This window comes from Sinohyriopsis cumingii, chromosome 9 (assembly GCF_028554795.1).
Source record: "Sinohyriopsis cumingii isolate HCF-2022 chromosome 9, ASM2855479v2, whole genome shotgun sequence".
Lineage (NCBI taxonomy): Eukaryota > Metazoa > Mollusca > Bivalvia > Unionida > Unionidae > Sinohyriopsis > Sinohyriopsis cumingii.
In genome coordinates, this window is record NC_142969.1 from 99888353 (window position 1) to 100010248 (window position 121896).

Here is a 121896-nt window from a genome sequence, read left to right on the forward strand (position 1 = left end):
TGAAAGCCGAAGAGGTCTGAGGCGCGAGTATGATGCCATGCGTAGAAAGCTTCTCGTTGTTCGGTACGCATGTTGTTGGGGTTGTAGTAGTGAGCCTGGTGTAAAAGGGGTTAAACTTCATATTCATTGGCTTCGGTATTGATAAAGTGCGGAAATAGTCTTTTGCCATTTCTGTCTAAACGTTTTAGACAATCGGCTCAAAGGCATGGCGAAGTAACTCATCGAATCTTTAAACTGCACTTGTCCCACTGGCATGGAAAGTCACTTCAGGACGTTCTGTACGTTGGTCCGTATAGTATCTGAGAAGAAACTGTCCATCGTATCCCGATAAATTGTGAGCCATTATCGTGGCATGGCCTATGACAATCTCTGTAACGTTCGATGTCCTCTTGGCTCCACGTCTCGTCGATGGGGTCTAAGATTTCAGCGTGTTATGTCCCCGAAATATTTTTTCACGTCCTCCAGGAATCTTGCTGCAGTGAGAGCAATGACTGAAGATAGGATCTTGGATGCAGAAATTAGGAATGTGAACGCCGATCTCTTGCATGCGTTCGAAATAAAAAAAGATGAAATTTCTCTTTTTTCTGGTTATATTCCTCCTCTTGTTGAAATGGTATTTTTGAATGTAGCATTCGTGTTTCCAGTCTAAGATATAGCAACAAATGTGACATCATTTTGTTTCTGAACATACACGTGCCTTGGCATTATTGGTACATATGCCTTGTCTACAAGTAGGGAACAATCTCAGGAGTTGACAAGCATTTTTCTGATGTGAACCTTGCATCTTTAGATGTTGTTGGTAACAGGCAGGGCTACCAAAAGTTCGCTGACAAGCAGGGCAATGCACTCGTTTTTGTCCTTCGTCAAGACATGGTTGAGAGGCCAAACATCCTGAGCATTTCGATCCACAATGCCTATATTGCTCTCGATTGTTATAGGCATAATCACATTTCTAACAATAATAGCTGTATCCCAGGAATGCAGCGATACTGGCGATGACATCGAAATTTTCATCGTGCAGATAGACGTGAATGTATTTTCCGTCTTTGAAATTTTTGCTTCGAAACAACAAAGGTCCACATACTTCTTGAGGGTATACTTTCAAGGTGTAGCGTGGAGTCAAGGCTTCTTGCATTTCAGGAATGCCACAGGGTGTGTCTTTCGATACCCCACTTGCTGTAACAAGAGTGATGCTTCCCTTTGTTGATTGGTTCGGTCCGATTGTCGAATGCTCTTCCAGTCTCTCTTCCGCTCTTCCAGTCTCTCTTCCATTCTAACGTGTCGTTCTTGTCGGCATACGTTCGTCCCACCACAATGGCACGGGCTAAACACATCTGGTCTTGATGGTTGTTAATTCGGACGAGACTCTTTTTGGTGTGGCGAAGGTCTTTCACCAATAAACCCTTTTTGCGTCCTGTCTTTTGGGGGAAGAGACACGTGGATCATGAACAGTGTCGCTTTTCCATCGGTGATGTGAAACTTGTCGATGGATTGTTGCACGTGTTGAATCTTGTCGACGACTTTGGAAGGTGTCAGTTCTGCTGGGCTGCTAAACTCGATCCAAATGGGGAACTTCAAACTATCGTGATCAATGAAAAGTCTCAAGCGATCGTCTTCATTGGCATCACAGTGCGGTTTCCGTGTGGTTATCAAAGGATCCCACACCTCGGTGATGAACCCCTCTGCTTTCTCCAACGGTACGTCGGAATTGAAATCTTTTAACTTCACAGTGTACGTATAAACCGTCGTTCTAAATTTTCTAGAGAAGCGCTTTTCCGTCTCTCGAATGTGGTAGTACTTTTGAGGAGTTTATGGTGGACTTGGTTGGGTGTAAACTCTCTGGGTCTGGATTCTTGTTCACTCATGTCATCTTCAAAATCACTGGCATGAATTTGAGCCAAGACTTCAGCTACTGTGCGAGGCGATAAATTACGTTTCTGCCTGTTACTTTCTTCTCCTTTCTCCACTAAATAATGCGATCGTTTCATCTTTACTCCAAAACGTCGAATGACTACATTTTAAACGATCTCAAACTAGGATCTTCGCTATATAAAGGATCAGTGTCTTCCCTTCCAGTATTCGTTTCGGTCTCAAACCGACCAGAACGATGGAAGAGCCCACACAGATCTAACTTCTGATAAGAGCTTTGCTAGGTGTCATACGAAAGTTTTCTTCGGACAAGCCGACGGACTACTCCACCTCCTTTCGAGATAAAAGTCAAAATAAGTGCTGTATCTGTAAGAAGAAAGGGCATTGAGCTACAGATGGTCCAGACCGTCAAAAAAGCAAGACAGGTGTCAGAAGAGACAAAGGTCAAGATACCTGTTATCATTGTCAAGAGAGAGGACATTGGTCTTCAGAATGCCCTAAAACAAAAACATGAGCAAGAGGAAGAGAGGGGTTCAGAACAGGAAGAAGAAGAGGTACCCTCCCAAAAATAATAACACAGACATGTCTAGAAAGAGAAAAAAGAGAAGAAAAGGAGACGAGGTGAAAGTGAGGACTAAGAGAAGGAAAAACCTGTGAAAGTGAAGAAATTCACAAACACAGAGGGAGTGAAAAAAGACACAGAACAAGTCTATGAACTTTTTAAAGTGTTGTGAGTTGGATTGCAAAATTTGTAACAGAATAGACCAGACAGAAAAAGTAAGTGTCTCTTTGTTTTGATCTTTATAATTATAATAAGAACCTACACTCACGTACTCACTCACATACAAGTACATCAGAAAGCAAAGAATGGATTTTGAGTTTTAATTGATTTTGACCAAGTGAATTCTATCTCTTTTCGAAAGAAGTGAGTGGGTCCTGAAACGGACCGTTGAGTGTATGTCATGAACGGGATGTAATCAGCTTTAACTGCCTTAAGCCTTTGCCACGGCCAAGGCTTAATTCTGGACTGGCTTGTGTCGATGATTTGGTAGAAATCAAAAGATTGGTATTTTTTAGGTGTAGTAACAGGGTTGGGCTGTTTGGCACGGGAAGGTCTTTTCCTTTTTGGTCGTAACAAAGAAGTCTGATACATTTGTTTCAGAATCCTTAATTCTGCTAAAATGTCTAAGAGTATAGTCACCGTTTGACTTTCATTGTCCTCCTTCTCTCCTAGACCTTGTTTCTTCTCTGCTGATTTTTCTTCTTCTTCCTGTCGTTTCCTTCTTCTTGCCTCTTCTTCTCGCTGTTGCTGTTGAAGGAGAAAAGCTTGTTCTGCTTCTTTTTGCTGCTCTAAAATTTTCTCCAGTTCTTCTTTCTGTTTGTGTTTACAATCTTCGACGTGAGGTAAAGAAGGAGAAGATGGCGAAGGTGCTGATACCTGAACAAATTCTTGCGAAGAAGAGCGAAAATCCACTAAATCCCAATTAACATCGGCCTCTTCTCGAAGTAGGACTGTGTTGCCTTTGGTAGCCGCTGCGATACTATCGCTTTTCGTCTCCACGGCCGGTGCACTCGAATTCTTCGTCTTCTTAGGTTCCGTTACGTTTGAAAACTCTGTCGCATTGATTCACTGCGCACATACGTTAACGCACCTATAAATAGAATGTGACGTCATACGTAGCTCTTTTCGGAATGGAAGACAGACTCCGCACTGTAACTGAATGTTGTATCGGGTGTTAGGATTGGTGAAACAAACTCAATCCGTTTCGATCCGCTCTTCCACTATAAATAACCCCATCCACTTCATTCTCTTAAACTGTTCTCAGCACAAGATGTGGACTAACATTGAATCGTTTAGCCCCGTATCGTCGATGTTGTTTCGCACGGACTTACCCATGCATGTCAAATCATTATTGACAATCATCCGGATCACCGATACGAGCGTTTGGAAAAATCTATGTGGAGAGACAAACCTGTCTGAAGAGAGTCATCATCTACGGTCCAGAAGTCAGAAGAAGTTTGAGGAAGAGGAGAAGGCCTATGCGATGCCCTATATGTTAACGGAATGGTGTTAACAAAAACCCTAAGGCCCTTTTCAGTGCCACTCATATGCCTCGAAAAGAGTTGCTTTCTTGCCTAAAATGTTTTATAGTCGGTTGTATAGTTCTTCGTGTGATAGACTGGTGTTCATCAATCTATGTATTTGTCGTATATCTATGTATCTGTCTATAAAGAAGTTCTATGTCCCGCCCCCCACCCCCAGCGAAGTTTTATTGGTATAATTTATGAATTAGCTGAACTCACCCGCTACCCGCTTAACCAGCTGAACTTACCAGTCACCCGTTACCCCATGAACTATCTGAACTTACATGCTACCCGCAACCTTATACCACAACCCAACTTTCCCTTGTCACTATACAGACCCAATAGTCCCCATGTTCAATTTCCCTTATCGCTAAACGTGTCCACTCTGTGCGAAAAAAATCTTGACCCTAAACGTGCCCGGGGAGGGGGGTCTGTAATGTCTGTAATGTATTTTATCATTGACCCTAAACGTGTACATGTTGTTTTTTTTTAAAGTGTTGACACTAAACGTGCACACGACCTTTTAAACTGGGTTTTCCATTGACCCTAAACAGCCTCACTATACTACTACCGTTACAAGAGGCAATATCTAAAACCTTATAAATAACATAACGTAGGAAATACACCCTAAACAACTCGACTAGTAATACCATAATAACCTTGAAAATCTCTCTTCATACATGATTTCTACTAAGAACCTCTATAAACAGCATAGAATATCCCCCCCCCCTTTTAGAACATTTTGAAGAAGAAAAAAAAAATCGAAAAAAAAAAATCGCAAGAGACACCATGCAACCAGCGATGTAAAGTAAGCAGGACCGTTCCCGAGCTCTCCTTCCCACTAATGACAGCCAACCATTCAACTGTAAGGGACCTTTATGGACCCACAGACTGAGGCCAAACTATCATGATTCCTTGAATCCATAAAAGCCTGGGGGAAGTGGCACCATTCCCTTCCCCAGGAACAACTAGCAGGCTGCGGTGCAGTCAGAAAAAAAGTGGCACATGCACAATTGTGCGCACGCCACTATAATTAAACTCAACAACAACAGGGAAGCTGTCTCAGAGCCAGCAGTGACTCTTATGAAGGAAGTCCTAATAGTGCAAGCGTACCTTCCTTTGTTACATCACTTATCTTTATTTCACGGTCTCACGCAAATCGCTTGAATTAATGTAGAGCTGTAATGTCCTTATGTAATGAAATGAAATTGTATAAATTTCTTATTTATAAATAACTTTTTATTAATATCAGAATCATATATAGCAATCACGATGATCCTTTACAATATCGTTGTTTGTTTTTATTCCTTCACAGGCCTGTAAGCAAGTCTTCGTTACCGATGGAGATAATACTCGCTGACAAATCCACATGGTCTGCAAATTGATTACGCGATTACACATTTTAGACCGAGACGAGCACCCGGAACGATATGCAGCGCAAGCAAGTGTTTACAATATTCAGAATGATATGTTCTGTTTGCAAAGTTCTCGTTTTCCATGACATACATCTTTACGTCTATTGTGCCCCATTGCCATTGAATTATATATATATATATATATATATATATATATATATATATATATATATATATATATATATATATATATATATATATATATATATATATATATATTCTTAAACCTTTAGTCTCTAGTTGAATTTCAGGCTGCTTCATTCGTTTTGTTTACAACGTGTTGTTATTATATTCTGCTTTAACTGCGTTGTTATCCAAGAGACCACAGCAAAAGTCAACAGGATAGCACGCAGTTTTAAGGCAATGTTACGTACTATACTTTTTATTGATGGTGATGTATAATGTCTCATCTGGCTTTGCTAAATAAACAGGTTCATCTTTCCGACCCCAAATAAATAATTCAGGTTCCTGCTCGGATAATATTTTCCCCAAGAAGACATGAAACCAAATTATTCCTAATGCTCCGTTTTAAGTATCACGCCAGCTCGTACACGACCATCCTTTGTACATTTCTATTCAAAAATGGTGAATTAGTGGCCATTCACATAGTATGTTTTCTATGGCACTTTGGTCCTCTATGGTGTTTGACGTTGTCGACCATACATTGGTAATCCGCACATGAGGTCAGAAGCGTTACTTTTGCATTGTTATATATTTTTTTAAAATTTCTTCTCAAGGTTACTGAGTATGGATGTAACCTGTATATTAATGATGAAGGTATTTCTCTCACTGCGGTGATCTTTGCTGTCTTCGCTGGGCATTTTAATGTCTTTGATGTTTTTGCTGACGCAGCAAATGCACGGTTGGTACGGTAACTGAATTACCGCATTAGTCGCAGACTTGAATTCTTTCACAGTACTATATGTGTCAAGTTGTGTGGTTTCTAATGGTATTGTATAATAGTCGACTGCATTTATCTAACAGCGAATCACGTTTGTGTTGTCAGTATATATCAGCCTGTTGGTACATGTCTATAACGCAAACGTGTCTCGCGTGGCGGGGGGGGGGGGGGGTCTCATCGCGTGCATCCTTGTAACGGTTTTCCATGGGAGCTAGAGCCACACAGGGGTACAACGACAGATTGATACACTGGTGTTCAGAACTCCTCAATGGGAAAAAGGTCATGGCTAACTCGAAAGTGTGTCAGTCTGGTGAGGCAGTCTGAAATACCCATTAAACACTACTCGTGCATAGTGTGACCCAAACATAACGTTGGCAGAGCATCATCAGAATGCCTATATTTAAAATGAGTAGCTAAAATTGAAAACTCCAAAGCACAGTGATTTCCTAATCTCTTTATGTATGTGTTTTACGTTTAGAACACAGGGCATTCGTTGCATAACGATCCCTTTTATTTTCGCGCCGCATCAAATTACATTGATATCAGACGGTAATGCAGCCAATTCGAAGAAATCGTACCCGAAATCCACTTAAGAAATGGCACTGAAGTGATACACTGACAAGACAGTACGGTGGAAGAGGTTTTTTTTTTCTTCCTTCCTTTTAAAAATAAATAAATAACAGTTTGCCTAAAAAGTCATCAATGGTAGACCGGTGTATAAACAAAAGATTACATCTGTATTTTTATTGTGTGCTCGCAAACAAGGCTTATGTGCCGATAAGCATATTTACTAGATGCCAATCCATCTTGAATTCGGATTATGTTTATGGAATGTGCATCGGGGAATTTCGGCAATAACTACTCGCAAGTCATTTTAAAATTAAAAATAAAAGATTTTTTTTTTTAAATTCTTCAAAAAAAATCTTTCCGAACCTTAGTTTGCAGATTGTTTCAGGCAAAGAAAAACAACAATGTTGGACAGTACTTCATAAAGCTATAGCCTTTTGTAATGGTTCGGTGTTAATAAATGCATACAAAATGATATTATAAATAAAATTGCTTTTTACACCTCTGAAAGTCCATATCCAGTTCATTTGTTTCGATGCCCTGGATTACTTTCAACATTAGAAAACTAGTTAATAGAAGAGAAAAAAAACTTGTGCTAAAGCAACGAAAAATTAATAACAAAATGGAATCAGGTAAGAGGAAATTAAACGAAAGTTATAAATTCACACATTTACTAAATAAACATGATTGCTTACTTAACCTCAGGATTTAAACCATTATATGAATGCATTAACAGCCCCCCCCCCCAACAACAATATGATTGCTTACTTAACTTCAGGGTTTAAACCATTCTATTAATGCATTAAACCCCCCCCCCCCCATCAAAACGACTGGGCATTCATCCACGTATGACCAAATAAATACAGATAAATCTGAAACACTGAACACAATTCTGCAACGATTGTAGTTGGGGTGGACAGTTACGAAAATTTTGCCGGGCAGAGTATGTTTATACCAGGTTGCACAATAACGTGTTGAGGAGTTCAACAGTTGCTACATGTGTCAAACAAATTCAAAGCGTGCGGTCCTTATGATTTTCATCCCAATATATTCTTTGACCGAAAATAAAGTAATATATTGAGAGATCTGCTCAAGTATAATGTCAGTTTTCAGCTTTATTTAAAACAAAAACAAAAACTAAAAACAAAATAACAATCATGGCCAGTAATTACCCGATGATTCCATACACACTTGTCAGTCTTCTTTGCAAAGCGTTTAGCATATAGCTCGCATTGTCATCATGAAGATCGAGTTTATTTTTTCTATCATATCTAATAAACAACACGCCTTCGAGAAATTATACAGCTGTTAAGCACAACAGTGTTATGTTGATGATTGGACTGAGTGTTTAGATCAAGGGAAAGAAGTACTATACATTTTTGACTTAGACTTTCTAAAATCGTTAAAGAGCAAACTATTCCGTTATAAAACTGCGGGCAAAACTCTTCGCTGGATAGACTTCTTTTTTAAATAATGTTTTTAACAAATAATTTTCTTAAATAAGTTCTGGTTGACGCTGTGCGGTGCAAAAAAGTTACTGTGATGTAGTGCCGAACTGATCTAGAAACATGTATAAACACTAATTTACAGTTACTTCCCTTAGACCACTATCGGGGGAAGTTACACAGTGCAAGTAGACCGTGCATTGTTCGAAACAGACGTATACATGATAACTGAATGAGAACCTGCCATATTTTAATCTCTTCGATCGGCTTACAGGATTGGACCACGTGTATTGTGACTGGAAGAACTTATATGTGGTTTGTAATGGCCTTCGGTGCTTCAGTTACCACATTGCATATCTAATTTTCTTCACGCGATTTTTCGGGAAACATTAATGCGCTTGAGCTGATACCAAGGGAGCACTGCATCACAGGTCAGAGTTATATTTGAAACTTTTTTATGCCGAATTTTTGGAAGCTGTGCAAATGACGAAGATCTACATAAAACAGAGGGTAGGTCGATAAATCAGCCCTTCGCCTGTGATGATATTGATGTTGGGGTTATCAATATCATAACGGGTGAAGGGCTGATTTATCGACCTAAGATGAGGGGTTTACGCATTTCATAAATCGATCTTCGATTGGTCAGCCCATACGATTTTCGAGGTTAGCCTGCATTTATGTATAATGACACATCATCAGCTGGGCCTTAATGCTAAAGGCGAACAAAATCTTGCAAAGCAATCGGTACTTGAAAGAAATTAATCTGGACAGTAGATAAAAGTAGTACCCCCCCCCCCCGAAAAAAAGTATTACCCCCCTAGAAAAAAACAAACAAAAAACAACAACAATGGTTGCAATTATTTGAGGAAGGTTTTGTTATTCACTGGTCAGAATGTAATATTTCCATTAATCAGCATTTTTTTTTTATTAAACACAGAAAGCAATGGCAGTTAGAGCCATGCAGTTAGATTGTTACAGATGTACACTTTTGGATTAATCATTCTTATATCCACAAACTTAATGAAAAATCAGAAAAATGCAGAGAAATTTATATGTCCTTGGTCAGCCGTAAACCTCATAACTCATTTACAGTAACCAGTTTTTCCATTGTAAGGCAATAATAATCATGTAAAGGTATATATTTATCTAATTATCCAATCATATGCTGTCAAATTTGGGATACAATGTAATGTCAAAATTGGGATACAGTGTAATGTCAAAATTGGGATACAATGTAATGTCAACATTGGGATACAATGTAATGTCCACATTGGGTAAGGATTTATATCTTAGGACTCATAATTGCAGGAATCATACAAATTTCTCAAAAACTTGTGCATACCTTGTCTTCTTTGTTTAATTCGTCCTAAATTTTGAAACTTCTCCTAATTTCTCCAAATAAAGGAGAAGGGTATTTTCCCAAAATTTGCAGGTATAGAATAGGTCCTGCCATAAAAAAAAATGAAAACAAAACAAAGGATTTTGCTTTCTTTTATGTATTTTTATTTTTTATATTGAAGTTGACTCCTGTTGGCCTCTGATCCAGCCATAATCAATAACTGCATATGAAGATGCATAAACAATTATTTTTTATTACCTACATGCAATAAACTGAACCCCACCCACTCATACTTACCAGTGTTAATGTAACTCATATATTGCAACATTCAAAACTGAAATAAAATTGGAGAAGTTAGAGTCATCCTAAAATGTTGTCTCTCACAGTTACATAGGAAAGGCTTTGTGGAAGAATGAAGGAAAGAATTATGAAGAAACTGCAGAGGCATGCAACCATGGTGCACAATTTTAAGAATACCTTTCCAGATCTGTCCTTATTTAAAGACTTGTTTCCTAAACATGCAGTTTAAGACAATTTTGATTCCATACATTTCCTGACTGTTTGAGATGTTGCAAGACACAATACTATTTCCATAGATCTCCAGACCATTTTGTACATCTATGGTGACCTAAGTAGTTTGAGCATCTGCCTCAGATGCGGGAGGTCATGGATTCGAACCCTGGCAGAGTCATACCAAAAATGGTACTGGCAGCTGCTGCACATGGCACTCTGTAATAAGAGGTTAGTGTTTGGACTGGTTGGCCTGGTGTCAGGATAATGTGGCTGGGTGGGACATGATGCAACATGTCTGCAGCATGATTTCCCAGTGCTAGACATCACTATAAACTGCCAGACTGCAGACAATGTAGTGATATGACTAAAAGTTTTAAAACTACATTAAAAATCTAAATCACACAAACACCCACACACATACACACACAATTTGAGATCTTGCCAGATATTTGTTTGCAGAATTAAAATAAATTTTGAAATATTTTGAGGCAAATATTATTGCAGTTTTATCTCTTGTGACATTGCATTTCATTACTTTAGATCTGTTTCTGTAGGTATTTCATGAGCAGCTCATTTTGATAACGCTTATTTCAAGTTCTATCACCAGCATATTTTGTTCTTCATGTATCCCTTTGAATGAAAGTATATTTCTTTTGGAATATAGATCATTTAAATTAGTCAAGTCCTACCTTTTAGAGCAAGGCAAATCAAGAAAACCGAGTTTAGTGGTTTTTACAAATGGCTTTTTTAGTGATGTTTACTAATGGCTTTTTAGTGATATTTACTAACAACTTTTTAGTGACATTTTACTAATGGCTTTTTAGTGATATTTACTAATGGCCTTTTAGTGATATTTACTAAAGGCTTTTTAGTGATATCTTTTATTCTGGAAGCAGAGTTTAAGTTTGTAATACTTAACAGTAGTTTCATAACTTAGTAAAAGTTTTGTTAATTTTTGTGGGTCATCCTTGGTGGATCATGCCTATTTATGTTTGTATTACAATTGTTTTGTATGTATGTATGTATGTATGTATGCATGCATGCATGCATGCATGCATGTATGTATGTATGTATGTATGTATGTATGTATGTATGTCTGTATGTACTTTGTCAGTGCTGCATCATTTTGATTGTTAAATGTATTCCTGCTTCTGTTATTTGCTGATCCAACTAAACAAATTTTATTATTATTACTAGAGGAAAGAACTAACATCTGCAATGCCAGAAGTCAGATCTCGTAAGCCACGGCTTGTAAAAAAGCAAGATTCCAAAAACAAGATCACGGAGACACCACCAGAGAAATCTGATGCAGAGTCTGGTTTTGGTGGTATGCTGACCATAGGGAACATGTTGCTAGGGGTAACAGTAATGCTGGCTGCTGGCTATAAACATGCCACCTACATGGCACTCATTCATGAAAACTGGATCTGGTTCTCAAATATTCCGGTAAGTCAATTTTTTTTATATGTGTGCCTTTCTTTTTGGAGCATTGCAGCTGAGGGCTGTATGGCTTGTTCTTTGAAGCTGACATCAAAGCAGTGTATTTCAGACTGTCTGGCTTTTGCTTCGATTCTGACACCAAAGTAGTGCAGATAAGGACTGTATGCCTTGTGCTTCAAGGCTGACACCAAAGTACTGTGAGTGAGGGCTTTATGGCTTAGTGGCTCGTAATTTCAGTAGTGCAACTGAAGGCTGTATGGCTTGGGTGGCATGTGCTTTCATGCTGACACCAAAGCAGTGCAACTGAAGGCTGTATGGCTTGGGTGGCATGTGCTTTCATGCTGACACCAAAGCAGTGTGTCTGAAGGCTGTATGGCTTGGGTGGCATGTACTTTCATGCTGACATCAAAGCAGTCCAACCAGGGCCCTATTATCCAATAGGTACAGTAGGCAATGTGCCTAGGGCCGACAAAACCATGTTGCTGAAAAGTTTTGTACACAAAGAGGCAGAGCCATTTCAGTGTCAGTTGTTTTATTCAAGAAGTGCTTAGGGCCTGCAAGGACCTTAATCCGGCCTGGATTGCAACTGAGGGCTGTATGGCTTAGTGGCTTTGTGGTTTGTACTTTCAGGCTGACTCAAAAGAGGGCAGCTGAGAGTCTTATTTAGGACTGTGTAAATTTTGGTAAACATCTACTGGGTACCCGTCAATCCTTGTGGTCGGTTACCTGGGTACCGGATCAAAGGGAAATTGTTTTAAGTGTCTTCAAACTTAAACTGCTTTGTTGTCGGTTGACACTGGAATGAATGGCTTGCAAAGTGTATATTTTTTGGTGGTCAAAGTATAAATAAAAGAACTCATTTGTATATATTCATAGGAAAATATGAAGTAAATAAATTGAACAAATGTTTGACAAAACTGTTGTATAGTAAATTGTCATGGTGTCATTGTCATTGTCATCATAAATATCCTCTTGACTCCTTTTCCTTGGCCTCACTGTCATATATGATTGCTTTTGATTGTGCTCTGTAAGTAACACTTTGTTCATACAGTTTGTGAAATCAATTAAAGGTTGCAACTGAACATATGTCTATTGTGCAGCAAGATCAAATAATGGACCTCTGTTGCTTGGCACTGAGCAAGTACATGTATCACATTTGTGGCTCATTCAGTAGGGTAGTCTTGTGGGAAAACAAGCTAAGAGGTTAAGGTCAAATATTTACAAGAAGTCGAACTCTACTTGTCACTGAACAAGTACAGGTATTCTGCCTTTACAAGCCATGGGCTAATGAGGCCATGTGCACTGGCAGAAAACTTGCATATGGTAAAAATGGCTACTCATTTTATTACCTTGTTATTATCAGTGTGAGAGTACCCGGATACCTGTTGGTGGGCCTAATCGTATGGCCTGTAGTTTCAGGCAGACTCCAAGGCATGGCATGGTTGTATGGGTGGTATTTGTACAATCAGGCTAAACCAAAGCATGGCATTTGAGGGTTGTATGGGTATGTATGGGTGGTATTTGTACAATCAGGCTAAACCAAAGCATGGCATTTGAGGGTTGTATGGGTTGTACTTTTACAATCAGGCTAAACCAAAGCATGGCATTTGAGGGTTGTATGGGTTCTTGTACAATCAGGCTAAACCAAAGCATGGCATTTGAGGGTTGTATGGGTTGTTCTTGTACAGTCAGGCTAAACCAAAGCGTGGCATTTGAGGATTGGATGGGTTGTACTTTTACAGTCAGGCTAAACCAAAGCATGGCATTTAAGGGTTGTATGGGTTGTTCTTGTACAATCAGGCTAAACCAAAGCATGGCATCTGAGGGTTGTATGGGTTGTTCTTGTACAATCAGGCTAAACCAAAGCATGGCATCTGAGGGTTGTATGGGTTGTACTTGTGCAATCAGGCTAAACCAAAGCATTGCATCTGAGGGTTGTATGGGTTGTACTTGTACAATCAGGCTAAACCAAAGCATGGAATTTGAGGGTTGTATGGGTTGTACTTGTACAATCAGGCTAAACCAAAGCATGGCATTTGATGGTTGTATGGGTTGTACTTGTACAATCAGGCTAAACCAAAGCAGTACAGCTGATGGTGGGTGGCTTGTAGAGGTGTGCAGTATTACTGGTATACCATTTTACCACTGAATTTTTCTGGTGGAACATACCATGGTACCTTTTCACTGTACCAATACATTGATAGTTTCTGTGAGTTGGGAATATATGCAAATTGCTGTGGAATCTTGTGAAGAATTTTGATGATATTAACAGAGTTTTTGCATTATTCATGACAAAATAGTTCAAATAGCATCAACTGTTTGTACAAAATGGTTGTATCTGCTGCAGATTAGTGGGGAATATAATTACATTTATGATTATTCTAACTTTCCCCCCCAAAATTCCAGATTTAAAACAAAAGCAAGAAGAAGAACCACCTGTTATGTTTTAGTAATTTACAAGCATAGGTAGATGTCCTAAATATATGAATTCCTTTGTAAGACTTTGTACCATCCTAGGCCTTTCAGAAGTGCATTTTATTTTCTGGCTGAAATTGTGTCATTTCTCAAGTCCATCAAAGATGTGTTTGTTTCTGCTGATCTATTTGTACAAACTCAGGGCTTTAGATTAACTCTGATCCACTAATCTAAGGTAAGTCAGTTTTCCAATAGATCACTAAAACCACGGTACTTTCAAATCCATTGGATCAGTAAAAGTTCCTCTTTTTGCAGGTATAAATTAAGAAGTGTCTTGTGTTGGATGCATCTAATACAATATGGAATGGTATTTACTTTCATGGTTAGTTATTGTGTTTACTTAGTACCTGCATATAACCTGTACTTGCAATATAATGAATGCACAGGGCAGAAAAGGGCCATGTGTTATTAGGTAAATAAAGTTGCTGATTGTTTTTTCAGTCAGCATGTACATGGAATAAGTCTGGTCACTGGCCCAATGCATTAAGACATACTGAACATTGATATGAAGGTTATGTGGTGGTGCTGGTAAACAAAATGAAATTGTATTAGCAAAATAATTACCAAAAATTATTTAGAAAATACAGTTAGCAATTCTGTTTATACAGTTAGAAAAATTTCACATAAAAGCAAGCACGAGTTTTCAAACTCAGTAGTCCATTGTGACTGCATATTCTGCTGACTGTTTGATGGTTACTCCAGATTCAACACCGGTAATAGATTCAGGTTGATTTATCATCCTGACTTCTCATGTGATGTGGCCAACAATGACTTCTCTCTTGCATCCAGATTCTTACGGGTCTCAATAGCAATATGGATTTCTTGTACATCCCTATTGTGTTGAGTTGCTCTGTGTGGAACTATTTTCCCGTGCTATCTTTTCCCCATTTTCATGATCATATCTTTGCCCTTTTACAGAATTGTCTCTCAAGACTTCCAATTACACGCCCCTTGGACAGTCATTGATGAGGAGTGCAACAGGGCCAAGACTTTCAACTCACACAAAACTTAGACTGGCTAATTTTGTGATGTAGAACAATTATAAAACATAGCTTATGGAATGCTGATGTGTCAACAGTCCTTTGTTGAATCATAGTAATACAATTCCAGGTTTGAATTCAGTATAAATTCCAGTGAATGCCTCCATCCAAGCCTAATGAATGCAAAACAAATCCATAAAAGGATTAAGTCTAATGAATACCAAACAGATCCATACAGCGATTAAGTCTAATGAATACCAAACAAATCCATACAATGATTAAATCTAATGAATATCAAATAAATCCATACAGCGATTAAGTCCAGTGAACACAAAAGAGTGAGGTTACTTGCATAACTGGTTTGAATGTTAGGAGAAAAAATGGCATCATGCAGGCTGTGTGAATTGACTTATGATTAATGAAACTGATCAAAGTCTCAGTCACACTGATAGGTAGATCACAGAAAGTTTTTATTGAACATTAAATCTGGTATCCCTTATGGCTCAGTATTAAGACCCATCCTTTTTCTTATCATTTTTAATGATATTCATTTTCAAACCAACTCTGCTAACACTGATACGTTTGTTTATGATGCTATAATGTTGACACCAATGAAGGAAAACTCATTTCTGATTTAGAAACTATGCCAAAAATGTTAAAACCAGAATAAAATGATAGTAAATTGAACAAAAACATGCATAGTAAATAGAACAAAAACATGCATAGTACATTAGAACAAAAACATGCATAGTAAATAGAACAAAAACATGCATAGTAAATAGAACAAAAACGTGCATAGTAAATAGAACAAAAAAAACATGCATATTATATAGAACAAAAAAACATGCACAGTACTTTAGAACAAAAACATGCATAGTAAATAGAACCCAAAAAACTTGCATAGTACATTTGAACAAAAACATGCGTATTAAATAGAACAAAAACATGCATTAAAACAAAAGCATGCATGCTTTTAAAAAAAACCTGTCACAGATGGAAGAAAATCAAACCTGAAAATTGGAATTAAACCTGTTGAAAATGTTGCTGATGATTAACTTCTTGGTCTGTATATTGGCAGTAATTTGAACTGGGGAAAACATGTTGACCATGTCTATAGATCTCTCACAGTAATTTAAATAGGGAAAACATGCTGACCATATATGTAGATCTCACAGTAATTTGAATTGGGGGAAACATGTTGACCATATCTGTAGATCTCTCACAGTAATTTGAATTGGGAAAAACATGTTGACCATTTCTACAGATATCTCACAGTAATTTGAATTGGGAAAAACATGTTGACCATGTCTGTAGATCTCTCACAGTAATTTGAATTGGGAAAAACATGTTGACCATGTCTGTAGATACCTCATCTTAACTGGTAATTCTAAATGAGAAATCAGGTACACCATCTCTGTTGATCTCTCACAATAATTTGAAATGAGAAAGACTGTAGACTATGTCTGTAGATGCCTCACATTAATTTGGATTGGGAAAAAAAGTTGACTGTGTCTGTAGATCTCATGGTAATTTGAAATAGTAAAAGCATGTTTGACCATGTCTGTAGATCTCACAGTAATTGTAATTGGGAAAAGCATGTTTGACCATGTCTGTAGATCTCACAGTAATTATAATTGGGAAAAGCATGTTTGACCATGTCTGTAATCTCACAGTAATTGTAATTGGGAAGAGCATGTTTGACCATGTCTGTAGATCTCACAGTAATTGTAATTGGGGAAAAGCATGTTTGACCATGTCTGTAGAACTCACAGTAATTTACTTTAAACAAGGAAGTGGCCACTTTGGGTCAAGGAAGGTCAAGGAAGTGACCACTTCAGGTCATAAATTTAATATTGATATATAGCTTAGTTCAGTTAGTGGATACCACAACTGGAATTAAGTGTAACTGTAAATTACTCATTCAGTTGGGCCCATTGTTAACCTCTTCACCCACATTTGTAGTTTGATCTCATTAACATTATAACCCCATAGCTGTAGTTTGATATTGTTGACCTCATAACACATTGCTGTAGTTTGATATTGTTGACCTCATAACACATAGCTGTAGTTTGATATTGTTGACCTCATAACACATAGCTGTAGTTTGATATTGTTGACCTCATAACACATAGCTGTAGTTTGATATTGTTGACCTCATAACACATAGCTGTAGTTTGATATTGTTGACCTCATAACACATAGCTGTAGTTTGATATTGTTGACCTCATAACACATAGCTGTAGTTTGATATTGTTGACCTCATAACACATAGCTGTAGTTTGATATTGTTGACCTCATAACACATAGTTGTAGTTTGATATTGTTGACCTCATAACACATAGCTGTAGTTTGATATTGTTGACAACATAACCCATAGCTGTAGTTTGATATTGTTGACCTCAAAACCCACAGCTGTCATGTGATTTTATTGATCTCATAATGTGTAGCTGTAGTTTGATCTTGTTGACCTTATAATCTGTAGCTTTAATTTGGTCTTTCACAGTGTCTTGGTGTTGTATCTTGATCAAACTTGATCAAACTGTAATATTTTGTAATTTTATATCAGTACAAGCCAAAAAAAGAGACCAAACTGCAATTGTTTTGTTTTTCTGTATCAGTGTAATCCAGGTCGATGTTGTTGTTGTTCTAGGGTTTAACCCCATTTTTCAGCACAAGATAGGCTATACATGGCAGCCAGTATAAATGGTGGAGGAAGAACCATGGAAAACCCCAGAAAGAACCACATACCCCCAAGAAGTTACTGGCAAGCTTTCTCACGTACCTACATTGGCCGAGCCTGGGACTCGAACTCATGTAGACAGAGGTGAGATGTTAGTGATCCATAATGGTAAGCGCTTTAATCCAAGCCTTAAAGCAAACAACAAAAAAATGATCGTGTTCTTGTACCCAGGTATTGAACGAGACCAAATTATTTATTCCTTGTGTAATTGTGATAAGTTAGCCAACCTTATTCAGTTTAGATTTCATTATTCAACTGGGAATGTATTAAATAAGTAGAATTAAAATCGAATATTTATAGGTCTTTCTAAAGGTTATGCGTTGTTGTAGCTACAAGCAATCAACTCATGCTACATTAATTTCCACTAAAATTTGATTGATTTTATTGACTAGTCTTCATAGGCATACCAGATTTTAATCACATAGGTGGTTTACATTTCTAGTTAGGATTTATTACCCTGGGAGTCAACTATTTGAAATGCTTTTTATTAGTGGCATACCAATAATTTTGATTAAACGATCTGAAAGTATTATTGCAAAACAACCCAAACATTTTGTGTGGAAGATTCTTCAGTGCTGATAGTGATTTAATATTGGATTATATAAGGCCGAAAAATGTTTTCTATTGCACTGTTTTCAAAATTAGGGCAGGTAGGTAGGTTTATGACGAAGAAAGAAATATATATTATAATGATTAGTATTTTATATATATATATATATATAAATATATATATATATATATATATATATATATATATATATATATATATATATATATATATATATATATATACATACATACATACATACATACATACATATTCTTGGTAGTCTCTTGAGCTGAGGAAGACAAGTTGTGTGAACTCATCAACTGTGGATTTGCATGTGGCTCCAGAGTCCAAATTCTGATGCAGTTGCAGTGGGGGCATGGGATACCAGTGGTTGGGGGTGACTGGGATACAGCACTGTGACGACTCTCATGAGCTGCAGCAAGACGCTGGCGGCGATCAACCTCGAAGGTGGAACAGGCTTTTCTGGCCAGGGCTCGCCAGTGGTTTCTGTCTGAGGCAGCGAGCTCAAGCTGGTGGGGTTGAAGGTCTGTCCACTTGATATGTGTCTTGAGATTGGCTTTGTACCTCTTGCGAAGGCGGCCTTGGCTTCAGTTGCCCTTGGCTAGCTCGCCAAAGAACAGATGCTTTGGGATTCTGTTTTGATCCATGCCGATGACATGGCCAGTCCAATGAAGCTGGGGCTGGATTAGTTTGGCTTTGATGCTTGTTGTGTTGGCTCTGTCAAGGACTTACTGGTTGGTGATTCGGTCCGGTCAGGGAGCGATGGTGCAATTGTTCCAGCTGACTGATATGTCTTCGATAGACAGTCCACGTTTCACAGCCATACTAGAGAGATGTGAGGACATCTGCATTGTACACTTTCATCTTTAATGACAGTTGTATGTCCTTGTGCTGCAAGATCTTGGTTCAGAGTCATCCGTGTGCTTGACTGGCTATTTGGATCCTTGCAGTGATATCTTTGTTCAGGGAGCCATCACTGGATATTGTGCTGCCAAGGTATTTGAAACTGTCAACATTCTTCAGCTGCGTGTCGCCATTGGTGATGCAGGTTTGTGAAGGAACAGTGTTTGGGGCTGGCTGGAAGAGGACTTCTGTCTTTCCTAGGCTAATTGTGAGTCCAAATAGGTTGGAGGCTTCAGTATGTGAGTCTTTTTATGGGCCATGAGGGCACAGTCATCTGCAAAGAGTGCTTCAGTGTTGAGTCTTTCTAGCGTCTTAGTTTTTGCAGCTAGGCATTGGAGATCAAATACTGATCCATCCAGGTGATATCTAATGTAGATACCAAGGTCACGGATGGTATGGGGCAGTATTTGTGTGAAGAAGAGGTTGAAGATTACCAGAGCGAGTACACATCACTGTTTGGCACAGTTAGATATGGGGAATTTCTCAGAGGTTCACCGTCCGAGAGAATCTCTCGTCATGTCATCGTGAAAGAGCCGGATGAGGTTGGTAAATTGCATATCTGTTGACTGTATTGTCATGACCATGAAGACGGCATACAGATTCATGTTCTGCTCAAGGCACTTCTCTTGGACTTGTTTCACTGCGAAAATCATGTCAACGGTGCTGTGGTCTGTGGCGAAAGCCACACTGAGACTCGGGGAGGTTATCTTCTGACACTGCTAAAATAAGCCTGTTGTGAATGTTGTGAGCTAGTATTTTGCCAGCCATGGAGAGCAAGGAGATGCCTCTGTAGTTACTGCAGTCCGCATGTATGCCTTTATTCTTAAAGAGGGTCACAATTGATGTGTCGTAGAGGTCGTCTGGCATCTCCTTTTCCGTATAGATGCTGTTTAATGGCTGTCCTCAGCTCATGTATCATTGGCGGAACATCCAGTTGGTCGTATCTTGGCTGCTGGGGTATTTGGTTAAGAAAAGATTGGCTGACCGATGAGGGCAGGTTTAGGAGCTGACTAAAGTGTTCTTTCCATCTGTCCTTAATGCTAGCCTTGTCCTTTATTAGTGTACTGCCATCTGCAGCAAGCAAGGGGGCAGAGCCAGACTTTGAATGGCTGAAGATTGACTTGATGGTGTTGTAGAACTCTCTGGAGTTGTTAGTGTCAGCAAAGTGTTGCATTTCATCAGTTTTCCTTTCCCACCAATAGTCATGCATCTTGCAATTTCGCTCGGAGCCTCAGCTTGATAGGATTTAAAGCAGACTTTTTTGGGGATGGAGTTTGTGTCATTCTGCCAGTCCATGAATGCTTTATTCTTTCTGGCAAGCAGATATTCAATGGCACTGTTGTTCTTGTTGAACCAGTCTTGATGGGTTCACTTCTTGGGGCCCAGAGATGCCATAGCTGTTTCTCTTATCATGTCCCTGAGCTTGTTCCATTTCTCATAGGCATTTCCACGTTTAAGTTCATTGGTGGACAGCTTTGTCATCTAGGCTCTTCTGGAAAATGAGCATGGTGGAAGGCTGCTGGAGTTTGACAATGCTGAAGGCTGTGCGCACAAGCTTAGGATGCCTTAGATGATATGGGGCAGTGCACAGGTTTAGGGTCGTTTGGACATGTCTGTGGTCTGTCCAGCATTCTGCTCCTCTCATGGCCTTGGTGATGAGGACATCCTGGGCATTGCGCTGGCGGACTATTACATAGTCAATTAAGTGCCATTGGCAAGATTTGGGGTGCATCCAGGTGTTCTTGTGTTTGTTTGCCATTCTGAACATTGAGTTTGTGATTAGGAGGTCAAATTCTGCGCATTTGCTGAGTAAGAGCAGGTTATTTTTGTTCATCTTGCCGAGATTGTGCTTTCCAATCACACCTTTCCATCAACCATAATCACAGCCAACACGGGTGTTGAAGTCCCCCAGTAGTATGATCTTGTCCTCAGCTGGAACTGAGCTGAGGTCTGTATAGAACTGCTCAATGGTTTCTGTTGGGCTCGAGAGGGTAGGGGCATAGGCTCTGATGATTGTTGTGTGGCTGATAGGTAGTTGCAGTTTCATTAACCTCTCATTGATACCAACAGGCAGGTCTGGAAGCTGCTTTAGAAGACTTGATTTGATGGCCTGGCCGACTCCATGGATCTAGTCTTCGTTTTGGGCTAGAAGAAGGTTTAGCCGCTTGCTAGCTCAGTCAAAGAACCTTCATCTGTGAACCTGGTTTCACTCAAGGCAGCAATGTCGATATTGTAGCATGAAAGCTCCTTAGCAACTAGGGCTGTTCTCCTGTTAGGTCTTGCTATGTTCTCTTTGTCTATGAGAGTACGGATATTCCATGCTCCAATAAGAAGTTTTCTTCTTTGATAATTTCAACCGCAGATATGGATGATCTTGCCATCCATTGCAAGCTGGCCAGATTTTGAAGGGCAGGTTATTTTTTGGGCCACCATTTATAGGCCTCTTCCTATGCAGGGTGAGCAGTGTTGTCCTGAAAAAGGTCTGCTCAGTTGCCCTAGATGCTGCCAGACTGTTCTGCAGCCCTGGGTACAGATCAGTGACCACTTGTCCAAGGGCCGCCTTTGTGCAGGTCTCTGACTACAACTCTCAATGGTCATCTCCACCTATTGCGTCGCCAGTTGCCCATCGCCGTAGGACTTTGATAGGTGCACAACATAACCTGTGTGTGAAGGAGATTAAAGTGAAACAGCCTATGCACAGAGACAGCCTCACTCTCTTGTCCTTGGTAGTTGGAACTCAGTGGTACAAAGATTCATCATGGCTGGGGACTACTTCGGCTGCATTGGATAGCCATGACGTCTTCATTGCCTTGTCATGCCCTGCACTCTCCACAAAGCATTTGCAGATTTGCCTTCTTGGCCATTGGATCACTCAGATGATCTCTTTTGCCCAGTCTGTCAAAGCAAGTTCCTAAGTCACCGAGGGTTTGAAGCCCATTGGCTACGCTCAACCTGGTTTAGCTGGCCAGTCGAAGCTGTTGTCCGTGGTGTGGCTGCTGCGTATGCTACAGCTGTTTGGAGCCACAGGTAAGAGATGAGCACCTGGTGGGGACCAAAGATGGATGAGTTACTCCCGAAGGTGCATGGATTGCCCCCCCCTCCCGCCCCCCGAGGTACTATCCCTCCCAGAGCACTTCGAACACCACTATATATGTATAGTACTAAGCACTTCAAGTACTAGGCTAAACCAGCTCAGTAAGATGCACAAATCAATTATGGGAAGTTCAGGGATGGTCCTGGCTTTTAAAAAGCTGTCGCCAAAAAAGTCGCCAACCTCAATATTTTGTCGCCAATTTTCAAAAAGTGTCACCAGAACAAGTAGTGTACATTTTTCCAAGTGTTAATTTAGTCTATTAATGTAACAGGCAATGAAAATTACAAAAGATGGGTTACTTAATTCTTTAATTACAACAAACATTAACAAAATGTTACAAAGTGTTACATGAAGATCTGTTGCAATTTTAGGGCTGCCCACTTGTTGAATGCAGTTTCAAAGTCTAATTTTTCACATCTGTACATGCTGATTCTCATGAAATTCTCGAGAGATGAGATGCAGAGTTTATTTCTGATGTCAGTTTTTATGAGGTTCATCTTACTGAATCCACGTTCACAGTCCACAGCACTGACAGGTGACACCAGTAGTCTATCAGCAGCCCCCCCCCCCCTTATGGCTAGCTTAACAAAGCCTGTAGTGAATTGCTTCCTAAATCCCAAGAATGATCACTGAATGCTGTATAAATTTTCTCGACAAACAAAATAGGATCTACATTCCCACGAATGAAACTTACACGAATTAACACCTGGCAATATTGGACCGTATATATAAGCATAAATTCACACTCAATTTAGAGATTCTTTCACTCTTGTATTTTGAGAAATAAATAATTATTATTAATTATGCAAAACTGGTTGTTGTTTTTGTTTTGTGCTATTTCTTGTTTCGGAGTTTAAGTCTCAGCAGCCCTAACATGGATTGATGGCAAAAGGAAAAGATCAATGAGTAAAATGCTGCACTGGCGACAGACATAATTGTGATTGAGATTTTTCCATTTGCTTTGTATTTATACACAGTAGTCGGTACTTCAGAAGTTATCAGTTTTCTATGAAGGTTCAGCAAAACTATTGTACTGGTATATGTAAAAAAAAAAAAAAAAAAAAAAAAAAAAACAACAGAAGATTTAGCCATTCAATTAATTGTATCTGTTCTATTCGCGTCTTCAGAAGTCGGTCAGTTGTAGGTATAGTTCGGTAGCATGATTGACTGTATCACAGCATACTCAGCCCAGATGTCAGCATAAGCAGATTATGATGTAACAATGCACTGTAAAGATGGGGTTGTCAATACGAACAAAGGATTGTTTGTGTAACAGATTGATTCCAATGCATTGCTTAGTCAAGTTTGTGGCTTCCTTTCGTTCTCCCTTTTAATTTATCCAGTCCAAATCTATGATTGTATGTACAAATTAAATAACCAAAAAGTCTGTCGCCCCAAAAATCGCCAGATGGGATATTTTTGTCGCCAATAAGGGAAAAAAATCGCAATTTGCGACATTGGCGAAGCCCAGGACGATCCCTGGAAGTTTGTAATATTATTTTTTTTAAATTTAATTTTTTGAAAATATATATTATAATCATTAATATATATAATGTAATAAGCACTTAAAGTATTGGGCTAAACCTGCTCACTTAGATGCACAAAGCAATGCATTATATCACTGATATGGCTTGAACAATGCATTATGTTATTGATATGGCTTTAACAATGCATTATGTTATTGATATGGCTTTAACAATGCATTATGTTATTGATATGGCTTTAACAATGCATTATGTCATTGATATGGCTTTAACAATGCATTATGTCATTGATATGGCTTTAACAATGCATTATGTTATTGATATGGCTTTAACAATGCATTATGTCATTGATATGGCTTTAACAATGCATTATGTCATTGATATGGCTTTAACAATGCATTATGTTATTGATATGGCTTTAACAATGCATTATGTTATTGATATGGCTTTAACAATGCATTATGTTATTGATATGGCTTTAACAATGCATTATGTTATTGATATGGCTTTAACAATGCATTATGTTATTGATATGGCTTTAACAATGCATTATATCATTGATATGGATTGAACAATGTATTATGTCATTGATATGGCTTTAACAATGCAGTATATCATTGATATGGCTTGAATATTGTATTGTGCCATTGATATGGCTTGAATATTGTATTATGTCATTGATATGGCTTTAACAATGCAGAATGTTATTGATATGGCTTGAACAATGTATTATGTCATTGATATGGCTTTAAATGCATTATGTTATTGATATGGCTTTAACAATGCATTATGTCATTGATATGGCTTGAATATTGCATTATACCATTGATATGGCATGAATATTGCATTATGTCATTGATATGGCTTGAATATTGTATTATGTCATTGATATGGCTTTAACAATGCAGAATGTTATTGATATGGCTTGAACAATGTATTATGTCATTGATATGGCTTTAAATGCATTATGTTATTGATATGGCTTTAACAATGCATTATGTTATTGATATGGCTTTAACAATGCATTATGTCATTGATATGGCTTGAATATTGTATTGTGCCATTGATATGGCTTGAATATTGTATTATGTCATTGATATGGCTTTAACAATGCAGAATGTTATTGATATGGCTTGAACAATGTATTATGTCATTGATATGGCTTTAAATGCATTATGTTATTGATATGGCTTTAACAATGCATTATGTCATTGATATGGCTTGAATATTGCATTATACCATTGATATGGCTTGAACAATGTATTATGTCATTGATATGGCTTGAACAATGCATTATATCATTGATATGGCTTTAAATGCATTATGTCATTGATATGGCTTTAAATGCATTATTTTATTGATATGGCTTGGACAATGTATTATGTTATTGATATGGCTTGAATATTGCATTATGTCATTGATATGGCTTGAACAATGTATTATGTCATTGATATGGCTTTAACAATGCATTATGTTATTGATATGGCTTGAATATTGCATTATACCATTGATATGGCATGAATATTGCATTATGTCATTGATTTGGCTTGAACAATGTATTATGTCATTGATATGGCTTGAACATGCAGTATGTCATTGATATGGCTTTAAATGCATTATGTTATTGATATGGCTTTAACAATGCATTATCTCATTGATATGGCTTGAATATTGCATTATGTCATTGATATGGCTTGAACAATGTATTATGTCATTGATCTGGCTTTAACAATGCAGTATGTTATTGATATGGCTTGAACAATGTATTGTGTCATTGTTATGGCTTTAACAATGCATTATGTCATTGATATGGCTTTAACAATGCAGTATGTTATTGATATGGCTTGAACAATGTATTGTGTCATTGATATGGCTTTAACAATGCATTATGTCATTGATATGGCTTTAACAATGCAGTATGTTATTGGTATGGCTTGAATGTTGTATTGTGCCATTTATATGGCTTGAATATTGCATTATGTCATTGATATGGCTTTAACAATGCAGTATGTCATTGATATGGCTTGAATATTGCATTGTGCCATTGATATGATTTGAACACTATTGTAACGCCATGATATGACTTGAACACCACACTATGATATTTATATGACATTGTGTATTGTAGCACTTTGAACTCCAGAAGATTGGATGTAACATTACAAAGTTGTCAATTCTGTCTGTTGTTAAATAACCAGAAATATTCCTACACAATCCTGATGCATGTAATAACAATCCTAATGAATGTAATAACAATCCTAATGAATGTAATAACAATCTTAATGCATGTAATAACATTCCTAATGAATGTAAAATGAATCCTAATGAATGTAGTATCAATCCTAATGCATGTAATAACAATCCTAATGAATATAATAACAATCACTTGAAAGAAAATGATGAAGTCACCAATGAGTATTTGAGACAAATCACAAGTTTTTGGTCACAGTAAACTAATTTGATCTCCTTGATTGTGTAACATTGAAAAAACTCGCCAGCCTACCTCTTTCTTTTTGATTAAGAGGAGTCAATGATCTTCGATCTGTGCAGTTTGATGAATTTTTTAAATGCTGAATCAGATATTGTCTTACAGACTGTTGTGTGACATATTTTTTCTAATTTTGGATTATATTCAGCTAAGAGTATCACAAAAACTAGCACACCAGCCTATCCATTTTTAAGTGATTCATTGTGTTGACTCATGGCTGTGTTTTTCAGGAAGTAAAGTACTCCAATATTACACAAGGATTCTTGACCTTAAAAAAAAGGCTAAATCATTTTCTATTTTTCATACTATTATCTCATGGTATTCCCACACCTCGTTAATTTTTTAAGTATTAACTTGTTATTGAAAATAGCTTTAAATTTACTCCAAACTTAATGGGGAGGGTTGGTTTATCATCAGGTGTGTTTTATCATGGAAGAATAACAGGTAATTTGGCAGTTGGAGTTACAAACAAAGAAATTAGATCAATCTATTTCAGCTAGAGAAAATCCTTATTTTTAATGGATCCAAAATACATGCACATTTACATGTTTGTGTGTGTGTGTGAGAGAGAGAGATGTAATTTTGGTCTTTCTGATCCATTTATGAATGTGTTCACACTGTCACATCATCTGAACCTTATAATTTGACATATGATCCAGGTTTAGTCTTCATGTCCTAGTGCGTTCTCCAGAGAATAATGCATGACATATGATCCAGGTTTAGTCTTCATGTCCTAGTGCGTTCTCCAGAGAATAATGCATGACATATGATCCAGGTTTAGTCTTCATGTCCTAGTGCGTTCTCCATAGAATAATGCATGACATATGATCCAGGTTTAGTCGTCATGTCCTAGTGCGTTCTTCAGAGAATAATGCATGACATATGATCCAGGTTTAGTCTTCATGTCCTAGTGAGTTCTCCAGAGAATAATGCATGACATATGATCCAGGTTTAGTCTTCATGTCCTAGTGTGTTCTCCAGAGAATAATGCATGACATATGATCCAGGTTTAGTCTTCATGTCCTAGTGCATTCTCCAGAGAATAATGCATGACATATGATCCAGGTTTAGTCTTCATGTCCTAGTGAGTTCTCCAGAGAATAATGCATGACATATGATCCAGGTTTAGTCTTCATGTCCTAGTGCATTCTCCAGAGAATAATGCATGACATATGATCCAGGTTTAGTCTTCATGTCCTAGTGCGTTCTCCAGAGAATAATGCATGACATATGATCCAGGTTTAGTCTTCATGTCCTAGTGCGTTCTTCAGAGAATAATGCATGACATATGATCCAGGTTTAGTCTTCATGTCCTAGTGCGTTCTTCAGAGAATAATGCATGACATATGATCCAGGTTTAGTCTTCATGTCCTAGTGCGTTCTCCAGAGAATAATGCATGACATATGATCCAGGTTTAGTCTTCATGTCCTAGTGCGTTCTCCAGAGAATAATGCATGACATATGATCCAGGTTTAGTCTTCATGTCCTAGTGCGTTCTCCAGAGAATAATGCATGACATATGATCCAGGTTTAGTCTTCATGTCCTAGTGCGTTCTCCAGAGAATAATGCATGACATATGATCCAGGTTTAGTCTTCATGTCCTAGTGCGTTCTTCAGAGAATAATGCATGACATATGATCCAGGTTTAGTCTTCATGTCCTAGTGCGTTCTCCAGAGAATAATGCATGACATATGATCCAGGTTTAGTCTTCATGTCCTAGTGAGTTCTCCAGAGAATAATGCATGACATATGATCCAGGTTTAGTCTTCATGTCCTAGTGCGTTCTCCAGAGAATAATGCATGACATATGATCCAGGTTTAGTCTTCATGTCCTAGTCTACAGAGAATAATGCATGACATATGATCCAGGTTTAGTCTCAAAGCAGTAGAAAGATTAGTGAGCTTGAAAAATCAATTTTACACAGATGCTGAATTAAATTTTGCTTCAGAGTAACTAGTCTGTGGCAGTAATTTTGTGAATCTGCTTTATATGTCTGTGAATAATGGCATCCATCTACAGGTTGTATAGACTCTGATCTGCCATCCCATAATGTACCACCTAATCACTGTACACTGTGTAGACTCTGATCTGCCATCCCATAATGTACCACCTAATCACTGTACACTGTGTAGACTCTGATCTGCCATCCCATAATGTACCACCTAATCACTGCAAACTGTGTAGACTCTAATCTGCCATCCCATAATGTACCACCTAATCACTGCAAACTGTGTAGACTCTAATCTGCCATCCCATAATGTACCACCTAATCGCTGCAAACTGTGTAGACTCTAATCTGCCATCCCATAATGTACCACCTAATCACTGCAAACTGTGTAGACTCTAATCCGCCATTTCATAATGTACAACTTACTTGCTACAAACTGTTTAGGCTCTAATCTGCCATCCCATAATGTACCGCCTAATCACTGTACACTGTGTAGAGTCTGATCTGCCATCCGATAATGTACCACTTAATCACTGTAAACTGTGTAGACTCTGATCTGCCATTCAATAATGTACCACCTAATCACTGTACACTGTGTAGACTCTGATTTGCCACCCCATAATGTATTACCTAATTACTGTACACTGTGTAGACTCTGATTTGCCATCCCATAATATACCACCTAATCACTATAAAATGTGTAGACTGATCTTCCATCCCATAATGTACCACCTAATCACTGTACACTGTTGACTGATCTGCCACCCCAGAATGTACCACCTAATCAGTGCAAACTGTGTAGACTCTAATCTGCCATCCCATAATGTACCACCTAATCACTGCAAACTGTTTAGGCTCTAATCTGCAATCCCATAATGTACCACCTAATCACTGTACACTGTGTAGAGTCTGATCTGCCATCCCATAATGTACCACTTAATCACTGTAAACTGTGTAGACTCGGATCTGCCATTCAATAATGTACCATCTAATCACTGTAAACTGTGTAGACTGATCTGCCATCCCATAATGTACCACCTAATCACTGTACACTGTGTAGACTCTGATCTGCCATCCCATAATGTACCACCTAATTGCTGTACACTGTGTAGACTGTGATCTGCCATCCCATAATGTACCACCTAATCACTGTAAACTGTGTAGACTCTGATCTGCCATCCCATAATATACCACCTAATCACTATAAAATGTGTAGACTGATCTTCCATCCCATAATGTACCACCTAATCACTGTAAACTGTTGACTCATATCTGCCATCCCATAATGTACCACCTAATCACTGCAAACTATGTAGACTCTAATCTGCCATTCCATAATGTACCACCTACTCACTGCAAACTGTGTACTCTAATCTGCCATTCCATAATGTACCACCTACTCACTGCAAACTGTGTAGACACTGATCTGCCATCCCATAATGTGCCACATAATCACTGCAAGCTGTGTAGACTGCTGATCTGCCATCCCATTATACACAACCTAATCACTGCAAGCTGTGTAGACTCTGATCTGCCATCCCATACTTCATCAGTTAATAACTGCACACTATGAAGTCTCTGATTTGTTATTCCATAATGCATCACCTAATCACTGCAAACTGTGTGGACTCGAAATTTGCCATCGCATAATGCATCAGTTGTCCACTGCAGACTGGTCTGCCATCCCATAATGTTGTGTGAGTTATCCACAGCAAACCATATAGACTCTGATCTATAATCCCATAATGCATCAGTTAATTAGGTTTGACAATATTTGTTTTAAATTACAAGTAGAATTAATTAAATTGACCCTGATTTGCTGGTGCATTATGTGGTGACAAATCAGGGTTGCTGTTGTTCACAGTTTTGATGTGCATTATGCACGAGCAAATATGGTGCTTGCATCTTGTCAGGTTACACAGCCACATGCTTCAGACAGCATATTCTTATTGATCCGAGGATATTATTTCCCTGATCTCACATAAGGCTGGCTGTTTCTCCATATAAAATTATTGACCTTTATTGATGCTTATTGGATCACATTTAAATACTGCACACAAACTGGCAGAGATTTAGTAGATGATCTTTTGAGTCATGGCAGTGTATGGACTTAATACAGATTATAATGTACTAATGTAACTTTCATGTTTATAAGTGAAAGAAGGTAAAAGACTTGCTAGAGATTAAAAGACTGGAAGATAACTTGGTATTTATCTAAAACTCAATATCAACTGGAAGGCACAAACACCAGATATGACAGAATTTCGGAGAAGGAAGGGTGGTCGACAGAAATATGGTGGCCATCAAAGAAATGGTCTGAACAAGGGTAATGGGATACCTAGTTTAGGAAGAGAGACCATCATGTTATTTGGAATACCACTGGGCCAGCTTATTCTAAGTGTTACAGGATTGTTAGTGTGTTTGTACATGGGATTTAAGCATGCAGTTAGCATGAAACTTTTTCATGAAAACCATCTTTGGTTTTCAAATATCAAGGTAATGGTAATATCTTTTTGTCCATTGTTTGCATTGCTTACACCACCCACTTGTGATCATGACTCGTTTGGAAATGGTTTCCATGTTAAACATTCTTTGTTACATTCATTTTAGTTTTGTTTGCGTTTTGGAGCCACATGTTGTGTGGATGATCAAAGTTTCTCTAGATCTACTTGAGTTCAGTCCATCATGTAAGTAGAGATTTGCTATGGCAGGTTTTTTTACCTTGTGATATTTGAACATAAAGACCTTGCAGGTGTTTTCAAATAAAGATGTGTGTTTTAAGTGAACCAGTCATGGCATGATTGTGTGCACATTCCAAACAACTTGCAGTTTTTCCAATATATGGTTAACCAAAAGGGCAACCTGTTTGTATTTCTCGTCAGTAAAAATCGATGACCTTGGTGAAAAAACGATGTCTTTCAAAATGTATGCAAATCTCAAAGAATTCTGTAAAATGTAAAATCTCACAGCCTTTTTATCTGGATGTATCATTGGTTAAACTTAGCAGTGAGGAATTTTAGCCATTAATTTTGATAGGTGTAGCAATGAGGAATTGTAGTCATAATTTGACAGGTGTAGCAGTGAGGATTTATAGTCAATAATTTGACAGGTGTAGCAGTGAGGATTTATAGTCAATAATTTGACAGGTGTTGCAATGAGGATTTATAGCCAATAATTTGACAGGTGTAGCAGTGAGGATTTATAGTCAATAATTTGACAGGTGTTGCAATGAGGATTTGTAGTCAATAATTTGACAGGTGTAGCAGTGAGGAATTGTAGCCATTAATTTGATAGGTGGTACAAAGTGGCCCAACATTACCTCCAGCTTCCTTCCCACTTTACAAACAAGGAAAACAAGGAAGCGATAGCATACTCAGCCTGCTTTAAAAATGTCTCATATGGATTATGGACATTGTTATCAATCAGAGAGGAGATATAAAGCAAGCAGATGAGTGACCATTCATCAGTTATTAAGCATAATTATTGTTCAAAAAGGAAAATCACATTCTGACATCTGCATACAGAAATAGAATACACGTTATTTTCACATACATGTAATTATCTTGTGATTGTTTTCTGTAATTATTTTCTTGATGGATGCATTTCCCTAAAATTATATATAATTCACATACCGTTCAGTGATTTATTGTGAAGAATTATTATAGATATTTAGTGGGTGGAGTAATTTATTCTTTAGATATGCCATAATTTTCATTAAACTATTTATTTTCAAATTAAATGTTTATGACCTTTTGTATTGCTCTACAGTTTTTTTTGTCTCTAATGTATCAAACAGTTGTAAAGGTTGTAGAGTTGTAGTTATGACAACATAATGAAATGAATTTGTAATTACTTATATTTATCTTATAAAAAGACAATTCTTCATGTGTAAATATTCAGAATAAATAAAATGTGTGCGTTACTTTTTAAATTGAGACTTTATTTCAGATCCCAAATACCTTTTGCGTTTACTGTCTAAATATAAGTTGTTTTATGATGATTGAGATAAACAAGCAAAATTATGCCAATTTTTACCATGAAGACTTACTTTTAAATGAGTGTATTGATTTGATATTATTTTTATTATGAAGGCTGTATTATTTGAAATGAGTATTTATTTGGTACCATATATTTTATGAAGGCTGTGTTATTTGAAATGGGTCTATTCATTTGATATTATCTTTATTATGAAGGCTGTGTTATCTGAAATGAGTGTATTTATTTGGTACCATATATTTTATGAAGGCTGTGTTATTTGAAATTGGTCTATTCGTTTGATATTATCTTTATTATGAAGGCTGTGTTATCTGAAATGAGTGTATTTATTTGGTACCATATATTTTATGAAGGCTGTGTTATTTGAAATTGGTCTATTCATTTGATATTATCTTTATTATGAAGGCTGTGTTATCTGAAATGAGTGTATTTATTTGGTAACCTATATTTTTATGAAGGCTGTGTTATTCGAAATTGGTCTATTCATTTGATATTATCTTTATTTATGAAGGCTGTTTTAAATTAAATGGTTCTTTTGATTTGATAGTATATTTTTTATGAAGGCTGTGTTATTTGAAGAAAAAAAATTGATATTTATTATAAAGGCTGTGTTATTTGAAATGAGTTCATTTGATATTATCTTTTTGCTGAAGGGTGTTATTTGAAATGAGTGTTGATTTGATAATCACTTTATTATGAAGCTGATTCTATTCATTTGATATTATCTTATTATGAAGGCTGTTATTTGAAATGAGTCTATTCATTTGATTTTATCTTTATTATGAAGGCTGTGTTATTTAAAATGGGTCTTTCATTTGATATTGTCTTTTTGATTAAGGCTTTGTTATTTGAAATGAGTCTGTTCATTTGATATTATCCTTTTGATGAAGGTTGTGTTATTTGAAATGAGTCTATTCATTTGATATTAAGCCCATATGTATATGCTTTTACTGAATTTTATTTTGGCTTGGTTTAATAGGCCTTCAGCATATTTAAGGTTATATAAATATCTACATTTATGTCAGTGGTCGCTATAACATTTTCACTAAATTGTTTTGAGCAAAATTCAATGTCATACTCTAGTAAATATGAATTTTGTGGGATCATCAGTTAAAATTATGTGTGATGTATGTGATCAGTTAAAATTATGTGTGATGTATGTGATCAGTTAAAATTATGTGTGATGTATGTGATCAGTTAAAATTATGTGTGATGTATGTGATCATCAGTTAAAATTATGTGTGATATATATGATCATCAGTTAAAATTATGTGTGATTTATGTGATCAGTTAAAATTATGTGTGATTTATGTGATAGTTAAAATTATTTGTGATTTATGTGATCAGTTAAAATTATGTGTGATGTATGTGATCATGAGTTAAAATTATGTGTGATGTATGTGATCAGTTAAAATTATGTGTGATGTATGTGATCAGTTAAAATTATGTGTGATTTATGTGATCAGTTAAAATTATGTGTGATATATATGATCATCAGTTAAAATTATGTGTGATTTATGTGATCAGTTAAAATTATGTGTGATTTATGTGATCAGTTAAAATTATTTGTGATTTATGTGATCAGTTAAAATTATATGTGATATATATGATCATCAGTTAAAATTATGTGTGATATATGTGATCATCAGTTAAAATTATGTGTGATTTATGTGATCAGTTAAAATTATGTGTGATTTATGTGATCAGTTAAAATTATATGTGATATATATGATCATCAGTTAAAATTATGTGTGATATATGTGATCATCAGTTAAAATTATGTGTGATTTATGTGATCAGTTAAAATTATGTGTGATTTATGTGATCAGTTAAAATTATATGTGATATATATGATCATCAGTTAAAATTATGTGTGATATATATGATCATCAGTTAAAATTATGTGTGATTTATGTGATCAGTTAAAATTATGTGTGATTTATGTGATCAGTTAAAATTATGTGTGATATATGTGATCATCAGTTAAAATTATGTGTGATTTATGTGATCAGTTAAAATTATGTGTGATTTATGTGATCAGTTAAAATTATGTGTGATTTATGTGATCAGTTAAAATTATTTGTGATATATATGATCGTCAGTAAATATTATGTGTGATTTATGTGATCAGTTAAAATTATGTGTGATATATGTGATCATTAAAGTTAAAAGGATATGTGTGCTGTTTGTGATCATCAGTTAAAATTATGTGTGATATATGTGATCATCAGTTAAAGTGATATGTGTGATTTAAGTGATCATCAGCTAAAATGTTGTGTTATGTATGTGATCATCCGTTAAAATTATGTATGATGTTTGTGATCAGCTAAAATGGTATGTGTGATGTATCTGATCATTTCTTAAAATTATATGATGATCCGTTAAAGCGATATGTGTAATATATGTGATCATCTCTTAAAATTATATGATGATCCGTTAAAGTGATATGTGTAATATATGTGATCATCATTTAAAATTATATGTGTGATGTGATCATGTGTTAAAATGACTTGTCATGTATGTGCTTTTTTTTTTACAGGCACATGTTTACCATGAATGAAATAAATACAAGGTTGCATTTCTACTTTTAGGAGGTGGCTCGGGAGATATCCTTCCGCACAGAATCCGGCCTGTATTATTCTTATTACAAACAGATGGTCCATGCTCCATCCATAACACAGGGTATGCTGGTTATTTTAATAAACTCGTTAATGACACTTTCAGAATACTTATTTAATACTGAAATAAAGCATGTCATGTTACTGTGTTGTCCATCCATCCATCTGTTACCATGTTTGTTTCCACTCAATAACCTGAGTAGTTCATCAGCAGTTACCAAACTTTGTACAGAGCTTGCACCTGGGGTATGAAAAAAACTTTTGATTATGGACCCACAAAGATCAGAGGTAAGAACATGGTGATTGAAAGAAGAACAATGGTTTTTGAGTTTTCAGCCATGTATCTTTGCCAAGATTATGTATCTTTGCCAAGGTTATGTATTGCTTACACATTGGATAGGAAAGATGCTTTTTGATTATGTTGTCAAATGTCAAGTTCACTTTGACTAAAACAAGAAAACAAAATTTGCATCATAATTTTACTTTTAGACCACCTACCATAATCAAAGTTTTTGAGGACTTCTGTACAAGATAAAATAGGCCTCTTCATTTTGGGGCCAGTAGGTGAAACGTCGGGTAAATTTTGACTCAAAGAAAAATTGGTCTTTAAAATAACTTCTTTTCTAGAGTATGTTCCTTGACCAAACTTTGTGGATGGCTTTTGCACTTAAATATATAGATTCCAGGCTCTAAAGGTCATTGGTAACAATCATGGTAAGTCTAAAAGGAAGATAATGGTTTTTCTGCATTAACTGTTGTTCAAGACCACATACCTTGACCAAAGGTCAATGTCTTTGAGACCAGGTGGTCAATAATCTCCAGAGCTGTCCTGCTAGTTCCTACATAGAGTATTAAACACATGTGGACATATAATGTGCTGCTTTCAGTACTCATGCTCAGTATTATAATAAATGAAAATAAATCCTATTTAACAAATTCATTTGGTTTATTTATTATTTAATTTCACCTCAGTGTTGTATTACCTGTGGTATAAAAATGTTGTACATGTACTCGGATCTTCCTTGCAACATATATGCTTGTTATGTAATTGATTAACACGTATGTCATTGTAGGAAATTTAGGGCATGTGACAAGTAGAGTATGTATGTATGTGTGTGTGTGTGTGTATGTATGTATAGAATTTGACAGCACATCAGTACAATCTTGTGTTAGTTTAGGCAACCCCAAAAAGGCATGCAAAACAAAGATAAAGCAAAACAAAGATAAAGCAACAAAGGGTTCATCCTTAGATACAAAATCCAGACATCAGCCTGTAGGAAGTCCAAGGGATTCTCAACATGAACCTCATTACAGGATCACATGTTCCAGAATGCATATAAAAGAATGCCTCTATTAGTCAAATTTCATGACATGCAGTAGGACTTATTGGGCCTATATTATGTCATGAAGCCTGCAGGATGAATGGCCCAGAAGGATACATATTTGGGCCTATTTTACATCCCCAAGCCTACATGATAAATGGCTAGGAAGGATCATCTATTGGTCCTGTTTTATATCCCCAAGCCCGCAGGATGAATGGCCCAGAAGGATCATTTTTTTGAGCCTATTTTGCATCCCCAAGCCTACATGATGAGTGGCTAAGAAGGATCATTTATTGGGCCTATATTATGTCCCCAAGCCTGCAGGATGAATGGCCAAGAAGGATCATTCAGATTAAAGCAAGCTAAAAATAGATGTAAAGTATACTATTACCAAACTTGACACTAAAATAAGTATATTGTTAGCAGGCTGAACATTAAAATGCATGAAAAGTGCACAGTTACCCAACCTGACAACTGCTCTTGTGATGTAAGTGTTTAGAGCATTTGGTCCTGGATGTGTGGAAATGCAGTTCAGACCCCAGCTGAATCATATCAGAGACGTATAAAAATGGTGTCAAGATAATGTGACTGTGTGGGACATGATGCTACGTGTTTGCGACATGATTTCCCAGTGCTAGACATCACTATAAATTGCCACACTGCAGACATCATAGCAGTATGACTGAAAAATTTTTAAAGCTACATTAAACATCAAACACACACACACACACACACACACACACACACACACATACATACCAAACTTGACACTGAAGTACACATGAAAAGTGTGCTATTACCAAATTTGACATTAAAATATGTGAAAAGTTCACAATTACCAAACTTGACACCAAAATACATGAAAACTGCACAGTAACCAAACTTGACACTGAAATATATGAAAAGTACACAATTACCAAACTTGACACTGAAATACATAAAAGTGTACCAGTACTAAACTTGGCACTGAAATACATGAAAAGTACTATTACAAATCTTTATACTGAAGTACACTGCAAAACTGTGTCATTAGATCTTCTAATAATGCTGTATAATAATTAAAATTATAATACTAATTTTTTAAAGAGGGTAACCCTCCTAATTTATATTTAATCGTCCTTGGGCCCTTTACAGTACACACATCATAGATTTTGGAGTGCCCACTCAGTACTTTGGACATGGACACAGGTGGCAAAAAAAGATGCCCACTGAAAATGGTGGATGCTCACTACATCTCATGGATGTCCGTTTAGTTTGGTGTATACCCACTTAATCTAGTTGAGCTCTATCACAGATTTCGTTGCAGCTGTGGTTGGTTTTATGGCATGCCATATTGATCTTTTTATTACATACAAATAAATGTGCATAACTTAGAAATAATCTTATTTCTGAAGTTTCTTGTATATCCCCACCCCAGTCACATGACAGAGTGTACATCAGAAAAATTGCCCTGCTACATCATTATATATGGACTGCTTATACATGCACATGCAAACATGCACTCATGCAGAACTTTAAATTTACTTCAGGGCCCAAAGATTCAGCATCATTTGGGTGATTATAGACACCACTTCAGAAGCTTTTTATTGTTGATTTAGTTGTTAAATCTGTCAAAATATGGTTTTATATGTTCTTTGCTGAAAAATGTTTTATTTATATTAATGCCAACTTCTTGAAAAAGTAATTTCATCAAAGTATAACTGACAGCAAAACTATTCACATGACATTCAGGAACAGTTTTGCTGTATATATTGTGGACTAAAAAAATGTGTTGTACCAGATCAGGTGGAATCTACATTAATTTTATATAATTATACAAGTTTAACTCTTGCTGCAGATAATAAATGATTATGCTTTTCATCACATTCACTTATCTTTTCTAGTCAAGGTTCCGTTATATTAACCCTATCTACACCTTGGCGGATTGAGCAGATATTTTTGGACTTGGTCTTAGTAACATCTATTGGAGTTGATGACTTGCCTCCCTTAGTATGTAATGTTAACTAGCCAATACTGTGTAACAGTAGTGCATTGTACATCAGATGAGAATGGTTGAGGCAACTGACTCTGAAATAATACTTTGTAGGTTTAACATCGAAAGTATGACTATGTACCAGATGGAAGCCTTTATAGGTGTATTTGAGTGAAACATATTTGTGCAAACACTGATTGGCAGTGGAAAATTGCTTATTTATGAGTCCATTCTAGTTGTGTGCTCCCCTTCTTTTGATCATGTAGGAACAGTGTTAAGATTTGAACAACATTGATTGGATGAAGTGGCTTTCAGCCACATCCAGTGAAATTCACAGACCTGAAGCACAGAAGTAACTACTCAATATGCCATGGTATGGATAGGGTTAACAAATGGGAACCTTGACTAGTAAAGTTGTGCTTTCGCCCTCATGTTTGGTTATTTTAAACACGTTGGATGACCAAATATGCAATGATAAGGTTTTTTTAAAAAATGCTGTTATTATTAGAATAAAGGGGTGTGTTTGATAGGGTCTTCAAGTGTAGGTCTGCATTTAATGTTAACATGTCTCTAACTTGCTCCTGAATTCTTGGGAAGATGTGTCACATGTACATGCATATTTGGTGGTGAAATATTATACAGTGACTGGACTACAGATATGTCTGGATATCATTATGTGTATTTCATTGTGGGGGAACATTTTAAGCAAAACATTATATAAAGCAACTGTGGGAATAACATAAAAGGTCAGACTTTGTTTCTCATAATATTGAATAGACCATACAGTCATTTTACAGATTCCTGCAACATTGTTTTCCTCCTTGTCTCAATCTGTTAATAATTCCTTGTACTGGTAAATTATTTTCCTTTGTTTGGTTAGAATAAGAAACTCTTTCTCTATCACTTATTCTCAGTTATTAAAATCATTGTAACATTAAAACTTTTATATTTTGAAAGCACCTAAACATTCTCATGGGAGTCTTTGCTCGGAAATTTATCTTTCATCTCTAGCAAAACAGGTATGTTAATATGTTTTAGTGGGTGAGTTGTTGAATCATAACAAGCATTGTGGACAGCTTATAAATAGCACTGTACTATCAAATGTAGCTAAGCTGGTGAGTAAGCTCCATGCAAAGTAGTGGATGTCCACTATTATATTATGATATTGCTGGGACTGTTTGATGCGGTAATACAATTTCATACATCAATGATGAGCATGACCACTATATTCAGTATGTGATGGACAACAGCGTGGACGGACGGATTTTCCAAAATCTGCCATGCATGTACATTATGTTCAAATACTTACTGGTAGAAGTTGGCTAAAATTACATACAGTATGGTATAAGAGATCATTGAAAAAAAAAAAATAAAGGTGGAGGAATTCCTAGTGGAAATGCATGTCCTGTGTTTTCATTATATAGCCATTCTAATAATCATGTTTGAAAAACATTTACTGATGTGGCTTGACAAATGCAGGTAAACTGTTCCGGATCAATGGACCGGAAAAAACAATTTATTTCTTGTGAGTTGATAATTTATTTTAGATAGGGAAGACCTTTCTGATTATAAGTCCTGTACATAAATTGTGTATCCATTCTTTAATTGATTGCAATCCTAGTTTATCACTTGCTTGATTGGAGTCTGTATAATGTTCACCCAGGATAATCATGCATGCCTTTTTCTGTAGGAGGAATAGTTTGAATCATGTGGTGCTGGCTGCAGTTGTCCCTAACAGCTTTGCAAAAATTAAACTTGGGCTGAACATAGCTTTAGCAAAACTAACCCTGTATGAAGTGGGGAGGAAGCATTTGATTTTGGAGGGCAGAAGTAGAGTGGACAAGACCTGTTTATAACATGCCTGACACGTTTGTTCCATATTAGGTTGTTATCAACATGTATGCCTCTGACTCTGTCACGTGTGGTAACATGCACTGCAGGATTTTTTAAAGGAGTTTGTGGGCTGCTTATGTCGGGTTTTGTCTGCTTGGCACACTGCTATGAAGTGGACAAGAGCTAATTTACTACCTGTCTTTTGCTTCAGTGTTTTCTCTACTCAGATGAAAGCATATACACATGTACATCCTCCCTGAATGTGAACTGTTCTTTCTTCCTTAGGCCCTAGGCGGCAGTTTGGAGTAGGTTTCACTGATCCACAGAGTGGGTTATAACTTTGTACATACATATATATTAATTGTGCATTCTTGCTTCAGTTTTTGCATATAGCACAGGTTTTTTGCACAGGTTATAAATATCATTATGCCTGGAAGAAGAAGACTTGGTGAGGGGATACATCTTGAAGCACCACAGCCTCATCAGAAAAGGTCACTAACCAATATTTTACTTGAGAATGAGGGGCCTTGAGTGGCCGAGTGGTCTGAAGGGCTCACCATTACAGATCACTGCCATCTCACCTCTGTCTGCATCGGTTTGAGTCCCAGGCTCAGCTATCGTGGGTATGTGAGAAAGCTTGCCAGTAGCTTCTCGTGGGTCAGTGATTCTTCCCGGGATTTTCCAGGGTTTTTCCTCCACCAGTCATACTGGCCACCATATATAGCCTATCTTGTGCTGAAAAAATGGTGTTAAACCCTACAACAACAACAACAAATTGAGAATGACTGGTGAAATTGTTTGTTTTAAGATTATTTCTTAGTCTCTGTTGATGCTTGAACCATCAACCTAGATAATCGTATTCATCTCTGTTAGTACCACATTCTTACAAAAAAAAGAAGGCAGCTGTGACCTATATTTTATAATTAAGTGGGTTAGGTTACATTTTTGAAATTAGTTCATGATGAAATAGATTTTTTAACACTGGGATATATTCTTCTATACTCAGATTTGTCAAATTTGATGAGGGAATGCATCAGTACTACATCCTCACCACAAAAGTAGGTCTCTGTGAACCATATTACGTTTCACTGGTTTTGGTGAAAGTTTGTATTGTAAGTTTATTTCTCAGTCTATGTTAATGCTAAAATCATAACACTAGATTGTTTGCATATCGTTAAGTATCACACTGTTACCACCAACAAGACCATTGTGACCTACATATCACATTTTACTGGCAAGTTATGTTCTCACATTTAGCACAAGATTGTGGCATGCTGTGTACATTGTATCCTATATAAAATCATGAAACTTGGTGAGAGCATGATCTAGATAAGCCCTATTCTCTCATTGCAGAAATAGGTCATTATGACCCATACTTTTACAGACCACTGACAAGGATTAGACCGCCCCAGTGACCTAGTGATTAGAGCATAAATGCATCTGTGACCACCTCTATTTCAATGACATTCTTTGAAATATTGTGTTCAAACATCATTTGTTGTGTGTTGTTTATGTTCCATTCATGAGCTTTATAATTGATTTCATCTCTGTTACTGTCAGTGGTTCTTCCCAGGGTTTTCCAGGGTTCTTCCTCCACCAATTATACTGGCTGCCATGTATAGCCTATCTTGTGCTGAAAAATGGCGTTAAACCCTACAACAACAACAACAACAACAACGACAACAACAACAAATCTTGGTTACTGCAAGGCCATGAATACAAAAAGGTCACTGTGATTGGCATTGTATGCTTTAACTAAGATGAGTTAATTAATTGTGCTTATGATCCCATAGATTCTTCCATGCAATGTGCCTCATAGCCTACTTGGGAGAACTTTTCTGACCAGTGCAGTTGGAATAAATAAGTTTATTCAGTGGTAAACTTTACATATTAGGGATGATACATGTATACCTGGTAGGTTACCCTGGGATGATACATGTATACCTGGTAGGTTACCCTGGGATGATACATGTATACCTGGTAGGTTACCCTGGGATGATACATGTATACCTGGTAGGTTACCCTGGGATGATACATGTATACCTGGTAGGTTACCCTGGGATGATACATGTATACCTGGTAGGTTACCCTGGGATGATACATTTATACCTGGTAGGTTACCCTGAACAGTTTAACTGTTTATTGTTCACTAAATGAGTGAAATATATGCTTTTCATGGTAATTATTAATGCATGAACTATCATTGTGTTGGTGGCTGTGACTGCGATGTTCTGTGATTTTCAGCCAGTAAAATTTGATTTCATGCTGTGGACAATGATAGAATTTCAAGCAGATTTTAAGAACAACAATTTAATAAACAAGAGCCATTAAAAACATTGTCTCATTTTATCAACTTTTAAGAGCAATCATAGAAAAGAATGTTCATTTTTTTTATGTCCTCTCTTATACCCAGACATTGTGCTGCTTGAACTTCCAGTCTAGCCACCTAATTAGCCATCTTATAGATCTTGTTATTGCTTCTTGTCATGAATGTATTGTCATATAAAAATTGCATTTTCACTAAAAGAATTTATAATGTTCAGTTAATCTGAAATTAAATTTATTCTGGTTTGACAGATTATGGTTGCTATGGCAGCCATTTTGAATCTACTGCTGAATGGAAAGTCATATTTACATGAAGGTTTCACCAGAAGACATCTTAAGGTGTATAGAAGTTCCATAATGAAAATCATGCCCATCAGACAACCAATCATGGTGGCCATCTTGTGTTATCACTACTCCAAAAAATGGCTAATCATATATTGACCTGAGGTTTAAAAATAGTGCCAATCTGACTTCCAAAATGGCAGTCACAGCTGTCAAAACTAAAAATCAAGAATATCAGGGATAGTTTCAGCAATCAGCAGTTAGACAGTAGTAATGGTCTTATTTTGGATTCCCTAAAATAATTTAGGCTAGTTCAAAGTCAGTCACATTTAGAGACTCTTGTTCAAGTACTAGCATATTGTTGGCCATCCATCTTTTTCATGAGATGCACTGAAAGGGTCAACACACATAAAAACTTTGCCAGCCTTTGTGCAGACATGTTCAGGGCTGCAACATCAGCATCAAGATATACAGACATAATTTATATCATCCCTTGAACAGTTGTGTTCACAGATATAACATCAGCATTGCTATACATGGACATCATTTATGTCAGCCTTTGTACAGTTGTGTTCACAGATATTACATCAGCATCACCATATATGGACATTTATGTCAGCCCTTGTACATTTGTGTTCACAGATATAACGTGAGCATCACCACATACTGATGTCATTTATGTCAGCCTTTGTACAGTTGTGTTGACAGATATGACATGAGCATCACCATATACTGACATCATTTATGTCAGCCCTTGTACAGTTGTGTTCACAGATAAGAGCAGCACCATATACAGACATCATTTATGTCAGCCCTTGTACAGTTGTGTTCACAGATATAACATCAGCATCACCATATAAGGATATCATTTATGTCATCCCTCGTACAGGTGTGTTCACAGATGTAACATCAGCATCACCATATATGGACATTTATGTCAGCCCTTGTACAGTTGTGTTCACAGATATGACATGAGCGTCACCATATACTGACATCATTTATGTCAGGCCTTGAACTGTTATGTTGACAGATATAATATCAGCATCGCCATTTACAGAGTATAACATTACACTGAATTTTGTGACCTACCATATCCTATTAGTCAGTTGAATTTTGCATCAAAAATATTTCATACTTGTTTCCCCCCACCCCCTGCCCCCAAAACAGCATTTCCACAAACATAGAAAATACCTTTGGAAATGTACTTTTTATTATACAACTTGATGTCTGTACAGGTTGTTGATTTTATATTATACAACTTGATGTCTGTACAGTGTCAGTTCTGGCATCTAGTATGGCATGCTTATGTGTGTTGATTTTATATTATACAACTTGATGTCTGTACAGTGTCAGTTCTGGCATCTAGTATGGCATGCTTATGTGTGTTGATTATATATTATACAACTTGATGTCTGTACAGGTATTGATTTTATATTATACAACTTGATGTCTCTTGAGTGTCAGTTCTGGCATCTAGTATGGCATGCTTATGTGTGTTGATTTTATATTATACAACTTGATGTCTGTACAGTGTCAGTTCTGGCATCTAGTATGGCATGCTTATGTGTGTTGATTATATATTATACAACTTGATGTCTGTACAGGTATTGATTTTATATTATACAACTTGATGTCTCTTGAGTGTCAGTTCTTGGCCATCTAGTTTGGCATGCTTATGTGTATTGATTTTATATTATACAACTTGATGTCTGTACAGGTGGTGATTTTATATTATACAGCTTGATGTCTGCAGTGTCAGTTCTTGGCCATCTAGTATGGCATGCTTATGTATATTGATTTTATATTATACAACTTGATGTCTGTACAGTGTCAGTTCTGGCATCTGGTATGGCATGCTTATGTGTGTTGATTTTATATTATACAACTTGATGTCTGTACAGTGTCAGTTCTGGCATCTGGTATGGCATGCTTATGTGTGTTGATCGGAATGGAGACAGTTGAAGAACATGGAAAGTGTTACATCTCTGGGAAGCACAATGTCTTTAGATGGGTCGCTGGACAATGAAATTACAGTCAGGATCTGGAATGCAAGCTATGCCCAAGGAAGACTTCATGTCAGATCCCTGTAGCAAAAAGACAGTTGAATGCCCACCAAGATCAAGATCTATAAAGCAGCTGTGATCCTCACCTCCTTGCTTTACAGCTGTGAAACCTGGACTGTATAGTGCAGGCATGTGAAGCAGTTCAAGCAATTCCTCGTTCGCTCACTACAGTCAGTCATGCACATCTGATGGCAAGACCGGATATCCAACTTAAAGTTCTCAACAGGGCCAATGTTTCTAATATTGAGGCACTGCTGTTGAAAGCCCAGCTCAGATGGTCTGGTCACATCATTTGGATGGAAGAGACCAGAATACCGAAACAGTTCTTCTTTGGTGAGCTGAAGTAGGGAAAGTGGAAATGAGGGCACCCCAGGAAAAGATACAGAGACAACCTTAAGTGTAACCTGAAATGGTGCAGAATCTGACCCAGCAAGCTGAAGTCACAGCCAAGGACCTGTCTACTTGGTGCACAGTCATCACAAAGGTTGCTGAACTTGTGGAGAATGACCACCACCAATGACTCACAACCATGAGAGAAAAACAGCACATTGCAGCATCCCAGACCAAAATGTCTGCTGACTTCCCATGTCCAACCTGTAACATCCTGTATGCATCCAGCTTTGGACTCAGGAGCCACATGCATAGTCACTGTGGGCTGCACAACTAGCATCATCATTGGACACAGTGGACAACTGAAGAAGCAATGACTCTATATTTGTGCATATAAATCAGATCCAGCTTCAGACAGCATAGACCCAGATCTGCCAGCTTATCATTCACCAGTGGATCTGTGTCTATACCATTTGTTCAGATTAATCAATAAAACTGCGTAAACCCTAATCAGTTTGCATAGTGTATGATAGCAGATCAAAGACTGTGTTTGCAGTTGGATGTGACTTAAGTGAGTGTTTTTGCAAATTTAACAAATTTCACTAAGTCATGCAGTAAGTCTACAGAAAAACTCCATTTATCCAGAGTTCACTGAAATCATGCAGTAAGTCTACAGAAGAACTCCATTTATCCAGAGTTCACTGAAATCATGCAGTAAATCTACAGAAAAACTCCATTTATGCATATTCCTAATTAGGCAGATACATTGCCTGGATAAATGATTTGTTGGCCACATGTAGCATTAATTGTATAACAGAAATTCCAAAGAACTTCTGACCAATTCAGTTTTAAGCTTGAATTTAATAATTACATAATCACATTTGGACTGGTATTATTTGGGCATTTGCAGGTAAGAGAGTTGGTCACCTAGGTAATTTTCATTGTATGCCATAATTAGTTGATAGTTCCAGCATGTCACTCAGTGAACCTGTATTGCATTTCTTCAGCTTCTTACTGACCACCAATAGAAGAGCTGTCAGATAATTAGATGATGTTATTTTTATGCATGTTGGCTTGTGGGATATATCACTTTAAACAGGACTGAAAGGAAACTTTATGTTGTTAAAGTGAAGATAACTCAAACTGTTGTTTAAACCTTGGTCAGATTGAAATGTTTATTTCTTTTGATTGAAATGATAAGTTCTCTTGAAATAGTCAGAAATTTTAACAGGTAGGTCAGAACAAAATTTTGAAAGCAAATTAGCATTGGTATGGTTTATACTAGATTCTAGTATGTAAATCTTTGTCACTTGACAAAACAAATATATTTTTTATGAAATATTTCAGCATATACACTTGTAAATTTTCATTTGCTCATTTTTTAAATATGAAAAATGCCATTAGATCATGGAACACTGTGTCTTGATGGATAATGAGGGGTGGATATAATTTATGATAGATGACCATATTAATCTATTGACTTTGACAATAAGTATTATTAAATTGACTTTGATAATAAGTATTATTTGATTGACTTTGATAAATAAGTGTTACATAATTGATTATGTGCTACTCAGTTGTCTATAATAGTAAGTGTTATTCAGTTGTCTATAAAAGTAAGTGTTATTCAGTTGTCTATAATAGTAAGTACTACTCAATTGTCTATAATAGTAAGTACTACTCAATTGTCTATAATAGGAAGTTTTAGTTGATTATGATAAGTGAAACTATATTGACTAAAATATTAAGTGATTGACTACAGTAATAAGTGATACTCTATTGACTACAATATTAAGTGATTGACTGCAGTAATAAGTGATACTCCATTGACTACAATATTAAGTGCTAGTGTTTTGGTTTTAAAAATAATACTCTATTAACTATAAAAATTTGTGTTACTCTGTTGACTATGCTGCTTTGTGCTACTCTGTTGATTATATGTGTTACACTATATACTATAAATTGACTGTAATAAGTATTACTCTATTGACTATAATAGTAAGTGCTACTCTTTTGATTATAATAAGAAGTGATACTCTATTGATTATAATAAGTGTTACTCTATTGATTATAATAAGTGTAACTCTATTGACTACAATAGTAAGTGCTACTCTGTTGGTTATAATAATAAGTGATACTCTATTGATTATAAAAAGAAGTATTACTCTATTGATTATAATAAGAATTGATACTCTATTGATTATAATAAGTGTTACTCTATTGATTATAATAAGTGATACTCTGTTGATTATAATAAGAAATTATACTCTATTGATTATAATAAGAATTGATACTCTATTGATTATAATAAGTGTTACTCTATTGATTATAAAAAGAAGTGATACTCTGTTGATTATAATAAGAAGTATTACTCTATTGATTATAATAAGTGTTACTCTATTGATTATAATAAGTGATACTCTGTTGATTATAATAAGAAATTATACTCTATTGATTATAAAAAGAAGTGATACTCTGTTGATTATAATAAGAAGTATTACTCTATTGATTATAATAAGTGTTACTCTATTGATTATAATAAGTGATACTCTATTGATTATAATAAGAAGTGATACTCTATTGATTATAATAAGAAGTGTTACTCTATTGATTATTATAAAAAGTGTTACTCTATTGATTATTATAAAAAGTGGTACTCTGCTGACTATACAGTTTATTTTTTTGTGGGTATCAGTTTGCATAGTTTTGTGAAAAATGATTTTTTGGATTGGTATTGAAATTTACATATTTGACAAGTAGGTTGTATTGTCTTCACAGATGGGCCATTGTTCATGTGAATTTAGTAATCAGTGAGTTCATGTAAATTGGTGCTCCATGAATAAAAAAATCAATTCAAAGTACATCACTTTTTTATCTCCTGCTTTTAGGTTTGTACGAGTTGACCCATGATAATCAGACAGAACACCCAAGTACAATCAATGTTTTGGAAAGGATGAACATCTACCAGGAGGTGATACTCAGTATTCTCTATAGAGTGTTACCAATCAAGGTAAGCTGCTAGATTAAGACGTACTTTATTTAATTTACTTTATTTGGGCATAAAGTTCTTGAAATGTATTATTGTTCTGCTATTGCTTTCCCAGAAGGAAACTGTTCTTCAGTAGTGTTATTTGGTGAAGTATAGCGACAAACTTAAGATGAGACAGTTTACTCTACCAGGCAACACCATGGGACAGTTCCAAACGGAGAAAGCTGGAATAATGATTTCATACAGACTTGTCACCAGCACATGTATATGCTTGTGTCTGATATGGAGTTTTAACATTGATTTAGAAATTTTTCAATCATCTCTATGATGTCTGAAGTGTGGCAGCTTATAGTGATGTCTAGCACTGGGGCATCATCAGGGTCAGACATGTAGCATCATGTCCCACCTGATCACATTATCCTTACACCAGGCCAACCAGTCTTAACAATAACCTCTTAAAGCTGAGATCCTAGCAAAGCAGCTTTAAGTACCATTTTTATAAGCCTTTGGTATGACTCAGCCATGGTTTGGACCTGCAACCTCCTGCATCTGAGGCAAGTGCTCTAACGACTAGGCCCTGGGAGTGATCTTGTCACTAGCAAATAAAATGTGGTATAGAAAGGTGCAGTGCTATAGAAGGGTTGGTTTCGGTATAGAATTTACATAAAATACATGTTAATATATGTAGAATGCATTTTCATAATAATTGAATCTTTGCTTGATGGATTCATCCAAATATAATAATGTAAATTTTCTTCAGTGTAAAAAAGAATGTAACGTTTTAATCCTTGATACAAGCAAGGATGGAAAAACTATAGTTTTGATAGTACTAGATTGGAGTCTAACTGTGAATGGGCACTGTTTTTGAGATAAAGTTTAAGTTTTGATACAGGTATCACTGATATGTATTTGGTAGCATGGTATTATTTATATTTTTCTTTTTTTCCTTTTTTATATTTGTGGTTTCATTTACATCAGTGAATTTTTCCCATTAATTTTCTTCTACATTTGGTAAAGTGTCTAAAGTCCAATGTTTGTTAGTGCTTAGCGTCCAAATAGTCCATTTTGGTGCCTACTGTCCAAAGAGTACAATGTTTAGTACCTAGTATCCCAGAAGTCTATTGTTTAGCATCTACTTCCCAAAGAGTCTAGGGTTTAGTGCCTACTGCCCAAAGAGTCCAATGTTTAGTGCCTGCTGTTCAGATTCCAGAGTCAGTGCCTAATGTCCACTGAGTGCAGTGTTTAGTGTCTAGTCCAAAGAGTCCTATGTTTAGTGTCTACAGTTCACAGAGTCCAATATTTGGTGCCTACTGTCCAAAGAATCCAATGTTTAATGCCTACTGTCCAGAGTCCAGTGTTCATTGTGCATGCCATTTTTAAAGTGTTGAAAACACCATTGTGGGTTGTACAGAAAGTATAGATTTATATCTCTCTGCATTTGATACATTAGACATCTTTAGGTTTTGTTTTCATTTTTATTTAAATTGAGGTCAGAGACCTATTATTTCAAAATCATTTGACATCACTGATTTCTTATACCACCTGGGCAAACTGGGTCACATAGACTTCAAAAAAGTTAATTGTTTCATCATGTGGAACATAAATGCAAAAATAAAGTATAAAAATTTCAGAGTGACTCAGCCCTGATTATTAAAGGTGTTGCATGTATATAGGTAAATCTGAGATTTACAAATTTTCTAAAAGTCTACAAGTTTCTAAATTTGGACTAAAAAATAAATTTCCCTTGCCCATGGGAGAATTGAGCTAGCCCTAAAAATGGTCAGGTAGAAAGAGAGAGATTTTGAAACAATAACAGAGCTGCATTAATTTAATTTTAATCATGTTTTTGTTTATAACATTATTCTTTATCATTCCTATTAGGCCCCAAAAAAGGTTTTTTTAGTTGGCTGACCATTCCTTTTTCTCATTGCTGACGCCAGCACTCTTTTCTCTCATAGTTTTACCTACCTACCCTAATTTTAAGACCAGTGCAATTGGAAACACACATTTTCTCTTTGGCCTTAAGGTTTTTGATTACAGCCTTTCATCAATTAATGTTACCTAAACTCCATGTTTGATTGTTATAATGCATGGCAAGAATTATTTTGAAGCTGAGACTTCTTTCTACATCAAGTTCACTCACCGCTTCTACCTTTGCACCAAGGTCACTGTCATACAAGTTTGCCTTAAGGATGTAATTGAAGTTTTTTCATTTGCTTCGGTTCACTAAAATCCCATGATACAGTTTCATCATACTTGCAATGAATAATTATGAAGCTAAGACAGTTATTCTGCAGCATGGTCTCTCAACGTTTTTACTTTGGAGTCAATGTCTCTGCCATAGAAAATTTTGTGCTAAGGGTTCGATTAAAGTTGTTTTTTTCATTTGTTTTTAAAGCTGTCAGAATTTTTAAAAATTCTTTCGAATACCCCTAGATCCTAACAATCAGCTACCTGATCAAAGGGAAATTGTATTAAATGTGTAGAAACCTGAAGCTAAGTCAACATTTTTTAATTCATAGTATCCTATAAATATCATTACCTTATGACATCTGGTAGAAAGTCCAAGAATTTATCCTTATTGTCTGATAATCTGATAAAGTTCTGAAATCCTCCATCGTCAGTCTAGTAAATTGAATTGGTCTAGTCATCATAAATATCACCTGGCTCTGTTTACTTGGCCTCACTGTCATATATGGATGCTTATTTAGAGACTGAGCTTGAGCTTTGTAAGTAACACTTTGATCATACAATTTGTGAAATCTATTCAAGGTTGCAGCTGAATACATCAGTTGTGCTGCAAGATCAAATAACCAACCTGTTATTTGCCACTGTACCACACTCATGGCCCAGTGAAGGAGTTGTGACTTGGAAATACAAGCTTGGTAAATTATTTACAGGAAGAAATGGAACTCTTCTTTGCACTGAAAAAGTACATGTATTCACAGCTCAGTCAGAAGGATTATCAACTTGAAAGCAATATGAGTGCTGCCTTTACAATCACTGGCAGAAAACTTACACGAATACCCTATGGCTCGTTTTATTACCTGGGTCATTATCAATGGGCAGGTACCCGAGTACCCTAATACCCATTGGCATCTTTATTGCTTATGTTCCCTAAACTACTGGTTGATATTTTCCTGCTCTTTATGAAGCTTAAGATAGTTCATTCAGAAACATCCACTCTGAAATTTTTAACCTTCAGGTCAGGGTTACACATTTTACAGCATTGCTTTGATTTGGGGAACGAAATGTTGACCCTGGCATTTTTGTTAAGTTGTTTTGAGAAAACACTATACATGTAGTGTTAGCAGGAGGACCCATGACATATGTAATGAAACTTTGGGTTATGACTGCTGGAACACTGTCTTGGTAAGTGGCCAGGGCCAGAGATAAAATAGAAAGGCACAGTGATTTGCCATGATGAGGGAATTATTTCCAGTGATTTAATAACTGATTGATAATCATGATAAGGTAAATGAATCTTTACTGGGAATCATTAATCATGATTCAGTAGGGTTTTGAATCTCCTGAAAATCATATTTTTTAAAATTAGATTTTATGATAATACATGTATATGGAAAACATTCTGTTTTGTCCATTTTCATGTCGACAGTGTGTTTCGTAAAATGTTCAGATCTCCAATTAAGGTCTTACATAGTGCATTACAGTGTGCTACAGTATCCATTAATCTGATGTGTTCAATTTATTTATAAGTTGGATCAATGGTTCCCAAGATAGTTTATTGGCATTTAGCTAGCCAGCTTAGAGATGAAAACAAAATGCCAGAAGCCATTTTGGCAGAAGATTTTTATCCCTGATATCATATATAATAATAATTCAAACTATAATGGAACCTTTCTATAATGGTCACAAGGGACAAGTGAAATTTTCCATTAAAAAAAAAGAATTTTGTTTCATTCATTGCTTCTTGGAAATTCTTTATTTTTCCTGAAATGGGTGTAGCAAACACATTTTGTTGGTATATTATTCTAAATGGATCGAAGCTTGTTTATTTCCAAGAGATTTTCTTGTAACTTGATGTGCATCTACAGAATGGTGAAAATTGGACTTCATTTATTCTTTTGCATATTGGATGCATGATTTTTTTTGTCCTGGCCTCATCCTAATCCAAACCTAATTTGTAAACATGGCATATGGGGATTAAAGAGTTAAAACAGAAGGTATATATGGATAATTTATATTAGCATTCAGTCTCTAGTCTTTAGAGCTTTTGATTATTATAAAATGTGCTAAATGTGAACTTACTGTAAATGTGGATACCAAATTTTCAATGTATATTGATTTTTATTAGTTGTATTTCTTTTCTGTTCATATTTTGTACTGTCCTGATTTGATTTGTGTATGCCTCTCTTAAGGCCAAGTAAATAATGTTACAACATCCATCCATCTGCCAGGCCAAGCAAATCATGTTATAACATCCATCCATCTACCAGGCCAAGCAAATCATGTTATAACATCCATCCATCTTCCCATTCCGAAATATATATATCTCCATCCACTATTTCATTTCTGAGTGGGATGACATATTCCACTCTCGTGGTATCCAGCCTTTTAGCGTTTTCGAGTTAAAAGGTGGGAGATAAAGATCACTGTGACTGAAAGAATGAAATGATAATTATTACTATCACCATTGTGGTCATCATTTTCATCATCATCATCATCATTGTTGACATCATTATTATCATCATCATTGCTGAGATTGTCATCCTAATCATCATCATCATCTGTTCTGACTAAATAATGTTTGTATATATATATAATTATAATGGAACAAATATTGCAAAAAACTTGTCACCCAATATTTGGTACACCATTTTAATACAAGCTTGGTATTGTCTTGATTGCCCTCAAATGCTTTATATACAAATATGGACACAACCAAGTATCTGGCTTCAATGCTTTAAACACAAATACATTATACACACAATTACAGAATACACACAAGTACAGTATACACACAAATACAGTATACACACAGGTACCATATACACACAAGTACAGTATACACACAAATACAGTATATACACAAACATGTGTTTGACTTCAGTGCTTTATACAAAAATATTCACACAAAGAAGTCTTTGGCTTCATTGTGAAACATGTTTAAATAATTGTATTTTTCAGACCCTGCCTGACATGCCTTTTTCACAAATATTCCTAGAAAGAAGTCTTTGGCTTCAACACATTTAAATAATTATATTTTTCAGACCCAGTGTTGACATGCCTTTTTCACAAATAACCAAACAAAGAAGTCATTGGCTTTACTGTTTAACAAGTTTAAATAATTGTATTTTCAGACCCTGCTTGAGCCGGTGTATTTCTACATCAACAGTATATTTGCCCTGCATGCGATGTTAATATGGGCGCTATTTGCCACAGCCTGGATGCTGAGCAATTCCTGGCTAGCTGGGGTACTAAGTGCTGCATTTTACATATTTAACAGGTAGTGCAAGCTGATCATACTTATGAAATTTTTGTAAAAGAAATATTTTGGCCTTTTAATTAGATTTGTTGTCAAAGTAGAATATTTGCATATTTTTCAGGACAGGTGGACATAATTACCATATATGGTTGAATTTGTTCATTGTTAAATTTTCGTGAATGTATTATTGAATATTGTGCACGTGTAGTTTTTGTATTTCAGGCACATGGGAACATGGATTGTTTCACTTTGTAAATTTCAGCAAGTGTTAATTTTTTTGATTTTCTACTTTACCACAGAATTTGAAAAAAATAAAATAACAAAGTTTCACAAATATGTTTTCTGCTGATCTTTACATTACAGTACATTTTCCATTGGTAACGACCTACATGCTAACCCAGTGTTTCCCTTTTACTTGTGCTTCAGAGACCTTTTAATGTTTAATTTGACCTCCAGTTTTGATACCAAAGTTTGTTTTTTACTTAGTCTGACATCCAGTTCTAACACTGAGAGGATTTTTGGCTCCCAGTCTTGCCTCTTGAGGGGATACACTGTGACCATTACACTTTTGGTGTAATCATTGAGCTTTTTTCATCAAATTATATATTACGTTGGCCTGTATATGGATTACACTATTTTTGAAATAATAAAATTAAAAAAAAGCAATAAAATGTTCTTTTTGTCATTTCTGTTATCATCTCTTTATATGAATTTGAGAATATTCTTTAAAAGATGACAGCTTTGTCAAAATGGAGTAAGAATACTTTCCTTATTTGTTATTTATAGGACTCATTTCCAAGAAAATAGGTGGGGTTCTTCAAATCTGAACTTTACCCCACAGATTCATTATATCATGTGAAATTTCAGATTAGCAGATTTTTCCACAATGCTGGTATGGTCATTGGTATTAAGCAAACTGGGCTTTACTTTGCAAACCTCACTTCTGTTTTATCTGTAACCTGACATGGACTTCTAATGCTTTTTCTACTTTAGTACTGTCAGGGCATTTGATAGACATTGTACCAAGTTACTTCTATTCCAGTCCTTTAAAGGGCATTTGATAGACATCATGTACAGTTCTCCTTCAGTACTGTAAAGGACACTTGATAGACATCGTGTCCAGTTATTTCTACTTAGTACTGTCAAGGGCATTTGATAGACACCATGTCCAGTTATTTCTACTTAGTACTGTCAAGGACACTTGATAGACATTGTGTCCAGTTATTTCTACTTAGTACTGTCAAGGGCATTTGATAGACACCATGTCCAGTTATTTCTGCTTAGTACTGTCAAGGACATTTGATAGACATCATGTCCAGTTATTTCTACTTAGTACTGTCAAGGACATTTGATAGACATCATGTCCAGTTATTTCTACTTCACTACTATAAAGGACACTTGATAGACATCATGTCCAGTTATTTCTACTTAGTACTGTCAAGGGCATTTGATAGACATCATGTCTGGTTATTTCTACTTAGTACTGTCAAGGGCATTTGATAGACACCATGTCCAGTTATTTCTACTTAGTACTGTCAAGGACACTTGATAGACATGTCCAGTTATTTCTAGTTAGTACTGTCAAGGGCATGTGATAGACATCATGTCCAGTTATTTCTACTTCACTACTGTAAAGGACACTTGATATACATCATGTCCAGATATTTCTACTTCACTACTGTAAAGGACATTTGATAGACATCATGTCTGTTTTATCTTTTCTCTTGACAGATTCTTAAATGGCCCAGAGTTTTCATAAAATTATACAAAAATATGGATTTTTTTCCAAGTTATATTTAAGATTATGAGCAGCAAGTAACAGTAAAATTTTACTTTGTCGAGCAAAATTTTCCATTTTATTCTGTGATGCTGGACATTTGAATTCTGCTTCCCCAGGTTTTGTACATTGTATCAGCTTGATCATAGAATGATGATTTTCCTTTTACCATTATTTGTATTTTCAGGCTGGATACCACGAGAGTGGAGTATGTCATCCCACTCAGAGAGAGTTTTTCTCTCCCTTTCCTGTGGGTTCAGATAGCTGCCATATCGTTCTTCTTCAAACCCAGCATCTCAGAAACTAAACCAGTCAGTATGCAGAACATCAAAATATGTTACTTGATTCTGTTTTTTTTATATAGGTAGAACAGTTAGTTTACTTAGAATTTTTTCAGAGTCATGTTTTAAAGTTCTCAAGCCCAGTAATTTCCATATAATTTCCAATAAAGTGTCGAAATTAATGTAAGTACATGATGCAATGATTTTACAACAGAGAAAATATTTTTATTAATTGTATAATATAAGGAGCACTTAGTATTAATACCAAATAAATCACCTCATATTTTTGTTCTTCTTTTGTCCTTTGCAACAGAATTATTTTTTCTCCCTTGGCTGCATGTAACATTTTTATTTTATCAAAGACCAAGAACTTATGCAATGGACTTGTATCTGTTGTATGTTTATCATATGTTTATTATTGATATTCTTCCAAAACTACTAGTATTTGGAGGAAGGTAATGAAGCTTGGCATACAGTTGTTTTGTTCTTACTACTTGTCCTAAACTACTAGTACTTGGAGGAAGGTAATGAAGCTTGGCATACAGTTGTTTTGTTCTTACTACTTGTCCTAAACTACTAGTACTTGGAGAAAGGCGATGAAGCATGGCATTGGCATAGGCATACAGTTGTTTTGTTCTTACTACTTGTCCTAAACTACTAGTACTTGGAGAAAGGCGATGAAGCATGGCATTGGCATAGGCATAGAGTTGTTTTGTTCTTACTACTTGTCCTAAACTACTAGTACTTGGAGAAAGGCGATGAAGCATGGCATTGGCATAGAGTTGTTTTGTTCTTACTACTTGTCCTAAACTACTAGTACTTGGAGAAAGGGGATGAAGCTTGGCATAGAGTTGTTTTGTTCTTTCTAATTGTCCTAAACTACTAGTACTTGGAGAAAGGCGATGAAGCTTGGCATACAGTTTGTTCTTGACACTTGTCCTAAACTACTAGTATTTGGAGGAAGGTAATGAAGCTTGGCATAGTTGTTTTGTTCTTACTACTTGTCCTAAACTACTAGTACTTGGAGAAAGGCAAAGCTTGTCGTACAGTTGTTTGTTCTTGCAACTCGTCCTAAATTACTTGTACTTGGAGGACGGTAATGAAGCATGGCATACAGTTATATCCTGATGACTAGTTGATGATTATCAAACATTCAGTTAACTTTTCAGTTATATCATTTAATTTGGTTGAAAATTCATGTTTCAGTTTTATCTTTTTATTTGGTTAAAAATTCATGTTTCAGTTTTATCTTTTAATTTCGTTGAAAATTCATGTTTCAGTTTTATCTTTTAATTTCATTGAAAATTCATGTTTCAGTTTTATCATAAAATTTGGTTGAAAATTCATGTTTCAGTTTTATCACTTAGTTTGGTTGAAAATTCATGTTTCAGTTTTATCATAAAATTTGGTTGAAAATTCATGTTTCAGTTTTATCACTTAGTTTGGTTGAAAATTCATGTTTCAGTTTTATCATCGAGATCTGAGGTCTGTTTTTGTTTATTTTTTGTCAGCTGCAATTTATTATATGTACAGCCTTATATAATTTAAGTGAACTTGTCTAATTGATTATTGCTTCTTGCTGTTATTGGAGTCTAATGTAATTGAAGAGAACTTGTCTACTTGATTATTGCTTCATACAGTCTAATGTAATTGAAGAGAACTTGTCTGCTTGATTATTACTTCATGCAGTCTAATGTAATTGAAGAGAACTTGTCTACTTGATTATTACTTCATGCAGTCTAATGTAATTGAAGAGAACTTGTCTGCTTGATTATTACTTCATACAGTCTAATGTAATTGAAGAGAACTTGTCTACTTGATTATTGCTTCATGCAGTCTAATGTAATTGAAGAGAATTTGTCTACTTGATTATTACTTCATGCAGTCGAATGTAATTGAAGAGAACTTGTCTACTTGATTATTACTTCATGCAGTCTAATATAATTGAAGAGAACTTGTCTACTTGATTATTACTTCATGCAGTCTAATGTAATTGAAGAGAACTTGTCTACTTGATTATTACTTCATGCAGTCTAATGTAATTGAAGAGAACTTGTCTACTTGATTATTGCTTCATGCAGTCTAATGTAATTGAAGAGAACTTGTCTACTTGATTATTACTTCATGCAGTCTAATGTAATTGAAGAGAACTTGTCTGCTTGATTATTACTTCATACAGTCTAATGTAATTGAAGAGAACTTGTCTACTTGATTATTACTTCATACAGTCTAATGTAATTGAAGAGAACTTTTCTACTTGATTATTACTTCATACAGTCTAATGTAATTGAAGAGAACTTGTCTACTTGATTATTACTTCATACAGTCTAATGTAATTGAAGAGAACTTGTCTACTTGATTATTACTTCATGCAGTCTAATGTAATTGAAGAGAACTTGTCTACTTGATTATTGCTTCATGCAGTCTAATGTAATTGAAGAGAACTTGTCTACTTGATTATTGCTTCATGCAGTCTAATGTAATTGAAGAGAACTTGTCTACTTGATTATTGCTTCATGCAGTCTAATGTAATTGAAGAGAACTTGTCTACTTGATTATTACTTCATGCAGTCTAATGTAATCGAAGAGAACTTGTCTACTTGATTATTGCTTCATGCAGTCTAATGTAATCGAAGAGAACTTGTCTACTTGATTATTGCTTCATGCAGTCTAATGTAATCGAAGAGAACTTGTCTACTTGATTATTGCTTCATGCAGTCTAATGTAATTGAAGAGAACTTGTCTACTTGATTATTGCTTCATGCAGTCTAATGTAATTGAAGAGAACTTGTCTACTTGATTATTACTTCATGCAGTCGAATGTAATTGAAGAGAACTTGTCTACTTGATTATTGCTTCATGCAGTCTAATGTAATTGAAGAGAACTTGTCTACTTGATTATTGCTTCATGCAGTCTGATGTAATTGAAGAGAACTTGTCTACTTGATTATTACTTCATGCAGTCGAATGTAATTGAAGAGAACTTGTCTACTTGATTATTGCTTCATGCAGTCGAATGTAATTGAAGAGAACTTGTCTACTTGATTATTACTTCATACAGTCTAATGTAATTGAAGAGAACTTGTCTACTTGATTATTACTTCATACAGTCTAATGTAATTGAAGAGAACTTGTCTACTTGATTATTACTTCATACAGTCTAATGTAATTGAAGAGAACTTGTCTACTTGATTATTGCTTCATGCAGTCTAATGTAATTGAAGAGAACTTGTCTACTTGATTATTACTTCATGCAGTCTAATGTAATTGAAGAGAACTTGTCTACTTGATTATTACTTCATGCAGTCTAATGTAATTGAAGAGAACTTGTCTACTTGATTATTACTTCATGCAGTCGAATGTAATTGAAGAGAACTTGTCTACTTGATTATTACTTCATGCAGTCGAATGTAATTGAAGAGAACTTGTCTACTTGATTATTACTTCATGCAGTCTAATGTAATTGAAGAGAACTTGTCTACTTGATTATTACTTCATGCAGTCTAATGTAATTGAAGAGAACTTGTCTACTTGATTATTGCTTCATGCAGTCAAATGTAATTGAAGAGAACTTGTCTACTTGATTATTACTTCATGCAGTCTAATGTAATTGAAGAGAACTTGTCTACTTGATTATTACTTCATGCAGTCTAATGTAATTGAAGAGAACTTGTCTACTTGATTATTACTTCATGCAGTCGAATGTAATTGAAGAGAACTTGTCTACTTGATTATTACTTCATGCAGTCGAATGTAATTGAAGAGAACTTGTCTACTTGATTATTACTTCATGCAGTCGAATGTAATTGAAGAGAACTTGTCTACTTGATTATTACTTCATGCAGTCTAATGTAATTGAAGAGAACTTGTCTACTTGATTATTGCTTCATGCAGTCTAATATAATTGAAGAGAACTTGTCTACTTGATTATTGCTTCATGCAGTCTAATGTAATTGAAGAGAACTTGTCTACTTGATTATTACTTCATGCAGTCTAATGTAATTGAAGAGAACTTGTCTACTTGATTATTACTTCATGCAGTCTAATGTAATTGAAGAGAACTTGTCTACTTGATTATTACTTCATGCAGTCTAATGTAATTGAAGAGAACTTGTCTACTTGATTATTGCTTCATGCAGTCGAATGTAATTGAAGAGAACTTGTCTACTTGATTATTGCTTCATGCAGTCTAATGTAATTGAAGAGAACTTGTCTACTTGATTATTGCTTCATGCAGTCTAATGTAATTGAAGAGAACTTGTCTACTTGATTATTACTTCATGCAGTCTAATGTAATTTAAGAGAACTTGTCTACTTGATTATTACTTCATGCAGTCGAATGTAATTGAAGAGAACTTGTCTACTTGATTATTGCTTCATGCAGTCTAATGTAATTGAAGAGAACTTGTCTACTTGATTATTACTTCATGCAGTCGAATGTAATTGAAGAGAACTTGTCTACTTGATTATTGCTTCATGCAGTCTAATGTAATTGAAGAGAACTTGTCTACTTGATTATTACTTCATACAGTCTAATGTAATTTAAGAGAACTTGTCTACTTGATTATTACTTCATACAGTCTAATGTAATTTAAGAGAACTTGTCTACTTGATTATTGCTTCATGCAGTGATTATAGAATTTTTAACTTCCACTCATAATGTCAGATTGTGCAGTTAGCTTTTTTCAAATAGAAAAACAGATGGACAAAATATTCATAAGTTTACTATTAACTTCACCAGTTAGAAGTTGTTAAAGAACAAATAACAGTGTTGATGGGGAGTCTTTATGCACCTTTTTGTCCAATTACCACAATTTTTTTGACCATGTTGAAGGCCAGATTTCAGGCCTCGGGACAAGGGAAGTACATCAACTCTATAACTGAAACAAATCAATTGTCCCTTTTCATGTAGAGGGTTACCAGTAAGTGTAGTAATTTACAGTGAGATACTCAGTGGAGTAAGCATGATTTACAGTGAGATACTAAATGAAGTAAGCAGCAATCATTTACACTCTGATGCCTAATGGAGTAAGTAGTAACAATAAACAGTGAAATACTAAATGTAGTAAGCAGTAATAAATTTACAGTGAGATACTAAATTGAGTAAGTAATAGTAATTCAGAGTGATATAGTGTGTGGAATAAGCAGTAATAATTTATAATGAGATACTAAATGGACTAAGCAGTAACAATTAACAGTGTGTTACTAAACAGAGTAGGGGCCCCGAGTGGCTGAGTGATCTAAAGCACTCACCGTTCTGGATTACTGCCATCTCACCTCTATCTGCGTGGGTTCGAGTCCAAGGCTCGGCTAGTGTGGGTACGTGGGAAAGCCTGCCAGTAGCTTCTCGTGGGTCAGTGGTTCTTTCCTGGGTTTTCCAGGGTTCTTCCTCCACCAGTTATACTGGCTGCCATGTATACCCTATCTTGTGCTGAAAAATGGCATTAAACCCTAGAACAACCACAGATAAACAGAGCAAGTGTTATGACTTGGTGTCTTAAACAAAGTAAAAGAAGAGTGAAAGCCATTATGTTTTGTAAAATTCAGTGAACAGTTTATTGCCTTATAATACAAAGTAAATATATATAAAGAATAACTTACATTTATTACAAATTAAAGCATCCCAAATACTCCTAGAATTACTAACACATCTTGATGATTAAAGTTGTGAACAAACTTTAGTGGTATTCCGGAATAAATCCAACATTGAAAGTGTTGACATGCCTATGATAGCTTGAATAGTAATGATGTTTGAACAGTCTTTTGTTGAATCACGATAATAATATACAAGAATATATCCTTGTTTGAATTTCATTATAAATGCAAGTCTGATTTTCCAAGAATATTTTTTTAGATGAGCACTATTTCCAGTGAATAGATAATTTCCAGCCCAAATGAAATACTGGACTGATTTTTTCTTCAGATGTTTTAGCAGGAATAAATAATTTTTCTCATTATCAAAACTGTATACTTCTCTACCTGACCTAGATCAAAATTAGCATTTTCTCTAAAAAAAATACATTACCTAATTGAAAATTTCACTCTGGAATGTACCAGATGTTTACAAGATAAAATCTTAGGTATAATTAGAAGATCTGTTGCTAAAATTATAATAAAACATGGTAAACATCATGTCCTTGGCTGAAACCAATATAATAATCATAATATTTATCCTTCAGTCAGAAAAAGGTTAACAGTTTTGTCTACAAAAGTGTCACTGATTTTTGACAAGGTCAGCTATACAATTTTACATTACCAAAGCATAAAATGAAATTTAAAAAAAACACAAACAAACAAGCTATACAAATTAAATATACATAACAGAAAGTAGTATTAATTTACTTTGAGATACTAAATGGGGTTAGCAGTTGCAGTTGACAGTGTGAGATACTAAATTATTTCTACACTGTGAAAGACTTGGAAATTGAGATACTAAATTATTTCTACATTGTTAAAGACTGGGAAATTGAGATACTAACTTATTTCTACATTGTGAAAGACTTGGAAATTGAGATACTAAATTATTTCTACATTGTGAAAGACTTGGAAATTGAGATACTAAATTATTTCTACATTGTGAAAGACTTGGAAATTGAGATACAAAATTATTTCTACATTGTGAAAGACTTGGAAATTGAGATACTAAATTATTTCTACATTGTGAAAGACTTGGAAATTGAGATACTAAATTATTTCTACATTGTTAAAGACTGGGAAATTGAGATACTAAATTATTTCTACATTGTGAAAAACTTGGAAATTGAGATACAAAATTATTTCTACACTGTGAAAGACTTGGAAAGTGAGATACTAAATTATTTCTACATTGTGAAAGACTTGGAAATTGAGATACTAAATTATTTCTACATTGTGAAAGATGGGAATTGAGATACAAAATTATTTCTACATTGTGAAAGACTTGGAAATTGAGATACTAAATTATTTCTACATTGTGAAAGACTTGGAAATTGAGATACAAAATTAATGCTACATTGTGAAAAGCTTGGAAATATTCATGTGACTTGTGTAAAAAAATTGTGTAGCTCAAACCAGAATACTTGATGTAAATACAGTAGTTGCCAAAGAAGGATTGAAAGCAGTGTATTTTGTAGTTTTCATTATTTCAGTACTAATTGTGTCATTTAGAGGTGTATAACTGGTAGTTTTAGTCGTATAACTGGTAGTTTTAGTCATATAACTGGTAGTTATAGTCATATAACTGGTAGTTTTAGTCATATAACTGGTAGTTATAGTCATATAACTGGTAGTTTTAGTCATATAACTGGTAGTTATAGTCATATAACTGGTAGTTTTAGTCGTATAACTGGTAGTTTTAGTCGTATAACTGGTAGTTTTAGTCATATAACTGGTAGTTTTAGTCATATAACTGGTAGTTTTAGTCGTATAACTGGTAGTTTTAGTCGTATAACTGGTAGTTATAGTCATATAACTGGTAGTTTTAGTCGTATAACTCTTAGTTTTAGTCATATAACTGGTAGTTTTAGTCATATAACTGGTAGTTATAGTCATATAACTGGTAGTTTTAGTCATGTAACTGGTAGTTTTAGTCATATAATTGGTAGTTTTAGTCGTATAACTGGTAGTTTTAGTCATATAACTGGTAGTTTTAGTCATATAACTGGTAGTTTTAGTCGTATAACTGGTAGTTTTAGTCGTATAACTGGTAGTTATAGTCATATAACTGGTAGTTTTAGTCGTATAACTCTTAGTTTTAGTCATATAACTGGTAGTTTTAGTCATATAACTGGTAGTTTTAGTCATATAACTGGTAGTTTTAGTCGTATAACTGGTAGTTTTAGTTGTATAACTCTTAGTTTTAGTCATATAACTGGTAGTTTTAGTCGTATAACTCTTAGTTTTAGTCATATAACTGGTAGTTTTAGTCATATAACTGGTAGTTTTAGTCATATAACTGGTAGTTTTAGTTGTATAACTCTTAGTTTTAGTCATATAACTGGTAGTTTTAGTCATATAATTGGTAGTTTTAGTCGTATAACTGGTAGTTTTAGTCATATAACTGGTAGTTTTAGTCATATAACTGGTAGTTTTAGTCGTATAACTGGTAGTTTTAGTCGTATAACTGGTAGTTATAGTCATATAACTGGTAGTTTTAGTCGTATAACTCTTAGTTTTAGTCATATAACTGGTAGTTTTAGTCATATAACTGGTAGTTTTAGTCATATAACTGGTAGTTTTAGTCGTATAACTGGTAGTTTTAGTTGTATAACTCTTAGTTTTAGTCATATAACTGGTAGTTTTAGTCGTATAACTCTTAGTTTTAGTCATATAACTGGTAGTTTTAGTCATAACTTGATATATCACAGCTAAACCAATAGATCATGCCATAATAAAACTCAAATTATTACCCTCATAGCTTCACAATATTGGACTGATATCCCTGTCTCACATTGAGATGTTTGTTGACAAACAGACAATGATGTATATATTTTTGTTACCATGGGTCTGTTTGAAATCCAACATGTTATTGTGGATTTTTTGTCTGTTGATTCTAACTTGGTGACCAATCAGAAATATTTCTTGCATTTTCAGATGTCCTTTTATTAATTTTTCATTTTCTCATTTTCAGAAACTTGCCATCTCTTTGATAGCCATAAGTACCTTTTTCTTCAACCTGTGCTGGCAGTTTAACCAGTTTATCATGCTGCTCCAGACCTTTGCTTTGTTTGGTGTCTGGATCCTTGACATGGTACCGCCACATAAGGTAAGGTCAAAGTAATTAGGCAAAGAATAGATTTGAAATAATGATGAAATAAAGTTGAAGTTCTGTTCTCCAGAAAGTTTATTTCAGTTAATTCAGTGGTAAAATGATTGTTAGGAACTATTTTACCCTGACATATTTTTTAATATACCAGTATTTATACACAACAAAACACAGATCCAGTTAAGTTTTTATTTATAATTATACTGTTTGCCTAGGGGGACTGTCTGCTGCTACTTATGAAACTGTTTTGGTTCATTCTGTCAGTGAGTGATTCAGTGGCTACTGAATGGCACAATGTGGTTGTTCAGAGGTCACAGCTGGTCTGTGAAACTCCCTGACAGAATGTTATGGATAACCCTTAAGTAAAGTTTCTTCAGCGGAAACTGAAGGACCCCAGCGAAGACTGGGCTGTCCAACAAAGGTTGGGATGACAGCGACAACTGTGTGGACTTCACTCAGTGGTTTAGTTTGAATACACGATATAGTGCTGACATTAGATTATTGGGTGAATAAACAGAATGGAATGAAGTGAATGCCTGAATAAAACATATGTGCAGCAGATGTTGTGCCCCAAGAATGTAATATTGGGAAGCCTTCAGTGTTCAGTGAAGAAAAAGAGAAAGAAAAAATAATCCATCTATACAACATCAGCATATCAACAATAACGTAAAAGAAAGGTATACATGCATGTAGGAATAAATCGACAGTGGCAAGAAACAGCATGTAATTTCTGTAGAAAGACTGGTATTACCACTGTAACAGCAGCCTCTGACTTATCACGACAAAGCCACATGAACTGCAGTAAGTCTGTGAATTATGATAAAATATCAAGTCTTGTGAGAATGTCTCGAAAAGGTTCCATGCATGTCTTGGAATATGGCAAAGATGAACTGTTTGAGAATGGATACGACTAAGTTATCACATCCAAATCAGATGAGAAGCAAGATGATCACATCCATGAAATGGGTAGAAGAATACCATGAGAATGCAATAACACCTCTAGGAATAAAGAAACTGAATGCATGTATGGCTATGAAAATATGGATATGCACAAGTGCCACACAAAGAACACTGGTATCACACGCGTGCAGAACTCCACACATAATGGATAGGCAGAAGTGCCACACAAAGAACACTTGTATCACACGCATGCAGAACTCCACACATAATGGATAGGCAGAAGTGCCACACAAAGAACACTCGTATCACATGCATGCAGAACTCCACACATAATGAATACAGAAACACAATGAACGACTATGGAAACTGGAACCACAGCAGTTACATCACATGGTACAGTAGCGACAAATTCTATCCAGAAACACACCCAGGATGGAAGAACAGTGTCAGTGTGAGACCTTCTATCCCTGTAAGTTGAATGCAGCATGATCATGGGTTGCTGTGTATTACTATCCGCATCCATTGCCATGGCCCTCTGCACTACCCGAATAGTACTAAGAGGTGTGTGAATGTATCTTGTGTAACAATCTGAAGACCACAGGCCCAGAACTTTGATTATATGGTCTTCCAGCCAGGCCACTGCTGCTGAAGTAGCTGCACCTATATGGAATGAATGGCCACTGTACTGGGAAATGTCCAATCCCATCTTAAAGTAGACACGTCACATATGATTAAGGAACACAACTCTTGATAACGCTTGACCTGTAGCCATAATGAAAAGTGGGGCATATGGCTGAGATGATGAATGTCTCCTGAATTGCACGAAAGGCTTCAGAGCAGAGTATGGACATATAGCACAACCTGTGACATGTAACTGAATGGTCACAACCCTACAGAAAGGGTCAGTTTTTGATGATTTTAACTTGAGAAACACAGTTTCTAGGTGGAAGTGCACATCACCCACAGAGATGAATGGTTGGATCGAAGGAAACCTGAACAGTGAATTCCCTACATCTCAGAAATCTGAAGAAAGCAACTATGCATACAGTCAACAACAACAAATCTGTGTGTGTGTCAAATACTCCTCCTTGCAGAATTGTACAAATGCTTGTCAGGATAATGTATGTAATAGGCTGGCGCAGTTTTGCAGACGAACTTTGGGTTTTTTTTATTGCCTGGAGGATGGTGGCAAGATGCTGCAGATTTTTTCTGTCTGGTTAATGGTGATTGCATACCAGCCTGAATATACTTGTACCTAATGCCACAGAGGTACAATTTTATTGTAGAATGCTTCAAGTTGAGGGCTCTTGCGCATTGTGTCACAAAATAGATTAAGGTGTTCTCCGTAATATCTGGCGAAAGCTGCATGTTTGAGGCAAAGCCACACATCAGCATGAAGGTCCTAAAAGCGTTAACTGCAGTAGGCGATTTGTGTAGCAGGGCTTAAAGCCTGGTTCCATAAAAAGTCTACCTCTTTATCCAGGTCCATAAGACCTTCGAGGGTGGGGGGCATTTGCAAGGTTGTAGATCTGCATCCGGAGCCAGTGCATGAAATTTTTGAAATTGAAGGCAGGACAAGCATACATGCCACCCATTATACTTTTAGCGTAATCATTACGCTTTTTTTTCACCAAATTACGCATTACACATAACTGTATTTAGATTACTTGTTTTGGTATATCCCCCTCCAAAAAATTAATAATTTGTTTTCTCATTTTTATTAACATTACATTAATCCCACAGACCATATTCTAGAAAAGATGGCTTCTATGTAACTATGACATAAGAGTATGCTTGTCCGAAGACTTGCATGCACTTTCCTAACAGTATTATGTTCTGTTTATAGCAGTTACCCTACTTAAAGAAACACGCTGGTTTCTACTTTCAACTTTTGACCTCAGTTTCTATTTATAGTAGCTGTATGGCTTAGTTAGGAAAGAACAGACTGGTTTTCTAACTTTTATTCTTTGCTGGCAGATTCTTTGTTCTAATTCAGAACAGAACCAGTCTGTAGGTATTTGGCACTAAAAGTCAAGTCAGATTTTTTTTAGTCTGTATGTGTTAGAGCAAAAATATTTTTCAAATAATTTCACAGATGGATTAGGAAAAGATGAAAAACTGACTCAGAGATGAATACATGAATTACACAATACAGCGTTCCATTATAGGGATCTTCATGCCCCTTGCAGGCTGCATGGAAAGGATTTAAATATTGGTCAGTGTGGTAAAACAAGAAACCTTGAATTAGCTCGTTTACTAACTCCAGTACTGAGGTAACTTTTTTTATACAGCAGAACTAAATTGTGGACATGAATTTTATAAATGCAGATGAGTTATCTACTGAGTTCTTAATAAAACACAGACAACCTATACTGGTAGAAGACTACACTGGTCCTTTGTTCAGATGGATGTTTCCTGATTCAAAAATTGCAGAAAATATGTGTGTGCAAGAACAAAATCATCTAATATTGTTAGGTGTTTAGCAGAAGATACTTCACTTAAAATTGCAGAAGCCATGAAAATTGGGCCATTTAGTATTGCATCAGACAGGAGTAGTGATTGTGCCCATTCTGTGTAAGAGACTTTGACAACAAAAAGGGCAAAGTCAGAGTGCTTCTCTTTCATTACCAGATTTAACAGTAGATTCTACTGGAGAAAACATTTTATTTATTTGCTGGATAATACTTTGAATAAACTTAAGTTGGCATAATTGTATGGGGTTTTAAGCTGATACTGCCTCAGTGATAACTGGAATTCATAAAGAAGTTGCATTCTATATTTTGAAAAAATGTCTCCATCATTGTACATATCAGGTTGTCTCTGTCATATGATGCACCATGTTGCAGGAAAAACTGCTGATAAATTAGAAGAACTCCTGAAGTATCAAATTGGCACTTCATTCTACCTTACAATGTACTTCATACAGATAGAGTTGATTTTCTCATCTTATTTCCCAGCTAAAAGACCCAATAACTGTAAGATATAAATTTCCTCTTCTTTGTCAGGTTATGAAAGGAATATTGGTTCTTTACCATTCTAATGCTGACTGTGAGAGATTGTTCAGTATTTTTTAAAAGAAAATAAACTGAATTCAGATCCAGGCTCTGTACCCCAGCACTTAGTGATCTACTGGCGTGCAAAACATTCATAGTCACAGCTGGTACAAAGTGTTTTGAAATGTAATATGAGTCGGTTGCCTTTTAAAGCTCAAAGTGTTTATATGAAAACTTGAAGCAGTAATTGATGTTAAAATTCCAGAGGGATAAATAAATCATTTTGTACATGTTCTCATTTAATTTTTATCATGTTATATGTGGATTACTCTTTTTCTGCTCAGATTACTCTTTTTGTCCACTTGGATGCACTTTTTCCTTGCCAGGGATTGGCATGTATGGACAAGGCATCAGCTGCATTATTGATAATTCCCAGAATGTGTTTGGCAGAAAAATAAAAGTTACAAGAAGCCACACACCATGTAAGTTTATGCATTAATTTCACTATATGCATACATTTGGATCACCCATTTTGAAGTATATTCACTGTAGCCATATTATCACATGTAAATATTACGCGTTTGCCTAGCCATTCTGCACCCCAAATAATGGTAGCCACAACGATAGGATACAACTCTCTGAATGCTATAGAGAAATTATCCTCCACAGAAAAAAGTATTTGAAGATCATCAGATCAGCGACTTTTGAAATAACCCCCATACCCTACTTTGTATGAAGCATCTGTGCATAATTCTACGAAGCTAAAAATTGATGCCTCATGCCTCTCTGTAATTTGCATCTAAGTGTATGTAATTATCGAGTTCCCTAACTTTGGTAGATAGTCGTATGAGATATAACACGAACGCTCACCCTGGTAGGATAACATGAGTAGAAAATTTAAGTGGCCCAGTAACTGGAGCAGTTCTCGCTTGCAGACACTTCATTTGTTAAGAAAGTGTTTAACGTAGTTCACAATACGCTCATGCGGTAAACGTGCTTGCATTTGCTCCGAGTGCAGAATTATTCCCAAATATTCTATAACTGTACATGGGCCAATGGTCTTGTTTGGAGCTGTAGGAATTTTCAGTCTGTTGAAAATTAAAGTCAACAATGCCATCGTTCTCTCACCACATGCAGAAGAAGGATCTATTGTAAGAAAGTCATCAAGGAGGTGTAAGATGACGTCAATACCATAATTATGTTTTGCTATTCAACAAAACACCTGAGATGAGGTATCAAAATTTTTTGGACTTGAACGTGACCCGAAAGGGAGGCGAACAGGATCATAATAATGTCCTCTCCATTTTACGCAGAACAAGTGCCATTGTGAAGGTCCAATGGGAATCTGCTTGAAAGCATCTGAAATGTCAGTTTTGCATATAATAGGTCCCTTACCATAACTCTGAATGATTTTAATGGCGTCATCAATTTTGACGTAGCTTAAGGAGCATCTATCCTTGTCAATAAGTTCATTGATACTTGTATGCACATGATCGCCACGGGGGGAAGGACAGGTCAATGATAAGTCTCTTCTTTTTTTAATATTTACCTTCTGCGATGCTGATAGGACTGACTCTGTATTGTTGATGTGGTGGAGATGGGAAAGGGCCAAGCATGAAACCTTTGGCACATTCCTTTGCCAATAACTGATCCACAATATACGGTTGTTTAGAAGCAGAAAGCAAGTTTTTATACTCTTTTGTAGGCTAGTGAGTTTTTTGCACCATAGTACTGAAACCATATTTCAGACTGGAAGACAAATTTTGAATGAAGTTCTGATCTGGATGAATAAGTCATTCATGCTGCAATCTGTTAATGTCAGTGGGGGTGGAAACATTTGTTGCATCTTATCTGGCACTGATTAGCGATGGGTATTGACATTGCGTGTACCAGTGCTGGAAAAACTTTGTAATGGATTGTTTGGGCAGGCAGTTGCCCCATGCATTTTGGCCCTGCACTGATTGCAGGTATGTAAGAACTAGCAAGTAGTTCGGTGGCAACCACGTATGGAGTTAAAATTGTGACAGAGTTCTTTTCCATCCATCATCTCTTTAGGCCGGCCGTACTTGTCAGTATCTGTTGGCTATGTTCACAATGGGCGTGGCAGTGCACATTTTTAGTGGGCAAAATTCGGTTGGGTGAGCAACAGAAATGCAGATGTTGCATGTCGTTGTTTTTCTGCCTCCAATCAATAGCTGAAGAGCCGCCTAATCCCTTATAGCCCAGTTCACTTTGAGTTTGTAGTCAAGCAGGGCAATAGCAGCTTGACTGGAGTAGACATTATGGTAGTCATAGAAAATGTCCCCATAGGCATTGGCAAATTTTATAATGTTGGCCTTGTACATGTCCAATTCATGTCGTCTTTTGGGATAAACTGAACAGATGATTTGTTTAAAGTTTCTGAAAGCCATTATGAACTCACTTAGACTGAGATGCTTAAGTAATCGTTGATCATTCTTCCCAGCCTTGTCATCGTGATTTGATAGATCTGATTCAGAGTGTGGTAACAAAAGAGTAGCAAGATTGATGTGCTTACTATTGAGAATCTGCTTGTGTTGGCTTTTGGATATCATGTTGATTGCTGGTAGTATTTCTGGCAAAACTCCATGGGACTGCATCAGCTGATTGAGCGACTTCGCAGCATGGGCTACTGGCAATGATGAGAGATGTGTTGAGTCGCCAAAGAATACCTCCGGAGAAGATGCCTGTTGTCGTGCCATGATGTTAGTAATGGAATTTTTTAGGTCAGCGATAGGACGCTGAATGGAGTGGATTGAGGTCATTATGTCAGCTGGAGACAGTGTGTTTTCAGCAATGGTGGCCATGTTGGAAGTAGTCCTTATTTCTGGAATACCAGATTGTACTGCTGTTTCCGCTTCATTGAATGCCTCTACCGCATTAGCATGAGCAATGAGCATGAGCAATGGTCGCACTAGAACGACTTCGACATGGAGTTAGCTGTGGAATGAGGGATGCTGCTTCTTCTTCAGACTGAAGTTTGCTGGGTTGCGATTGAGTTGGGCTGTTCCTCTCTTGTCTCGGTAAATGACCAGCAGGCTGTGAACTCGTGGAAGGTGCATTATCCATGTATAGCTGTCTCAAGGCATGCTTCGGGAGAACAGCAGACATCTTAATGCCTATCGATTCTAGTTTCCGCTTTTAATAGAGAGTAATCCAGTTGAAAGGATTATCCAAGTCATATGGTACTGACCTCTGTCTTGAAGAGCGTGACACCATAGTTTGTAAACAAAGTAAACACCCGGAGGGTCCAATGAATGGCAGTTAAACTCCTGATGAAATCCCAGAATAGAAAGATGAAAATAAACAGGGAATTATCGATCCATTAAAGGAGACCAGAAACCAATGGAAATATAGAATAATAATGAAAGTACTATAGCAGAAAACCTTATTCTGAAGTATCATCTGCGACCGTAATGCCAATATTAAAATATTGGCCTATCTTCTAGGAGCTGAATTTCCATGACCTGGTATGCAAAATTTCTGCGCTTATTCGGTTACTTTCGGGATGTGACGTCATAGTAGCAACTCCAGCAGCCCAAGTGGGAGTTGCCAGAGTAAAAGACAATACCGTTTTGCGTTGCTTACGGGTGTAATAGAACATTAAGAAAAGCCTGTGGACAACATTTTTTTTCTTTTCCGAAAGATAAAGGCATATTGAAAGAATGGATACATTATTACAAACGAGTCGATTTCAAAGCAACACCATACAGCGATATGTGCCCGTTACATTTCTCAAAGGACTGTTACGAGAGGGATTCTGAAAAAATGGCAGCTCAAGGATACGCAAATGCTAGGCCTAGACTAAAAGTTGGCGCTGTTACAGACATAACGTTTAATATTTTAAATCCTGGGAAAAGTGTTAAACGTGCGAGTTACGAAAATAGGCAGAAGGCCGAGTAAGTGACCACAAAATGCAACAATCAATTCACAAATCTTTTATCTACACCACCAGTGCTAAAAATAAATCTGATAGCCCGACACCCTGGGCCCCTCTGGTTTTAGTTCCGGCCCATCCTGTATTCAAAGTGAGGTGCCTGTCAGGCTTGTCGAAACAAAAATTGTTTGCCTGAGGAAACTTTGATCGCGCTGGTGAAATGAGTAAATGTATTTTCAAGATGTTGACATACATGCCTTAACACAGCACAATCTAAATCAAATCACTACTGTCCAAGGTGAAATTTAGATTTGATTTTAATCAAATGGAGGCTTTGCCAAAAATAATATTCTAAACCTGTCGTGTTTCGAGAAAACACAATTTTCAGTAATCTTATAAAAATTACAAATTTAAAAAAAAATTCATTGTATACATGTAGTATGTATAAACGGTAATCTGCAATGATTGGAACTGATATAAAACTATTCCTTGGGCAGTTTAAATAGCAGCGATTAAAAGTAAAGAGGTCAAAGTTTCACATTAAATGGCTGACAATAGAAACGGGGGAGGGGAGACACTATTGACCCAACCCCCAACCCCTTGCCCCAATGTGCGAGCGCCCATGAGACGTACCATTTCTCCATGTGATACGCCTTATTATTCCCCCAGGACAAGCCCATTTTGCATATTCTGGTCAGCTCTGGCTAAATTGCAAAATAGCTGAAGTTTTAATTTAAGTACGCAAACAATAAAGTGGGTGTGACTAATGAACATACTCCTTATCCTTGCATTGATCTTGTGAAAAAGACTGTCCTTCAAACATACTTCAAAGAAACCATGTTCGACAGTGTGTGTATGTGTAAGCACCAGCAATTGATTGCCAAAATAAACGATGCCTATTTTGTTGTTACTTACGATGCCACGGACTTCAGGTTTAAGTCTTAATGCATGTAACACTGTTTGCTGAACAAAATATTTATTCAGAATTAGTTCTTTAGGGCCACATATATTGCATGGTATATTTTGTTTTATTCCTTGTAATTTAATCATGGTAATTAAACTTTACATATACAGTAGAGGAATGTCAGGTGTTAACTGGCCGAGTTTCTTCGGCGAAAATGGAGATGCGATTTTGTTTGCAGAGAAAATTTCACAGTGATCATTCATTTAAGATAATTGGTGACAATTTTATTCTTTTAATTTTTTTATGCTATGGTACTGTTGTAGTTGTTTAAAAACATCTGAAATTTACTTGAATAATGTTTAATTTTCACGTTCTATTTACTGAAGAAGAAAAAAAGAAAAAAATTGTTGTGTGATATTAATTATTTCGTCCAGTGCCGGATTTAGACGTGTGTGCGTGTGATTTGAATTTTTAACGTAGCTTTAACAATTTTTCAGTCATATCACTACGATGTCTGCAGTGTGGCAGTTTAGACTGGATTGCATACGTTATATCTATTTATAAATGGTTTGGGGTTGGGTTTTTTTCTTCTGACAAATGAAAATTGACAGACATAATGTAATAATCGGGACTTCGCTGCGAAAAATTTAAAGATATTACGAGATCAAGATTTAGATGAGGAAATACCCCCAAAATCGGGAGGTTTTTCTCCCGGCTTGAGAGTTGACAAGTATGAACTGTTCGGGCTTGTGGAATTTCAGTCAGGGCTTGAGTTTATTTAAGTCACCAGCCCGGGGCCTGTGCCTAAAAAATTTCTTTTAGCACTGACCAGTACAGTACATAAACTAATATATCAGACTGCAGATTCAAGTTTTGAATGTGCAACCCAAATGTGGTCTCCTTCCGTCTGCCTCGCTCGCCAATGTTTATGTTTGTATTTGAGGACTGGCTAGTATTGCGTCACGGTACCACGTGATCTGTCGTCTCATCAAAACTTGGAAAAACTCTGCAATTTACGGAATCGTGGTATCTTCCATGCAATAAAATCACTACCCGCTTATGATATTTAATTTATAAACATGACAGTCAGATTAAAATCTGCAGAGAATTACATATGTAAAAGGAAAATTTTGATTTCTAGTCTCCTTTAAGGAAAGTACGTGTTGTGAAATTTAGTAAAAGATGCACACGCAAAGAAAATTTGTAATGCACATATTTTTTTATCATGCTGATGCTCTCAGCGCCAAACTAGAACAGTTGAACAAACAACGATGTTGCACGTGACAGCTGGGACAGTTTTGATTGGCTGGCATGTGATTTATTAATATATTTCATGCATATTAATGCAGACTATTTGCAGGAATGGTAGTGAGTGGGTCACCTATTGCTCTGTATAAACTATGCTTAAGTAAGCACATAAGTGACAGTTTATGAGCCTGTCAGATCTAGCACATTGTTTGTTTCCATCTGTAAGGTTTGTATTTATTATTAAACCCATGCAGCAAGTGTTGAGTTTCTCCATCTCTCTGTCATTCCATCCATCCAAGTCTTGTTATTGCAACTAATCCACCAGTTTTTGATGGACTGCTATGAAACTTGATAAATATTATGGTCATCACCTGGAACTGTGCTTGTCAACAATTCACTTTGCTCCTGCAATTTATGTTCAGGTTATTGCTGTTCTTGTCTTTTTAACTTAATACAGTATATGACTATTTGTTAATACAACTAGTCCTGTGTATTTGTTAATACAACTAGTCCTGTTTATTTGTTAATACAACTAGGCCTGTGTATTTGTTAATACAACTAGTCCTGTGTATGTATTTGTTAATACAACTAGTCCTGTTTATTTGTTAATACAACTAGTCCTGTGTATTTGTTAATACAACTAGTCCTGTGTATTTGTTAATACAACTAGTCCTGTGTATTTGTTAATGCAACTAGTCCTGTATATTTGTTAATACAACTAGTCATGTTTATATATTTGTTAATACAACTAGTCATGTGTATTTGTTAATACTAGTCCTGTGTATTTGCTAAATTAAAATACAACTAGTCCTGTGGTCTTCGATTGCTGTGAAACTTAACAAATACTATGGCCATTGCCTGAAGATGCACATATTGACGAATCACTTTGCTTCTGCAGTTTTGGTTAGAGTTATTGCCCTTTTTGTCTAGTATCTTAGCATATCGTATGACAATGATTCTCTCTAGCATGACTAGTCCTGCAGTTTTTGATGGATTGCCAAGAAATGTGATAAATCTTATTTTCATCACCTGACGATGCACATATTGACAAATTAGTTTGCTCTCAATGCCCTTATTATGTAGCTTAATTCAGTGTTTAACACATTTTCAAAAAGCCCTGATGTTTTTGATGGATTGCCATGAGTATTGTTTTTTATATTGAAAATCATTTTATTCCTGCAATATTTGTGTTTTCGCCAGTTTTGTGTTGTAGCTTAAAAAGCAGTGTTTAACCCAGTACCTCAACTCAACTAGTCTTGCAGTTTGCCTCGCATTTTTTTTTTGTTTTGGATTGCTGTGTAACTTGGTACATATCTTTGTTCTCATCAAAAGATGCACTTATTGATAAATCTTTGTGCTCTTTTGATTTTTTTTAAATTGCCCGTTTTTAGTTACAGCATAATGCAGTGTATTACAGAATTTTGTAAATGAAACTGTTATTGTAGTTTTTAGTGGGTTGTTTTGAAAATTAGTACATATTATTTCATCATCATCATCGTCATCATCATCATCATCATCATCATCGGTTAACAATTCATTCTACTCGTGCTGTTAACAGAAGAGATTTGCAATTTTTATTTACTATAGATAAATCTTCATCATAGGATGGTGGTGGTTTGTAGAGCAGGCATGGTAATAATTATGTGGAAAACTGGCTTTCCATTCCTCTAGATTAAGGTTGCAAAGTATTCCTGATTCTAGATATGGTATCTTCAGGTTAGTAATCAGAACACTCAGTATTTGAAAGTCATTGATTTGAAAAGTTAAATGGTTTATTTGGAAAACTTTTGTGATTTGCTCAGTAGTTGCCTTATAAAAATGTCCTTTTTTGATTTGTATTTCAGTCTATCTTGTATAAACCACTGCCTTGTGTTATGAAAAAGACCACATTAAAGAATATGCATATGATGTTGGTTTTTATGTTCTGTCATGACTCACCGTGTTCATATGTGTGACAAAGTTTTATAATGTATTTCAGGTTCGTGTAGTATTAATGACTCAAGCAGTGTCCCTGTTTTTGGTGTGTCTGCTGCAGTTTGCAAATAAAATGATCCTTGGATCCCTTGTCATGAGTTTCATACCAGTCACTTTTCTACTCATGTACTTCAGGGTAAGTGTCTCTGTTTCTCATGTCCATCAAGTCAAAGATTTTTACTGATTTTTGATACATGAAAATCCACAAGTTAAAAGACAAAAAGTGAAACTTCCCTAAATGGACCTGCTTTTGCTGCAGACTGGCCGTATATTTTGGTCTTAAGAAGGCTGTTCTAATACTGATCAAGCATTATTGACCAGTCTGCATGTTCCAAGAAAAGGCATCAATGTTATATCCGTTCACAATAGGTTAGAGGTGAACAGAAAAATAGTGATCTTCATTTAAAAGTGATTCTCTTTTCTTTTTAAAATTCCTGTTTACTCTAAATTGGGACAGATTCTTTCATATTTCATTTTAGAGTTTTCTAGTGTATTTGAATAGAATAATGCATTATTTTCCCCACTGACCTTTGACTTATTGCATAGAGATGTAACTCTTGAACAACTTCAAAGAATGTTTTGATTGGGATATTATGCAGGCCACTCATACAATGACCAAAGTCTTTGCTTCCAACTGGGTATGTTTAATGGAAGTTTTACTTATATTATATTATATTATATTATATTATATTATATTATATTATATTATATTATATTATATTATTAATTTTAAAGTGACAAAATTAATTGTCTTGAAATATATTCATTTTTGTCTTATGATTGAAATATTCTACCAGCAATTAAATATTAGTTACAAATATTTATGTCTTTATTTCAAAAAATAAAAACCTTTATTTAAAACTTTTAAAAATATTATATTATATTATATTGTATTATATTATATTATATTATATTATATTATATTATATTATATTATATTATATTACATTACATTAATTATATTATATTATATTATATTTCTTTTTTTGCCTACCAGTATTCAACAGCTTCTGTTCACTGTAAAGTGTTTGGATAAATACATTATTTCATTTTGATTGCTTTGGATGTTGCATTATGATATTGAAGGCAGTTTTTTTGAAAGATTTCTAAAAGTATATTGCTAGTGAAATCTGCCAACTCCTGTTTGGTGGCATCCATATTTTGAATGCCGATGACACAGGATTATACATTCAGCACACTACAGTGTACATTAGTTTATTAATAGAATTTTCTCCATTATATATTTTCTCTGTTATCCTCTGCAGATTGTACCTCTATCTTGATCTGGCTAAATAAAAATGCAATATTGCTAACATTTTTATGAAAATAATATATTTCTTTTCAGTATTTATAACTTTTCAAAACTAATCTTCCACACCTGAATGTGGAGATATAGTAACAGTTTTATTAGTAGTATATTAGCCGTGTTATAAGTAGTATAGTAACAGTGTTATAAGCAGTATAGTAACATGTTATTAGTCGTAGAGTAACAGTGTTTTATGTATAATAATAGTGTTATGGGTACTATAATAAATATGGAGATGCATTCTTTTCAGTTTTTTTGGATGAAATACTATATTAAAAATGACAGTAATATTTATTTGTAACATGGAAGATATTTCAAGAAAAATGTTCACTACATATGCATCAGCTATAGAATCTGTTAATAAGAACTGGTTATTAACCCAAACATTGACTTGTTAAATTTACATATGATGTTTTGATTGGTAAGTCTGAACAGACGGACATTCTTCTTATTAATTTCAGGCAAATAATTGCTGATACAAGGTTGAAAATGTTTGCTAAGCATTGAAATGAAGCGATTACTTATGCTACAACCATGTAATTCCTGTAAATACCATGTTTTCTTTAACAGATTATCTCTGACCTCTCACCCAACACAACTTTCCAAATACTTAACATGCAGTGGGAAAATTCATAGGAAATGTGGTCTTTTTCAAATAATTAATGTCATAGGAAATATGGACTTTTCCAAATACTTAACACACAGTTGGAAGGGTCATAGGAAAAGTGGAATGTTTGCTAAATAAAAGGTGAGCACATTAGAAAGGAGTCTCCTGATATTCCTTAAGTGTTTGTGTGTGTGTGTGTGTGTGTGTGTGTGTGTGTGTGTGTGATTTGGATTTTTAGAGTAGCTTTAACAATTTTTCAGTCATATTGCTATGATGTCTGCAGTGTGGCAGTTTATAGTGATGTCTAGCACTTGGGGCATCATGCTGCAGACATGTTGCATCATGTCCCACCCAGTCACATCATCCTGACACCGGGCCGACCAGTCCTAACACTAACCTCTTAATGTGAGCGCCAAAGCAGGGCAGCTGTTAGTACCATTTTTATGTCCTTGGTATGACTGGGCTGGGGTTTGAACCCACGACTGCCAACATCTGAGGCAGACACTCTAACCACTAGAACACTGGAGCGGTCCCTGAGAGGTTGATTTATTAAACATTCTAATTGTTCTAATTGACAGGGAGATACTTTGCAACCTTGCAGCATTCCTGGACGTATATTCAGAGTCTTCCTGTATAGCGTCACAGCATTAGTTCTAATGGTGCTTTTAAATATTGCCATTAAGGTAAAAAAAAAATGAAAAATGTCTCTTATAAAACCTAGACACAGTGCATATTAATTCTCTTTCTGAAGTAATAAGTGTTTATAACTGTACTTTATATTTTCTTAAGAAATCATTTGGTTCAGCCATGCTAACATTCATAGTGAGAAAGCTGCTTGATATGCACACTTGGCAAGGACTTAATATGTATTAAGCACAGATTTAGAAAATAACAGTAACCAACAAATATGTAAAAGTCTAATTCTGATTTTAATATGCATTTTTTCAGAGATCATATTTAGATTTAACTTAAATTTATGATAAAAATGAAAAGCTGGCAAAAATAAATCTTATAGGCAACTTTTGGAAAACCCCATGCAAAATCATAGTTGCAAATATTAGTGTGCATCTTGTTTTCAATTTTCAGATTCTTTTAAATGTTGAGGCTGATGAACACATATTTAAATTCATACTAAACAAGTTTGGAATTGGTCAAGCTAGGTAAGTGTATTGTGTATTTCTTTTTAAAGATCAGTTCTACTCCATTGATTGTAATTAGTTGTAGTAATTCAATTAGTAATAGTAATTCAGTTAGTAATAGTAATTAATTTAGTAATAGTAACTCATTTAGTAATATTAATTCATTTAGTAGTAGTAATTCAATTAGTTGTAGTAATTCAATTAGTAGTAGTAATTCAATTAGTAATAGTAATTAATTTAGCAATAGTAATTCAATTAGTAATAGCAATTCAATTAGTAGTAGTAATTCAATTAGTAATAGTAATTAATTTAGTAATAGTAATTCAATTAGTAATAGTAATTCAATTAGTAGTAGTAATTCAGTTAGTAATAGTAATTAATTTAGTAATAGTAATTCAGTTAGTAATAGTAATTCAGTTAGTAGTAGTAATTCAATTAGTAATAGTAATTAATTTAGTAATAGTAACTCATTTAGTAATATTAATTCATTTAGTAGTAGTAATTCAGTTAGTTGTAGTAATTCAATTAGTTGTAGTAATTCAATTAGTAATAGTAATTAATTTAGTAATAGTAATTCAATTAGTAATAGTAATTCAATTTGTAGTAGTAATTCAATTAGTAATAGTAATTAATTTAGTAATAGTAATTCAATTAGTAATAGTAATTCAATTAGTAGTAGTAATTCAATTAGTAATAGTAATTAATTTAGTAATAGTAATTCAATTAGTAATAGTAATTCAGTTAGTAATAGTAATTAATTTAGTAATAGTAATTCAATTAGTAATAGTAATTCAATTAGTAGTAGTAATTCAATTAGTAATAGTAATTAATTTAGTAATAGTAATTCAATTAGTAATAGTAATTCAATTAGTAGTAGTAATTCAATTAGTAATAGTAATTAATTTAGTAATAGTAATTCAATTAGTAATAGTAATTCAATTAATAATAGTAATTCTATTAGTAGTAGTAATTCAATTAGTAATAGTAACTCATTTAGTAATATTAATTCATTTAGTAGTAGTAATTCAGTTAGTTGTAGTAATTCAATTAGTTGTAGTAATTCAATTAGTAATAGTAATTAATTTAGTAATAGTAATTCAATTAGTAATAGTAATTCAATTAGTAGTAGTAATTCAATTAGTAATAGTAATTAATTTAGCAATAGTAATTCAATTAGTAATAGTAATTCAATTAGTAGTAGTAATTCAATTAGTAATAGTAATTAATTTAGTAATAGTAATTCAATTAGTAATAGTAATTCAATTAGTAATAGTAATTCAATTAGTAATATTAATTCATTTAGTAGTAGTAATTCAGTTAGTTGTAGTAATTCAATTAGTTGTAGTAATTCAATTAGTAATAGTAATTCAATTAGTAATAGTAATTCAATTAGTAATATTAATTCATTTAGTAGTAGTAATTCAATTAGTATTAGTAATTCAGTTAGTATTAGCAATTACTTTAGTAATAGTAATTAGTAATAGTAACTCATTTGGTAATAGTAATTGAGTTAGTAATGGTAATTCATCTAGTAATAGTAATTCAGGAAGTAAAAGTTATTCAGTTGGTAATAGTCAATCAGTTAGTTAAAGTAATTCAGTTAGTATTAGAAATTCAGTTATAGTTCAGTTAGTATTAGTAATTCAGTTAGTATTAGTCAGTCTGTTAGTAAATCTAATTCATTTAGTAATTGTAATTCAGTTAGTAATTCAATCATTAATAGTAAGTCAGTAATTCATTTAGTAATATTAATTATATAGTATTATTAAGTCAATTAGTATTAGTAAATCAGTAATAGTGATTCATTTAGTAATATTAATTTAGTTAGTAATAATTCATTTAGTAATAATAATTCTATTAATAATAGTAATTCAATTGATATTAATAAATCAATCAGTAATAGCAACTCATTTTGTAACAGTAATTCATTTAGTAATAGTAATTCAGTATTAGTAAATTAATTAGTAATAGTACTTCAGTTAGCTATAGTAATTTGGTAGTAATTGAATAGAATTGTGCAACTTGTCCGCTTTTAAATTTTGGTTTTTGAAACTCACAAATTATATGACTGCAAAATAATGAATATGTACTTAAATTGTTTTTTCATTTTAAAATTCTTCTTAAAAATTTGAATTTTACAGGTTTTCCTGTTATTCTTATGTGTATTAGATAACTTAAATTTATTGTATTATTATTAAAAAAATGTAATTAGGCTTATGTAAAAAAGCGATAAGCCATAGCAAAAGCTCTTTTTGCATCCTAATTTTTTTTTCTTTCAGAGATTTTGATTCAAGACTGTATCTGTGCATTGATGCATTTGATTTCCTCACATTAGACACCTACGAGAGGTTGACCAAGCTTGTAGTATTTCCCCTGTATCTTGTGACGCATGTAGTTCTTCTTGTGGTACTTTTTATTGCAGTTATGCAAAACTGGAGGTAAGCGGTTTAGGAGATCGCAGAAGTGGTGGTGTGTATATGTTTTAATTTTAGGGAAAACCATTCAAAAACAAGTGCAAAAACTATACTGTTCGATAAACAGGTTGAATTTTGCATGACTTTCAGCCATGTTATTTTCACCAGTCGCATCATATTTGTCAGTATTTGAAAGATCCATTTTATGTAATGAACTTGCAGATATTTGTGTCAACATTGTTATTGTACATGGTAACATAGTCCCAGTTGCATATATATTTTCTCATCCAAATGCCTTCACACTTTAAATATGACAGGACATGGTTTAAATCATGCTTATAACACACAGCAGTCATGTATCAGTTCTAAAAGTCATGAATTTACTTTTTCATACTTATATTAATCCATGCACATGTGAAGACTTGCCACCCTATTAAATTGTGAGAAGGAAGGAAGGAAGGATCAATCAATCAATCGATCTTTGGGTGATTGTGACAGCTGTAAGCAGTTTTAAAAAACGAGCTTATAGGCAGTCTGGTTATGTTTTATCTATCATCTGACATACATTTTCTGTTGTCCATCCATTAGCACAAATTTGTTATCTTTCTAAACTACCATATGTATTTGCTTATAAGTCAGTCAAACTGCAAACAACAAAGATCCTTATCAGGCGTATTATAATGCACCTGCAGATCAGGGTCTATATATTAGAACAAACAACTTGTTCTGCTGATTATGCCTAACAAACTGCACAGATCCAGATCTGCCAGTGCATTATGTGATGGCAGATTTGGGTCTGTGCAGTTTGCAGTTGGACTTGCAACCCCAGTATATACAGTATTACAGACATGATTTTTCTCTGCTTTAAAGCGGAATTCTACTTTTCTCCTGACTTGAATCAGATTTTTCTAGATATAGTCATCTCCGATCCGGTTTTTAAAAAACGGTCTGTCCAATCCCATTCTGCAATGACCCTTGTAAATTATTCGTTCCATATATTAGTTAGCACACGATTCTTGTAAAGAGTATTCTGATTGGTCAAAGGTTTAAATTCATCCAGTGAATCTTCATGTAATGGAAACTGATGGAAATGGAAAGAAGAAGCATGCTTGCAAAACATGGTGTCCTGAGTTGTTGAGAGAGAGCATGACACGAAAAGTTTAGATAAAGGTTTAAAAAATGTATGGCAGTGGAAATGGCTAGAGTGAAAGGTTGACAGAAATTTAATTGGTCAGTTTATAAGAAAACTGATTGCTAGAGGACTGGCACTTGGTGACATCAACAAATCTGAATATTACTTATCTATTTCATCATTTGTGCATCAGTATTGCACATAAATTACAAAAATAGCCATTCTTTGACAATTTCTAAGAAGGTTCGAAAAACTTGGGTAACTCATTCAGCCCCAATCCCGCCTGTAGACATGATGAGGCTGTACCCTACTTCTGAGCTGTGCAGCATCATGGTCATTTAAGATACACCAACGTGGATGGCATTACAAAAAAGCAGACAGATAGAGCTCTACAATAATACCAAAGAATTTGGACATTCTAGTTGCACTACAAAATACAGAGGGAAAAACCTAATTTTTTTTGTTTGTTTTTTTTTCACCCAAAATTCGCTCGTGGTCGAAATCTGATTTTGTGTCTAGATTTTTAGACCTTTTGGCCTTGGGTCTAAGGCAGACCGGTCTGAACTGCACAGAAACAGGTTAACCTTTACAAAAACTAGGATATGGTGGTCATTTGGAATAAAGAGTGGTCTCCATACGAAAATGATGGGTCCATTAAGCAAAATAAAAAAAAATAAAAATGCACATAGAACTCCAACTTTTACCCTTCTGCTCATGTGCAAGCAAAATAACCAATGGAAACAATATTTCTAATACAACTAGGCATTAGGCTAATGGAAAATCTGTTGAAAGTCGATGTATTCGGATGAATTCAGAAATAGCCCCCAAAATGTCTTTCCCACTTGCATTTCAGGCGAAAACAACAAAAACCTCCAGGGCCGAATGAGTTAAGTCTCTAAGGTCATTTAAAAAACGTATGGCAATGGGAATGGCTAGAGCGAAAGGTTGACAGAAATTTAGTTGGTCAGTTTATAAGAAAACTGAACGTAAAGGACTGGCACTTTGTGACCTCTTCATCAAAGCTCTAAATTATGGTAATTGTGGTTGGAAGAGTTTGGAACAGCACCTACAAAAGAAGCTGCATACAGAAAAATCGAAGCTCACAAGGCATCTGGAAAAAGTGCAGATAATTACTATAAGAAGAAACATTTCTTGCATGAGAGAACAAATGTAGCCCTCTGTCAGAATATGCACACTGCATGTCGCCAATACAAGCACCAGCTTGAAAGGGAAAAGGCTTTCATTGAGAAGGAAAAGAAATGATTGCACATTTAGCCAAAAAAGTCACTGTGACAAAAAGAAAGGCTAAAGAAAACTTTGCTTCACCTGCAACAAGAGTATACAGTTAATGTAGTTGAGTGTTTACTTTACAAATTTGTTATGAAAAGAGAGAAATATAATATATTTGCTGCTAAATTTGACAAATTATTGTCACTTAATTATGATGTGAACACTGACATGCACATGAAATAACTTCAGCATCAATAGTATTGGAGAACAAATCCATGTGACTATAAATATTGTGAAATTATTGAAGTCAAGTTGAACATTTTTGGTAAGTTTATTAGTTTCTCAAATGATTATTTTGGTTTATTTTATGATCATAAGTTGCACCAGGTGCAGTTTTTTATGAGTGTAAAATGTTTTTTTGTCCAATGGCTTTCAGCCCCCTAGACCCACGGATTAGGGGCACTGCCCCTCCAGACCACATTGGGGGATGACACCCAAACCTTCCTTAAACTTTTTCCAGCTTTTTTTTATTGAAGACCAAAATCATGTTTGAGTATTAGGACAGTTGCCAAGAAACTTTACATGCACCTTGTCTAGTTGGTCTTGTTGGTCCTAATTGAAAACAATGTGACTTGGACATCAGTTATGGTTAGCACATCAGACATCTTGAAAATCTTGTTATTGCTACTCCCCCTGAAGGGATTGTCTGATCAAAATTGGGTTTTCACTGAAAGAATTCTTACATTGTCTAGCTGCTCCTAAATGCAATTTTACCAATCTAACATCTAGTATGGCTGCCATCTTGGAAGTATTCTTAATACCATTATTCCTCCTGAATAGAAAGTCACATTGGCAGGCAGGATGTTTTCACTAGAAGACTTATCATGATGTCTAGTTTTCTCTTGACTGAAATCGTGCTGCTCAATTATGTCACAGAGCCCATCTTGAAAATCTTCTTATTGTTACCCCTGCTGAATGGATAATCGTATCAACATGGGGTTTTCACTAGAAACATTTTATGACGTCTAGGTGATTCTAAATGATAATGGTGCTGCTTGGAGCCAATATGGCCACAGTTGCAGCCATCTTAAAAATTTTATCACACCTCCTGATGCTAAGGTCCTATCAGCATCAGGTTTTCACCAGAAGACTTCTTATGATGTCTATCTGGTCATATATGAAAATAGTATTGCTTGTACATCCATCTTGACTGTCACAGCAGCTATTTTTTAAACTCTTGTTATTGATACTCCTCCAGAATGGAAAGTTACATCATCATAAAAGATATATTATGATGTCTACTTCATCACTAAAAAAACTTTGCTGATCTTACTTCCAAAATAGCTACCATGGCAACCATCGTGAAAATCATGTTATTACACCTACTCCTGAATGAATAGTCATATTTCAACATGGGGTTTTCATATGAAGCCTGTGATGTTTAAATGACCCGGAATGAAAATAATGCCAGTCTGACCTTTGAAATATCTACGAAAGTGGCTGTCTTGAAAAGCTTATTATTGCTAGATGGATAGTCACAATGTCATTATTTGAGATTGATGGTCCTAATAACATTGAGTTTTTACCAAAAGATTTCTGGTGATATCTAGTTGGTTCAAAATGAATATGGTACTAATCTGATATTCAGTATGACTCATTTCTTCTGTCTTGAAGTCTCTAAGTATCACTGCTTCTAATTGAAAAGTCTTTAAGTCTCTAAGTGTCACTGCTTCTAATTGAGAAGTCTCTAAGTGTCACTGCTTCTAATTGAAAAGTCTTTAAGTCTCTAAGTATCACTGCTTCTAATTGAAAAGTCTTGAAGTCTCTAAGTATCACTGCTTCTAATTGAAAAGTCTTTAAGTCTCTAAGTATCAACACTTCTAATTGAAAAGTCTTTAAGTCTCTAAGTGTCACTGCTTCTAACTGAAAGGTCTTTAATTCTCTAAGTATCAATGCTTCTAATTGAAAAGTCTTGAAGTCTCTAAGTATCACTGCTTCTAACTGAAAGGTCTTTAATTCTTTAAGTATCAATGCTTCTAATTGAAAAGTCTTGAAGTCTCCAAGTATCAGTGCTTCTAATTGAAAAGTCTTGAAGTCTCTAAGTATCACTGCTTCTAACTGAAAAGTTTTGAAGTCTCTAAGTATCACTGCTTTTGATTGAAAAGTCTTATAAGCCTACGTTTGGTGAAAAGCGCATGCCCCAAAGATGCCTTTTTTTATAACAAGTTCACTGTGCACATTTTGCCAAATTTGCTAGGCTGTCCTCCTCCTCTTGTCATAAAAAAAATAGATACATGCTAAACTTTGCACAGAAGAAAGCCAGGTATATGGCAGAAATAATGATTAGTTTTATTTTTACCACTTTACAGCAATCACAGTCATGAGGTGGGTCTTAAAGACCATCCGACTACCAAGCAGACTCATCTTTTGACAAGTCGACCGGATCTTGCCTTCCATGCTGGTAACTAAATCTACCTCATCTTGACTAGCTTGCTTTATCTCTGTGTAGATGTGTAGAATGTCTCCCCAAATGCCTCAAAGTGCACAAAAATGTTGACTTATTTAGATTTCTAATGCTGCAATACGATCAGAAAGCCTGACTGACACTATATAGTACACAATATTATTAAAGTACAATATTTCCACTGTTGAAATTTGCTTTTCACATTCTGTTTTAGATGTCATATAGAAAGTAGAGTGTATTTGTATATTGTTAGTGACTGTACAAAAAAGTCCTCACTCTTAAAAATTCCAGTAATTTAAATATATTATTTTGTTTGACATTTTTCAGTGAAAATGTAATAAATTTAGTCAGTTTTTGAGACAAATGAGATTTAATCATGAAAGTTTATGGTATACTTAGTTCCTCGTGTGTCTTGCTTCGTGCATTTTGTGTAGCTCATTCACAATTGTTATATACAACTTCTCAAAAAAACACTTTATAGAACTTGACCATATTGGAAGGAAATTGTTCTGACAAGAATCCCTTTCAGATTTTGTCAGATGATGTCAATTAGCCATCAAATAGGACAGCAGCCACTAAAAGTAGAATACCCTTAAAAATGACTTTCTCTTGGAAACCTCTCAACAGAACCTGACCAAAGCATTCTGATGTAAAGTTCTTTTACATTTTTTCAAATGATGCTGATATGCCATCAAATATAGCCACCATTTCTAAAAACATCTACATGACTTCCAAACGAATTCTGCAACAGAATTTAACCAAATTTTATTGAGATCATTCTGGTATGAAGGGCTTTACAAGTGTTGCTAATCCACCATCAAATATGGCCACCTTTACTAAAAATAGAACAATCTTTTAATGACATCTTTTCAAATATTACTTCGCAGAATTTGACCAGATTTGACAAAGCATCCTGGCATAATTGGCTTTCAGTATTATACATTATTTCAAGGCATTTCATGTATTCAGTGCCATTTACACACAAATTATTTTAAAAGAATATTTCGTATTTTTTGCTTTTGATTAAAATAACTGTAAAAAGCCAGTATTCTTTCTTTCTGAAGTAATTCCAAATTAAGTATTAGCTAAGAAACCCATATCTTTTTTTTAAAATATGAGAAATTCCAGTAAAGCACCTTCAGTACCAGATTATGGGTTTTCTGCAATTGTTTATTTTGTGTTCCAAAATCTTTACTTTTGTGCACCTCACTTTTTTGGGCAGGAAAAATACTGACAATTCTGCTTTCCATTTTTCTTCTGTGCATGTCTGCCCACATTTTTCTTTGTGCTAGCAATGATTTAGGACACCAGAGGTGATGAAAACTTTAAGATGGCCATTTTGGCAGTCAAATCATTCAGTAGTCTACCAAGTTGTGCTGCAGTCTCCAGACCTAACAACTGTCCTGATTTATCCAGGAATGTCCCAAATTCACATGGCAGAAAAAGTTTTTTTTGTTATACCCAGAAAACATATTTGTGCACTTTCCAAGTTTAGTGAGCAATTTTCAGTTAATTTTGGTCAAATTCTGTTGTTCATGCAACTCCAGTTAGATATCAGTGGCCACCATTTTGAAGTTGAATTGTGTTTGGTTTTGCTCTGTGTTCAGTTTGTTACAATGGATAGATTTTTGAATAAAAAACATAATTTGGACAATGAACATTCATCTAAGAATAAGTTCAAATGTAAAGTCCACTACAGAAAGGAATATCCTGAAAAATTTTTATTTATTAGTCCAGTTTGAAAGACCGTACTTGCGATTTCATTCGGCATGTGAAAACCACCCTGTGAAACACTGTACCTGATTTAGTTGGCAGGTCTGAGTCTCTGACAGCCACTAGTTTAATTAATGTGTTTTCTGGGTTGAATTAATGAGAGAAGAGACTGAATGTTTTGGGTGAGAAACTTTATACAAAATGCAGTTTGGCATTTAATCTATTATTATTTTGAAAAGAAAAACAATTCAGAAAAAATGGGAATTATTACAGTAAACTCCGGTAGATGATGAGTGATCCTAAAGTTCCAGAAATGAAAATTTGAACAAAGCTGAGATTTCTCCAGGAACATCATGTAGAGGGGTGAATTCCCTTGTGACATTTATTTGTAAGGGGGAATTTCAATTTTTAAGGATAGCATTTTTTTAAAAGTGAAAGTAGTATCTATAATTAGTCCACATATAGTATTTTTCAACAAAGGTGTATGTGTGATAAATAATTTTTAATGAAAATAGTATCTATAAATAGTCCCCATATAGTATTTTTCAACAAAGGTGTATGTGTGATAAATAATTTTTAATGAAAATAGTATCTATAAATAGTCGCCATATAGTATTTTTCAACAAAGGTGTATGTGTGTAAATAATTTTTAATGAAAATAGTATCTATAAATAGTCGCCATATAGTATTTCTCAACAAAGTTGTATGTGTGATAAATAATTTTTAATGAAAATAGTATCTATAAATAGTCCCCATATAGTATTTTTCAACAAAGGTGTTTTTGTGATAAATAATTTTTAATGAATAAAGATAAAACAGTAATATTCTTTATTAGTCCAAAGACAGTGATTGTTTATTTTGATGATGGTTCAATGTTGTATGCATTTTAACTATATGTAGTGGCAGACACACTACTACAGAATACTGCAAATTGAATGTCAACCACTATACAACCTCAGCAAATATTGTTGGTAACAATATTCTTTTAATAACTAACAGTATGATCAATGAAAGAGTCTCTTTTGTTGCAAAAGGCTACTTAGTACACTTTCATTTTTAGCAGTTTAACTTTAAATGGTCAGATTGTGCTTTGCTAATATTAATGAATGTTGTAAGTTTCATCATGCTCGTGGCAAATCAGCTATACTTAGATGTCATGGGCAAAATAGAGCGCAAAGTTGTCATGGGCAAATCAGCTTTGCATAGTTATCATGAGCAAATCGACTGTGCATAGTTGTCATGGGAAATCAACTTTGCATAGTTGTCATGGGAAATCAACTTTGCATAGTTGTCATGGGCAAATCAACTTTGCTTAGTTTCCATGAGCAAGTCAACTGCAAAGTTTTCATGGGTAAATCAACTGTGCTTAGATGTCATGGGCAAAATTTACTTTGCATAGTTGTCATGGGAAATCAACTTTGCAAAGTTGTCATGGGCAAATTGACTTTGCATAGTTGCCATGCGCAAATCAACTGTGCATAGTTGTCATGGGCAGATCAACTGTGCATAGTTATCATGGGCAAAATCGACTTTGCATAGTTGTCATGGGCAAAATCGACTTTGCATAGTTGCCATTGGTAAAGTGACTGCATATTTGTCATGGGCAAATTGACTGTGCATAGTTGTCATGGGCAAAATCAACATTGCATAGTTATGGGCAAATTGACTGTGCATAGTTGTCATGAGCAAATCAACTGCATAGTTGTCATGGGCACATTGAATGTACATAGTTGTCATGGGCAAAATTGACTGCATAGTTTTCATGGGCAAATCGACTGTGCATAGTTGTTATGGGCAACATCAACTGTGCATAGTTGTCATGGGCAAATTGACTGTGCATAGTTGTCATGAGCTCACTTATTTTTAAGTCGGGATTAATTCAGTTTAGTGGGGATTCTTGTAGTTGTGCATCCTAGAGAAAACACTGCTGGACTAGGAATTAAGTGTTGATCTCACTTGTTTCCAAGTTATAACTCATGGGTCAGGTCCCCACTGGGGCAAAGACAGACCAAGGAATTCATGCTGATTACAGGACTCACGGTACTAATTCCACTCCAATGGTAAACATATGGAAACACTATCATATTCAAAATTCAATAACTTAAAATTTATGGGTGCTGATAATGACACCTATAATTTTTTGTGCACATCTAACCTTGGTGCAAGCTTATGCGTGGAGAACACCATATGACCCGCGGCAATTTGTTTACATACATGTGCATGAAACACGTGTTATTGATTCTGCACCAAATGAATCAGGTGCTACTTTCAGTATTGAGTACTCCTGAGTCAAGCCTGTAAAAATGCTAAAATTGCATCAGTAGAAATTTGTCAATATTTTTTTTACATTACATATAGGATAAGCTCTCAAAAGATATTTTTCCTAAAATTTTAATTTTCATTATTAACCAATTATGGACCACCAAACCTGTAAATACTCTATTATTTCTTCACCCATTTCTAGACTGGTTCACAGTTCTTCTGTATAATTAGTACCGTGTGTCCTATAACCAGATTTATTTTTTTTTGAAAAAGTTGTATTTTACTCCTTGATATTAGAGCATAATTGTAAGAAAGAATTGGCCATGCTTGTGCATGGATAATAGTGCAATAGCATTTTATGTGATACCAATATCTGTAGTTAAATTGCATCCACATTACATGTTGCTGTGTTGTATTGTACTTATTAATGGCTTATTCTTGTTATTAAAATAATTGTTTTCTGCCTTTGTATCTTCATGTTATCTTTCTATGGCATGCATGCTACACAAAAGAAACACAAGCATGCTGACATCAGCAAGTATGACATCACAGGGTATCAAATTACATGACGCATAGTATTTTCATCTCTCTCTGGCTATAAGACAAGTTTTAAATGTTTTAAATTTCAAAATTGCATTTCTTTTCTTGCTGACTCTCACAGAAATAACATACAGTGCATCCCTATTCACATCAATCAAACAAAACAAAAAAGTGTGCCACATGACAGGTCAAAATGATACGAGGCCATTGCCCTTTTGTGACTAAAACAAATACACACACCCATGAAGCATCAAGAGATGCTGATATTCCAAACTTATTTAAACTATCATCACATGTGATTCATGACCCCCAAATGTTAATAAAAAGGTATAAAAGCCAAGGAAGAGTTCCATAAGCTGTATTATACTGAATAATTAAATAACATAGTGCTACTTTTTAGTATAAAACTATGGGGAAGGGTGAATAAGCAAAGAATAGACAGAGTAATTTCTTCAAGCCTGGTAATGTTCCCCACAACAAAGGGGGTGGGGGGAATGTGTATCAACCCAAATAACACGTCAACATGAGGTATGTTACATAAGGACATCAAGAGACAAATTTGAAAAAGCTATCCAAAGTTCCTATAATGCTGACATTGATGTTGGAGACAGAAAGTGTATGCACAAACTGTTATGACTCAAGCTGTTAAGTATGCTGGAGGTGGAGAAATGTGTGAAAAACTTTGCTATGCCAAGACAAGTTCATGTCTCTATGCAATATGCAGACACTGATAAAAATTGTCACTGAATACACTACTTGTTAAATTTAAGTAATAGAATTGAATTGCATATTGAAGTTGTCTAATACATAAACATATACCTACATTTACCCAAAGCTCATACAAAGTTAAGAAAAAGTCTCAAAATCATTACTGTGGCTGCTTTCCACTATAAGCAGTGTTAAATTACTTACTTTTTAATATAAAGCTGAAAAAATGCATACATTACTGAACAAAAGAGAAACAAAGCAAACATTGCAATCACTCAATTACAGTCAAAGGGGAGGTAATGCACCTTGATTTGGCAAACCAAATAGCAAGCTCTAATTTACAGCTAAATGATTCCTTACTATTACTTGATGGTAAGAACAGAGCAATGTAGGTTTTATAAATAGCTTTTGTTTCAAATATGAAACCATATTTCTGACATGAAGCTTGTTTTCATTTATTCACAACAACATATATGGTGAACAAAACACATATCGCTTAGTGCACGCAGTAATCAAATGCTGAGATTTGGAATAATGTGTTCTGAGACCACAAGTTGCAACACCCTGAGTATGAAGGTTTTCTATCATGGGACTTGGTACATGAAGAAAAAAGAGATCTGGTTTGGTGGGAGAGAGCAATATGTTCACCATGCAGTTATACATCAAGAATGTTTCAACTGTATGAAGAGGGGTTGGGGAAGAAAAACTGCCTGTGTAAAGAATGCAATACAGATAGGACTTTTGCAGAGTTATATTTGAAATGAAGGGTTGAAAACTATTATTTTAAGTGAAAATATCCCTCCCTGCTCCCTCAACAAAAGGAATGCAGAAAAGTTCCAATACTGTTTACCCAAAAATGTAATGTACCAATATGAGAAACATGCTGAACATAGAATAGGTGTCAAGGAGTTTAATTCTAGGATAAGAAATAAGACCGGTATAACTGATATTCAATGTGACTCGACATATAATAATTCAATTTACAGGTTGAGGCAATGCAGCATGTGCAGTTTTGTGCACAGTCCTTATTTTTACAATGTTCTCTGCTTTGATCTGCTGAGTGTGTCTCTAAAGTTAAATAATCAGTACTGATACATAAGTGATTGTGACATAAGTGGCTTACATATAAAATCTACCCCACCCCACCCCATTCTGGGGATTATTGCATGTGTTAAATGGTATTTAACCATACAGGCCAATCTATGGGTACCATCATATGAAATTCTGCCATCAGGCCATACTATGCTCTTTTCCCTATGGCCTGAGCTATCTACTTCCACTCTGCAGTGTATAAAACCATCCCCATCTGTCTTTTGTATAGAATTTTTCTCCAAAACCACATCCAAACCATGATAAAAAGACTCCATTATGATTGTCATATGTAAAAACCACCAAATTGATACCCTGTATGCACATGGTAACCATGGAAACAACAAACTCCTATTATGGTATAGGTCGCATATAGGACTCACGGTACTAATTCCACTCCAATGGTAAACATATGGAAACACTATCATATTCAAAATTCAATAACTTAAAATTTATGGGTGCTGATAATGACACCTATAATTTTTTGTGCACATCTAACCTTGGTGCAAGCTTATGCGTGGAGAACACCATATGACCCGCGGCAATTTGTTTACATACATGTGCATGAAACACGTGTTATTGATTCTGCACCAAATGAATCAGGTGCTACTTTCAGTATTGAGTACTCCTGAGTCAAGCCTGTAAAAATGCTAAAATTGCATCAGTAGAAATTTGTCAATATTTTTTTTACATTACATATAGGATAAGCTCTCAAAAGATATTTTTCCTAAAATTTTAATTTTCATTATTAACCAATTATGGACCACCAAACCTGTAAATACTCTATTATTTCTTCACCCATTTCTAGACTGGTTCACAGTTCTTCCGTATAATTAGTACCGTGTGTCCTACACAGATTAACTCATCTTATAATGCCAGTGTATGTACTTTAAAGGTAGGACTATGACAGTTCCAAGTTATAACTCATGGGGCAGGTCCCTACTGGGGCAAAGACAGACCAAGGAATTCATGCTGAGTACACAGATTAACTCATCTTACAATGCCAGTGTAAAGGTAGGACTATGACAGTTCCAAGTTATGAATTACTGCCAAATCACCGTGGGAGATTCATGGGGCAAGGCTTGTATAAATGTCTTACCTTTTTAATGCTGAGAAAGTGATCTCAGTATATGTGTGTGTGTGTGTTTCTCCTTCAAATACGTTCCCCGATCACATTAATGTTAGGATATAAGCCTGCTACCTCTCGAATCCAGCCCTACTAAAAGACGAAAATTCATCTTTTCGGTCTATCTCATATAGACCAAAGGGCAATAACTCTTGCCCTTTACCTCCCCTTGCCACCACTTCGCTTGTACTGATAACACGTACATTATACCTCCAAACAATCCAAGCCATCTTAGCGTTAAATTGGACCATCCGAAGTTAAATTTGGATTTATTGTGTTGGACAATCATTCTTCTACAGGTTGTATACATTATTTTAACAGTTTTTTTCAAAATTGAGTGACTTTGTCACCCTTACGGATTTCGTTTACTGAAGACCATGTTACACACGCTATCGCGGAACTCGTGTTGTCAATTAAGAGTTAATGCGACACTGACTAATTTCGCTTACTCCGTTAGTAACGGTTGTGGTATTAGCGAATTAATAACATGCTGAATTGATAATTTGTGCTTTGTTTTCTTTTCTTGTGTTGTTTCAGTAGAAATGTCAACCAAATGCATGAAATGCAAAAAGTTCAAAGCAAAAGAAGACAACCATGACTCTTGTATTGTATGTACCAAGTGTACATCATCTATACCATGCAGCGTGTGTAATACTTGGACAGAGCAAATGTGGGCTGATGTAGTCCAGAAGGCAGCAAAAGGGAGGGATAGACAGAATAAGTCGAAGAAAGATAGCATTGATGTCCTCGGTATACATCCGAAGACAGCCTCCATTGCGAGCCTTGTGGGGGACGTTGGGGTCCCCCCCTCCACCTAAAGTTTGTCGTTTGCAACCGTCAGCCACAGTAACATAAGCGGCAATGGAGGAAAATAATGTTGACAGGGTACAACAGTCCAACTTTGAACAGATGCGTCGTTTGGTCCAGGAAACGACGATGCAGCTATTGACATCAGGCCAGATATTACCCTTATTTCCCTCGCTCGCTTCCACAGCTTTTTCTGAGTCTTTGGGGGAATGTTCCCCCAATTTTAGGCTGCCCAGTGGGCGTAAGTCCCCCCACATGTCCGAGCATGGCCTTCGGGCCTGTAAGTCAGGACGCATGGGGTTGTTACTGGATCCATTGGATCCATTTCTTTATACAACCTCTATGTCACCGGCCATCCGGCTGTCCCAGCATGGGGACCCTATTGCTAAAACGATCTGACCAAACATGACTTACGGGGATTTTAATGATAAATCCGTCCGTCAGGGTGTACCGCCGGCAACATACCAATACTATGGCGGAGATTTTAGTGAGAAATCTGTCCGTCCAGCCAGGCCATTGGAGCAGCCGGTACCGGTGACAGCAGGACCGTCGCCAACATTCAGACCGACCACAAGCCGGACAAACCAGCCAGCAGGGCCATCCGTCCATATGTTCACGGCTTATCCAAAAGGGAGAGTTAGTGACAGTGTTAAGGATGACGGAATCGTGTCATCTATGCCACCTGGTATGCTCTATCCAGAAATGCAAGCTATTACAGAACACGACTTGGCACACAGTGAGGGTGACGAAACTCCTGCAAATCAGCCATACACAGATCTAACCATGGAACGGACTGAGTTTGGCTTCAAGGCGGCAGTGGAAGAAATTTATAGGGTGTTGGCAACTTCAGAATGCCTTCCACCTCCTACCGCCACTCAAGACTACAAAGTTAAGACGTCTGTAGATCTTGACGGGGAGGAAGAGACGCCGTCCTTCCAGCTCCTTCCCCAGTCTGCAGAAATTAAGGAGATCATTGATCGTCTATCAGGATGAATAGGTGATCCAGGGAATGCTAAGGCACTCTTTTCAGAAAGCCAAGTACCAGCGACGTTCTCGTGTTGCTGGTACAAAACTCATTCAGATGCCTTCAGTACGGATCTTCCAGCCCTGGACAAAAAATAGGGCAGCAGTTCACATGTCCGCTCCACTGTTTTACAAAGTGGACAAAAATGTGTTCCATGCCACGTCAAAGTTAGTCCGGAACGTAGTCGCTACGTCTTCAATGTTAGACTTGGCTTCATTAGCCATTTTTCCGACTCGCAGAAAAGTCCGACAATGACCACGCTTGGGAAGCGACGGCCCGGATTGCTAGAGTTATTAACAGGACAGCTCACCATTCCATGGCTAATGCGTTGACTGCTTCTGCCAACTTAGACCTGATACGACGTGACGCATGTCTGCGGTCCACGTCGCTTAAGCCCCATCATACTCTGGCTTTACAGATGACTCCGTTTGGGTCGCCTTTACTCTTTGGAGGAAAAATTGAAGAAGTTCGGAAGCAGGCAGCTCAGGAACTGCCCCTCCAACTCGCCGCCCAACCCTCACAGGCGTTTAGAAAAAATCAGCCCCTGCCACAGTGGAGGGATGATTGGTGGACCAGGGACAAGGGATCCTTACAATCAAATGTGCAGTATAGATCCCAACCCAATGCCAGGAGACAACAGTCTAATCAAGCTAGGAGGCAACCATACAGAGGCGGTAAGAAACAAAGTTTCTCCGTCTTCAAGTCTCCTAACTCTAAAATTTGACATACCCTCTCCACCACCCGCGGACAGCCTACCTGTGGGCGGCCGCCTTCTGCAATTTCAAGACCACTGGACCACCTTTTTTCCTCAGAAAGATTGGGTGATCCAGGTCATTTCGGAGGGACTTCAGATTTCATTTATCCAAACCCCTCCCCTGTCCTCCTCTCCCCTCTTCACGGACGTACCGTCCGATCAGGAGAAGGATACCTTTCTACAACAGGAGATACGGTCGCTCATAGAAAAACGGGCGGTGGAGATTGTGAAAAAACCGCAATCGCCGGGGTTTTATTCCAGGCTGTTTCTTATCCAAAAGACAAAAGGCAAGTTGAGGCCGATCATCGACCTGAGTCGCCTCAACCAATACATTTTACCACCGAAATTCAAGATGGAAACGGCGAGATCAATCCATCTTTCCATCCGATGGAACAAGTATGCCGTCAGTCTAGATATGACCGACGCATATTTTCACGTCCCTATCCACCCCGCATCACGGAAATTTCTCCGATTCGCTTACCGCGACGCGGTTTATCAGTTCCAGGTCCTACCCTTTGGCCTCAACATCAGCCCTTGGGCTTTTACCAAGGTTATGGATTGCGTCGTCACCCTGTTCCGCTTGACTTCATCTACAGGGATGGCAGTGTACTTGGACGACATCCTCCAGAAACATATGGTAAGTTCTATTCTGCTCAAAGGCAGAAACGATCTTTTAGCACTTTTAGATCATCTAGGCTTTCTCGTGAACTGGGAAAAGTCCGATCTCCGTCCATCCCAGAGTTTTGTCCATCTGGGTATGGAGTTTCTCACCGATCTGAATCTGGTACGGCTTCCTCGCACTCGCGTAATCCGGATCGTCAAACTTATCGAGTCCATTTCCAACAGGACGTGGATTTCAGCGAGAGAATTCTTGCAACTCCTCGGATTATTCAATGCAGCAGCGGACTTGATCCAGCTTGGCCGTCTTTTTATGCGTCTCTTACAAATAATGTTACTGGCACAATGGCGCCCCTTTTCAAGTCTCCTCAATCAAACAATAATGATCACACCCGAGATACGATCGTTCCTGCGTCAGTGGCACAACCCCGGTTGGCTGTCGACGGGGATTCCTTTGGAGATGCCCCAAGAGGAGATAACGGTATGTACCGATGCCAGTACCTACGGTTGGGGTGCCCACCTGTTGCCGGACTTCACTACAGTCAGCGGCACGTGGGAGCCAGGGGAGAGGTCTCTCGATATCAACCTTTTAGAAATGAGGGCTGTCATCAATGCCTTTCATTTCTGGAAGGATCAACTCTCAGGAAAAACTGTCCTCATTATGTCAGACAACTCTGGTGGTAACTTACCTCCTCAAACAAGGGGGCACCAAATCACCAGACCTGTGCATTCTGATCGGGCAGTTCCTACGTTTGTGTGACAACCTCCACATCAACGTACAAATCAGACACATTCCCAGCAGACTCAGTGTCTTGGCTGACACTCTATCAAGGGACGGTCAAGTCATTCACACGGAATGGTCACTCCATCAATCAGTGGAATCTGTCCTGGGTTTTAACATGGCTCAATTCAGACAAATTTGAACCTTTAGCCCACACTTCGTTAAAGCTACTATCATACAAAACATGTTTCTTGATAGCCTTAGCTTCAGCATGCAGGGTGAGCGAGTTACATGCCCTTTCCAGTGACCCGAACTTTCTTCAGTTCAGATCAGATGGTTCGGTGGTCCTCCTGACGCAACCAGGCTTTGTAGCCAAAAATAGGTTACCATCCATTGGCAATCAAAGAATCATCATTCGCTCACTCTGTTCCATAGATAAGTCAAGAGCAGCAGCCATGCAAGATCCTGTTCATGCACTCAAGCACTATCTAAAATGCACAGAGGCGTGTCGGGACACACGTAAGCGCCTCTTTCTTCCGGTCAAAGCTGGTAAACGGGATATCACCCCTCAAGCCCTTGCTTCATGGCTGAAGTGGGTTATACGCTCAGCGTACTCAGAGGTCTCACAAGATCAGAGTCACCTCATGAAGATTATGGCTCATGAGATTAGAGCAATCTCGGCGAGCCTGGCATTCGAACGCAATGTTTCGATCCGAGATATAATAGAAGCTGTTGGCTGGCATGCAGAGTCAACCTTCTCCAGTTTTTATCTCAGAGATTTGGCTTCGTAGAGGCAAACCTTGAATCTGGTAGGTCCAGTGTCGGCAGCCCAGATGACCACCAGACCCATTTAAAACAATCAGCACAGCCTATCAGCTTCACTGGATTCGCCAGTGAAATTTCATAGGTAAGAAGATTTCAATAACTATCTTCTTAACCATATATAGGGGTCAAATATAACAGGACCCTAGGCTGTGTTGCTGATGAAATTAGGAGAACGGGTTATCGTTCAAATGGGGAATCCAGCCATCATTCCCTAGAAGGTACCCGGAGTGGAGGTAGGATGCTCAGCATTCTCTCCTCCTATTACTTTTTCTCCTAACGTTAATGTGATCAGGGAATGTATTTGAAGGAGAAAGCAAATTTTTAGTAAATTGTGTTTCTCCGAGAATACTTACCCAATCACATTACTTAAAAACCCTCCCAACCACCCCATTATGCGAGCATCCTCGTATAATATATACTGCTCAGCTTAAAAAACTAGTGACACCTGGCGGTGGCAAGGGGAGGTAAGGGGCAAGAGTTATTGCCCTTTGGTCTATATGAGATAGACCGAAAAGACAAATTTTCGTCTTTTAGTAGGGCTGGATTCGAGAGGTAGCAGGCTTATATCCTAACGTTAATGTGATTGGGTAAGTATTCTTGGAGAAACACAATTTACTAAAAATTTGCTGTCTATATATATATATATATATATATATATATATATATATATATATATATATATATATATATATATACATATATTGCATAGGAAAGAAGATAGATCACACTAATATTAATAGATAATGTTATAGATATTTCTTTGTACAGTTTCAGTATATGCTTTGTTTTGCATTTACATGCTGGAATGTGTTAATTACTTAAGTGAGTGATATTAGGTCCACCTGGGCTTCTTGTTTTGTATAAGGTTTTGTCCATACTTGAACTTATGCACTCACTGTAAATGTCTATGGCAGTTCAGGTTGTGTTTTTTGGTGCCCTGGCAATGTCAACTCTGAGAATGAAGTACCTTTGGACCCCATATATGTGTATATTGGCAGCAGTTGGTGTCAGTGATTACAAGATGTGGAAAAGTTTGCTCTCATATTTCAAAGTTCAAGGCATATTGGTAAGTTATTCTAAGTATCCATTTATTGTTTCAAGCTATATATGGCATTTTTGTGATTACCATATGTACTTGCTTATAAGGTGAGTCAAAATACAAGCTGTACAGACCCAGATCTGAGTCAGTGCAGTTTGTTAGGATTAATCAGTGGAACAAACAAAATAACCCTGATTTGTTGGTGCAGTGTGCAATCGCAGATGAGTATCTTTGTTGTTTGTAGTTTGACTCAACTTGTAAGTGAGTATATATGGTAATCTTTATTTTTATTTCACTCTTTACAGAAATTACGATGTCTTTGTCTATTAATCCTGCCAATAAGGATATACTTCATGTACACAAGTTCATATATCAGATTAAATTATGCTTAAAGACTGAGATCAAGGGTCAAGTTAGAATTGAATATTAGGGACATGTGACTTCTCCTTTTGAACAGAAAATGGAGAATTGAGAGCTGAACAGGAAGAAAATGGAGCAAAGCAAGAAAGACAAAGTGTGTGTGTGTGTGTGTGTGTGTGTGTGTGTGTGTGTGTGTTCTCTTGTTTTGAACTGTGTCCTGTTTCTCATTGTGCATATTTGCCTTTAGTCTTGGTTTTAAGCGTTACTTAATCTTCAAGTAGAAAATTCTCGTTGTAGATTGTATATTATATACACATTTTTTAAGTTTATGAATGTACGATATTCACATGTTGTGTAATGAAAGTGTGCATGTTTGGATGGAAAGATATGTGCATTGTATCTTGTCCAGCTGACTTCAACAGAACACAGCAAAAAGCTATAACTTATAACTACAAATAGGTAAAAATACTTAATCAACTGCCACTTGAAAATATTTTTAATTTTTTTTATTATATATTTCAAAATGAACTGTAGCTTTAAGATCATTGTAATATATTCTTCTTTCCAACAGAATCAGCATAGAGCCAAAAACAAATATGGTGCCACATTTGCCATGTGGAGGCATCTATTTTCAGAAACAGGGATTTTCATAATATGAACACTTACACTTTCTAGCTTCAGCACAATAATCCATTGATAGAATTACAAGTTTGTGGTATTGATATCTATCTATATGCTAATAATAACATTTTGGATTGGTTAGATATTATTTGCTTCACTGCCTTTTTAATATTTTCACAAGAATGAGTGATGTATAAAAACAGTAACCTTGACTTAACATTGCTTCTTAAATTCCACAACATAGGATTGTCACATATATTTCTGACCTGAAAATGGTTATTTTCAGGCTAAATTTTGTATCGCATAATGTTTATATTTTGCTGTGTATGAATTTTATTGTGTGCCCAATGAATTACTTAAACAGTCTAATGGAGAGGTACTTCCTAGGCACAGGAATAAAGCCGTTTTTAGCCATTGGCATGTTCACTTACAGTTTCAGATTGATTATGTGAAGAAATTAGTTCAAGCAAGGCATTCAAAATCCTCAGAAAATATTTTTAGAAATTGCTTTCACTGATTATATTCTTAAAACAATTGTTGTTTAGATATTGATGTTTTGAGTTCTGATACACACATTTGTATGTTTTCATCATTAAATGATAACTTTGCAGAATTCATTGGACAATGATGACTGTTGTTATAGGTGGGGGAAAGGGTTAATGTTTAATCAGCTATTAAAATACATGCTTGTGAATAAATGTGCAAACATTTTCAGTACCTTCTAAGGTTGCATCAAATACATTTTGCTTGGGGCTACAACACTGTAACTACTCAAGAGGGCAAAGTATTGTTTGTTTTCGGCCAATTTAGTCACCCCCTTTGCCATGTGGTATGACCCCTGCCCGCTGTTAAAAGAGGGTAGAGCTTATCAGGGGTCAGTCCAAACTCATCTCATTGAGGGAAGTGCTTCTTATTGGATCTGAGGAACTATTTGGTCTGAGATAACACCTGACATGATGATAGACAGGCGAGGCTTGACAACTGATTGATTACCTATCAGATCTTTTTATTTACTTGTCAGCCTGCAAGTCTGTACATAATCTTGACAACTTATTGGTTACTTCTCAGTTCTATTTTTTGACTCAGTGTGCAAGTCTGTGCATAATCTTGACAACTTATTGGTTACTTCTCAGTTCTATTTTTTTTACTCAGTATGCAAGTCTGTGCATAATCAGAACAGTCAGCAGGTGTTCACATCTCATTTGACGGGTAGATAAGAAACTATGCCTACATGACCTATGCTGCTGCTGTGTATGATATGGCACCTACTTTTGATAGGCATACCATTAGGTTTCAGAACTTGGTCTTTAAGTACTCTTTTGCTAACAGTGCTGGAAACATGGATACTGGTCTTTTGCATTATAAATGCATAAAAGACCAAACAAGTTAATTTGTGTATGTACATTTCTAGCTAACCCCTACAAAGTAAAGGAGAGTTATTGATAAAGCATGGCCATTGTATTTTCCCAAGGTCCATGGCATCATTTTCAAAGGGATTACGAAGCACCTTGGCCCTAGGGTGGAGGTTAACTGTGTACATGTACATTAGTTATTCATTCTTGGTTATTTTTCTTTCATTTAGCTCTAGTTCTTTACATACTTCATAAATAGGAATCCTGCAACTTTGTGAGAGGATGGTTTTTAAATGAGTTCTACAACCAAATTGCAAACGTAGGTCACTGTGACACATATTTTATACTTAACTGACTTTGGTTACATTTGATGTTTATTTCTTAGGCTCTGTTCATGCTACAATTATTAATTATTTGCATCTAATATTTTTAGTTAAGCCTTACAACAAAAATGGTCACTGTGACCTACATATTATGTTGTATTGGCTAAGGTTATGTTTTTGTGTTTAGCTCAAGACCAGAGTTTTTTTTAACTATACCATCATCACAAAGGTAGGTAACTGTGACTCATATTTTGTGCTTCACTAACTTTGATTCAATCTCATGTGCTGTTCATGCCAACATCACCAAACTAGGTCAGTAGGAAAACCACTCATCATCTTCACTTGATCAGGTATAATTTGGTTAAACTGAGTAAAACTTCACTGCATGATCATCCCTACATCAAGTAAATGCAGATTTGCACCTGGAGAATAAATATGGCTGCATTTTCTACCCTAAGCAAGTGTTGAAGTTCAATATTACTTAACATGTGTCAGTTATAAATAACTGTTGCATAATTGCCTACTTCTTGTCAATCTAGAACATGTCACAAAAGAAATGACAGCTTTCTTTTACAGAGTTACCTGATATATGCTTGGTATTAAAACAGATAAATTTTATGAACACATTATGTTGCAGTTTTACATCTAGCCATTGAATGATGTTGGCATTCGTTGTGACACTTTTCAGTAGTTCAAGTGTCATTCTGATATGCAGAAAGTTTCCCTTTAAGCGAGCTTTCATATATTTACAAGTTAGCCCATTGAGAAATTAAGAGACTAATAATGTCAGAAATTGAGTGATTTTTCAGGCACTGTTATAGTTGCCTCAGGTAACTATTATTTTCAAGACTAAAACTTTATTGATACATTGTCATGGAAATTGCCTGAAGATCTTTCTGCAAGTACATTACCATCTTGCAAATGAGTATTTTAAGTGTCTCAGCCAATTCCTACCAACTTTCGCAGAATGCATGCTGTTGTAATCTATTTATAAAGCAGATAATGTTGAGACAGAATCTGATTGGTCTTAATCTAGTAGGGGTAATGAACTAGAAATGCTCCATATATTTTGGCCAATCAGCAGTCTTCTTTTTTATGACATGTGTGTAACTTTGACGAAAATAGATTATTTAGTATATGAAAGTGGGTAGAATTTGTATAGTTGGAATTCTTCTTTCTTGCTTAGGATACAAGTCCAACTACAAACTGCACATACCCAGATCTACTATCACATAATGCACCTGCAGATCTGGGTCTTTGCAGTATTTTAGGAGTACCCAGTAGAACAAACAACATGGACCTTGATCTGCATGCACATTATGCTATGGAATATCAGGATCTTTGTTATTGTCATTTTGACTCTGCTTATTATTGATTAAATATGGTACTGACATTTTTCTTGTGAAAAAATAATTACATACCCAGCTAATATCTGCTGGTGTCTTAACTTTGGTATGGCAGTGTATTAATAAAGTGGCACAGTCATAAAAATGCTGGTGTCTTAACTTTGGTATGGCAGTGTATTAATAAAGCTGCACAGTCATAAAAATACTAGTGTCTTAACTTTGGTATGGCAGTGTATTAATAAAGCTGCACAGTCATGAAAATACTGGTGTCTTAACTTTGGTATGGCAGTGTATTAATAAAGCTGCACAGTCATGAAAATACTGGTGTCTTAACTTTGGTATGGCAGTGTATTAATAAAGCTGCACAGTCATGAAAATACTAGTGTCTTAACTTTGGTATGGCAGTGTACTAATAAAACTGCACAGTCATGAAACTACTGGTGTCTTAACTTTGGTATGACAGTGTATTAATAAAGCTGCACAGTCATGAAAATACTAGTGTCTTAACTTTGGTATGACAGTGTATTAATAAAGCTGCACAGTCATGAAAATACTGGTGTTCTGGGGAAAGCATAACAATGTCTGAGCTGACAAAAATCTTAAATTTTGACATTCTCTATCTCTCAACTTCTCCCATATCTAACATATAAAGATGTGTCATATCTCATTGAAAGGAAACATAGGACACCTAGATTACTGAAGGTTTATCTGAATATGACAAAGAAATCAATGGCTATATGCATATCTGCAGTTTCTCAAGTTTCAAGCAATTATTCTATGTTTATCTAAGCAGATATGTATAAGAACAATATTTGCATGGTTTCCACCTATTTTAGTATTAAGCTTGCATCAATTACTTGTGATTCTTCAGTAAAAGTATGAGCAGTGGAGTGGAGAAGTGTATTGTGTGTTGTAGAATGAGGACTGGAATGAGTACATAGCTGCCAACCCTCACGAATTTGGTGTGAATTTCACGACTTTTTCAGCGATTTACGGATTCACGCCGTAAGCCAAAAATTCACGAATTTTCCTATCCTCAATTATTTTAAATCTTTAATAAAATAACCGATTTCCCGTTAAGCGCTAGTCGTGATATTCGCACTTGCCGAAACGGTCCGGTACAGCTGGTCACGATATTAGTAGATCTACAGCCGATTAGTAGAGTTGGCCCGGTCGCAAGCATTTTAGCGTTACCGTTCAGCATCGCATGTAAGATTTTGAAAATGTCTTCACCACCAAGGAAAAAGAAATGTATTACTCAAAAAGTGAATTTAATTTGGAATATATAAAAAATTAGCCGTGCATTCTGCCATTAAACACTGATATTCATTCATGCTTTTTGCACTCAGTGTGCCATCGCAGAGACGATGTGAGGAAGAATGTCGGTTGTAAAAAAACACATAGAAGTTGGGAAAATTAAGAATTCGCAGATTTCAGCTCTGGAATATTTTAAACCATTGGCGAAAACCCGCAGGCTACCAACGCTTAAGCATTATTTGTGAGTTTTCTTGTGTTGAACACAATCTACCTTTATCAGCTGGAGACCATGCTAACATTTGTTCTGACATGTTCCCGGACTCGAAAATCACTTCCAAATTTTCCTGTTGAAGAACCAAATATGCTGCAGCTCCTGTGCATTCCTCACAGCAACAGTGACAGCGAAAGAGTATTTTCTTTCGTGAGGAAAAAAAAAGACAGACTTTAGGGCCTCCTTAGCTGCAGAAAATTTGTCAGCAATTTTAGTCCCCAAGATCAACCAGCAGGCAAGAAGTCGGAACTGTTTAGAAAACAAATTTACGTTCAAGCATTTGAGGAAGTTCAAATCTGCCACAGTATCATGTCTTGATAAATAAATATTTCTGCATATATGTAGTGTTTTATTTTTATTTTGCGAACTTGATATAGTGTAGTATTGACGGTCGGAGTAGTCAGAGTGGATGGAGTTATTGTCATGGTATTTTTCATGAATTTGTATCCAAATTCACGACTTTTTATCCCTATTTTCACTAATTGTGAGGTTGGCAGCTATGTGAGTAACTCTTGAAACTCACTCGTACTGTGTGGTGCATAATGATGACATGAGTGAGTAACTCTTGAAACTCACTCATACTGTGTGGTGTATAATGATGACATGAGTGAGTAACTCTTGCAACTCATTCGTACTGTGTGGTGTATAATGAGGACAGGAATGAGTAACTCTTGCAACTCACTCGTACCAGGGACTAGTGCTTATAAATGTTTTCCTGAGTGCTGTAAATGATTGAATACATCTCTGTTAGTAGCAGAAATTTACAGCCATTTTATTGGCTTGTGTTTTTGCATTTAGTTCATAGTCACATATATAATACTGTTATACCAGGAATCATGGTCACATAGATAATGCTGTTATACCTGGAATCATGGTCACATAGATGATACTGTTATACCTGGAATCATGGTCACATAGATAATACTGTTATACCTGGAATCGTGGTCACATAGATAATACTGTTATACCTGGAATCATGGTCACATAGATGATACTGTTATACCTGGAATCATGGTCACATAGATAATACTGTTATACCTGGAATCATGGTCACATAGATAATACTGTTATACCTGGAATCATGGTCACATAGATGATACTGTTATACCTGGAATCATGGTCACATAGATAATACTGTTATACCTGGAATCATGGTCACATAGATAATGCTGTTATACCTGGAATCATGGTCACATAGATGATGCTGTTATACCTGGAATCATGGTCACATAGATGATACTGTTATACCTGGAATCATGGTCACATAGATGATACTGTTATACCTGGAATCATGGTCACATAGATAATACTGTTATACCTGGAAACATGGTCACATAGATAATAGTTATATCTGGAATCATGGTCACATAGATGATACTGTTATACCTGGAATCATGGTCACATAGATAATACTGTTATACCTGGAATCATGGTCACATAGATAATGCTGTTATACCTGGAATCATGGTTACATAGATAATACTGTTATACCTGGAATCATGGTCACATAGATAATGCTGTTATACCTGGAATCATGGTCACATAGATAATACTGTTATACCTGGAATCATGGTCACATAGATAATGCTGTTATACCTGGAATCTTGGTCACATAGATGATACTGTTATACCTGGAATTGTGGTCACATAGATAATACTGTTATACCTGGAATCATGAAACTTTGTGAGAGAATGCATCTTGATCCTATCACATAGGTTTATTTTGCTTGCTGTATATGTACAGTCCTATTTACAATCATGTGACATTGTGAGGAGATGCATTTTGATGAGCACTACTCTTTCATTTTATAAGTATGTCATTATGGTCCATATTTTAGGCTTCACTGACTTGGGTTACATTTTGTACTTGATGTTCTTTCCTAAGGTACTGTTCACTTGAATCATAAGACTGATGATGAGATATGGATCTGTTACTACCTCACCCTTACACAAAAGTAGCTCATCATGACATTTATTTTATTTCTTACTGGTTCTGGTTAAAATTTTTATTTAGCTCATGAGCCCACACATTGTTTGACATGCCATATGCATACTGTTACAGCTAGGATTCTGAAAATGCGAGTGGAAGCATCTGGATCAGCTGTTCATCCTTATTGCTAAATGAGGTCTTTTTCACTTATACATTCTGCTTTAGTGACTTTTTAAAATAATTTTCTGTTTAAAGTTAATTTATTTGATGCTGTTTATGTTCCAATCATGAAACTTGAGAATTCAATACATGTCTCTGATACTTCACCCTTACAATGAAAGAAGGTTACTGTGACCTTCATTTTATGGTTTTCTAAAATGGAAATACTTAGATATTTATGAGATGTAGATATAATACAAGGGATGAACAATATCTTTTTGTTTTAAATTGTGCACCTGAAATCTTTTTATTATAGATTACTTCCATGGAATAATTCCAGGATTAAATTACCTTAACTTATATTAACAAAGCTATTATTTTATCATAAATCTTGAATTGTGAAATTTTTTGTGGTTTCAGAGGGAAATTGAAAAGAATCAGTCGTGTCCACATTTACCACCTTAATTATTGTAAGCTGTCAAGATCCATAATTGCTAAAATGCAACCAGGTAAAATTAAAATCCTTTTTTAAAACACAATTGCAGAATTTTATGTTTGCAAAAGTACCAAGTGTATGAGATCAGGGAGCTAATTGTAGGAAGCTTGATTTACTATAAAATTAAAATAGCAAACGCATGTTTAATTTGAGTGCCTCTTTCTTGCAGGTTCATGTTATTCGCCATTTTGCCACGCTGATAGTGCTGGGGTTACTATTTGCCATTGTAAGTTGCTTCTTTATTTTTATAGATCACAGCATGAGAACATAACTTGTGCACTCACGAGTAACCTGTGTGAAGATATGGTTATGAGAAATTTGGGTAACTTTAACAAATATTAATGATAAAACCCTGCCACAGAGATAACCTGCATATAACAACTACCTGTGTAGAAATAGTCAAGTATGTCAAGTCTAACTGATATATAAATTAGTAATTTGTGTCCATATTTACCATTTAAAACCACCTGCTTGTACATGTACCGTATTGTATGTACCTTGATACAAGTCAGATCCAACTGTGAATCTACCATCACATATTGTGCTGGCATAGTTAGGTCTATACATTTTGTTAGGAGTAATCATTAGACCTTGATCTGGTCTATTATGTGATGGTTGATCATGGTCTATACAGTTTGTTAGGAGTAATCATTAGACCTTGATCTGGTTAATTATGTGATGGCTGATCATGGTCGATATAGTTTTTAAGGAGTAATCATTAGACCTTGATCTGGTTAATTATGTGATGGCTGTTCATGGTCTATACAGTTTGTTAGGAGTAATCATTAGACCTTGATCTGGTCCATTATGTGATGGCTGATCATGGTCTATACAGTTTGTAAGGAGTAATCATTAGACCTTGATCTGGTCTATTATGTGGTGGTTGATCATGGTCTATACAGTTTATAAGGAGTAATCATTAGACCTTGATCTGGTCTATTATGTGATGGTTGATTATGGTCTATACAGTTTGTTAGGAGTAATCATTAGACCTTGATCTGGTCCATTATGTGATGGCTTATCATGGTCTATACAGTTTGTTAGGAGTAATCATTAGACCTTGATCTGGTTAATTATGTGATGGCTTATCATGGCCGATACAGTTTGTTAGGAGTAATCATTAGACCTTGATCTGGTTAATTATGTGATGGCTTATCATGGTCTATACAGTTTGTTAGGAGTAATCATTAGATCTTGATCTGGTTAATTATGTGATGGCTGATCATGGTCTGTACAGTTTGTTAGGAGTAATCATTAGACCTTGATCTGGTTAATTATGTGATGGCTGATCATGGTCTATACAGTTTATAAGGAGTAATCATTAGATCTTGATCTGGTTAATTATGTGATGGCTGATCATGGTCTATACAGTTTGTTAGGAGTAATCATTAGACCTTGATCTGGGCCATTATGTGATGGCTGATCATGGTCTGTGTTGTTTGCAGTTGGACCTAACTTGTAAAAATGGTCATCATTCTGGGTGGTTGTTTAAAAATATAGGGATGACTGTATACTGAGATAGTAGTTTGAAAACATGGCACAAAGGAAAATTGAATCAAGCCACATCCTGGTATCATCAGTGTCAAGTTAGGCTCTTAATAAATGCAACAAGAAAAGAGCAATAACAACAAGCTTTGTAAAATTTAACAAATAATTTATTTCCTTAGAAAAACAAGGTACAAATGAGAAAAAAGAACTTACGGTTCTACGAATCAAATCCAAAAATAATCCAAGAATTAAAAAAATGAAGTCCTAGTAATAAAAAAGTCCTAAATGAATCAGAGTTGGAGTTCTGATAAAAAAAATCGAAGATGGAGGATGATGACATATGCAGAAGTCAGTGTTGTCCAGATGTGTCAACAGTTCCTTGTTGAACCACAGAAAATAACATTCCAGTTTTGAATTCCGAATAAAATTTCAATACATGTCTTTGTCCAGGACTTCTGTATGAGCACTTAAATATTTCCAGGGAAAAGAATTAATAATTCCATAGAATAGAATTTCAACTCCAACTAGTCACAACAAAACACTTTACGCATCAATGTTAAAGCCCAGCTGACTAAATTCTCTATAGAAAAGAGTTATACACTAACTTAAGACACAACACAGAGTCCCATATGAGGGTCTTATGATCATGTGTCTAGAACAAGATAAAAGCTTTTTACATGCCTAGCATCCCATATTCCCAGTATGGCCTCGACTAAAACCAATGAGTTTTACTCTTTGAAAGAATTTAAAAAATGTAAAAAGTTGTTTACTTCATCTCTTACTGATTCTGAATCAAGGTCTGGAACTAGGTCAGCATTAGATGCAAAGTCTGTTATTAGTGTTTGCAAAAAAAATTCTGGTCAAACTAATTTCTCAAAAATGTCTAATCCAGTAAATAAAGTTACATTACATTAGCATGTAATGGAATAAAACTTTTTTTTTTTTTAAACTAGCGAACAAACAGCTAAATTAAATCAAATATACTTAATATTAGAAAAAGATAAGATTTTATATTTGTAAAGGTAAATGGCTTTTTTCTTTGTAATCTAGTGTGTTTGACTTTACAGATGTATGAATGTATGTAGGCATTTCTTCTTAGTGACTATCACTACTGTTATATATATATTAGGGGCCCCGAGTGGCCGAGTGGTCTAAAGCGCTCTTCGTTACGGATCACTGCCATCTCACCTCTGTCTGCGGCGGTTCGAGTCTAAGATTCAGCCAATGTGGGTATGTGAGAAAGCTTGCCAGTAGCTTCTCGTGGGTCGGTGGTTCTTTCCGGGGTTTTCCCGGGTTCTTCCTCCACCATTAATACTGGCCGCCATGTATAGCCTATCGTGTGCTGAAAAATGGCGTTAAACCCCACAAAAACAACAACAACAACAACTACTGTTATATCACTTTCAAATAAATTTTAGCTGTCATATGCACAATGAACCTTATCAGTGAAAATATCCAGTATTGCTGTATTTATGATTTTTCAGCCCATTATCATTTTTCTTTATTTTTCATTTTCCAAACACATTTAATTAAAAAATAAAATCATGATGTTTTACATCATCATCTAGTTCATTACATCTTAAGCATAATGCTTTATGTAAGGGGCAGATTATATTGATGTTCTCAACTTGTTTATGTCTTGTCAGCATAGTGATATATAGATTTCACTTTTCTGTTGTCAGTACTGGTGACAACAGCATCACCATCAAGATTTCATGTCCAAGGGATTGAAATCGCATTCATGGAGGTTGTATCACATTTATATTCAGGGAAGTTGTATCATAATTACAGTCAGGGAGATGGTATCAATCATAGTCAGAGAGGTTGTATTGTATTCATATTCAGGTGGGTTGTATCAGTCATATTCTGAGTTTGTATCACAGTTGTATTCAAGAAGATTGTATCATAATCCTATTCAGGGAGGTTGTATCATATTCATATTCACAGAGATTGAAGCAGTCATATTTAGGAAGGTTGATAATAATCATATTCAATGTTGTTGTATCATAGTCATATCAAAGGAAGTTGAACCATATTCAGGGAGGTTACAGCTTAATTATTTAGGGCTGTTTTACTGTAGACGTATTCAGGGAGGTTGTATCATAGTCATATCAAAGGAAGTTGAACCATATTCAGGGAGGTTACAGCTTAATTATTTAGGGCTGTTTTACTGTAGACATATTCAGGGAGGTTGTATCATAGTCATATCAAAGGAAGTTGAACCATATTCAGGGAGGTTACAGCTTAATTATTTAGGGCTGTTTTACTGTAGACATATTCAGGGAGGTTGTATCATAGTCATATTCTGGGGAAGCTGTATCATTCAGTGGACGCTGTCTTGTAAGGACACCCCTTCTGTAGCAGGAAAGTGGCTTTGTAAAAGGGTTGGCCTATCTAGCGAGGGATCACGTGTATGAACTATTTATAAAATTGGAAAGACTTAACTAATTTTGTGATATTTAATATTTTCATTTAAAATCACAGGAATATTATCAGGTAATGGACTAAATGTAATAAATATCAATGTTAGTTTTAGAAAATTATGAATTATGGTTGATTGTGGTGCAAAACCACCTTTCAGTAAAATCTGGGCACAAACATCTTGTTGTAGCTATCCCTCTACATCTGTCAGTTTTGTTTTCAGTGTGTACTGGCAATGTGTATTAAAATCTTTTTGAAATCATATTTCTTAGTAGTCATCAAAGGAATCTCCCTCATTTGGTTTAGTTGAATTGCTTTCACTTTTAGTCCTTAACTGAGAATGTTTGATGACATTTTGCACATTTTGCAACAACTTATTCCTTCAGCGGCAATTTGAGTTACCATACAGGATGCTCATTGCTTGCAAAAGGAAGTGATCCTGTAATGTGTAACTTTTTTTTCCAGTTAAGTACATTTCATAATCTAAGAGAGGCCAACATAACGTTTTACTGTCTGGTGACCAGATGCCATAATGTGCAGATATTATTGAGATTTCTCTCTGTAACAGCCAATATGTGGCTGCTTGTGAGAGGTAGATTTGACAGAGTGTGTGCCAATATGCCAGGTACTGCCTGCATTAGAGGGGTGGCCATCCTTGATTGGTACTTTTAAACACCAACGTGTTGGTGCCATAGGATTCTGGCTGTTTAAAGCAGATGGCCAATGATTGGGTGGGTGGGTACAGTTTAAGAAGGGGTCCACTGCAGTTTGCTAGCAAAAAGCAGATGGCCAATGGCTGGGTGGCTGGGGGCAGTTTAAGAAGGGGAGCACTGCATTTTGCTTGCAAGCCATAATTTTTTATTTGTACCTTAAATGTATACCATAATTTCATTGTTTAGGCTTTGCCTACTGTGCTGAAAGAGCTAGAAGATTTGAAGGAATTCTGGGATCCAGATACTGTTGAATTGATGGAATGGATCATGTAAGTTGTTTTCCCAGAAAGCATCAGAATATTTGCTTTTGTTTAGTCCATCATGGCAGAAGATTGACAAAGTGACCACGTTAACATCTGTGTGTGAGTCCATCCTGTACATCCTTCCATACTGAAGATTGACAAAGTGATCACGTTAACATCTGTGTGTGAGTCCATCCTGTACATCCTTCCACACTAAGTTTGACAAAGTGATCACATTAACATCTGTGTGTGAGTCCATCCTGTACATCCTTCCATACTGAAGATTGACAAAGTGATCACTTTACCATCTGTGTGTGAGTCCATCCTGTACATCCTTCCATACTGAAGATTAGGCTCAGTTTTAAAGATTTTAGTTTATGTTCCAAGTTTAAGTTTTTCTTTTTAATTTCCTAGTTTAAGATGGGCTGAACCAAAAGGAGATTTCTTATTAATTTTTTTACCCAACACTTGTTTCAATGCACTACAAACTTAAACAAAATGTATTATGGTATGGCTCCAGGATCCATGTGATATATTTGGGCTTTGATTTCACCAGGTATCTAGTTGGTAAGTAATGGACTACTTCATGATGGAATAAATGTCAAACACCCTTTGCCAGGACAAATCAGTACTAAATTTCATTTTAACCAAAGTCTCATGCAGAATTAAATATTCTTTCTTTGGAAATTTGAAATAACCCTTCATTATACTCATTTAAATTACACCTAATTTTGAATCTAGAGAGGGTCCCATTATGTTACTATCAAGGAGAAAGGCTAGCTCAACACTTTGACTTGGTGGTTGTTTATTAAATGGTACTCTTTTCTAACACCATTTTCATCTAGCAACAGATGTTCATGCAGTGAACTAGACTCTGCAAAGCTTTTGTTGTTGTTGTTGTTGTTGTGGGGTTTAACGCCATTTTTCAGCACACGATAGGCTATGCATGGCGGCCAGTATTAATGGTGGAGGAAGAACCCAGGAAAACCCCAGGAAGAACCACCGACCCACGAGAAGCTACTGGCAAGCTTTCTCACATACCCACATTAGCCGAATCCTAGACTCAAACCCACGCAGACAGAGGTGAGATGGCAGTGATCTGTAACGGAGAGCGCTTTAGACCACTCATCCACTCGGGGCCCCAAACTGCAAAGCATTTTCTCTTAGCCTGTACAAAATATGTTACCCTTGGAAACCGAACAAATGGAATTTTGCCCCATATTACAGATATAACTTTGTTATTCATGGATAACCCTTTGCAATCGGTTTAGGTCAACAAGGACAACTTCAGGGTGGTCCATAAGTATATAATTACAACTAAAAGGTTTGCTTGATCTCTTCACTTTAAGCTGCTCTATCTCTGGTACTTATTTTGTTATAAATATATACCACCCGACCTTAAGTTAATTTCCTTTATCTATTCCCACCCCACCCCAACACCATCAGTGCCACTATCATCATATTTTTTTAATTTAAAAAAAAATATTTCATTTTCTCTTGTTGAATTGCAAGGAAACATTAACATGTTTCTGCTGTAAATGCTTGTAAGTTACTGTCCGACATTATTACAATATTGTATATATAATTTTCTTTTAACATGTAATTAGCTTGTTTGAATGTTTGCAATATTATGATTTCATTAATGACATCTGCCATACTATAAAAGTAAATATTGTTATTGAAGAAGAAAAGGCTTCAAATAAGCTTATGTTTATTGCTCAATCCTCCAGATTTCTTGTTCAATTCTATGTACTTTCCAAGATGACTTCTGTAAATAAATACTGTTTAAACCAATTTTCATTTCTACAGATATTGCTTTAATACAAAAGTACAGGTAAACATGTTATTTGATTTAGTGACTGACATTTTGAGTTCTAGTTGTTTACTCAACAGTTTGGTTTATCTGGTAATTTTAATGACTCCATTTTATGATTGACAGATGAATTCAAATTCATTTGTATGGAACATTGATAGCATGGCACATATCTGAAGATATTTTCCATTCAGACACAAAGTCGTTTTAGAAAAAACTATTGCCAATATTTAGTATGCAGATAAATTACTCATTGTAAGATCACATTTTATTGATTTATCTTGGTTTTATGCTCGGCAAATAGAAGTACATGTGCAATGTGTGCAGTCTGATTTTCCTTCCATCAGTTTATCTTTATTTCTATCCACTATCCATGAATACTTTATTAACTGCTTTTTTTTAGTGATAATAAACTCCATGATATGGTGTTTTGGCTATTTTTGCATAAATTATATTTAATTGCATGTTGCCTCTGGTGGCTTAGTGGTTAGAGCATCTGCCTTGGATGCAGGTTTGAACCCTGGCCAAGTCATGCCAGAGACTTATAAATATGGTACTAACAGCTACCTCGCTTGGCGCTGAGCATTAAGAGGTTAGTTTTAGTACTGGTCAGCCTGGTGTCAGGATAATATGACTGGGTGGGACAACATGGTGCTACATGTCTGTCGCATGATGCTCCTGTGCTAAATATCACCATAAACTGCCATACTGCAGACATATAGCGATATGACTGAAAAATTGTTAAAGCTACATTAAAAATAAAAAAAACACACTCAATTACATGTCGCCAAATTGAAGACACTACTTGAAAGTGTAGGATCCCTTATTTTCTTGATGTCTTTAATCAGAACACATGAATTTGTTTTATCATATTATTTGCTAAAACTGTCAGTCTTTATATTTCAGTGTCATTAAATATTTGTAAATAGAGCTGATGCTGCATGTTAGCGACAGGAAATGTTAGTAACTTATATTTAGTATTTAATGTCATTGTTGTATAATAATTACAGTGTCCTTCTCAAATTCATATTTTATAATTTACAATACATAATGTAAGGATTCAGTTGACAAGTATTTTTCACTTGGACGATCTTTTTTCTCCAGAAAAGAAACCCCTAAAGGAGCCTCATTTACTGGCAGTATGCAGCTGTTGGCTGGAGTGAAGCTGTGCACTGGTCGACCAATCACCAACCACCCTCACTATGAAGATAAGCACCTCCGACTCAGAACTAAAGAGGTCAGTAAAAATAATGGGCTTATTTATTTTTTTGCCACGCTTCATTCACTGGATCCATTGCAAAACCAAACTAAACAGTAGTAAATCTTTTAACAGATTAAGTGTTTTTCAAAGACTGAAAAGCGAATCTTACATAATTAATGATATTAAATAAGTATGTTTTAATCATAGAAAACATGCATTGATAAAAAATTTGTTGTACATCTCCTTTGTAAAGAATAAGTTGAGACTATTGGACATTGCTGCCTATTTGTCCATTCATGCATAACGGTGTTAGTGTGCATACATGTCTAATGTTTCACAATTTGTATACACCTTGTTAAAATGACTTTACAGCTTCACTATGAACCGCATATATCATGAACATGGGTGTACAGGATCTTATTTCTGTCCGAATACATTACTGATTTCACATGCTGTCAACCCATTTTATATTGTACACATTATACACAATTAGCAAACACATTTTGATGAGTAGACAGCTAATAAACTTAAGCATTCAATTATAACACTGCAGTTTTTTTTTTGTTTTGATGGACAGTTGTGTATTTTAGGGAAGTTTTGATCAAAATTTTCATATTTTTTTTGGTTTTGATGGACAGTTGTGTATTTTGGGGGAGTTTTGATGAACAGTTTCATTCATGGGGGAATTTTGATGAATATTTTCATATTTGGGGGAATGTTGATCAATATTTTCATATTTGGGGGAGTTTTTATGAATTTGTTTCGTATTTGAGGGAATTTTGATGAATATTTTCATATTTGGGGGAGTTTTGATGAACACTTGAATACTTAGTGGGAATTTGGATGAATATTTGAATTATTTTAGTTTTTATGAATTCATGCATATTTTATTGAGTTTTGATGAACATAATATTGCTTGTTATTACTGTAAAACTACTCTTTCTTACATTCTGTTATATTTTTACAATGAAAATTGGTTGATGAAAGTAATTTTCAGCTAATAGCAGATTATTCAAATTTCATAGCTGCCAAATAGTTGGACCACATGAAATTATAACATTTGGTGAAGCCTATTTCAACACATTCGAGTAGGTATTCAATTTTTTTGAAAAAATAATGAACACCAATTAAAAATGATAGCTAGAAAACTCATGACATGAAAGCTCAGTTATTTTAAGCAGGTAAAAGAATGTTAGTTTCAGTTAAAAGTGGGGCCCCGAGCGGCTGAGTGGTCTAAAGTGCTCTCCGTTATGGTCACCTCCAGTGACTTGTAAAAATGGTCAGTTGGTACAAAATCCCTTGCAAAAAATAATCACCCCCAGTGACTTACAAAAATGGCTAATTGGTACTTAATTCCTTGTAAAAAAAAAAATATCCCCAGTGACTTGCAAAAATGATCAATTGGTACACGATCAGTTGCAAAAAATTGTGCACAATGAATTGCAAAAATGGCTTATTGATAAACAATTATCTTTTTACACCTTCACTACAAACCAAAATTGAATTTAATTTACCTGCTCAAAATATCAGCGCTCTTGTGTTGTCAAGGTTTGTAGTTGCAAGTTATAATTTGGTGAAGTATTTTTGTTTTAAGTATTGGAGGGGTATACCTACTTGACTAAGTGGAAATAGACTTCAGCAGTAAACAAAAATAAGTTTCATATGAATATATTTTTTCATGGATTAATTCACATATTTGTCTCCAGCACCAAAGCTTGCAAAACATGAAATTCAACTTGAAGTTCATGTTTAATGGACAGTTGTATAGAATCCTTGATTTTCTAATAAAAAATCCACGTGTCTTGTCCACACAGCTGTATCAGATGTATGCCAGAAGGACACCGGAGGATGTTTATGCTATTCTAAAGAAGTACAACACCAACTACATCATTCTGGAGGACAGTATCTGTTTAGCACCGTCTACAGGGTGCCGACTACCAGATCTATTAGATATGGATAACGGAGAGGTATGTGCTGCTTAAATACAGCTATTGTTGTTGTGCATGGGCTTATCCAGGGCTTTGTCATGCAAGCGACCATCTCAGGAGAAAAATGAACATCACAGATCTATCTATATGCGATAGTACATGACAGCTCACAGCATACTGTGAGTACATAAGGTCCAGGTAACAGTGCATGACTGCTTACAGCATACTGCGAGTATGACAGGGTCTATCTGCCAGTGACAATGCATGACTACTTAAAGCATATTGGGAGTATGACAGGGTCTGTCTGCCAGTGACAATTCATGACTACTTAAAGCATATTGGTAGTATGACAGGGTCTGTCTGCCAGTGACAATGCATGACTACTTAAAGCATATTGGGAGTATGACAGGGTCTGTCTGCCAGTGACAATTCATGACTACTTAAAGCATATTGGGAATATGACAGGGTCTATCTGCCAGTGACAATGCATGACTACTTAAAGCATATTGGGAGTATGACAGGGTCTATCTGCCAGTGACAATGCATGACTACTTAAAGCATATTGGGAATATGACAGGGTCTATATACAGGTGACAATAGCATGACTACTTACAGCAGACTATGAGTATGATAGTGTCTGTCTACAGGTGACAATGCATGATTGCGGTCAGCATACTTTTTGTTCACTTTTATTTATGGTGTATACATTTTTATTGGTTATTGCTAAAAATCACATATTATTAAGTAACCAACAGTGATCTATCTGTGAAAATAATAGATCATGATTCCCTATTAAAGAATTTTATATATCCAACAAAATTTATACCCCAAAAAGCAAATGAAATCATAGTAACAATAACTATATTTAGATTTACTTTAGACCATGCAAGAAATCTCAGCTGGGGATCTTTTGTTTTGTTTTTAAATTAAGTGATTATATTTTTTATGTATCAGCTAATAATGATCATAAACAGATTATAAAATTGCTGGAACACTTGGGAAAGAAAAGACCCCTAGACTTTGCCTCAGGTTTAAAAAAAAACTTCCATCATGTTCCAGCAAATGTTTCTTTAAAGCTGTAGATGATCATGAAATTAAGTCTATGCATTTTGTACATGCATCACAGGCTTGCTGAAATAAAGTATTTTATTTTATAATTTTCTGCAAGACATAATAAAAACTAATTCAGTGTTATACCTTTACTATATCATCTCCTCTAGCAATAAAAATGTTTTCAAAGGAGAACCCAAGACCAGTCATACCTATAAAGCCTTGCTGAAAGCTAACCCCAGTAAACTTGCAGAAATGGCAGAGTGATAATGAAATTTATGCATCTACTATCATCTGCTATAAATAATATTTTTTACTGAAACTGATATTCATTTACCTCCTCATGCCAGTATTTTTTGTGAAAACTGGAGAAATATACAACTTAGACCGCATTGAGTTTGCCTTTAGACCTCTAAGCTGAAATACATTGTCAGTTTAGCTGTATTAGTTAACATAATTTTTCAAATAATTTTTAATGTTATATCTGATATTCAACTGTCAGCAATATTTACTTTTTTGGACCTTCTGTATTTCAGATACCGGACAATGGTAAGACAGAACCAGGTTTAGTAAGGAGTAGTGTCCCACGGTTTTGTGATGAAGTTCGAAAAGGAGTCGCCAGTTATTCAAAATATTTCAAACTGGTGTTTTCCAATAGGACATTCAGAGTGTATCATGTTCTCTAGTCAACATAGCAGATATCTTTATGTTTGAAACTAACAATTTTTTTCATTATCATTCTATTGTATGTTGTGATTTTTGTCCATGATGTTTTCATGGTTACAAGATCTGCATTTTCTGTTTGAAACAAGTATTGTTATTGAATTGTGTAGTTTGAATATCTACATTAACTATGAACTAAGTATCTTGGTTATGTGATATTTTTTTCATCAGTAATGGTTGCATTTTGTTCCAATGGTGTCATAGGAGGTAAACAAAAATAACCAGAATCTTACAGAAAATAGGCAATATACTTTCAAGCATACATGGAGGCTGTATATAGGGTGCATTATTATAATTGACAGATAGTGCTAGGAGATCATGCACAGTTCATCTCTACTCACTAATCAACATAAAAAACGTTGGTTGTCATAAATGGTTTTACTTTAAGACCCGACTTCAAAACACCACTGCCAAGGGAGACCACCTGTCTTGAGAGACTTGACCATTTAATGCAGAAAATATTTTAACTTATCTTTTGAGACATACATGTTTCTAGATCTTATTTTGTTTGTTGGCAAAGGGATGGATTCTTGAGGCAGGTTTTACTGTGACAAATTGAAGATCACTATTCAGGGTCATTGGGGTAGCTGTTACCAGTATTTAAGTTATTGGATTATTTTCAGTGCCATTTGCTGATGATTGTTTACAATTATGAGCTATTTTAATCATATGAATATTAACAGCAATTAACAGGTGATCCAGATTTTATTTACTTTGTATCAATTATACATGTCAACTTCTAGCAAGATATGCCAACTTCTGATAACCCAGCTTTAATGCCAGTAGAAAAATTGTCAGTTTCATCCATCACCATTATCATGAAAATATTTGTTGGCTGTTATACATCTGCTGAAATAAAAATCTATTGGTCTTGTATGAAAGAAAGATGCAATGATCTGTTGAATGAAAGAAAAGATCTGATAGTCTATTTGATGAAATAAAGATCTATTGTATGAAAGAAAGATGCAATGGTCTATTGTATGAAATAAAGATCTAATGGGCTATTGCATGAAATAAAGCTCTAATGGTCTTTTGTATGAAATAAAGATCTAATGGTTATTGTATGAAATAACGATCTATTGGTCTACTGAATGGAATAAAGATCTATTGGTCTCTTGTATGAAATAAAGATCTTTTGGTTTATTGTATGAAATAAAGATCTATTATTTTATTGTATAAAGACATGCAATGGTGTATTGTATTAAATAAAGATCTTATGATCTATTGGTTGAAATAAAGATCTAATGATCTATTGGTTGAAATAAAGATCTATTGGCTTATTGTATGAAATAAAGATCTAATGGTCTATTGTATAAAATAAAGATCTAATGGTTTATTGTATGAAATAAAGAGTTATTGGTCTATTGTATGAAATAAGGATCTAATGGTTTATTGTATGAAATAAAGATCTAATGGTTTATTGTATGAAATAAAGAGCTATTGGTCTATTGTATGAAATAAAATTCTAATGGTTTATTTTATGAAATGGGACACAGCTGAGACTTGGATCTCGTTATATAACAGTCTAGAATATAAAGCCCACCCCCACCCCCAAAGCAAACAGCTGAGATTCAGATCTTGTTATATAACACAGTCTAAATTATACCCCCCCCCCAAAAGCAAACAGCAAAATTCAAAGCTTGTTATATAATGTACTACTTGACATCACCAGCCCATTATGCCTAATCAGATCTGGGTCTAAAATGTTAACAGTTTATCAACTGGAGGTAAACATGGCGTACTTCTTGTGGTGGAGAGTATGCACAACTACTGCAATACTTGTCATAACACTGTTATGAGGGTTCAAATTTGAAGCGAGAATAATCCAGTTATTGAGTGTCATGTAACTTGCTTACCCAATGTAAACTTAAATTGTCTCACAAACCATTTAATTAAAACTTGTACAGTCCTCTTACTAGTTTTACATGTATTAATGTTTAGAATTACGTTACAATGGCCAAGTTTCAAAAACTATCTGCTGCACTCAGTCAATCTTTGCTTCTCTGTGTGCAATTCTGGAAGCTTAACTGCCATTTCTTTGAAATTCTCAATTGTTCTGTTAACTGCTTTCTGACTGGCTGTGCAGGAACTGTGTCAATTCTGTTGCTTTCGACTGGTATAAAAGCCACACCCACATTCATTGGTCAGCTTGTTTGCTGAAGCCAATTCTTATAATTTGACAATATGGTACTTAAAATAAAGTTCAGAAGTTTGGTATCTGAGGTTAGACACATTCCAAATAAACTGTGTAACTATATTTGATAGCTGTCTGAATCAGACACTCTAATTTTGGGTTCTTCATCTCCTCCCAGATGTAAACTAAAAAAATGCTCCACTTTGTCTTAACAGGTACAACAATAAATCCATTTTTTAATAAATTCAAACAAACCCTTAGTATCTTCATACACTTTATACAGGCATTCATATAAGGTTGGAACTTAATCAAAGGCTCTAAGTTTAAGTGCAAAATTTGACACTTTCAAATGGCCTTCATGGAACAATGGAAGCTTAAAAATATGAATTACCATAAAG

At 35.6% G+C, this 121896-nt stretch overlaps 1 protein-coding gene across 1 annotated transcript; it reads left to right on the plus strand.

Annotated features, from left to right (window-relative positions):
* Positions 1–8452: 8452 nt before the first annotated feature.
* LOC149792339 (protein C-mannosyl-transferase DPY19L3-like) lies at positions 8453–121621 on the plus strand. Its single transcript, XM_089970913.1, has 18 exons — positions 8453–8713; positions 11332–11580; positions 34849–34939; positions 47891–48012; positions 53313–53458; positions 55402–55525; positions 64104–64238; positions 76157–76288; positions 78644–78748; positions 79152–79225; positions 81484–81642; positions 86350–86441; positions 99546–99697; positions 107955–108011; positions 112594–112676; positions 115567–115699; positions 117478–117630; positions 119178–121621. The coding sequence occupies exons 2-18, from the start codon at positions 11353–11355 to the stop codon at positions 119325–119327; spliced, it is 2136 nt and encodes a 711-aa protein (XP_089827039.1). The 5' UTR covers positions 8453–8713; positions 11332–11352; the 3' UTR covers positions 119328–121621.
* Positions 121622–121896: the final 275 nt, after the last annotated feature.

Bases quoted from the DNA above. Each gene is read 5' to 3' on its own strand.
- LOC149792339 (XM_089970913.1), top strand. From the start codon at position 11,353: ATGCCAGAAGTCAGATCTCGTAAGCCACGGCTTGTAAAAAAGCAAGAT. The intron at 76,289-78,643 runs GTAAGTGTCTCT...TCTAATTGACAG, and splicing joins TTCTACTCATGTACTTCAGG to GGAGATACTTTGCAACCTTG. The intron at 78,749-79,151 runs GTAAAAAAAAAA...TTCAATTTTCAG, and splicing joins TTTTAAATATTGCCATTAAG to ATTCTTTTAAATGTTGAGGC.